The 116,822-nt window shown below is 43.9% G+C and overlaps 5 protein-coding genes and 1 pseudogene across 5 annotated transcripts; 3 read left to right on the forward strand and 3 right to left on the reverse strand.

Annotated features, from left to right (window-relative positions):
* The first annotated feature begins 11,795 nt into the window (after positions 1-11,795).
* DHCR24 (24-dehydrocholesterol reductase) lies at positions 11,796-24,362 on the forward strand. The gene is made up of 9 exons (XM_056844488.1): positions 11,796-12,040; positions 12,601-12,753; positions 16,875-16,980; positions 17,216-17,334; positions 17,672-17,935; positions 19,527-19,670; positions 21,986-22,183; positions 23,569-23,747; positions 24,161-24,362. Exons 1-9 carry the CDS (start codon positions 11,810-11,812, stop codon positions 24,312-24,314), a joined length of 1,548 nt encoding a protein of 515 aa, XP_056700466.1. The 5' UTR covers positions 11,796-11,809; the 3' UTR covers positions 24,315-24,362.
* A 5,160-nt stretch (positions 24,363-29,522) lies between these two features.
* Positions 29,523-59,523, reverse strand: CIMAP2 (ciliary microtubule associated protein 2). The gene is made up of 11 exons (XM_056845469.1): positions 59,464-59,523; positions 55,874-55,961; positions 54,750-54,917; positions 53,011-53,133; positions 42,672-42,800; positions 41,161-41,304; positions 36,636-36,804; positions 36,562-36,567; positions 35,046-35,164; positions 30,497-30,627; positions 29,523-29,585 (listed from the first exon to the last, which is right to left on the reverse strand). The coding sequence occupies exons 1-11, from the start codon at positions 59,511-59,513 to the stop codon at positions 29,540-29,542; spliced, it is 1,173 nt and encodes a 390-aa protein (XP_056701447.1). The 5' UTR covers positions 59,514-59,523; the 3' UTR covers positions 29,523-29,539.
* A 3,333-nt stretch (positions 59,524-62,856) lies between these two features.
* On the forward strand, positions 62,857-77,299 carry TTC22 (tetratricopeptide repeat domain 22). Its single transcript, XM_056845005.1, has 7 exons — positions 62,857-63,438; positions 67,207-67,262; positions 72,356-72,471; positions 73,639-73,757; positions 74,635-74,796; positions 75,657-75,809; positions 76,769-77,299. The coding sequence occupies exons 1-7, from the start codon at positions 62,881-62,883 to the stop codon at positions 77,297-77,299; spliced, it is 1,695 nt and encodes a 564-aa protein (XP_056700983.1). The 5' UTR covers positions 62,857-62,880.
* A 6,510-nt stretch (positions 77,300-83,809) lies between these two features.
* PARS2 (prolyl-tRNA synthetase 2, mitochondrial) lies at positions 83,810-85,252 on the reverse strand. Its single transcript, XM_056844540.1, has one exon. It carries the CDS (start codon positions 85,239-85,241, stop codon positions 83,817-83,819), a length of 1,425 nt encoding a protein of 474 aa, XP_056700518.1. The 5' UTR covers positions 85,242-85,252; the 3' UTR covers positions 83,810-83,816.
* A 2,660-nt stretch (positions 85,253-87,912) lies between these two features.
* On the forward strand, positions 87,913-104,547 carry TTC4 (tetratricopeptide repeat domain 4). Its single transcript, XM_056844966.1, has 10 exons — positions 87,913-88,020; positions 96,241-96,358; positions 96,598-96,759; positions 99,037-99,114; positions 99,871-99,995; positions 100,139-100,225; positions 100,324-100,538; positions 101,564-101,645; positions 103,689-103,771; positions 104,435-104,547. Exons 1-10 carry the CDS (start codon positions 87,913-87,915, stop codon positions 104,535-104,537), a joined length of 1,161 nt encoding a protein of 386 aa, XP_056700944.1. The 3' UTR covers positions 104,538-104,547.
* Positions 104,548-105,848: 1,301 nt separating this feature from the next.
* LOC130473243 (transmembrane protein 205-like) lies at positions 105,849-107,770 on the reverse strand (annotated as a pseudogene).
* Between the last annotated feature and the right edge of the window lie 9,052 nt (positions 107,771-116,822).

The raw sequence follows: 116,822 nt of genomic DNA on the forward strand, positions 1-116,822 counted from the left end.
AGTGGTTGACATGAATAGATGCAAAAGGAAAGTCCGAAGCTGTTCGATGCATATAATAGGAACATGGAATGTGAGAAGCATGAATCAGGGTAAGCTTGAAATTGTTAAACAAGAAATGGAACACATGGACATTTCAGTCCTGGGAGTAAGTGAATTAAAGTGGACTGGATTAGGACATTTTCAATCAGAAAATTACAAAGTGTTTTATTCAGGGAATGACAAAAAGAGAAGAAACGGAGTTGCTTTAATAGTGAGGCAAGATGTAGCAAAGGCAGTCAGGAGCTATAATGCAAAGTCTGACCGAATAATATCAATCAGACTTCAGGGAAAGCCTATCAACATAAGCATCCTTCAAGTTTATGCCCCAACTACAGATGCTGATGAGGAAGAAATCAAAAGTTTTTATGCCAGTGTTCAGGAAGAAATTGATCACACACCTAAACAAGATATGCTGATAATCATAGGTGATTGGAATGCAAAAGTAGGAAACAAAGCAGAATCAAATGTTGTTGGCAGATTTGGGCTAGGAGCACGGAATGAAGCAGGAGAATGCCTCGTAGAATTCTGTGAAGACAACAATCTGTTCATTGCAAACACATGTTTCAGGCAACCAAATAAACGATTGTATACATGGACATCACCAGACGGCCAGTATAGAAATCAAATAGATTATATAATTGGAAGCAGAAGATGGAGAAGCTCTATTCTCTCGGCCAAAACAAGACCAGGAGCCGACTGTGGTACAGATCATGAATTGGTAATATCGAAAATCAAGATAAAGCTTAAGAAAAACACCAAAACATTCATAGCACCAAAATACAATCTAAGCAATATTCCGGAAGAGTTTAAAGACCATGTAAGGAACAGATTTGCATTACTAAGTTCAGGTGAATGTAAACCTGAAGAACTATGGGTGGAAACTAGAGATATTATCAAGGAAGAATGTGCAAAGACTATTCCTGTAGTCAAAAGAAAAGAAAAACCTCGATGGATGTCTGAGGAAACTCTTAAAATTGCCAGAGATAGACGAGAAGCAAAAGTAGAAGGTGACAGAAACAGAATCAAAAGTCTAAGTGCAACGTTCCAGCGACTAGCACGTAGAGACAAAGAGACCTATTATAATAACCAGTGTAAAGAAATAGAAGAGAACAACAAAAAAGGAAGAACAAGAGATCTGTTCCACAAGATCCAAGAAATCAAAGGGAAATTTAAAGCACGGTTAGGCATGCTGAAAGATCAGCATGGAAATACATTAACTGAACAGGACAAAATAAAGAAAAGGTGGGAACAATACACTGAAGAACTATACAGAAGAGATGAAAGGATAAAAGATTCTTTCCAAGAAGAATCTTTTGAAGAAGAACCTACAGTTTTAGAAAGTGAAGTGAAAGCTGCATTGAGAGCAATCGGGAGAAACAAATCACCAGGAGCAGATGGGATATCAATAGAGCTATTTCAAGCCACAGAAACGGAGTCCATCAAAATCTTGACAAGAATATGCCAACAGATATGGAAAACAAAACAATGGCCCACAGACTGGAAACGATCCATTTACATTCCAATTCCCAAGAAAGGAGACATCAAAGATTGCAACAACTATCGGACCATTGCATTAATTTCTCATGCAAGTAAAGTGATGCTCAAAATCTTACAGCAAAGGCTGTTACCATATATGGAACGAGAAATGCCTGATGTTCAAGCTGGTTTCAGAAAAGGAAGAGGCACTAGAGATCATATTGCAAATATACGCTGGTTACTGGAGCATACGAGAGAATTTCAGAAGAAAATCAGCTTGTGTTTCATAGATTACAGCAAAGCTTTTGACTGTGTGGATCATGAAAAGCTATGGCTGGTTTTAAAGGAAATGGGTGTGCCACTACATCTGATTGTTTTGATGCGCAACCTGTACTCTGGACAAGAGGCCACAGTTAGAACAGAATATGGAGAAACGGAATGGTTTCCAATTGGCAAAGGTGTCAGACAAGGATGTATTTTATCTCCCTATCTCTTCAATCTATATGCAGAACATATAATTAGGAAAGCAGGATTAGATTTAGATGAAGGTGGAGTGAAAATTGGAGGAACATTAATAATTTGAGATATGCTGATGACACTACATTATTGGCAGAAAATAGTGAAGATTTGAAACAACTACTGCTGAAAGTTAAAAGAGAAAGTGCCAAAGCAGGACTGCAGCTGAACATCAAGAAAACAAAAGTAATGACTACAGGAGAATTACACAACTTTAAGGTTGACAATGAGGAAATTGAAATTGTTCAAGACTTTCTATTCCTTGGCTCCACCATCAACCAAAAGGGAGACTGCAGCCAAGAAATTAGAAGGAGATTGAGACTGGGAAGGGCAGCCATGAAGGAGCTAGAAAAGATTTTGAAGTGTAAGGATGTGACTCTGGCCACCAAGACTAGATTAATTCATGCCATCATATTCCCTATTACTATGTATGGGTGTGAAAGCTGGACAATGAAGAAATCTGATAGGAAGAAAATAGATTCCTTTGAAATGTGGTGTTGGAGGAGAGTGTTACGGATTCCGTGGACTGCCAAAAAAACAAATCAGTGGGTTATAGATCAAATCAAGCCTGAACTGACCCTAGAAGCTAAAATGACTAAACTGAGGCTGTCGTATTTTGGTCACGTCATGAGACGACAAGAGTCACTGGAAAAGACCGTCATGATAGGAAAAGTTGAGGGCAGCAGGAAAAGAGGAAGACCCAACAAGAGATGGATTGACTCAATAAAGGAAGCCACAGCCTTCAATTTGCAAGATCTGAGCAAGGCTGTCAAAAATAGGACATTTTGGAGGACTTTCATTCATAGGGTCGCCATGAGTCGGAAGCGACTTGACGGCACTTAACACACACACACACACACAGAAATATATATATATATATATATATATATATATATATATATATATATATATATATATATATATAATTTCTTCACAGCATGTCACTAAAAATCCCTGCGGCAGACATGGGTAAAACATAATATGTATTTAGGTAACCAAGGGGATGAAAAGTAGCATTATTTTAGTAGTTATGTTGGTTCATATGCTTTACAGCCTATTCCTGAGGCCGCAGGCGGCCCGCGGCGGCTGACCAAGGTGCAGCAACGGCGCAGCCGGGAGGCCTCCTAAGGGGCTTCATGGTGGCGCGCACCGCCAAGAAAAAGGCAAACGTTAAAAAAAGAAGCGAGAGGCCGAGTTGCGGCCCGGCGGCACAAGAACACCGCGGAGCAGCCGGAGGCCAGCCAGGCCCAGCCGAGTCCGCAGGGCAACTTCTGGGGGAGGGATTTTGCTGGGGGGAGGCAGGCCATGGAATGGGGATGGGAGGGGCAGGCCATGAGATGGGAGGCCCGCCTCAGAGGGAGGAGTGCAGGGGGAAGGGCAGGGCCGCAAGGGAGGCAGGGAGAGCAGGGCGGGAGAAGGATGGGAGAGCTCCCAGAGGAGTCGGGAGAATGGCTAAAGCACACATCACATGGCTCGGAGACTACTGGCGAGTAGTTGACAGCGCTACCCTTGTGGGTCCCCACAACCCTCCCAGTTGCACCCAAGCACCACTCTTTCCCTTGACACAAGATGCAGGGTGGGCCGGGGGCTCCCAGTAACCCCCCCCCATCCAAAAGAAGGGCTGGGGAGGCAACTCTTGGCTGCAAGATCCAGGGGATTGGCCCCGTCCATGGCAGCTGGAGGACGGGGGACGGGGGTGGCCGGCAGGAATTGGCCCATCCTTTCCCAATGGGTGGCTGTGTGTTCTGTCTTTACACCATAGAAAAGGTTGTCCCCCTGAAGAGGGGGGAGGGGAAGGGGGGATACACGCAACTCGGCCGGACTAGCTGAATCCTTCCAGCCACCGGGGCGAGTCACAGGAACTTCACAGGAACTCTTCACAGATGGCCGTTCCTGTGGCCGTGAAGGCCCTGGGGATCCCAGCAGCAAATGCGTGGGACAACCTGGCTCGGAAGGCTGCCAGATCACATGAGGCTGGGATGAGCAGTGGCGGTGTACAACTCGCTGTCACCGGATGCCACAGGATGTGGTCATGGCCAGTAACTTGGAAGGTTTTAAAAGGGGAGTGGACAGATTCATGGAGGACTGACTACTAATCATGATGGATATCTACTTCCTCCCGTACCAGAAGTAGTATGCCTCCTTAAATCAGTTGTTCGGCAGCACACACAGGATTCTGCTGTTGCAGTCTTCCTGTTTGTGTGCTTCCTAGAGGCAGCTGTTTGGCCACTGTGTGAACAAAATGCTGGACTAGATGGGCCTTTGCTCTGATCTAGCATGGCTCTTTATATGTTGTTATGTTATTTTTGTTTCCACTATTCCTGCTTCCTTTAGAACTACCTATCAGTGTGGTGTAGTGGTTAGGAGTGGCGGACTCTAATCTGATGGACCTGGTTTGTTTCCCCACTCCTACACATGAAGCCAGATGGGTAACCTTGGGCTAGTCACAGCTCTCTGAACTCTCTCAGCCCTACCTATCTCACAAGGTGTCTGTTGTGGGGAGAAGAAGGGAAGGAAATGGTAAGCTGATTTGAGACTCCTTAAAAGTTAAAGTCGACATATAAAAATCAACTCTTCTTCTACTACTACTACTAAAAATATCATTGTACAAATATCATTGTCCTATAATATTCAGAAAACCCAAGTTATTTCTGATGGTAGTAGACACAGACCAAGTGGTAATAGCATCTGTTTTTTCCCCCTTTATCTGTTTCTGATGCAGATACTGTATGGTTGAGGTATTTAACTGAAAGTTGGAATAAACTGCATTTAGAAAGAGCCAACTTTGACCCATAATTCTGAAGGGTTTTCAATATTATTCTTCAATAACTGAGAATATAATTAAATCATCCAGGAACGCAACTGTTTCTGTTAAATTCAAACTGTGTATCATATTCTCCAGCATTCATTGAAATGTCATAGGGGCTGTTGTCAATCTTTGGGGCATCATCTTAAATCACCAATTTCCAAATGGAGTGGTAAAAGTTGTCTTCTGATAATGTGCTGGTTCCACTGGTACTTGATAGTATCTGTTATTTAGATCCAGAACAGAAAACCATTTAGACCATGCAAACAGTGCAAAAGTGTTTTCTACACTCAGTAATGAGTAAGCATCTTTTTTGGACAACTTTTAATTTTCTATAATCCACTATTATCCTAAGCGCTCAAATCTTCTTTCTCACAAGTGCTAACAGTGACACAGATGAGCCACTAGTTTCTTCAGTAGTGCCTAAAGCAGCTAGTTCCCACAAATGTAGCCATAAATCCTTAAAATCTGCAGGAGAAATTCACCTAGTTCTTTCTCTGAAAGGCACATCTCTTATTAGAGCAATCCTGTAACACTTGAGAGTCAGCCAAGGACTAAATCATGTACTGTAAAAACTCTTATTGCTTCTTGATTCATGTGCTGATCCAACACAAAAGAGCTAAAATCTCATCTCCCTCCTCCATGCCTTACACATCATATGGGATCTGCAACTCCAAGACCATGAATCCCAAATAAAGCCCCCATCCCACCCCTGCCCCATCAGTCCTCTCTAGGAATTACTGGAAACTGTATGGTTTACCATAAAGATTCTGGTGATTCCTAGAGGGGCATGATGACACTTCAAGATTTCCCTTCAATCACCAACAACCACCCATATGTCCCTGCTTCCTGGTCTCCCGCATACCCTGATTTAATTTTATGATACCCATCCATTAGATCCCCTTGGCAGGTAGGCGAAATGGCCGGGTTTCCCGCTGACCCCAATTTCCTGTTTTTTCTCTGCCTCTCCCTCCATGGGAAAATAAATAGTTTGCCCTGGGTTCAGGAACCTTGATCATAACACTATTTAACATTCTTTTTTCTCACTGTGCTATATTATTTGCTTCTTCCCCAAGCAATGCTATGACTTCTGCATCTTGCTTCCCACTTTCCATGTAACCTGTTTTTCTAGCACTCCTTCCCTATTCTCCGGGAGTCTGGAATTCACACGGAAACATTTATTTCTCTTGTCCCCTTATCCTTTTCATCTTAGCAATTGCACCTTATAGTTCTACAGCACTTTTTATCTCTCCATTTACATCATTAGAATCAATATCAGTTAACAGAATAGTTTTAAGCACATAAAAAACCAGTTTTTTGCACATATCCATTACAGCAATCGGTTTGCAAATTCCCTTCTAAGCCCCATGTTGGGTGCCCCCTTTATAAACTCTGCCTGCAGAGACAATTCAGGAACAGAACATGCAAGGTAATTTAAATTAAACAATACTTCTTTAACTCAAACCTTCCAACACTGGGTTGTCAGGTCTCCTGCTGTGGTGGGAGACCTCTCGTTGGCAACTCTTGTTGCCCACTGTCACTCATAATTGGTAGTGGGAGAAAAAAATTAAATTTTTTACTCATAATTGGAAACAAATTGGAAAAAAATAAAATTTTATCATAGAGTTTCAGGAGATTCCTAGAGTAACATGATGTCCCCTGAAAGTCATGTCATAGCACATCTGACAATGCCTCCCAATGTCCCTGCCCCCAAGCTTCCGGCAGTTGCTAGAAATAAATGACAGGGATGCTGAGAAACAGGGGAGAGGTGATAGGGTTCTGCCTATCTACCTACCAATCTGTGCTGGGATTTGTTTCGTGCTCAGGTATCAGGAAAGAGACAGAATTCCTGAGTGCTTCAAAAACACAGCGGCAGCTTTATTGATTACAGAATATGCCTTAACTACAAGCATGCACAGCATTCACACACTCACACTCACTTCACCCAAATGGCTGGCAGGGCTTTTTGGTGCTGATCAATCAAGAGAGAACTTTAAGGGAGGTCTCTAGATAAAAGGAGGCTATCGTATTTTGGTCACATTATGAGAAGACAAGAGTCATTGGAAAAGACAATCATGCTAGGAAAAGTTGAAGGCAGCAGGAAAAGAGGAAGACCCAACAAGAGATGGATTGACTCAATAAAGGAAGCCACAGCCTTCAATTTGCAAGATCTGAACAAGGCTGTCAAAGATAGGATATTTTGGAGGATTGTGATTCACAGGATCGCCATGAGTCGGAAGCGACTTGACGACACTTAACACACACACTCTAGATAAAATGGCTGGATAGATAAAATGTTGATCCATCAGGAGAGAGCTTTGAGGGGGGAAGGGTTGCTGGCCCTGCCTCAAGCGTCCCTATACCTTATATTCCATTCCCCTGAGGACTCCGAGTGGGACCCACTATGCTGTGCTGGTTGGACAATATAATCCTGGGCCCAATTTTGAGATGCTGGTATTGACCTTTGAAGCCCTATACAATTTGAGGGCAGCATACCTTAAAGACCGCCTTCTCCCTTATGAACCTACCCCGCCACTCCAGTCAGCTTAGGAGGCCGTGCTCCAGGTGCCCCCGCCAACTGAAGCTAGATGGGCAGCAACTTAAGAAAGGGCAGCAAAACTTTGGCACTCCATCCTCAAGGAGATTCATTTTTCTCCCTCTATCGTTGTCTTTCACCAGATGGTGAAGACTGTTTGTTTGGTTTGGCATGCACCAGTCATTCTTTCTGGCCCTCCTCCTCGGTTGTGTTGTGATTGTATGTCTATGTTTTTTAAAACTTGTTTAAATATTTCAAATACTGATTTACAGTTTCAAATGTTTTCATGTTTCGATGTACTTGGGGAGCCTATTAGAGTGGAAAGACAGCACAGAAATGTTTTAAATTAATTAAATAAATAAAATATGGGTCAGGGTGGCATAGATCTCACGCTATGCAACGAGACAAGGAAACAAGACCAGTTCTGGCTTTAATAAACAAATGAGTTTATTCACACAGTCCCTATCCCTGATATACAGATTCTGTGTGAAACAGGGTGCAAGACTGAGTCTTGGGCTTGTACATGCCTCATCTCCTGTCAAGTTTGACAGGGTGTGTATGCATAAATCCTATTCAACGCATAATGCTCTACCAAGTGAGGGAGTTCATGCAAACCCAAGACTTGTTCCCATGCCTCATTTGTGTCAAGATTACATCATGAAGGACTATACAAATCACTCGGAAAGGCCAAATCCTATTTGTTACTCTTTTATTGCAGGGAGATCCAGCTATCTTTCCTAGACAGATCTTTCCAGCATTCATCCAAGAAGCAGAGCCACTGAATGCAAATTAATTACAAATAGGGTTGCCAGCTCCGGGCTGGAAAATACCTGGAGATTTGGGGGGTGGAGCCCGAGGCGGTCGGGATTTAGGGAGGGGAGGGACTTCAATGGACTTCTAATTCCATAGAGTTCACCTTCCAAAGCAGCCATTTTTCCAGTTGAACTGATCTTCATCACCTGGAGACCCGTTGTAATAGCAGGTCTCCAGCCACCCCCTGGAGGATGGCAAAATTAACAGCAAGGACTCAACTCTATTCAAAAAATTCTTCTATATTCTACAAAATACAATTACAACTGAATGACTAAGTGCTCACCACGTGTTACCAAGTGTTTACCAAACACACAATTATACATGACATATGACAACATTTACATATATCCAATTATCTATAGCACAAAATGTGTTTGCAAAATTGGAACAGAGTTCTCAAACACTTTGTAAGGTTATAGAATGAAACTCAAAGTTCACGAATGGATAGTGAATCAAAAGCAATTTCTTCTTAGTGCCTTCCGGCTTGCATTGAAAAACGTGGCTTCACGACGAAATCTTCACAGCCAGAATGTATGTTCAAAATTCTATCTGTAAGAAAACCACAGCCCTTAGAGGCATTGCTGCAATATGAAGCCTACAAAGCTACACGAATGAAAACGTTATAAGAATTCCAGGCTGAAGAAGCCCCCTAGCGGTGGGCAAAAACGTTTTGAAATTATCCGGAAAACGTTCCTTTTTGAACATACATTCTGGCTGTGAAGATTTTGCTTACATTCTGGCTGTGAAGATTTTGCTTACAGCAAAGGTATTCTTTCCTACCAGACCCCCTGGAGGTTGGCAACCCTAATTACAAATGAGACGAGGGCTCCATTCATCTGTAGTTGTAGAATTTGGAGGTATCTCCCACAGAAATGTAGGCCTTGACTATTTTAGTACAGCTGAAATTTGCATTATAGCAATGTTCTTTTAAGGGTGAGAAGATTGGGGGGGGGGGACCTAATCTACCATGTAGTTTAATACTGGGTCATGTCAAACTGTATTCGTGGAACCTACAAGGCGCCAAGATTGATTGTAGAATATTGTGACTGTGTCCAAGTATTTGGTGTCTTTTATTTTGAAAGTTAATAACACAAATCACTACATGACAGCTAGTAACAGTGCGCCCCAAACCATTATTGACGGAACTCAATGTACCATTGAGAACTACAGGAAGAATCTAATTGCATATTGTTTGAACAAACTAATTACTGTAAAGGTTGATCTTGAAGCTTTCGCCTTACTCTCTCAATTGAGCTCAGATATAAGAACTTTTATTTACATTCTATTCTACATGAATAGAACCACCTTGCTTTACACAGCATGCTGGAAGCAACATAGGAAGCTTTACTGAGGCTCTGTTTCTTGCATAGTGAACGCGGTTGTAACTGTGCTGCCTTGAGCAGCTGGGATGGCCCTTTCATAACCACTTTTTATTAGTCCACATGGGCCAGGATGAGAGATGGTACGAAAACATGGCCAAAGTTTGAGATTGAAGCCTGATTCCATTTAAGCCTTGTGATGGGGAAAGAAGGGGTGGTATTTTGTTTTGCAGCTGTCCCTTGCACCAGATTCTGCAGATGGGTTGTTTTATGATGTAACATGCCGCAAGAGAGGAGCTATGATTACAGTGTTGCAAGCAATGAGCTGCAAGCCAGCACACCCCATGGTTCCCTACCAATGCTTGGCTGCTGTTTCAGCCCAGAGTGCCAGTTTCCCAGCCCATGGGAATTTAATGCATTGCTTAATTTCTAAATGGAACCATCACAGGGCATTAAAACAAAGTCTGTAAATATGGGGAGTGGCTGAAATCATTCAGGGAGTAGGTAGAAAGTGTAATGCCTATAATCTTCGTTGTTATTGGAAATGTATGCTTTTATACTCAGTCCGCATACTCACACTTATAAAGATGCTAAGGGTATAAGGGTTAGCATCTAGCACAATCCATATTCTGCACACATATATAATGGCAATACCCCATGTATAAGGGGTCAAGTATTATTATTTGGTTCCTATTCCCTCCTGTGTGATCACTGAGTTAGCATAAACTGGCATCCACTACGATTCAGGTGCCAGTGAGATCATCCTTGCAGGCCTGGTACAGCTAGCCACCCTAATGAGGCCCAAGGCAGTGATTTAGGGGTGTCAGATGAGAACGTTAAGTTTCGTTTCTCCATTACAGATCATGTAGTCACCTAAATCCACGCCTCAAAACCACACTGATAGGATATGCTAATCCAAATGTATCCATTATTGGGTCTTTGTGTCTCTATGCACTATATTACATATTTGTAACACCCCTGACCAGAAGTTATAAACGTTGTTGCAATCCTTTGTTCCGGTGTCCGCATTGTCCTGCGCATTTGGAGCCATTCTCACCGGGTGTGTATATTGGGCCTCATAAACAGACTGCTTTGAACTCTCAACCTCCTACTGTGTTATTGTCATTGGGAATTAATACAATAATACAGGCATATCAAAAGGACAACAGAGAAAGGACAACAGAGCCTTCACTTTATTGTTGCATAAGCTTTTAAAAAGCCCCCCTTTCTTTAGATGCAGGAATGCTCGGGAGCTTATCTACAAAAATCTGTTTTGTTACGACCGACTTAACACGGGACTTTTTCTGGGAGTGGGCGAGGGAGGAAAACATTCTCCACATGCTCATGGGGCGTTTCGCTATGAATTATTGCTTTGCATGTACCAACAGGGCGAGGCCACTCTCTGCTATTCGGTACGCCAGTGGCGTTGGGGGGGCGTACCGAAAGGGGAAGGCGGCCTCGTTCCCTCCACAGGCACCCAACAAGCCGGCGCAGCCCGCCCCCGCCTCCCTCCTCGCCGGCGAAGGCCGTCTTCGCTCCTCCAGCCAATCGCCCTGCGCGGCGCCTCATCCGATCCCAACGGCGCCTTCCTAGTGGTCGGGCGCCGTCCCTCTCCACACTGTTGAGGGAGCGGCTCAGCCAATCAGGAGAGAAGGGCGCTAGCCCTCGAGTTGCGTGGCGGAGCCGCGGCCGTTAGAGCGGGAGGCTGGCAGGGGGGGGGGACGCTCGCGTGCGCTTTGGGGCGTGAGGGGGCAGAACGCTCGACTGGTGGGGGAGGGTAGTCAACGGTCAGTCGGGTCAGTCCGTGATCCCCGTCGCTGGTTGGCTGAGCGGGCATGTGGCCAGGGAGCCGGGCGTCCGAGAAGGGTCCGCGTGCCGGAGGGGGTGTTCAGGGGGAGGGGTCTTCCGACCGCGCTTTCTGAACGCATCCCGCAAACTGTGCAAAGGGGCTTCCTGCTGACCTCTCCTGACTCCGCAGTTGGAGGGCGGGAGTGGCCGCGGCTGGTGCGGGGCAGCGGGTTGGGGGGCCTCCGCCGCCGAAGTGTGGCAGGGGAAGGGGCGTTGAGGGAGTCGGGGGGGGGTCGTCAGACAGACAGACAGAGGAGGGCGGGGCGGAGTCCCTGCGGCCACCCCGTGTGGGAACAGGTGTCGCGTCCGGTTTCGGGAAGGGGGCGCCAGAGAGTTAAAGCGCCCCGTGGGGAGGGGGAGGAGGCGTTGGGTGCAGTTGAGCGGTGCCATTGAGCAGGTTGGTTTCGAGGTTTCAGGGTGGTTTTAGCGCCGGTGTGAACCGCTGACCGGCTCAGGATGGGGCCGCTGCTGTCTCTAGGGGTTGGGCTGCTGCTCCTCTTGCTGTGGGCCAGGTACAAGGGGCTCGAGTACGTGCTGGTCCATCACCGCTGGATTTTTGTGTGCCTCTTCCTGATGCCCCTTTCGGTCCTTTTTGACATCTACTATCAGTTCCGCGCTTGGGTGGTACAGAAGCTTCACAGTGCTCCTTTGCAGCACGGCCAACGTGTCCGCCACATCCAGGCACAGGTGAGACTTGAGGGATGTGGGAACAAGGAGAAAAGCGCTTTCGATAAAGTGCGGGGAAGTTTCGGTAAGGCGCTGAGAATGAAGCCTACTTGAGAGGAGCATTGAAAAAGGAATTGTATTAATTTATTAATAATATATTGCACTGCATGCTCCAACTTGCCAGAAATTGTGCTTATACAACACAATGTTTTCCTTGTGACTTTTGGGAGGGAAAGGAGGGGGAGAGCAAGATCCTGTTGCAACTGTAGTGGTTGATGTGTTGATCTTGATGTGTTGATTACTTGATGTGTTGATCTTCTAGGTTGAAAGGAAGTAATTTCTAGGTACCTTACAAAACTGGGAAATCATAAAGAGAACAATCAGTAAATGTGAGGGAGAACCCACAGCCAGTAACTTTTATTTAAGGATAGTCAAGGTAATATAAATAAGGAAGCACTGGTTGTGGGTTTTGCTATGATCTGTGTAACGTGTCAGTTTTGTTTATAAACAATTTCAAGTCAGGAAAACAGTTTGTAAGTAGATGTGTGATGGGAATAACTTGCACTTTTTTTCTCATGCAGGTGCGAGAGTGGAAAAAAGGCCAGAAAACATACATGTGCACTGGCCGTCCTGGCTGGCTTACGGTATCTCTTCGTGTTGGAAAGTACAAGAAGACTCATAAGAACATATCCATCAATTTGATGGATATTCTTGAGGTTGATACTGAAAGACAGGTAAGCCTGAAAGTTATCTTTATATTTAAGCTGGGGTTTTGTTTTAAGGGATTCAGGTGTTTGGAACATATAGTTAAAGCCACCAGTTCTTGTAGTCCTGTATACACTGTGATTTACATTATTCTCTAATATCCCTAAGTCTGTTGATTAGATGCTAGCTTATAACAAGGAGAATCTAAACTTAGACACAGGAACTCTTAAGTAGTTAATTGTTCATTTTGACATATGGTGATCCATAACTCACAGTTTGGTTCTTTTTAAACACAGGTTTTTCACCTCATGTGGCTTTTAGATCTCAATGGAAGTAATACTTAATTGACTTGAAACCCACCGTTTATTGGATGTTAAGCAAGGTTCTGTAAATTCTAACAGAATGGTTATTGTTATGCCCTTCTTGAGGTCTGAAACTAACTTCTCGTAATCATTTTTTATACTAAACATATATCTTAGACTATTTTCTAGCAAGTCATTTCAACTTTGGAATGAAAATAAGGAAACCTAATGCTGGGAGTGGCCATAAAGCCAAAATTTGTTATAAAAAGTGCTAATTCCTTAGTGTCTTTCTGTATTGACTGTTAGGTGAAATAATTAAAGCAACATCAAACATGGCTTTGCCTAACAGCATGTTCTCTGCAGAGGATGCCTATTTGCCCTTTTAATAAGAGTATATTTGTTTGGAAGCTTAAGTATTTGGTAGCTTAGTGATTTACTTATTTCATTTATACCCTACCTTTCTCCCCAGTGGGGACCTAAATGGGCTTACCTAGTTCTTGTTGATTTTTTTATTCTCAAAACAACTGTGTGCGGGAGGTTAGGCTGAGAGTGTGTCTCTGGCCCAAGGTCACCCAACAAGCTTTCGTGGCGGGGTGGGGATTTGAACCTGGGTCTCCCAGATCCTTGTCTGATATTCTAAACCAGGAGTGTCAAGCATAAGGCTCATGGGCCAGATCCAGCCTCTTGAGAGCTCTTATCTGGCCCATGAGCCAGCCAAGGCAGCCACCACCCCACTCTCAATCTAAACTGGCGAGGTATGGCCCAATCTGACCAAGTAACACTTATGTCATATCTGGCCCTCGTAACAATTGAGTTCGACACTCCTGTTCTAAAAACTATACCATGCTATACATACCCAAACAAAAATGATATTCCTAGTACTATTCTCATCTATGAACCTCCATATACTTTGCAGAAAAAGGAAAGTTGCGTTTATTTATAAAAATCTGATTTCCTTTCTACATTTCTCTGGCACAGTTTGTAATTAAGTCTTGGGACATCTGGTAACATTACTCAGAAAAATAAATTTGTTGTGAAAGTGACTTCTTTCGTCGTTGACTTCTGTATATATCACTTGAGATCTGGCACCTGAATGGCAGAGTATTTATGCCACTTTAAATCAGCATGGAAATAGACTTTTAGAATAAACAATCATTCATTTCGTTTCAGCATTCTCTTTTCACCCTCTCCCATTCCCGCCACACACCAATGACTATGTGGTACTGCACTGATCTTTCTCATCACTGTTATTACTCTTAACTAGTTTGACATCTGTCCTGTCTCATTTTAAGCAACTTCTCATTAACTTAGCCTAGCAAGTAAGGTTGTATACACATGGGGGCACAGACCCATTCTTTGCCTGCTGTTACTGCCCCTTGGCCATTCCCCTTTGCGACTGCAGGAGCCACAGCCCAGAAACACCTTCTTTGCCCTCAGTTTCCTTTCCCCGGCCCAGTTATACTGTAAGGACTGCGAAAGGGGGCTAGCCTGGTGAAGGGAAAGTGCGCTTTAAGGCTATGTGAGGGAATGGTGTATAGCAGGCAAGCTACTCCTCTGCCCTTTGGTTCTCCCTTTGAACTAAGTCAAAGAGAGGGTTTTAAAAATCCCTTTTATCTGGGGGAAAAGCTAGAGTAGTTCTCAAAATGAGCATGACCTCATATTGACATTCGTTTTAAAGGAAGGAACTTCCTGCTCTCCATGGGGGGTGGGGGAAGTCATGTGTGGAAGCAGCCTGAGCCTGCAAAAATCTCTAGCCTGCAACATTCATTTATTTATTTTATTTCCAATGTTATTTATTTACTACACAGACACATGCACATACATACATATACTGCCTTTCTGCTCAAGCAGGGCCACCAAGGCAGCTAACAATTAAAACAGCATAATAAAATATAAACGGAGCCAAAATACATATTAAATAACACAAGGCAGGAAGGAAGGATCATTAATGGAACACCAAACAAAAATTTTAGAAGTCTTCACCCACTGGCATATTAGCCCACCTAAAAACTCATGGACAATTAAAACATCTTTGCATGATCCTGTAATCTATAGTTCTTAAGCCAGGTTTTAAACCCAACTCAACAAGGTTTGCACAGCTATTTGGGTATAACAGAATCCCACAGTGAAAAATAAAATTTCTCCATCTCTATTGCAAAAGAGGTGCCAGATAAGGGAGAGGCAGGAAAACCATGTCAACACTTACATAAAATGTTTGTATCTTCCTTTTTAAATTCCCCTCAATTTTTTAAATTTCCCCTCAACTATCAATGAAAAATTATCCCTATGACCTAACTGTAAACAAGATCTGTTCCCAGTACAGGTGTGCAGGCTTTCTTTGCTTCTTTCCTCTTTCCTTTCTCACCAGTTTAATTAATTTGGTTCTTTTTAAACACAGGTTTTTCACTTCATGTGGCTTTTAAATCTTAATAGAAGTAATACTTAATTGACTTGAAACCCACTGTTTATTGGATGTTAAGCAAGGTTCTGTAAATCCTAATAGAGCCGGGGTTTGCCTCAGTATTTTATTTTCACCTTGGTATTCAACCCAAAATCATATAAATGTGAATGTGTGGAGTGCCTCTCCTCTGTAGCCATGATTCAGCTGCAGGGCTAGAACACAGGGAAAGAAGGAAGAGATTAAAAACCATAGTTTAATTCTAGACACCTAAAAGGGCAGAATATAAAGGAAAATCATGACCACATTGGAATATTTAGCCAGCCTCTACAAACATTATATCACTTTTTAAATTTCAAAACTATTTCTATTTGACCAGAATGTGTATCAAAGCTTTGCTTCCTAAACTCAATATTCAAGACTTAATTTAAATCAAGGCTTCTTAGCCTCAGCTTAAGCTATTTTTAGTGCAATACTCAGCTGAAGAACTCAAAGTAACTGACAGTGTCTATGCATTGTTCAAAGTGCATTTTCGTATGAGTAACTACTACTCCTACCCACTCCAAAATAGCTCTAAAAATGCGCAAGTTGGAAGCCCTGAAATAAGCCATACAGATTTACAGATGCATTTATGTATCCATTTGTGCATTCTGCCTCCTACATGGCCATTTTCACACAGAGAATACTGTTGTGACCATATTCCTTTCTCCCTCTTCTGTACGCCTTCTGGCCAACCATGCCTAGGCTTTGTGTACTGCCTAGGCCTAGTATACTGTTAATTTTTGTAGGCATGTTCTTAAGCATAATACCTAGCAGCAGGGCCAGAGCCCAGGGTGCCATACTTCAGTTGATAGAAGTTACAACTCTTGCAGCCAGTGCTTACTAAATATTTAAAATATTTTTACACTGACTCATCATTCAGAGGTCTACCTTCCTTGTTTGCAGAAATGGGGACATGGCAAGGAAGTCCCATGTACTGAAAGGTAGATTTATCAGCCAAGTGTGTGGAGGAAGGCAGAGCATTAGTCCAAGATCCAGAAGGGAGTCATAATGTTCACCACTGTTCTTTCAGATTAACCTATATGTGATAGGCAGGGCAGAGAGGAACATGGTCTGCCTCTGTTTCAAAGCACGATATGCAGCTTTACTTGATATATCTGCTTTCAAAACTTGTGCTGCTCTGTATGAAATACATTCATTTAGCTAGGTGTTTGATAGCTTTTAAGTTCATTTTCCTAAGTTATAACCAAATGCTTTTAACAATACTAATCTGCACAATACTTATATTTGATATTTTCTTGTTTTAAAAAAAGTCTAGGGTGGCTTTTGGTGTGCAATGCACATGATAGTGTGCAACCACATGATGGTTGGTGTGCAAGCAGCAGAACTCAAATGCTTTTTTATATTCTGACAGTATTCAAACTGGCATGTAACATGTGTTCTGCCTTAGGTTGTCCGTGTGGAACCCTTGGTTACAATGGGTCAGTTAACAGCACATCTCAACTCCTTGGGCTGGACTATTCCAGTGGTACCAGAGCTTGATGATCTTACCGTAGGTGAGAGGACTTACAAAGCACAACTGCTGCTCGTAAAGTAACTTGATACAATTCCACAGGTTTATATCAGAGTAAAATACTCAGCTAATAAAACAAAATTCTTGTTGAATCTTTGATGTTTCCGATCTTGCATTGCTTATTCTTATTAGAGGGATTTATCAATAAGTTTCTAAATAGCTTTCAGCTCAGAGCCAAGAATGCTTTAGCTGATTCCTGTACATGGTCTTTTGCTCAGGTGGCTTGATCATGGGAACTGGCATTGAGACGTCTTCACACATTTATGGACTGTTTCAGCACACCTGCAAGGCCTATGAACTCGTACTTGCTGATGGAAGCCTCGTGAGATGTACCCCGGTAAGAGACATGATGTTATGCCCAGGAATGTAAATTTCAAAAAGCAACCAGTTAAAGTGTTTAAAGCTTTATCATTTAAGCCTTTAAGCGTTAATAAGAAACTGCCTCTAATACAGGGAGGAGGATGACCCTGCTGATCCTCTGGTTTTTGTCTGCTCGCAGTAAGACTCCCCTGCTCATCATTGGCCTTTTTGTTTACCATTTATATATTTCTATATACATTTAAACAAATGCTTATTGTTCAGACATATAATTTACATCTCTTATTATGTCTGTATTAACATAGGACTTACTGTAGATTCTTCTTTTTTTTTCTCTTTTCTTTTTTTTTTGGCAGGAGGAGAACTTAGACCTATTTTACGCAGTGCCTTGGTCTTGTGGTACCCTGGGCTTCCTGGTTGCAGCCGAAATAAACATTGTCCCAGTTAAAAAATATGTAAAATTGCATTATGAACCTGTGAGAGGATTGAAGGCAATATGCAAAAGATTTACTGAAGAATCTGAAAAGAAAGAAAACCACTTTGTGGAGGGGTTGGTGTACTCATTGGAAGAAGCTGTTGTAATGACAGGAATTCTGACTGATGAAGCCGATCAGAGCAAGGTAACATAATTATCCTTTATGTTAAGATGAAACAAGGTGGGACAAATTAACCTCCCTTTTGTAAAGGACAGTGACATTATAGGTGTGTATCAATTTTATAACAGTTTAATTGTCATGGACAATTAGAGTCTTCTGGGAGGGAGAGAATCTTGAGAATTCTGTCAGACAGCTAGAGATGTGAAGGCCTGCGGGGAAAAGGACTTGGGGATGGCCTTTTTGCCTAAGGAAAAACTGAGAAATTTGGGGTGCACTAGAAAAAACCCTCCTATGAACAGATTTTTTCTTTGAAATGTGTGAAATGTCTGTTTTAAGACAAGGTTTTACTCAGCATGTATAACATGAAAGTCTGAGGGCTTTTTTGAAAAATCTTTTGCCATGGAAACGTTGGGGAGCACTGAAAAAAGACTATGCTACATTGTCAGTGACAAGATTTGTTATCCCTCAAACACTAGATATATGCGGCTCAAGATCAATGGATCAAGAAGCTTCTAAGGGATGAAAGGAAAGGAAAAAAGACTATGAAAAATTTCCCCCCTTTTAAAATGTGGCTAGCAAAGAATGCAGCTTTCTCTCTTTATATGTTTGCAGTTTTGCTTGTAGAAAACCAAGGCATTTATAATTTTAAATCCCATAAATAAAAATACAATTCTGTATGCTCAGTTTCTAAATGCTATATTTTATATTGTTAAATCAGCAAAATACGTTTAGATTTGATAGGAAATACACTTCACATATTTCAATTTTACCTAAAATTTCGGGGGGGGGGGGTTCCTAGAAAAAATGTTTTTCAACCCCAAGGCTTCAAAATGTCCAGAAATCGTTCATCTCTAGTCCTAGCCCTCTTACCGAACAATATTATAGTTCCTAGAATTGTTTGAAGTGGAGAATGACTGTGGAGCTAGTTTAAATTTGTGTTATAGCTTGTCATCAGCAAGGGCCTATACTTTCTCTTTGGCTGCTCTAACACTATGGAATGGGTTGTCCTTGGAAACTTTTAGGGGATGCTGTAAGGCTTTCAATAGTAGGTAGATTATAGGCATTTTGTTAGGTTTGGAGGAATTTGGGGTTTTACGGTTTTAATTATGTATTGTAAATTGCTTTGAGCCAGGGCAAAAGATGGGATATAAATGTTTATGATAAGGCAGTACTTGCCTATCTTAAATCTGTGGCTGAAATGTGCAGATTGTGTTGATAAGACAGTTTCTTAGAAATCTGTCAAGAGTCTTGTTGCCCTGTCTTCTCCCAGGGGCACACCTTTCCACCGTTATGCGGTTTAAGCCTAACTGGAGAAGGATCTAGTTAAGATCCGGGTGGTATAATCTTAGGTTTGGTGTGTTTGTAAAAATTACTCACATTGATAGGATGGGAGAGAAGGGGAGTACTGTCATCCCTTGGTTATCACTGGTTATATGGTGGGGTGCATTCGCGGAGGAATAATTAATGGCCACACTGCTATTTGAGGTTAGTGGAATTTGGTCATTGCTGTTATTGGTAATGACAGCCAATATGGAACGGTATATTGCATTATGCTAACACATCATGAAGCAAGTCAGCATTACCTTCTCACTGTACTCCTGTTCTTTGTGTTCAGATTAATAGCATTGGGAACTACTATAAGCCATGGTTCTTTAAACATGTGGAGAAGTATTTGAAGGCTAACAAGACAGGAGTAGAGTATATTCCAACAAGACATTACTATCACAGGCATACACGGAGCATTTTCTGGGAACTCCAGGTAGGATGTAATTGTATAGATTTATTATTATTTGCATATGTAGCCGCTGGCAACCAAACTCAGACATCTTTTGTTTGTTCATTCTCTTTTTCTCTCTCATTTTTAACTTGATGTTATCTCAGTTTGATCCATCGTTTGAGTAATGACCAACCTAGTTGCTGAGAGAGCACACTCAAAATAAATGACATTGAGCTAAGAAAGTGATTTTTTCCAAGAAAAAGCCAAATAAATTTCTTTTTAATCTATGCCTTTTGCTCACTTGGACAATACAGCCAATCCTAGAACACTTTGAGAGCCAGCGTGGCATAGAGGTTAAGAGTGGTGGACTCGAATCTGGTGAACTTGGTTTCCCCACTCCTCCACATGAAGCGTGCTGGATGCCCTTGGGCTAGTCACAGTTCTCTCAGAACTCTCTCAGCCCCACTTACCTCACAAGGTGTCTGTTGTGGGGAGGGCAAGGGAAGGTGACTGTAAGTCGCTTTGAGACTCCTAAAGGTAGAGAAAAGCGGAGTATAAAAACCAACTCTTATGCGTTTACAGCATCTTTCAGTATTGTTGAGGTATAGCAAGACAGTCAGCAATTGGTGACAAATCTCATTCCCACACCTACTGCCAGCCCATAGTTATAAGCGTATTGCAGTGGCACTCACTCCATGTCTTATGGAGAGCCACATTCTCATTTCCCATCAACCAAGAGAGCTACATGACAATAGTATGCCCTAGACCCCACTGCACAATATCACATACAATAATATTAAAGATGCTAGTATAAATAAATAAAAAGCTGTATATTTAAATTACTTGGCTGTCAGTTTGATACATGACTGTCCCTCTGAGACACCCCATTCAGCTGCATATTTTGACCCAGCTTCAAGCACAGAACCCCTGCATCTCCATAACCTTGCTATATAACCATCATGGTGTTGAGCCTTCCCACGGCAAGAGTGTTGCAAAGGGAGGTTCCAAGTTATCACTGCTAGTCTTAAAGGCAACAGGGAAAGTAAAAGGCACTCTGGCTGCCTATTGCAGTTTCAGTTGCCAAATGGCCTGGAGGAAAAAAAATCCTGTCTTTTTAATAGAGGTGTAATATGTGGAAATAGGCGAAGTTTTTCATGGCATATGGAGTTAAAGCACATCTGCTATTTGTTGCAGATGAAGGTTATATTAAGCCCTATTAAAGAGACAGGACAGTTTTCTCCAAGCCTGTGTGCAATCGTAACTGCAGGATCCTGCTCTGAGCCAACCAGCAGAAATATCTGCATGCCCCTACAGGAATGAAGTGTGCATCACCTTCCCTCTCTGCGTGTTCATTTTGTGTTCAGCATGTCACAGTGAGCAAGATGGTGCAAGAGCCTGGAGGAGAGCAAGTTGGCTGTGGAGAAAGAGCAGCCAACACACTGCCCCATATTCACTTGTGGGGGTGGGGCTGCAATTTTGGTGGTGTGATTTATTCGCTGTGTTTGTACAGCCAGCTTACTCATCTCCAGGTAGCTGCCTCAGTGCTGGGATGCGAGTGCAGAGGGTGTGGCAAAAGAGGCAGTGTTGTACTGGGGTGAGGGGGCTTTATTTCCATCCCCATCACAGAGCAGATTATTCTGCAATTTATCACTACCTGAAAAAATCAAGATGGGTCAGAGGCCTGACAGGTTGCCTCACCTAAACTCACTTGTTTGGCCCAGGAAGTGAGCAGACTAGTGAGGACTGCTACTAGGCTGATTTGGAGCTAAGAAGGCAGGCAGGGGTTGTGCTGTTGGGTGTAGGCTGGTAGTGCAGTGGCCACCACCTACCTGGGCCCACAAGCAGACTAGTGAGGACGCAGCTGGCAGTTAGAAAGCAAGCAGGCCAGCAAGCAAGTCTGGGCCCCCTGCTGCCAGCTCATCTTTCCTTGATTGGCCCCAAAGATTATTGTCCCCCACTTTTCCAGAATGCTATTACAAATGTTATTTATTGGTCTATTTGGTAAGGTGTTCTAGGGAGCTCCCCTAGAAAAGGGAGCTGCTTTCCTTCTCTATGAGCCAGCTGGGAGGATTATTGAAGGTAATTGAACAGACTGGGTAAAACATTCCTACTCTGTCTAGTGGGCAAGAGTGCTCAGTGGACCTTAGAGGAAGGAGAGTGCCAGGAGCGTGGGTAATTAATTGCACATTAGCCAAGTCCCTATTTACTGTAACTTCAACTTACTGTATTTCAATGAACTGCTTAACATTAATGCAGAAGAATCTTTCTTTACAGGCAGAGTGCAGTTCACTGATTTTTAAAATTCTCATCATATCATGTACAGTTTGCTCACTATGTGTTTGTTTTTCATTGTATAGGACATCATACCTTTTGGAAATAATCCTGTTTTTCGCTACTTGTTTGGTTGGATGGTACCTCCTAAAATCTCTCTCTTAAAACTGACTCAAGGAGAAGCAATTCGAAAGCTCTATGAACAGCATCATGTGGTTCAAGACATGATGATCCCTATTAAAAGTCTTGAAAAATGTATTGAAACCTACCACAGTGACATCAAAGTAAGAGCATATATCCTAAATCTCAGACTAAGCACCTGGGGAGGGGCTGTGGCTCAGTGGTAGAGCATCTGCTTGGCATGCAGAAGATCCCAGGTTCAATCCCCAGCATCTCCTGTTAAAGGGACTAGGCAGGTAGGTTATGTGAAAGACCCTGGAGAGCCGCTGCCAGTCTAAGTAGACATTACTGACCTTGATGGACCACGGGTCTGATTCAGTATAAGGCAGCTTTATGTATTCATGTGTGTTAAAGTGAGCATTCTGCCAGCCACGGGACTCAGAAGGCATGGAAGTACCTACCATATAGGAAGCAACAAGCCATTGATTGACATAACTGTTAAGTGTCATTTGGCTAACCTTAATTTGAAAGCAGACTGTAATGTATAATAATTGAGGGTGTGTCTCAGGTACTTTGCGTCTTAGCTGTGCCTGTTTCTATATACTGCTGTTGCTGTTTCTAATCAAAGACATGGAACAGAGTTCTGCAGCAGCTGCCTGTGTTTCCCTTATTTCAGGCTTCAAAGAGTATACACAGGCACAGCCCCCTATTTGTCTGAGATAAACTGCAGCAGTGGTGCCCATCAGCAACTTTTCTGGTGCCCACAAAGTGTTTGTAGGAAGTGAGTGGGGTCTGAGAAGGCTACTGCCCACCAAGGTTTCTGATTGACAATTGGAGATTTGATTGGCTGTGCAGATTTTTTTTTTTTAATGTTGCTTTGGCAGCAGCTGTCACCACAGTACAAGGATCTGCACTGTGTTACTGAAGCTAAGCTGTGGCGATCATTTTGTGGCTGGCTCCAACTCCTGTAGCAGCCATTTTGTTGCTGCACCTACCAAGCCATGTCATATTCCAAATGTGCCCATAGGCTCACAAAGGTTGGGGACCCCTGATATGGAGCATTGGAAATGTTTTGAGTTTAAACTTAAAAATGTGAAGTAGCAATAGTAGGTAACAATAGGAAGTATGCAGCAGTTTGTTATTGGTTGTAATAATGCAAATAAGTTTGAGAAGAGAGGTTATTGTGGTGATACTGGTTCCGGGTATTTATGGCAAGCAACCTTGCAGAGGTTCCTTTCTCCAAAGTAATATCTATGTGGGAAAGGCATTGCAGGGGAATTTCTGAGCAATGAAAAATCATAACTAGATCAAATTTGAACTATTAACCTCCCGTGTCTGCATTGTGACAGTATTCTCTAGCCCAAAGTAGGATATGAAGGAGTGACAAACATTCATACAAAACTTTATTCAGTACTTTGATTGGATATGGAGTTATATACCTATGACAATATGGACCACATGTCTTTAAATCTGCTACTGACGGTTAGTAAATAAGTAGTTGTGGTGGTGGTGGTGCTAATAGGGTGACCTTTTTCCCCATTTCCTGTAGGTTTATCCCCTGTGGCTGTGTCCCTTCATGTTGCCTAATAACCCTGGCATGATTCACCCAAAAGGAGATGAAACCGAGCTGTATGTAAATGTTGGGTCCTATGGAGCACCCCAAACAAAACACTTTGATGCCATGGCTTCTACCAGACAAATGGAAAAGTTTGTTAGAAGTATACATGGGTAAGAAGTTTTAAGCCCTGAAAAATTATTAGAAGTGTCTAGTAATTAACCTTTAGTTTGCCCACATGATGTAGTGGCCACACAAAATGAATTTTAGCTTATGTTTTATGTTTGAAATTTAAAAATTACAATTTTGTTCTAGGGATAGGTAACTAAAACATCGTTTTTATAAACAGCTTCTAAGCTTCATTTTTTTGGTCTGTTACTGACAAGGCTGAAGTCTTCAGAAAAACAAGCTCTTCCACAGTACAGAGTTGGTTCATAAGTTTGCTACTGGAATGTGTAAGATTGGGCTGAAAGGTTCCTCTGCTGGTATAATATCAGAACAAAGTGCATTATGCTGGTAAAGCAGCCTGATTGTAGAATAATTTGCTGTCATCTTTAGATGCAACAACTCTATTTGTTTGCTTCAGTTTTCAGATGTTATATGCAGATTGCTATATGACCCGTGAAGAATTCTGGGAAATGTTTGATGGTTCCCTATACCGCAAGCTAAGGAAGGAACTTCAATGCAGTGATGCTTTTCCAGAGGTGTATGATAAAATCTCCAAAGCTGCAAGACATTAAATCTCTAACCTCAACAAGCAATCAGGGAAATGTAATTTCACAAAAACTAACAGCTCCCATACAAAATATTTTGTTGCTGTCCCAAAGACATACCTACCGTATATACTCGCGTATAAGCCGAGTTTTTCAGCCCAAAAAAGGGGCTGAAAAAGCCGGCCTCGGCTTATATGCGGGTCAATACGGTAGAGGGGGGAAGGAGGAGGGAGGGGGGAACTTACCGCCGCCATCTTTTCCAGGCCGGGAGCGGCCTCCAGAGCCCCCCTGCGGCCGCAGGGAGGGCGCTCCGCCGCCCCCGCCGCCTTCTCCCGGCCGGGAGAGGCCTCTAAAGGCCCTCTGCGGCCGCGGGGAGGGCGCTCCGCCGCCCCCGCCGCCTTCTCCCGGCCGGGAGAGGCCTCTAAAGGCCCTCTGCGGCCGCGGGGAGGGCGCTCCGCCCCCCCCGCCGCCTTCTCCCGGCCGGGAGAGGCCTCTAGAGGCCTGCTGCGGCCGCGGGGAGGGCGCTCCGCCCCCCCCGCCGCCTTCTCCCGGCCGGGAGAGGCCTCTAGAGGCCTGCTGCGGCCGCGGGGAGGGCGCTCCGCCGCCCCCGCTGCCTTCTCCCGGCCGGGAGAGGCCTCTAAAGGCCCTCTACGGCCGCGGGGAGGGCGCTCCGCCCCCCCCCCCCCCGCCGCCTTCTCCCGGCCGGGAGAGGCCTCTAGAGGCCTGCTGCGGCCGCGGGGAGGGCGCTCCCCCCCCCGCCGCCTTCTCCCGGTCGGGAGAGGCCTCTAAAGGCCCTCTGCGGCCGCGGGGAGGGCGCTCCGCCCCCCCCGCCCCTTCTCCCGGCCGGGAGAGGCCTCTAGAGGCCCTCTGCGGCCGCGGGGAGGGCGCTCCGCCGCCCCCGCCGGATCCGCCGCTTCCCACCGCCAGGAGCCCAGAAGGTAAGTCTTGGGGGGGGGAGGGGGTATAAGCCGACCCTCGGCTTATACGCGGGTGCCTAATTTTTCCCCATTTTTGGGGAGAAATTAGGCACCTCGGCTTATACGCGGGTCGGCTTATACACGGGTATATACGGTATTTGTGATTTGAAAATAGACATTCCTGCCTTTGATTATATACTATAGGAGGCAAGTAGAAAAGTGAATCTTTAAGTAGAACAGTAATGTAGAATTGCAGTATCATTTTTGATGACTAGAAAATCCCGGTGGAGTTTTATGGGAGTTTTGGCATCGAGAAAGAGATTTCCGCTTGAATACTCAAAAGCAAATGTGCATTAGATTTGCAATTAATAAGCCTTTATGTGTGAACACCTTGGAAATCATGGCTTGGAGTTAGTTTGAGCCAGTGTGAGCGGTTTCTCACCTCACTTGTTATTCCATCAAGGTGTCCATGCAGTCAGGAAAATAATATTGCTTGCATACTTTGAGAGGGGAGGAGATTAATATCCCCCCCCCCCCCGGTCTATATCAAACCACTGCTTTTAAAGTATTTTTGCTTTGTTCATGCAGGATGTCTGCTGCCTCTGTTGGAACAGGCTGCTGCATTTGGGTTTTATTTTTTGTTACATGCTGCTTTTTAGTGTTGATGCTTTCAGTTACAAGACGTGAAACATTCTTGGATGATTTGAACCTTGAGTCGTAGAAGCTAGATTACCAGGTTTCTAATGTGCTTGTTGGAAGTACAGGACTGGTCTCACATCCAAGAGTGCCAAGAAGATGGCCATTAATTTGTAACTGAACAAAAAAATGTTTTGTTTGTTTCTGTGCCTCCTATTTTATGTTTTTTTTTAATGTAATATGAAGAAAATATGGTGTTGGAGTTGTGTAGTAGTTGATATGCAGTTAATCAGGTGGTATCTGTTGCCTGCCTTTACTACTGACAGATTTTGCTGATATCACTCAGGGTGGTTCCATATTATGACCTTTTTGCACTGCTGAAGGATGCCTATTTGGCAGCAAACAGAATGGAAATGAGGGGGGTGCCATATTCCCCATTCTCACAGGGCATATAGTAAGATGGCTCCTTGGAAATACAGCCCCTTCACCAAAGGTCCCACTTTTCCCTGCCTTGTTGTTTTTGATTCCTTTGTTTTCAGCCTGCTTAATAGTTTACTGTTCTTTGCCAGCTGGCCAGCTCTGTGGTGCATGGGCCCTACTGTGTGAATGATTAATTGTTCGTTTTGTTTTGTAGCAATCCCTGCTCATAAGTCTTAAAAATTGTTTCACACATAACAACGTGATTATGAAATAATCAAAAGCTTTTTTAAAAATGCAGAACAGTGACTTTTGCTTCCTAAAAAATTTGTGAAACAGTACATAAGCCCACTTTCTCTTGAGGAAGAACTGATAATTTACAGTTGATTCAGAAATGTTATGAGATTTCTCCCTTTAGAAAGAGCCAGAAGTAATCTAGCTGGGATAAGACAGAAGTGGTAAAATTCTAAAGGGACAGCAGCCCTGGGAAACCTCAATAGCACATTGACTGTTCAGACAGCTTGATGTGGCAGTTGAACTTAAGGGTTTGCTTTTAAATCACAAATCAGGTCTTTAAAAAAATAGGTACCCCCCACAAAAGATACTGGAATCTCAGCAGGCTAATTATAATGGCATCTGGGTAGTACATGAAAACTGGATGAATTGTGACCATTCCAATCTCAAGTTATTTGCTTTGGGTTTCTCTTTCCAGTAAAGGTTTCGTTAGTGCCTTATCAGCTGGAGGAAGCCCAGCCATCTTATGCCAATTTATTTTTCAACAGTTAGACAGACTTCCAAAATGTAAGGGTGCCGTGAGAATCTCCAGACCACTAATTCTCCATATGTGTGTGTCAGAGCCAGATAAAAGGAAATAAATGTTCCATGTTCTAAAGATCCAGAAACCAAACTGGGAGGTGGGCAGCGCAAGAAGTGAAGCGATGCTGTCATTTTTCTTTACCATATTCCTGCTTCAAATGGTGAGGGACAAGCCACCACCATTCCCAGTCAGTGCTTCAAGACTATAATGCCATAGTAGTAAATCCAGTTTAGCTGGCTGAGGCCATGAACCTTCCCATCATGAACATTAACCGGCTATACAGGCTTTTGATAGCTTTCCCCCTTAATTTTATCACCGGTTTAACCAAAGGCTGACCCAAAGACTAGTTAGGTATAATTTTAAAAGATTGCTTGCAATATTTATTTGAATCTACAGAGAAATGTTGGTTTGAGACATGTTGTCAAGTCTCCATGGTGTCATAATATTCAGCGGGTGGTTTTATTAGAGTTCAGGAAGAAATTAACCATTTATGTGCAAGTCTGCAGGCTTTCAACAATCCAACAATTATTCCGTGAGGGTGAAGGTTCTGTTTACGCTTATGTACTGATTTCCCCAGACCTTGGAGAATCTGTTTCATAATGCATGTGACGTATGGGAAATTACTGAAACCGCAAAAAGCCAGCATGGCTATGCCAATGAGTATTCTGTGAATCCAGAAATAGGATGTGATTTAAACTGTATTGAGGCTTTCCGTTTGTCTGTGTGTAAATTGGTTCAGTTTGCCTGAAAAGTTTTTTAAAGAGTCTAATCTGTACTACGTCTCTACTTTTGGTTATCCACTGTACTTTTCTCAGCACTGGTTGTTTCCGCAAAGTGGTTTTTTGTACCTTATTGTACAACTGCTAGCTCAGATATCTCATTAATACAAATACAATGTTGCTGCTGGTATTGTCACTGTCGGCACTGATACTTTGAGACAAAATGTGTACAGTTACAATAAAAATACTATTTTGGTGTGACTGAATAAAGAAGTGTTGAAAAGACTGTATTGTACATATAATGGAGCAGGAGCCTTGCTTTGAACAGAGCCCAACTTCATTAGAGTACATGCATATTAGAAAGATACAAGTGGAGACCTGCAAAGAACACACCCGGGGGGGAATCCCCTCCCCACTGGCCCTCTATTGGTCCTGTTGCCACCCTCCCTTACTGGTACCAGGGGATGGTGGGGGGACATGGTATACTTTATGCTCACAGAGTGAAGTGTCTCTGATCCTCATTTCTGCTGGTTTGGCTCAAGGGATACTATGGCTAATGGAATCAGAATCATCTGAAAGATCCAGAAAGATTGACAGGGCTGCATTCCCCCTGTGTGAGTTGTCTGGCCAAGTGACCAAGACAATTTGAGATTGGTGAGATATGTTGCATATAATACCTGTAGCAAAACCATTTCAGTTACAGATTCTGAACAAAAGATCAGAAACTGGACTGAAATACGTTTGAGTACTGTCACATACAAGAAAGCTTGGGAGTTAGATACTTCCGGGCATATACCAGAAAGTATTTAACCATTTATTGTTCACATGTTCTAAATACCAGCAGTGTACTTTAAATATCAGGATTGAAAAACAAATACCTGGTTGCAAAACCAGGCTCTTTGGACAACATATTTAGAGACACCTAATTGGATGGGAGACCACCAAGGAATACCAGGGTTGCTGTGCAGAGGAAGGCACTGGCAAACCACCTCTGTTAGTCTCTTGCCATGAAAACCCCAAAAGGGGTCGCCATAAGTCGGCTGCGCCTTGACAGCACTTTACACACACCAATTAACATATTAGGAGCCACGTGGCGCAGAGTAGTAAGCTGCAGTACTGCAGACAAAAGCTCTGCTCACAACCTGAGTTCGATCCCCACAGAAGTCTGTTTCAGGTAGCCGGCTCAAAGCTGATTCAGCCTTCCATCCTTCCGAGGTCGGGAAAATGAGTACCCAGCTTGCTGGGGGTAAAGGGAAGATGACTGGGGAAGGCACTGGCAAACCACCCTGTAAACACAGTCTGCCTAGTAAACCTCAGAATGTGATGTCACCCCATGGGTCAGGAATGACCTGGTGCTTGTACAGGGGACCTTTACCTTTTAATTGACATATTACAACATACTTGCTTTGTGAAACAAATAATTCCAAACTCTTACCCCTCTTTTATTACATAATAAAAGTGGCAAATTTTTGATTGCAATAGCCAACAATTTAATAGTAACATAATTATTGCAGTACGCTGGTTTGGAAAAAGGCACATTTACCAAATTCCCTGATTAAATGGTATGAGTAATCATAAGGGGATTATTGCACATGTGTCCGTGATAGTTCTGTGATGTAAATGTGTAGGTGTCTTTTAGCTATTGGGTTTCCACAGTCATGCTGGCAGAATTTCTCTGAGAATTAACTATAGCATTGTGGCTGATAATCAGATTGCTTAATTGTCCTTGGTTTCAGTAAGCAGCGATTATTCCAAAGGATACTGGCCTTTATTAACAGGAGTGATCCTCTCCCTGAAAAAGAAGAGGTGAGAAGAATGTCAGACGTGTTTTGCATCTCACCCTTCTTCCAAGAAGCCCAGAGCTACACTTTAGCTCACAACAACCCTGTGACAGACTACGCTTGGGTTGGGGGGGGGGGTACCTTTGCAGAAGGCTATCCTGTGGTATCCTAGTCCCTATCTGACCAGGCTGGAACTTGGTGTTTAATATGAGGAAAGCTCTCTGGAGGAAAGCCAAGAGCCAGACCCTTCCCTTTTGTGTGCAAAACAAACTGAATCATGTGTTCTTGTTCTTTATCTGTTTTCTGCCCCACTGTATGCAATTTAGATTGTTGAAATCAGGGAAACCTATAAATATTAGGATTCCCATTTCAGTCCCGTCTAGGCAATAGCAATACAGCAAGCTTTTGCCACCCTTAGTAATGTAAGAGATTAAATCCTTGATTTCGAGAGTCAAAACTCATACTCTAAAAATCTTGTCAGTCTCTATGGTGCTACTGGACTTGAATCTGGCTGTTCTACTGCAGACTAACACAGCTACCCTCTGAAATGAAATACTTAGTGACATCCTGTTCCCTCCTAATAGAATTTGTCTGTGAAGTAGGTTGGAGGGCTGGGAGAACTACACCCCCCTGAAGATTATGTCCTTATAGACGTACGTTTCAGCATCTAGAGGTGGTCTAAATGAGGCCTCTGGACAGCTCCCTGTCCCTCAGCATTGGCTTCATTGTTCACTGATATTTCCTGAGTTCCATCCCTGTGGACCAAACTTGGCACCCAGAACAAGGCTTGTGGATTTTGCCAGGTAAACTGACCAATTGCAGAATTTCATTCCTTTGCAAAATTCCAAAGATACTTCTTTTGTGGATATGGTACAATCAATTGCTGCTTTTCTCCATTGTACAACTGTAAGACTCCACTTACTGTAGGCACTTGTCTCTTTCCAAGTCATTAAGGTAACGCTGTGCATCATTCATGTAAAGTGAACGGTATCTGATCTTCTTTGGGTATTTCTCATGCTTCATGACATCATAGCGGCCAACACCAACTGGGTTCTGTGAATGGAAAAGTACAGAGAAAGCAGTTTCAGAGGTAAGAACTGCTAACCAGGGGCTCAGCAAATTCTTATGCTTCTACTTTTTGCATGACCACTGCAGAGTCTAAAGTGGACCTCAAAGGGGAGATGCACAGGTGGTCTCAGACGTGCATTCACCTCTGGGAAAGGACCCGATGCTTATAGTTGACATTCAAAACAAGGGACATTTGGCACCAATACAAACATGCTAAAAATATTTAATTTTCAAAATGGCCAAATCTGTGAATGCCTAAAGCCCGAGACTGGAGCTGTGAACAGACAAAACAGATGTTTCTACAATTTAAAAAAACACCTCAGGTTTGCAGAAAAATCTGAAATCTAAAAAAATACAATGAGGGCTTTAAAAAATAGATGCAGGACCAGTAGCTTTAGGAAATGAATGCCCTCAGTGGCCAGCACAGGGCAACCACTGGGCAACCACAACAGTATCACCAGCCTTTGTTTCTGCGAAGGAGGAAGAGGGAGCAGGACCTTTTCCAGGGCAGTTCTGGCCTTTAAGGGAAGACTCATCAGGGCCAGGAACAACCACCAGGCAACTTGCTACCACATGACTTGCATGACTCACCCAGGCCTGGCTGCTTGCTACTGCTTAACAGCAGCCACCCCATGAAAGCCAATGTGGTGTAGTGGTTAGAGTTTCAGACTAAGATCTTGGAGACCCAGGTTCAAATCCCCACTGCTATGGAAAATTGCTGGGTGACTATGGGCTAGTCTCAGCCTAACGTCATTCACACAGTTGCTGTGAAAATAAAATAGAAAAGGATGAAATAACCAGCTTTGGGTCCACATTGTGGAGAAAGGCAAGGTATAACTGTAGTAAAAAATATAGTTGAAGATGGGGGACAGATAAAATGTAGGACGGTTGGTTAGTGGGAATGAAAGAAGGAAGCAGGGAAAGGTGAAAGTATGAGGACTGCCAGGAGGGAAAAAGGAAATAGTGTGGGGAAGGCGATAGACAGGAAACTAAGGTGCCCCTTGTAAGTCCTTGTGGGTTTCCCACCTGACCTGGTGGTTGGTACCATGCAACTGGACAAGACTTTTTCCTGGGAAAGCTTGCCAAGGGAAGGAGGAAAAACTGATGACAGGAGGGGGGAGATAAAGGTAGGTTAGCTGGTGGGTGGAAAGGAGAGAAGGAGGCAGGAAGAGGGGAGAGGCTATGGGGGTTTCAGGGAAGGGAAAGAGGAAATAGGGGAGAAGGGGGAGATAAGATGCCCGCCACGACTCCTTGTGGGTTCCTCACATGTGTGTGACTATTTCTTATCATGTCTGAGATTTCAGCAATGAAGAAGTTTCGTATGAATGTCCAGATGTGTGCGTCCTTCTATTGAAGTCAACGTAAGGTCTGGCTTTGATACAGACAAAGCAGATGCACGTGCTCTTCTCTCATGTAACTAGTGGATGTACCCAGCAAGAAAAATAACACGAGATACTAGCAGAGGGCAAATTGTGCTGGCAAAAATAAAATTGGGCACAGCTTGCTTTCCTTGTGCCAACACAGAGACAAGCTGAGTAAGAAACACTGGGATGGCCATCTAAGGTCTCTGGAGTTGCCAAGCAACAGGACTCCTTTCAGCTGATGATATTAGAGGAAACATCTGAGGATACATGCTGAAGACCATAAAGGATATTTTCCAAAACAGGAAGCTATGAGGTTTCTTCACAGATTGTTCCTCATTTCTCAATTGTGTTGCAAATTGGCCCCTAAAAATTTAAGGATGCTTATCAAAGAGCAGGTCACGTCTTCTGGTAGTGGAATGAATTTTGCTTTCCCTGATTGCATCACTTTTCTACCAGCACGTGTAACCAGCTCTGCATTCATGCATACGGACATGCTTGGGGCAAACTTTTGACATTTTTAAATACTTTTTTTTTTCTGGCATGTTTATCCGTTAAAGCTTTTTAGCCAGTCTTTCTGTTAAAACACACACGTCCTGTCACTCTCAGCACTCTGTTTGTCTTGCAGACAGGAAGAACAGATTGTACCTGAGCAGAAATGGCTGCAGAAATACTCCAGGCTCACCATGGTGGCGGCAACAGTGGAGCGTATGTGTGGGCATGTGTCATTCTGCCAGAGATCCTGTAACAGACATTGTCAGGGGCCGTCTCTTTCTCTTCCTTATCCATATTGACTCTGCCGGGAAGCAAGCAGTCTGCACTCCACTCAGTAGGCCTAGAAATCCCATATGTTGCTGTTTTTATCAATGCTGCTACCCCAAGGGGAATCCTGCAGTCAGAGCACCCCTTTATAAAGCCATCATCCCTCACACTTGGAGCAATGACTAGATGAGCAGTGACGGTACCGCCTCTGTGCCAGCTACCCAACACACTCTGTCTGCCAGATATGCTGTGTTTCTGTTTATGTGCATCTGTCAAAGTTTTTAAAAGTTCTTGTGCGTCATCCAGATGCCTTTGAGGCTCAGACATCAAGAATTCTCACATATCTGGCAACTCCAGTTATTGGAGCCAGACCACTAGCGAGGCCTCTTCGTTATACCTATTTAATCTGCCAGTGAATTGCAGTGCATCCCAAATAGTTAACTTCCATATCACAACAAAATATCAGACCAGTTGCAAGGAAATTCACCTGTCTACCACCAGGATCACTAACAATCAGAAATGTTCCCCGTCAATTATAAAACAACCTTCATTCTTGACCTCTTTTAAGTTTCCCTGTTCTTCGGCATCAAGGGGGAAAACTGGGAGTCCCTGGCTATTGCCTTAAGTGGAAGTGAACTCTTTCACATGCAAGCTTTCCCTGACTGCTTGAGTCCATCCAGCTTTGTTCCTGCTCACCACAGGAACCCAGAAAAAGATGAGTGTAGATGATACAAGAAAGGGCATAAGGTAAAAGAGAAAGCCTCCCTTTGGCACATCATTACTGTATGAAGTTTAAGCCTGTGAACTGACTCCATAGAACTGTGTGGAGAAGATTCCGTCCCACAAGCGTACAGTCCAACCCAGTGTAAGGTAATATCTGAGCCTGTGGAAATCAAAGAGCTTAATTGAGCACATGCACCCTAACCCTATACAAGATTACTTTGTAGTAAGTTCTACTGAAAAAGAATAAAGAGGGCAGCTAAAGAATATATTTGTTTCCTGTTGGGCGCCAGCCTGGACATATTAATTTAAATAGTTATAGCCTGCCTTTCTATTATGGCTGGTTTACAATTCCAAAAATTAAAAACATACAAAATACAGCAAAATCCTATTGCTCCCCACCCCCAAGAAAATGTCTGCAACTTAAACACCTTGTAAATGAGACAGCCTTATATTACCTCCTAAACACTTCTAAAGACAGCATCCCCTACAGGCAAGGTCTTGTGTATCCCATGCGTGTTCCCATGCAAAACATAATTTGGAAGAATCATAGCTTTCAGGCTGAATGTAGTTTCTAAGGAACATGGATAGTGTTTGTGGGTGGGACCCCAAGTCATTCATTTTCATTGATAATGGTTAACAACTGCTCACTTACATGCATTCTCTGTCGTGGCCCCCACCCTACGGAATGGCCTGCCTGAGGAGGTCAGAAAGGTTCACACACTCTTGGTATTTCTCAAACTGAGTAAACCAGAATTTTCAGCAAGGCATTTATAAAGGAATAGGTCTGCATTATAACAGAATGATCCAAGAGGCATTTCAATAGAAAGGACTGTGGTGTGGATTATACCACTAATATGTATTATCTATTGCTGTGCGTTTTTATCTTGCTCTCACCGTAGCACCATTTCTTGCATTGTTTAATATGTCTTTTTTAGTCCAGATGCTTGGCTTCAGATTTTTGAGATCATAGTCCTATTGTATTGTTTATTTTATGTCTCCCCATCCTATTAACTGTACTGACTTCTATTATGTGCCCTCCTTGAGTCTCAGTGAGAAAGGTGGACTATAAATAACATAAAGAAATAATAAAGAAATATGCAGCAGAGAAATTCACAAAGAGGGAGCATAGTGGTGGATCCTTAGTGTAGAATTTATCACACAGTGGGACTGGGAAGAATTAAATGGAAAACACTTATACCTACCAGGATAAGAATAATTCATACATTATAGCCACCCACAAACCCCTATCAAGAGGCCAGTGGAAACCATGTCCACATTGCAATGATAATCAAGGAATCACAACATCTGAAAATCGTTTGCTACATGGATAGATCCAGTCACATGGAGAGTATCCATGGCAGCACCAATGGCCATCCATCTACTGAGCAGATTTCAGATGTTTTAGCTGGGATACACTGTCGTATGGAAAATATATTTTGGGAGGCTCCAAGTGTAACAAGTGAGTGAAACATTTGAAGTGACCATGAGTGAGTTTTAAAGGTGGAAGCCAAGGGGGTAGAATGTTTGAGGCCTGTTCCTGCCAGATGCATTTCTTACAGCATTTCCAAAAAGGAGTCGGTATGTTTTCCGGTCAAATCGTTTTGAGCCCGTCCAGAACGGTGGTTGGTTTTCAAATTCAGATCGCTTAATGGGCTTCAGGTCATAAGATCCTGGCCCTACGATCTACAGCAAAGTGAGAAGCAAATAAAACACTGTTAATTGGTGAATCTCATTATTTAATAAATATTATATAATCTTGTACTCATTATGCCTAATTAGTTGATAATCTCTATGGCAAAATTAACACTTCAAGGGACCCCGACACACATATAGCAACTGTGAGGTCCCTCTTCCAGCAGCCCCACCCTCAGCCATTGTGTCTTGCCCCCCCAGGTCTCCCCAGGCCTCAGAAAGGGATCAAGAGGACAAGGGCCAGTACACCCCAGTCCAACCTTTCTCGCTTCAGGATAGCTTGTGCCTCTGGTATAGGCTCAGCGTCTCATCCTCCTCCCTGCCCTGGTTATGGAGCCCTCTTTTATATTCCCCAGTACTTTCCTCACCCCTCACCCACTCTCCCCTGCATCCCTGCCTGGCCTGGCCTCAGTGGGTCTCCTCCTGTGCAAGCCTGGCCAGATGATTGGGGCTGTAGCTTCTGGGCTTGCAGAGTGACCATTCCAGATCAGTGGGGATTCTCTGATCTTTGCTGGAGATTCTCTGACCTTTCCTAAGGCTGCTGTTTCCCTGACACAGCCAATGAAATCATTGACTGATGCCATGAGACCTGCAGCTGTGACAGTTGGCATTCGGAACTGTCTTTGCCTGTGGGACCTGGCATACTCTCATGTACTCCTCTGTTGGCAAGGTTGGCGGGAAGCCAGGGAGCAGGCCATCATCCCAATCAAGCCATGGCTTCAGCAGCAGCACTGGGCCTGTATAGCCAGCCTCAAAATCAGCCTCAGTGGCCCTGGGTGCAGCACAGCCACCCCAAACATTGTTGGTGGTGGCAGAACTGGGTTTGAAGTGGCCAGCCCAGGCAGTGGTGCAGCTCCGGCCAACATGGCCCACCCAGAACAAAGAGGTGTCCCAAAGTTAGATGTAATCCAGACATAGGGCAAAACTAGAATGAAAGATCTTCCCTTTATTTCCAGTGACCCACTTTGGCATGATTCTAGTTGACCAATCAATAGGGTTGCCAGGTCGCTTAGATTGGCTGGCAATTGCCTGCCAATCCAGTGACTGGCTTGGAAGCAGGGATTGCATGAGCAGCCGCGCCAACACGATCGCATCACTTCCGGTTTACACCTGGAAATGCTGCCTTGCAACAGGCCTTTTACTATTCAAACTCCCAGTTTGAGTGGTAAAAGGACCGTTGCAATGTGGTGCTTCCAGATGTAAACTGGAAGTGACACGATCACGTCAGTGCAGCCACATGCACACGATCCCTGCCTCAGCTCCACCCCAAAAACCTCCCTCATGAGCCGATGAACTAAGACTCTCTCTGAGTTGTACTAAAGCACATTTGTTCCTTGCCTTTAAAAAGAAAAAGTAACCTTTTCCTTATTCAGCCTCATACCGCTTTCTAATTTGATTGCTGCATTTAGAGAAAATCAAATATTGAACGCCAATGAGACACCAGAGAAAAATCACTTACTGCAGTACGCGGACACTGGCCAACAGTCTCCCAGAAGAGCCGTTCAGGAGGGATAACAGGGTTCCGAGCAAGGCTGCTGAACACGCCATGTTTCTTTTTCTCCTTTGACTCCAGTTCTTCCAGGAAGCTTTTAATCTTGCCCTTTCCCAACTCAACGGTGGTTTTCTACCAATGTAAAATAGAAGACCTGCCTCAGGAAGCAAAACATGTCAAGCGAACTTGTGCTGTTTCACTAGTAACTGTCACAAGTGATTCTCGTAACACTGCTCTCATGGAATATACCACACATCCACACCCATGTGAACTCAGTAATCTGAGCTGGAATTGGTTGGGGTCCAATTCAAATGAATTGCCATTATACTGCATGCAGATTTAATCTGGATTCAGTCCAGTTGGATCTGAGGCTGTTGGGTGAAGGATCTGCACAGATTCTTGCCTGGCTACGCTGGCTGATATTTCCCATATGTTTCCTTGTCAACCTATACATTTCCTCATATGGTGAAAGGTAATAATCAAATATGAATCCAAACAAAGAATTCAGAAGAATGGGTCATCCCATAAATTTTCCTTGAGCTACCAGGCTGCAGAAGTTATAGGAATCTCTAAGCCTTTGCTTCCTCTGTGATGAGGTGAACCAGTGTGGTGTAGTGGTTAGAGGATCAGACTAGGATCTGGGGATCAAGTCCCCTCTCAGTCATGAAGTTAATTGGATGATCTTGGGCTAATCATTCTCTCCCTCAGCCTAGCCTGCCTCAGAGGGTTATTGAGAGGGTGAAATGGGGAAGGGAGAACCATACATGCCATCCTGAGCTCCCTGGAGGCAGGCTAGGGTAAAATATACTAGTTGGGTAGATAACGCAATATGATCTCCATTACAGGGTTATTGTAACTATTATGGAGACAATGTACATAGAGTGCTTAAACTTCATAAGAACATAACATCCCTGCTAGATCAGACCAGTGGTTCATATAGTCCAGAATCGCGTCTCACACAGTGGCCAACCAGTTACTCTGGAGGGCCAGCAACAGGGCACAGAAGCTGAGGCCTTTCCTTGATGTTGCCTCCTGGCACTGATATTCAGAGGTTTGTTGCCTCTGAATGTGGAGGTTATTTTTAGTCACTATGGCTAGTAGCCACTGATATATACCTATCCGCCATTAATTTGTCTAATTCCCTTTTAAAGCCATCTATGCCTATAGGCCACCACTACATCCTCTGTCAGCAAATTCCACATTTTAATCACTTGTGTAAAGAATTACTTATGTGCATTCTGAATCTATTGCGCATCAACTGCGTTAGGTGCCCTTGAGTTCTATTTTCAGAGAGAAAGGAAAAGTGCTCTCTATCCACTCTCTCTCCCCCAGGCAGAATTTTATAAACCTCTATCATGCTGCCCCTCAGAAATCCTAGTCACTTTAGTCTTTCTCAAATGAAATGTGCTCCAGCCTCATCATCTTGGTTTTCTAGCTGATCAATGTGTCAAGAAGTTGAGGTCTCTCAATTTCTTGGATTTCATGATTTTTTTGGTTATTGGGATTTTAGACCAGAAAAATAAGTTTCCTTTTGAAAATTGCTTCTGTGGAGGGAGTAAGCCCCAGCTGGTGCTAGTTAACCTTTCCCCTTTTTGGAATGCAAGGCCGTGCATTGCCATGGTAATTAAATGGTCAGCCATCATGACAATGTCCAGGTGCAGGTAGTTCTGCAGGCTTCCTCACCTGAACACATCTCTGAATGAGTCAGCAATTTCTGACCAAGTGATTAATTAACAGCTAAGTGCTTGCGTTTTCTCAAATGGCCTCTATGAGCTCATGCCACTGAGAAAACGAATATAAGGACAAACCAACCCTTGAGAAAACTATGCACGCTTTGGGGTGCACAGCAGGAAGGCTGTGCTGGCTGCATCACAACCCATTTGATTTTGGCCCTACAGGGAAACTCTGGTCAAGCTGACCTGCTTGGAGAAACCTTTGGACAACCTTTTGAAACTCTTGAATACTGGAAGCATCTTTGGAAGTTGGTAACTATAAACCTGATGCAAGAAACCTTTGCCAATTTTTTTGAACCAAAAAGGCTTTTTGAATGTATTAAGTAGCTAAGCTAAATAGTTTATTATTTTCTTGCTTAACACTTCATGACTTTTTTCCCCCTGTAAACCAGCTTGACTCTTATAAATAAATTGTTAGCCTTTAAATGGCTTGTGTCTGTGATTTTGGGATTCCAAGCCTAAATTCTAAGTGCCTTTGTGTGAGTGTAAAAACCACCTACCAAAAACCTAAGACATTTTTAGGAGTGTAATCTTTCCCTGGCAGGCCTCTACCTTGCAGGGTAAGCGTTGCACTTAATTTTGGAGTGAGTTGGGAGAGGATTGCCCTTATCTTCTCCCTGGAGCTCAAACTTTTGAAAGGGCTGGTGACAGCTACTCCTTGGACTTGGGGCGAAAGCCTGGAGTTCAAGGTTTTGTCTTTTGGAAAACTTTTGACCAAACCAAAGCAGCCTCCAACTGGTGGAGACAGGTTGGGGAGCTCTTTGACACAATGTCCTTTTTGAGATGCGTGTGTGTGTGTGTGTGTGTGTGTGTGTGTGTGTGTGTGTGTGTGTGTGTGTGTGTGTGTGTGTGTGTGAGGTGCCGTCAAGTCGCAGCCGACTTATGGCAACCCCTTTTGGGGGTTTTCATGGCAAGAGACTAACAGAGGTGGTTTGCCAGTGCCTTCCTCTGCACAGCAACCCTGGACTTCCTTGGAGGTCTCCCATCCAAATACTAACCAGGGCTGACCCTGCTTAGCTTCTGAGATCTGACGAGATCAGGCTAGCCTGGGCCATCCAGGTCAGGCCCTTTTTGAGATACAGCAACAAAAATTGCACGTAGTGGTCGTTTATGCATGGGAGTTTTACCTGAGGTTCGTTGCTCGCTGGACCTACACTTTCTTGTTGTGAATCTATGCCCCAGCAGTCTCCAAGCTCAAATCAGGAAGCATTTGAATCTCCACCCCTTGAAATGCTGCTTTGTAATTTGCTGTAGTGCTTACTGTGAGAGAAAAGACACGCCCCCCCATCCATGCAAAAACCCAACTGCCGTGTTAAAGAGCATTTTAAAAACCAAAAAAAAAACATGGAACTCTCTAAAAGATATGGGGGGGGGAGAAACCCAAGCCTCGTTTTTAAAATCCTTTCTTCTGCTCAGAAAGAACTCCGAGGAAAGAACTTCAGTGTCCCGCACTTTGCCTTATGCATGGGGATTTCAACCAGGCTGATCTCAGGGGAGATCAAAGAATCGGGTTAACAGAAGAACAGGAAGTCCCAGAATTTGTGAGGGGTGGCTGCGAGGTCATCTCCAATGGATGGAAAACTCATGCATAACTCCAAGGAACAACCGAGACAGACCTGGGGCAAACATGAGTGAAAGTACCCATGCATAAACTACCAGTATTCCAAGTGAGGCCACACCATAGATCTGTGATCATAAGTTCTAGCCAAAGACCACCCAGCCTTTAAATAATGTGAACTACATAATAAGAGAGAAGTGCGGGCTGCTGTAATCATCTGTATCACGATTCCACCGGCCTCTTCAGCACTCGAATCACAGGCTGTCAGAAACAAATGCACAGCATTTGTGTCTGAACCCCTAAAGGCATCTTTCTAACTACACAGGTTTTTTAAGAGTTCAGCCCAGGTTCCAGGGCCTACTTCAGGTTTCCTGCAGTTGCAAGGAATGGCTTTTGAAAATAAAAGGGAGCCCAAACAGGCTCAGAAATGCTTATTTATTTAAATCATTTATTAGCCCACTTTCTTCTTTATGGAGCTCATGGCATCTTACAATATGGATAAAATTCATAAAAGAGCACATAAATATATTTAAAAAAACATTTAAAATCACAATTTAGGACTGCTAGTGAATTTATCAGATGTGGTTCCTGTCCTCCCCACAAGCAGTTTTTCCATATGGAAACAGCGCTGAGGTGGGAGTTATTTCCCCATTTTCCCTGCTCAGCATGGAGTATTGTCTGCATGCAGGGAAAGGGGGAGAGGATATGGAGTTGCAAGAAGGAAGAGGAAATAGTGTGGGGAGGATGATAGAGGGGAAAGTGAGGTGACCCCCACAAGTCCTTGAGAGTTCCCTACCATGCAAGTTGGCCTGGCCTAGTGGGCAGCACCCCACAAATGTGCCAGAGGTTTCCTCAGTAGAGGCTGCTGGGGGAGGGGGTAGGAAAAGCTGAAGACAGAGGTTGTGGGTCAGCTGTTGGGTGGGAAGGAGAGAAGGAACAAGAAAAAGGGAGAAGCTATGGCAACTTTCAGGAAAGGGAAAGAGTAAATAGTGGGGGGTAGGGAAATAAGATGATTCCCACAAGTCCTTGTGGGTCCCCACTTGTTTAATTCTATTTCTGTAAAACAGGCAGAGGGGGCGCTCACGAAATTCCTGAAGGCTCACATGTTAAAATGAAGACCGACAACTCTTGCCTGAATTACAAACCAACACTATGATGCTTTGAAAACCTCGTGCAAACTAAGATGAGCATATGTACTTCAGTAGCATGATGTCCACAAATAATAGGCTTCGACCTGTCTCCGGTGAAGGTGTCGTAGGGACCTCTTATGCTGACTACTCGTTGCAGCATCTCGTCCATACCATTTTTGAGATTATAAGTGCCAGGTCCCAAACCACTTCCCTAAAGCCAACCAAGAATTGAGAGAAAACATTCTTAGAAATGTTGGACATATTTGACAGATGCAAAGTGCAGCAACTATTTAGTCAGCCAAGTGAACTCTTGGGAATACATTGGTCCCAATCCAACTATAGTTTTGCACAACAAGTACAATGGCCCTACATGTGAATTTGCAGGCCCATCGACATCAAAAGATAAAGCCATCCAATTCAACAAGGCCCAGATGAGTGCTGCAATACAAATGCCCATTCAGAATCATCTGCAATTATACCGGCTACTTATATAGAGAACTGCTTCCTTAGATGCATCTCCTGGGTCTAGCCCGATCTGGGTGGGGAGGGGTTGCAGCATTCATCTCATGGCTCCTGCTGTCTGTCTCTAGAGGAAGGACAGCATGCAGTTACTGCTTGGCAGATGCTTGCTTCCCATTTAGTCAATTTGCTTGGCCTGGTAGCCAGTGCCCCCAGGGTGGTTTGCAACTTCATAGCAGAAGCAGTTACCTATAAAAATATAATATGAGCTCAAGTCTTGAGCGGTGGAACACGCTGGAGTGAAAGCAACTGAGCTTAGTTTTTTATGTTGCTCCTCCAAACCTGGTGCTTTCCCCAGTACACAGGTAATCAGTATCTCCACATTTTGTTATCATAAAATAATGTTCTGTGCAGCAGGTTAGACGGAATACTACTACTGGGATTGCACACCAGTCCTATTTGTTCTAGCAATATAAGAGGGACTTCAAGAGACAGAAAGAAGAGACTACAAGTGGCCTCCAGGCCTCAGTGTCTTGGAGATCTCATCTGGGCGAAGCATAATGTAGAGAAAGGTGCAAATTATCCCGGGTCTAACTGTAATGTATTCAGTTGGTGCAAGGACTATGCTGAACTGTTGAACTCAGCCAGGCTGAACTGTGTTGAGCTTGAGGCTCTGCTCCAGGCTCCATCATCTGTTTCTCCTATTGGACGGGGGACTTTGGCAGTCCAACCACAAACTGTGGTGGGGGGGATTGCTCCGGGTGGTTGGGAACTGTATATAAATTGGGGTGTTTTGCAGTTAAGTTAGTTCTCTCTTCCCTGTTAGCTGAATAAAGCGGTTGCTGTTGGAACTCTGTCTCCTGCCTCATGTGTAACCTACGCATACATAATATAACAATAAACAGTAACTAGTTATTTTGTTATTACCATCACCCTAAGAAAAAAGAGAGAGAGAAGGTACAGAGGCAGGACTTTGCCTTCATGCTCTGTCCAATTACTCCTTCCATGTTGCAAAACAATATTGAACTTTTTTTTTCTTCTATGGTGTTGGTAGTTACCAAACAGGAAGACCATAGAGATAAGAAGCAGCTGAGTGAAGAATTAAGAGTCGAAGCTTGCCGTGTTGAGAAAGGTGAGGCATTTTGCAGTTTTGCTGTCCATTATTCCGAGTGCAGTCACAGAGCGTTTTTCCTTCTCCTCTAGACATGTATAAGGATTCCCATACGTTCCTGGGCCGGGGTAACACTCCTAGGAAAATGACCAATAAGAGAAAGAAGAATGACTGGACAATCAACACTACCTAATCACAGATGGACCAAGATGTACCCTGGTCTCAGAAACCAAGAAGGTCCCTAATATCCGTCACATCATTATTAAGTAAGTCTAACAGCTCATTCCTGAGCTTTTTGGCGCCCAGGGGCAGCACAGCTGAGGCACTACTGCAGTGCCTCCAAAGCCGTTCCCTGGCCACTGAAAGGATTTTAAAAGCCTTTTAAAAAATCTCCCCTGAAAATGGGGCATTTCCGCCATTGAAAACAGTGAGGCTGTGCAAGGAAAAATTTGGCGCAGAAACACTGTTTCAGAGGGAGCGTTCCTGGCCTGAAAGGGGTCAGGAAGCTGCCTCCTGGCAGCTCTGCCCCCCGGAATGCCCTGTGAACGCCCCCTGGAATGATGGCACGGGGATTTGTGCCAGTGGGACACCGGTGGGATGCCAAGCCAGCGCCCCAAGGCTGCGCTGCCATACCAGAGCAGGAAGGCCAGTGTGAACGCCCCAACACCGGCATTCCTGCCTTGGCGGAGCAAGTGTCCCAGGTGCCAGTGCAAGCGGCTCAAACGCCATCATGGCCACTTGCAACCCTCCTGAGCTCTTTTGGCCCCAGAGCTCAGGAATGGGCTGCCTATTTTGTTTTTGCTGATGCAGAGATGGGAAAAATCATCACTTGCCCAATTCTGGTTGTCACAGCAGGCAAAGGCATCCTGCTGGGGGTGGGGGGGTGGAACTAGTAGCAACCCTAGAAAGTCACTGTTTTCACTGATACTTAACCTGGTCCTTGTCTGCAGACAGCTTTCTAGATGTCTCCAGCAAAAGAAACTTTTCTGGTTCACGCTTTTTAGGCAAAGTGCTCTGGATCCTTAATTTTCCCCAGAACAGATGTAAGAAAACACTCTTTAGATCCTGGCTGGGTATCCAATATTGTTAATATATCACCTTTGATACAATCATTTACTGTTATAGTAACTTAGAAAATATAGCTAGGAATTCTTTGTGATGGTTTGTAGTGAAGGAAACACTACAATAATCCAATGAAGAAAGTTGTGATTGTAAGGTGTTTTGGAGCTCTGACTATCTTTCCAGCAGGTACCTCTGTAGCAATAAGTTGTATTTTACCTACTACTCCACTCTTGCTTCATAAATACTGTTATCTATCTAGTGATGAGGATTTAAAAAAAAACTAGTATTTAACCACAGTGGGCATTTCCTCTATCCGTTTTTGCATTCCCACCTCTCAGATTCACAAGGAGTAAAATATGTCTTCCCTAACCTGGATGGCCCAGGCTAGCCTGATCTCCTCAGATCTTGAAAGCTAAGCAGAGATGACCCTGGTTAGTATTTGGATGGAAGACCATCAAAGAATTCCAGGGTCACTATGCAGAGGAAGGCAATGGAAAACCACCTCTGTTAGTCTCCTGCTTGAAAACCCTATAGGGTTGCTAAAAGTCAACTGCGACTTGACAGCACTTTACACACGCAAAATATGTGTGGGTAGGAAAATGTTCAGCCCATCTCCATACCAACCTCTCAACATACAAAGGCCATAAAACCTTTCATTTTTCCTTTCTACAAACACATTGACCTCATTTGCAGAGGTGTATATGTAGTGGGTTTCAGATTCCTTTATGGGCTGCTAAAGAAGTAAGCAGATAGTAGATTCTGGAGTGACGGCAGGAAGAGAGGAATGAGGCATCTATACAATTTGGCAAGGGAACAGAAAATAGGTCACCAGAGCAACAGAGGCACTGTCCTCCACTCAGTGAAGGGAAACTCAGTCACCTGACCCCAAAGTGGTGATCAGCATTACCATGGGCATATAAGAAAGGGCCAGGAGAGCTGAGCACTGACTCATCCCTTCCTGCCCTCCCTCTCATGGTCTGCCTGAGTTCACAGAATTAGCATTGATGTCAGCTGGCCATCTGTGTGTGTGTAAAGTGCTGTCAAGTCACAGCCACAACCCCTGGTGGGGTTTTGAAGACAAGTGATTAAGCAGAGGTGGTTTGTCATTTCCTTCCTCTTCAGAGTCTTCCTTGGAGGTCCTCTTTCCAAGTTCCAGCCCAGATTCGCTTCCAAGATCTGACAAGATCGGGTTATACTATACCATTTCACATCTCAGCAGATGGCCATTTAGCGTCTGTTAAAAACTTCCAAAGGACAGCCCACCACTTCCCAAGGAAGCCTATTCCACTGAGGAACTGATCTATCAGGAAGTTCTTCCTAATGTTTAGCAGAAAACTCTTTTGATTTAATTTCAACATGTTGGTTCTGGATCTTTATTGATGGCTCCTTTTAATGTCTTTGGCTCGGTAAGTGACAGGAAAAAATATGGGACAATACAATATCAGGACTTGGTGAAAATAGACGGTACATTGAAAACATTAGTTGAGATACATCATAGTCATCCGCAGATGCCATGGCTAACTTATCAGCAGTTAGTTTCAAGATTCAAGGAAGACTGTTTAATTCGGGGAGTATTGAAAATGAAAACAGATTTTGAACAGATGATATGTAAACCAGCTCAGCATTTATTAGGTAAAATTTATAAACTGCTGGTGGTATATGATACAGAAGACGAACAAGTGATGTTGTGCCAAATTAAATGGATGGAGAATTTGAATGAGACCATAACGATTGATGAATGGGAACAACTATTTCGTAAGAACCTCAAATTTACCCTATGTCTTGGGATTCAGGAAAACTGGTTGAAAATGCTACATAGGTGGTACATTACACCTAGTGACATTCAAAATATGAACAACCTGACATCTGGCCTATGTTGGAAATGTCGTAAAACTAGGGGCACTTTCTATCACTGTTGGTGGACATGCGATCTAGTTCAGAAATTTTGGAAGAAGATACACAAGAACTTAGAAGGTATTATTGGTCAAAATATATCATATGACCCCAAATTATTTCTATTAAGTAAAACTCCAGACAATATTGACAAAGACCAACAGAATATGCTGAAATATCTAATCACAGCCACAAGAGTAGTATTAGCATCTCTATGGAAAACAAATAGAATCCCCACTATAGAGATCTGGTTGGATAAATCCTATGAATATAAAACAATGGCACAACTGACTGAAACTTTACAAACGAATGAAAAAACCAAAATAGAGACAAATGGACACCTTTCTATGATTATATTGCAACCAAAAAATAACAACTAGACTCCAGGAGCCATAGTGTAGTGCCCTAATTAACTTAGTTTATAGAGAAAGCATATATGCTGTCACATATATGCATATTTACATAATATGACACACACACACACACACACACACATATATATTCTTATATACAGATCTAGAATCACGATGCATTATGGGTAACCTGTATTCTTTGGTCAAAGAGAAATTCACTGCTGTGGGCTTGGGTCAGCTTGACCCAGCAAGCAGTTTGCAGGCAGCTGACTAGATGAGATCATTCCCTCTGAGTACAGGCAGGTTCCTTAATTAAGCCTGGAGCTTTGATTTAAGACAAGACATGTCATCTTGGAATGTGAAGTTGTGCTTCCTCATTAACCATTAGGGAACGCCTTGAAGAGCATTTTCTATTGGATATGCAAATAATTGCTTATACGTCCAAAAGGTTTATTGGACAGTTCAGTCTTACGTGTGTATTATGCTTCTGTAACCACCCATCATCAAAGTCTATATCCATGCTTGCAATCCTTTGATGTGCATGGAAATTGCTCTGCGCTTTAGGCAATTTTCACCAGCATTTTGTTATGTTGCCCATAAAAACAACCTGCTTTGAATCTTCAGCTTCCAACTGTTTTATTGTGATTGAATATTAATACAATAAGGCAGTTACAATAGTAGATTTAAGTTGGGGCTTAAAATCACCCTACTAGAAAATAATGGTATTAATAAAGATGAAAGGGGGTTGTATAAGACGCTATACTGTTAAATATTATTTTAACAATTTACCGCTGTTTTTGTTTCTGTTTTTTTTCTCTCTTTCCCCTCTCCATCCCTTTTTCCTTCTGTACCCCTATTTTTTTTATTGATTTTCAACAATAAATATTATTTAAAAAAAACATGTTGGTTCTGGTCCAACCTTCTGGGGCAGCAGAAAACAACTCTGCACCATTCTCTATATGACTGCTTTTCAAATACTTGAAGATGGCTATCTTATCACCTTTCAGTTGTCTCCTCTCCAGGCTAAACATACCCAGCTCCTTCAACCTTTCCCAGTAGGGAAGGTTTCCTCCAGACCCCTAACTCACAGAGGAGGAGTCCATATTGCAACCAAAGCAGACACAAAGCAGAGGTACACCTTGTGCTTGCTTCTCAGGCTTATTTCCTGTAAAGTGTGACGTCATATCCTGGGCACAGCACTGGCCAGCAGGAACTGCCTCTTTCACAGGTACCTGACAGGGCAGCCTCCATGAAGAGCACAGCCAGATCCAGGGCCAGCTGCACATCTAGGTCCTGACTGGCTAACCTCTTCTTCTTCTTCTTCTAGTGGCGTGACCATACTGAGCCGAAAGAAAGACAACCCTGAATTTAAGATGACCCCTGAATATAAAGTCACAGTATTTGGAAAGTGTTGGGTTTTGAATAGCGAGTTTCATTGTATTTCAGTCACTCAAGGGTTAAACTGTTTGTAACCAAGCTGACCAGATCAAAGGTGATGTGACCTACAGTATGTGTCAAATAGCCATTGGCTAAACAGGACAGTTGTAAAGGTATTTGCATACCAGGAGCTTCTTCTTTGTCTTACCTAGAAGAAGCCTCCGCCATTAGAATTAGACTTTAGATCTGACCATGTGAAGATGTAAACTATAGAACTCCCACTTTGGGATGTGATAGGAAACTTAGAATGTAGAAAGAGATTTATTATTTTACATCCAAGTTACCCTTTCCTGAAGTTAGTAAGTAAAGGTGATTTTTACTAAGAGAAATGACTGCGTGTCTTTCTTTGTGTGCGTGCAACCTTAATTAGCTTCTGCCGGTGATTCCATTAATATTCAACGATCCACTTCCTCTATTAAGGGTAAAATTCCCATCAAATTGGTAGCATCAGACGGTTTGGAATATTAATATGAATTATTAATGGATTTTTGGAGAAGCCAAAACACGCACAGCTTAAGTTAGGATTTTTCCAGGGAAGCCAAACGGATTACAAAACGCCAGAAGGGATCTTTTCTCTGCAAAAGCTCAGCGGTTTATTCGTGTGAGACCTGAGGAACTCAGACCCAGCGTGCTGTAATCTGAGAGGAGGAAAGCTGCGAGGATGTCGAACCCAGACGACAGAGCTACAACGAGCACGGGAACTCCAGCCGCTCCCAACGCAACTCCACGAGTCGTGAGTGCAAAAGGCCCCCAAACTGTGACTATACCTCCCATAGCAAAAACACCATTTGCTTTATGGAAGAGAAATGTAATGTTTGCCTTTGAAGCTATGGATATTGAATGGGTCTTAGATAAAGAAAAGCCAGGAAGAGATGACCCAGAGTACCCTGATTTTAAGAGGGCAAATGCACAAGCAGTCTGCCTCTTAATGGGAACATTAAGCCAAAGCGAATCTGATATTCTGTTAAATAATGAAACGGCCAAAGATATAATGAAAGAGCTATCTGCAAAGTATTCTGTAACTTCCTCAAATCAGCTCATGGCAATGAAAGGAAACTTATTCTCAAGCAGGATGCCAGAAAATATTTCTCTGACTGAGCATCTAAGACAATTACAGACCCTGGCCGCTGAAATTCGTATTGCAGGCGAAACAGTGTCAGAAAGAGACTTTATAACAATTTTCCTAGCCAGTCTTCATCCCAAATTTCAGTCTGAAAGGAGAAACCTGCTAGGGAGAAAGGACCTGAACCTTAATGATCTTGTGTGTGCACTGAAAGAGTTTGAAAATGATCAGAAACGTTTAAATGAAGTATCAAGTGGGATCTCAGTGATGAATGTGCATGAAAGAAAGATTTTTAAATGCTTTACGTGTGGGAAAATTGGTCACAGAAGTTTTCAATGCCGAGAAAACATGGCGAAGGGGGGCCCCTCATCCCCCTCCCCCTCTTCTTCTTCTCACCAAAAGCCCGCGAAATTCAAACAAAGGCCGGAAAGGCAGCAATCGCGCCAACCAGCCACAAGAGGGAACCAGAGTACAACTAAAAGGCCAAATGAAATGACCACGCTTATGGTTAAGCAAGCTTCTTGTACTGATTTAAAGTCTAAAACTGAATCCAAGCATGTTAGAGACATTATTCTTGATTCAGGAGCGGATTGCCACTTATGGTCTAACAGGGAATGTTTTAACCATATGGAAGCATGCAATGAGAAACTTACAGTTGCCAATGGAGAGTCAATCACTTGCAAGGAAAAGGGATCTGTGACTGTGTATATAGAGAGCCTATGTGGAAATGTAATGCAACTGAATTTGACTGATGTTTATCATGTGCCTAATGCCAAAGAATGTTTGATGTCTGTAAGGAAACTGAATAATGCAGATTTTAAAGTGACTATGGAGAAAGATGGATGTTGGTTAATTGACCCTAAAGGACGGATTTATCCAACCAAAGCAGAAGGATCTCATTACTGTTTGGTTAACATAGCAGATGAAATAGACACTTCTGATTCAGATTGCAATGATGAGGCATTGCAGGAAGCGCAGGATGAGGCCTGCGATTCAGAAACGGAGCATTTAGCTGCATATAATGGAAAATCAAATGAGATGAAAACTAAGGAATGTGATCATAAGGACTGTGTTTATGGATATCATGTGAAATTAGGGCATAGAAATTTCAAATCTGTGAAGCAACTGCTGAATGACTGTGATATAGCAGTAAAAGAATGCTTTGCCAGCCAGGAGCGATGCAGCGTTTGCATTAGAGGGAAAGGAACTGCCCCAAAGCACGTGCAGAGAGGCACAGATGTTAAGGCAGAAATTCTTGATGAAGTTCACTCTGATCTTATTGGGCCAATCAAAGATTCTGCTGGAGGATCTAAATATGTTCTGCATTTTATAGACAGTTATTCAAGATATGCATATGTCTACTTATTGAAATCAAAGACTGAAGTAGTTGATAAGTTTAAGATGTATGCTGCCATGGTGAAGAACAAATTTAATAAAGGAATTCAAGTGTTATTCACAGATCTAGGAACTGAGTACGTTAATAGTCAAATGAAGGAATTTGTTGAATCTGAAGGGATTGAACATGTGACCAGTGTTGCATATAGCCCACGGCACAATGGACTCTCAGAGAGATTTAATAGAACTCTGATGCAAAGTGCGAGATGTATGTTGTTGCAGGCAGGATTGCCTGACCCCTGCTGGGGAGAATGTGTTAGTACAGCAGCCTATCTCTACAATAGGTCAATTTCTAGTACCATTAACATGACTCCATATGAAAGATGGAATGGCAGAAAGCCTAGTCTAAGACATTTGAAAGCTTTTGGAAGTCATGTATATACTTACATCCCGAAAGAGAAAAGGGGAAAGCTAAGTCCTACAACAGAACTTGGAATCTTAGTAGGATATCTCCCAAAAGGATACCGTGTAATGAATCCAAAGACATTCAAAGTTCAAGCATTGAATGCAGTGTACATAGATGAGAGAGATGTCATGAATGGAAAGCAAACCAGCTACTCATCTAATCCAGAGGACAGTGAAGAGGAAGAAAAGGGGATTCCGTTTACAGCATGGGAAATCATACCACCTGATTCTGCAGACAACCCAGAGACTGCAGGAACAAAAGGGGATGACCCCGGTGCTGATGGAACCACCTCACCCTCTCCAATCCTAAGAAGATCCACAAGGACTACAAAAGGAATACCAGCGCCTAAACTGAATCTCTATGCGGAAGTGAAAGGTCAGATGGAGCCCTCAAGTTGGGAAGAGCTGGAAAAGCTTCCCGATGGTGAGCGGACCAAATGGCTTGACGCAATTCGAGATGAACTAGAATCGCTGAAGAAAAATAAAACTTGGAAATTAACCACACTCCCACCTGGAAAGAAGGCAGTGGGATGTAAATGGGTTTTCAAACTGAAGGAAAATGCTGATGGAAAGATCAACAAGTACAAAGCAAGATTAGTCGCAAAAGGATTTACCCAGAAATATGGGACTGACTACACAGAAACGTATGCACCTGTTAGTGGACAAACAGCTATAAAGACTTTGCTGAGTATAGCTGCATCTAAGAACAAAATTGTCTTACAACTGGATGTCAAGACAGCATTTCTAAATGGAGAATTAACAGAGGAGATATACATGGAAATACCTCCTGGACTAATGGACAGTAATACGGAGAATAAAGTTTGTAAACTTGAAAAGACTTTATATGGACTTAAACAATCTGCAAGAGCATGGAACCACAAACTTACAACCTTACTGGAAGCTCAAGGCTTCAAACAAGGAAACATAGAGAGATGTTTATTCAGCAGGAAAGTAGATGATCGATGGCAATATATTTTAATTTTTGTAGACGACATTCTAATCTGTTGTGATACAGAAACAGCTGCTAAGCAAATAGCAGACAAACTGAACCAATCAGTAGAAGTCAAACTACTTGGAGAAGTGAAAAATTATGTTGGAATGGAAATTGAAAGAGATCAAGATAATGGATTCTCAATCAGCCAAAGGAGCAAAATACTGAAATTCCTACAATTTATGGATATGATGGAGTGCAAAACCAAAAATATTCCACTTGACCCATCATATATGAGTCTGGAAGGAAGTGAACCATTTGAGGACAATCAAGCTTGCATAGCAATACTGAGCAGCGAAAGCGCCAGGAAAGGAAGAAGATTTCTTCAATACAAGACTGCCTCCGTGAGAGACAAGCAACAAAGAGGACTTTTGAAAGTGAAGTACTGTGAGAGCAAAGAGATGGTGGCGGACATTTTGACAAAGCCACTACACAAGCAACAATTTGAATATTTGCGTGATGCTTTATGTTTGTATGCCTGAATACTATGTAAACTCGAAAAGGGGTTTGTTGGGTTTTGAATAGCGAGTTTCATTGTATTTCAGTCACTCAAGGGTTAAACTGTTTGTAACCAAGCTGACCAGATCAAAGGTGATGTGACCTACAGTATGTGTCAAATAGCCATTGGCTAAACAGGACAGTTGTAAAGGTATTTGCATACCAGGAGCTTCTTCTTTGTCTTACCTAGAAGAAGCCTCCGCCATTAGAATTAGACTTTAGATCTGACCATGTGAAGATGTAAACTATAGAACTCCCACTTTGGGATGTGATAGGAAACTTAGAATGTAGAAAGAGATTTATTATTTTACATCCAAGTTACCCTTTCCTGAAGTTAGTAAGTAAAGGTGATTTTTACTAAGAGAAATGACTGCGTGTCTTTCTTTGTGTGCGTGCAACCTTAATTAGCTTCTGCCGGTGATTCCATTAATATTCAACGATCCATTTCCTCTATTAAGGGTAAAATTCCCATCAGAAAGAAACCTCATTTTCTTTTAGGATAAATATAATGAGTTACAAAGGTAGCCTAATCACCCAGGCACAAACAGATGATGACCCTGTAGCTCAAGTGGTTACTGCACAGGCCAAAGATATTTGGCCTGGCATGCCCACTAAACTTCAAGCAAAAACATGAGGTAATCCAGTGAGGGAGGCTCTGCTTCTACATAACCAAGAAGTTCCACCACAGTTCGACTGGTGATCACGTTCATGTCAAAGTTCTCAGTGTCCCTGGTTGGGTTTGGAAACCATTGCTCTTAACAGGTGTCTGGCACCGGGCCAGCAGCCAGACACCTCTAGGATCGTAAATTTTATTATTTCTGCTTCTCACATTCAGGCTTTGTTCTAGATCTAATGTCAAGCTGATTATTATTAATGTCCAGTAGTGCTCCACGAAGAAGAAGAACTGGTTTTTATATGCCGACTTTCTCTACCACTTAAGGGGGACTCAAACTGGCTTACAATCACCTTCCCCTCCCCACAACAGACACCCTGTGAGGTTGGTGGGGCTGAGAGAGAGTGACTTGCCCAAGGTCACCCAGCTGGCTTCATGTGGAGGAGTGGGGAATCAAACCTGGTTCTCCAGATCTGAGTCCACCGCTCCAAACCACCTCTGTTAACCACTGCACCACGCTGGCTCTCACAATACAACATGTCTAGGACAAGATATATCTAACCTTCTGTTTTTGTTTTGTTTTTCTGAAGGCTTTTCAAATGACATAATTGCTGCCAGGATGGAAGTCAATACATACCCTGATGCGGGCCTTAAACCTCGCTTCTCCTGTTTCACAAGCTCCTTTCATGCTGCATGGACGACTCTGCTGGAGCTCCAGAAAATCTTTATAGTTGTAAGTACCAGGGCCCAGTTTTTGTTTCTAGGCAAGAGAATGAAGAGCACATCATAAGGGTTACAAGACTGCATGTGTGCCTCTTTATCCCTCCATCTGCCAAGGTGGATGTGTCCACAGTTAGGGATGCTACCTACATTCCCCTAAAAGTTAAATTTGAGAGAAATTTGGAAGTTCCTCCTCAGGCAAAACATGAGCAAAATCCTGAGGGAAGCTCAAACAGCCTTTCCCTAAGGCTACAGACGTTTCTCAGAGGACTGCTCTCACACATTCCACACTACCCAGTGTTCCCTGCTGCCTACTGTAGGGTGGGCCAGGAAAAAGGATCAGAGGAGGAGTGAAGTCGGAACAGTAAGTCTGCCTTTTCTTTTGCTTCTGCGGAGCAGTTGGAGACAAACATGACAATCAAGTTGCACAATCCTACACATAAACAATGATCAAATTAGGGTTCTAAACATACTTATTTGGATGTAAGGTTCACTGAAATTACCTCTCCTCGTTGCGGTTCTGAATACCTAGCAACCTTCAGAAATGGAGAGGAATGGCAGGGTCCCCTTCTTACTTGCCTGATCCATCAAAGTCAGTGGGCCTTTCCCTCATATTTAATAATGACAACATTCTTGGCTGAGGGTCAAGTAAACAAGACCCTGGGGCATCTGTGACTGAAATTTTCTAGCATTGTTTAAAGCTGAGTGACAGCTGACTGTGCCCTCATCCAGATCAGGGCCATGTAAGGAGTGGAGAGATGATTTAACTGTTCGACCTCTGCCTGGTTTCACTAATCAAAACTCACACACACATACACACACAGAGCTATAGTTCTTCTTTTTAAAAAACAGGCAAAAGACAAGCACCTTTTTCTTTAAAGAGCTAACAATAGTACAGGGCACCCAGTTTCAATGAGAGAAACTATGCCTGAACAGAAGGGTTAAACACCCTTTCCCCTACTGGCATGGCCCCATGTAGCTTTAATTCAGTTTTAAAGATGTTGAGATAATTTATGATCTCTGCCATGTCTACTTGTGACCCTAGGGCTACAATTACTTGGGCATAAGGATTGTACAACTCACTTGAAGACTTATTTCTGCATTCATAAATGGGCTTAAGGTTAAAAAGGTAAAGGCCCCCTGTGCAAGCACCGGGTCATTCCTGACCCATAGGGTGACGTGACATCCCGACGTTTCCTAGGCAGACTTTGTTTACAGGGTGGTTGCCAGTGCCTTCCCCAGTCATCTCCCCTTTACCCCCAGCAAGTTGGGTACTCATTTTACCAACCTCAGGAGGATGGAAGGCTGAGTCAACCTTGAGCTGGCTACCTATAACCGACTTCAGTCGGGATCGAACTCAGGTCGTGAGCAGAGCTTGGACTGCAGTACTGCAGCTTACCACTCTGCACCACGGGGCTTAAGATTACACTGCTTATAATGCAGACAAATCACTGATTGTCTGGAAAGCAGCCTTCAGATTCAAGGGAGCGCATGGGGGCCATCTATAGCAGAATTTACACAACTGACTGAGGGTGCAGCTGTTGTGGGGGGGAAGCTTTGTTTAGAGTTCCCAGTTGAATCGGCAACGATCCGCTTAAGATTTTCAGCCCTCGCTCCAACTGACATGCAGTAAAGAGACAAAACCCAAAAGCTCACCAGGAGTTTCCCTTTCTTGCATATCTCCTTAAAATTAAAATGTGGCATCTCGGTGAGTCTTGTTGCTTCCTGTGCTTTTGCCCAGTTAGAGAACGAGAGTTTCTGCATAGAGATAGAACTGAAGCCTCCTTGGTCAACGCTGTAGGTGCCAGGTCCTAATCTTCGGTTCTAAAGGAAATGTAAGATTGATATTTTTTTGCATTGGTACAGTTTCTTTGAAAAAATGGAGTAAAATGCTGGAGAACATGGCCACGGCTAGATTAGAAGTTAGACCAAGTATGCTGTAGACTAGGGGCCCAGCTCAATGGGAGCTCCCGCAGTATCATTAACCCTGGAGGTCCCTTCCAACTCTCTGATTCTACTTAAAATTGTACATAGCTTGGGATACAGTAGTCACTCACTTATCAGGGAAGTAATGGCTATGTTCCCATATCTTTCAAGACATAAAGCACATAGAATGCATGTGAACAGAAGGAATATAACTTTGGCATGCCATTACATTGTTGTAAGGAGTTCATGCACTGGAAGTGGAGAATTTGCATCACTGGACGAGTGAAGGCAGAATGAAGCACATGGAGTTGAGAAATATGGGATTATTTAAAGTTTAACACTTTCATCTGCTTTAACACAACACTGGAAATTGATCTTAACATTCAGTAAAAGCCTTCAGTGATGCTGTGATTTCTTCTACCATTTCCAAATCCCTCTCCTACTTTGCAGTACAGGTAGGGTTCCAAGAGATTTTGGGGGCAGAGCCTGAGGAGGGTGGAGTTTGGAAAGGGTAGAGACCTCAACGCCATAGAGTCCAATTGCCAAAACTGCCATTTTCTCCAGGTGAACTGATCTCTATCAGCTGGAGATCAGTTGTAATAGGTTGGCAACCCTAAATACAGTGTGTGTGTGTGTGTGTGTGTGTGTGTGTGTGTTTCCCACATTCCTATTTAATATGGCTAATTCCAACTGGGGATATCTTGCAGGACGGAGCTCCCACATCAACTCCATCTTGGATGGCGGCTATTGCCATGTGGAAGAAGCAAAGGGCTGGCTGCCCAGACAGAGACTCCAAGGTAATGGAAATCCAAGGAATCATTTCCCTTTGTGTATACATCTATAGATAGACTTACCAAGTCTGAACAGACAGTTTTGGAGTAAGGGGCCTGCAGGTAGGTGCTAGGTTTCTTGACGTCTGGATAAATCGCTGACACATCAAATCTAGCCAAAGAAATACAAAAAGTTACAACAAAATTGGACTGCAGAGAGCCAAAAGGTCCTTACGTTGCCATTGGAATCAAAGTCATGTGACATAAGAGCCTTTGGAACAGTTATTAACACTTTGAGCCTTAATACAGTACTACCTTCAGTTAGGTGGAGGAGCTGGACAGAGCTAGTTTAGACTTCTTTGCCTGGAGCAAATAGACACTACACCCCTGTCCGTGAGGCTGTGCTTCAAAGTTCAGTCTGGCTCACATAATGTTGAGACAGGATGATTTACTTTACAAAACATGCATTTATCTTTGATAAAGATATATGTAAGATTCTGGAATAGTAAGTCCAATGGCAATTCATTTAATGTTTGATAAATGCCTTTTTGAACAGACCTCATGAAAGTGAATCAGTGAAGGGTATGTTGGCTATCATAATTTATCTCTGTTGCATAATGAATATTTTTCAAATCAAGCTAGTTAAATAGATAAGTGTAACAATTGTGAATATACTGGGCTCATAAAACAGATGTCAGTAATATAGCTATTTGTAAGAAAAGTCAGAAACTGGGCTCATATAACAGATGTCAGTAATATAGCTATTTGTAAGAAAAGTCAGGAACACAGGTGTTGCCTAGCAAAAAAACCAAAAACACAACTGTTATTTTCAGGTAAAATTAGCAAGAATTAACATTGTTTTTACTACCTTTAAAATGTGGATGCTACTAATCTCTGAAATAATTCCATTTCAAACTCAAACATGCTTACCCAGGAGAACACAGGGGGTTAATCCCTCCATCCTCAGAGAAGAAGAAGAGGAAGAGTTGTTTTTTATATGCTGACTTTCTCTACCACTTAAGGAAGAATCAAACCATCTTTGTAATCACCTTCCCTTCCCCTCCCCACAACAGACACCCTGTGAGGTAGGTGGGGCTGAGAGAACTGTGACTAGCCCAAGGTCACCCAGCTGGCTTCATGTGTAGGAGTGGGGAAACAAATCCAGTTCACAAGAGTAGCATCCGCAGCTCATGTGGAGGAGTAGGGAATCAAACCCGGTTCTCCAGATTAGAGTCCACCGCTCCAAACCACCGCTCTTAACCACTACACCACATTACACCACTGTGGGGACTAACAGATGCTGTTTAAGAGTATCTGTAAGTCCCCACAGTGGCTAGAGAAAGAGAGCCAAGTGGGAAAGTCACTCACAGAGCAGAGCCTTAGGCAGCCCATTTCTGAGGGGTGTGTGGATATGCAGTGGTCAAGAGTGGTGTAACTGCCCCGCCCCCTCAGAGGCTTCCCAGTCACAAACCAAAAATTAAAAGGGGGTGGGGAATGGAAAAGGCAAAAATATCCCCATCGAAAATAATGGGGCTGTGCCACCACAAAAGGTGGCTTAGCAATGCTTCAATGGCAATGGGGGCGTTCCTGGGCTGAAAGTGGCTTGGAAGCTGACTAATGTCAGCTCCGTCCCTGGGAAACCCCCCTCCCCTTGTCAACGCAGGCTTTCCCTTCCAGAAATTTCCTGCCGGCATGGCTGTGCTGGTGGCAGAGGCTGGCGCAGCTCCCTGGCGCCGGCGTGCTTGCCCCCACGCTGGCGTACATGCCACTTTGAGCCATGGTAAAAAGGATGGCCCAGGATAGCCTGATCTCGTCAGATCTCAGCTGCTAAGCAGGGTCAGCCCTGGTTAGTATTTGGATGGGAGACCACCAAGGGATTGCTGTGCAGAAGAAGGCACTGGCAAACCACCTCTGCTAGTCTCTTGCCATGAAAACCGCAAAAAGGGGTCGCCATAAGTCGGCTGCGACTTGACGGCACTTCACACACACACAATGGCATGGATGTTCAGGTGTTCACACCAGCTCCTAAAGAGCTTCGCCCGCCCCCCTTCAGGATTGCAGCCTTAATGGCAAAATTATTTATCTATTTGTTTTCATTTTATAGTCTGCCTTTCTCACCGGGACTCAAGGTGGATTACAAGTATGATAGAACTATTCAGTAAGCCGATTACAAAATATGATAACATTTGAACAATAACAATATCTAAATCAAACTGCAAAGATTCCTTATTTTTTTAAAAATCAGTAAACAGATAACAAAATATGATAACATTTGAGTCCAACTGCTACGATTCCTAGTAATATAACATAGTCATAGTGGGGCTGGGACTGAAGGATGGGGGGTGGAGTGGAGAATTATCCTTAATGGAGGTCACCTCCTGAGACACAGTAGGTATCATCTTGCTTTTTAAAAATATATAATATTTTTATTTTAAACATTTACATATAACATATTATATTCATCCCAGATTTTCTACATGAAATAACACCGATTCCCATGTAGTGAAGACATGTTATTATCTTGCTTTTACTGCCTTTGTAATTCCACTTTCTGCATTGTTTATGGTATACCTTGTCTTAGACAATTTGTTGTTTGCATTGTTTTCTAATTCTGTAATCCTAGTCCTGTTGCATTGTTTACCAAATGTTTTATGGAGCCTGGTTGTAATATATCCTGTAATTCACCTTGAGTCTCCGAGGAAGGCAGACTACAAATAAATAAATCTTGGGCAGTGAAGTACTTTAATATAATATTTTAAGGCACTTGAAGAAGGACATTTTTAATTAGTCTTCCAAAGGAATTGCAAACTTTACTGGAATGTTCTGCAAAACTGTCATCACAAGCCTGTAAAAATATGTTTTGTGTGCAAACAAATATAGTTTCTATTAAAGGACCATTGGGTATGCTTTTTGTATTTAGGTGTTTATGGAGATATAATGTATGTAGTAAGGGTCTGTGTGAAAGAATATGTTTGTGTGTCTCTTGTGACCCCTGGGTGTTTCATGACTTTGAAGTTTGAACCAATATCAACAGACATATCTTTACTGCATTTATACCCCACCTTTCTCCCCAATGGGGACCCAAAGTGGCATAACTAGGGTTGCCAAGTCCCTCTTTGCCACCAGTGGGAGGTTTTTGGGGGTGGAGTCTGAGGAGGGCCGGGTTTGGGGAGAGGAGGGACTTAAATGCCATAGAATCTGATGGCCAAAGCAGCAATTTTCTCCAGCTGAACTGATCTCTATCAGCTGGAGATCATTTGTAATAGCAGGAGATCTCCAGGTAGTGCCTGGAGGTTGGCAACCCTACTTTATCCTCACAATAACCCTATGAGGTAGATTAGGTTGAGTGTGGTGGCTGGCCCAATGTCACCAAGCAAGGGTGATCTCTAAATTGTAAACCTCTGGTAAGTAATTAGTACTTATTTTCCCAGGAGCCTGACTTCCTTCTGCCTTCCTGGAAATCAAGACGTCTGAGCTATAAACTCTTGCACCAAATCTCAGATATCTGGAGGCAAGATATGATTACTGAAGGATCAGGAAAAGGCACTCTGAACATGCTCAGAGGCACTCTCATTTTTCTTGCTTCACATGTCCTGGCATAAATTCTGCCCTATCTGTAGAAACAAGTCACTAAATAAAATTCAGTTTCTGGATCCTGTTGACACTCTCCTTACCTGGCTGCTTGAGACCCAAATGGGGCTCCTGTAAAGCCCTTTGGTTCCATGCTACATCCTCTGGGGTCTGGAGTACAGGAAGAACCACCTTCTTGATTGGTGACCACAGCTAAGAATAGCTCTGGAATTTCACTGCCATGGCAACATCAGACGCTTGAGCTTCTATTGCCATGGGAGGGGCAAGTGTTCAAGACAGCCTGCCGTGTTCACAAAGAGCTATCTACCCATGCTCAAGCAGCTGGTCCAGCTCATCATCAGAACCACCATGGAAGAAAAAGGATCTTGATGTGATTTAGTGCTTGTCTAGATAGCAGGTTCCTCCCCAGCTTGCTTGTGCTGCGGCACTAAATTACAAGTAGGTAAAAGGTACCCCAAGAAGTACCATAAGTGGACACAACAATAGCTCTTTTTAACTGGAGCCTGCATTGATACAGCTAGAGTCTAGTCTGTCATCTGGATTAGCATGGTGATCAGAACAGGGATTGGAAGCAAATTTAGGGCTCCTTATACTTGGATGCTGATAAAAACATGCGCTTTGGGGTAATAGTGAGTGGGGCACACGTGTTTAACTTACTCTGATAGTTAACAACTAATGTCTTTGTTCAAACGTTACAACTGATGTCATAGTACTGTATTATTTAACCTAGGAAAGAGCAGGATTTATAGCCTTGTAGATAACAATTGCATCATTCTGCCCCCAACTCTCTAAACCCGCCTGTCTGCACTTTCTTGTGAGTAGTGATGGGCAGTCCCTGTGTTTAATGTTTCTTTATATCTTCTTCTTGTTGTTCAAAAGCATTGCCAAACCACATGAGCTGCAAAAAGCCAACCACTCTATGTTATTTATAAGTACTAGTTTTATACAGCCGTCGTTTGTAAACTGCCTTGAGTCTGATCTCTTGAAATACAAGCAAAATAGGACGTACTGAAAGAAAGTAATGTATAACAGACCCCGAAGGCAAAAGGTTTTCAGTAACGCAAACCACACTAATGCTAGTTAATATTTTTTTATATTTCCACAATGCTCATAAAGCAACTATGTCTATCTAAACAATTCAAACTGAATTACCCAATCGTACAAACAATATTACAGTGGGCTACGCCCGATGTTACTCACATGATCTAATACAATATCAAAAAATTGTTGCAGCGTCTCTAGAACTTATAAGAAAGTTTATACAATTAGAACCCACACTGGATTCCTTCGCCGCTAAAGTCCCACACCGTATCAGTGGTTCAAAAGTACGTTCCATGGCTGTAGACTGTGTCACTAGGTGGCAAAGCCTTGTAGGATATTGTAATCCACTGTAATGTAGCATTCACCAGGGATGCACTGAAAATATTTTCTGACGCAGCTGCATCCCTGGTGAATGCTACATTAGTGCGTAAATAAATACATAAATGGCAATGGCAATATAAAAACATTTTTAAACCCCATATTTTGAAACATCCTCTATAATAATGTCTTAAACCTTCCCCAGCCTAGGACTCACCATGCCACAACATGAGACAGAAAGTCACATAGTAGTGGAGTTACATGACAGGAAGGGAAAAGCCAGCGTTATCTCTTCATTGGTGTCAAGATGTCTAATTTTTCTCCATCTGGGTAACAAAAATGAGAAGCATGCATACTGGATGGGGGATACACTTCTGGGTAACACTGCGTGAGATCAAGATCTAAGGGTTCAAGTGGACTGTAAGCTGAATATCATACTGCTAAAGTCAGTATGACGCAGCAGCAAAAACAAGGCTAATGCGGTCTTGGAGTGTATCAACAGACGCATAACATCCAAATTGCAATAGAAAAAAAAGCAAGAGTCCAGTAGCACCTTAAAGACTAATAAAATTCTCTGGCAGGGTATGAGCTTTCATGTCACAGCAGTCCTGAGCGTTATTAGGCTGAAGAAGTGCTAAAAGGATGAAATGACTTTTCTGTCCTGGACATTTGTCATCCCTTCATTTCATTCTTTGTTTCATCTTTGTTTCATTTTGACTAATGCCTTGATGAACAACATTGGAATACTGCATTTGGCATGCCTTCTAAGAGATGAAACCTATCCAGCCAAGGAAGGGAGTTGCTGCTTCATGTTGAACTCTATTTGAACTTTGTCTGAATACTCTACAGTTTTGAATTATAGCAGCAACCATTGAACTTCTTATCCTGAGCCTGACTAGGCGTTACTATTACAACTTTATCCTCCGATATTAGCTGGATTGTTGTTGCATGTTTTCTTTTAGTGAACCACTGTATGATATGCTTAACATCTATACATGTATTATGTGATATAATTTATGCTAGATTTAATATATGTGGGACATAGATGTAATGAGTATTTAAGTCTGATTTTGTGATTTTTCATATTATTTGGCTTGCTGTGCGGTCTTTGGTATACTACTATCTCTTGGGCCTAGCCTAAGGTTGCCAGGTCGCTCTTTGCCACTGGCAGGAGGTTTTGGGGCAGAGCCTGAGGAGAACTGGGTTTGGGGAGGGGAGGGACTTCAGTGCCATAGAGTCCAATTGCCAAAGAAGTCATTTTCTCCAGGTGAACTGATCTCTATTGGCTGGAGATCAGTTGTAATAGCAAGGGACCTCCAGCTAGTACCTGGAGGCTGGCAACCCTAGCCTAGCCTGTTTTGAAAAGTATATTAGGAAGTGTAGGTTTAACTTTAATAAACTCTGAAATGCAATGTAAAGAGGCCAAAATAACAGAGGTCTTTTATGCATGGCTGTTTCACTCGCTATCACCACTCCAACGACTTTGGATCTTTGTTTGGGTTATGCATGCTCTTTCTGACTATCAGAGGTTGCCTCGCTCTTCCCCTGCATTTCCCCGCATTTTGAATTTGAGATAAAACAGGTCCCTCAAAACACGGGCAAAATGCGGGGAAGGGAGCGAGGTGACCTCTGATGGTTGGAAACGGCATGCATATTCCAAACAAAGACCCGAAGTCATCGGAGCGTTGATGGCAAGTGAAACAGCCATGCATAAAAGACCAGAGTTCTTGTGGCACTTTGCAGGCTAACGAATGTTTTATGACATCAAGAGGCTGATCTTTGTACTATCCACACACCATGACATCCCGCCAGGTCTCACTGCCTTGCCCCTTACTGACAAACAAGGAGGATCAATCGAGGCAGGGCTTTGTCTGGCCTTGGCTTTCTGCCATTCACTGCACAAAGGACAACTCTGAACAGCAGGCTGGCGAGGGAATGACAAGTGTTCTGTTGCACTCCTCCCTTTCAGAACCTTTTCTAGACACCACATGAATCAGCTAAACCAGAAATACAGGTAAAGAACGAGGTGGAGGAGGTGGAAAGGCAAACATACTGTGTGGGAGCAAGAAAAGAAAAGCGGGGAAGCAAACACCAGTTGTTTAAGGATAACCGGAGCGGCTGATATTCTTTTTACTGGGAAAATGGAAGAACCCGAGGTGGATATTGATACACTCATTGATGAGATGGATTATATTCCTGGTCACTTTCACCTAGATATGAACTTGAATTTTGAATCCTCTTCACCTATGAATTTCCAAGGGAGAGACTTGAAGTTAAAACGAGAAAGCTTATCCTATGAGTTAGAGTTTGAAACTGGCTCCCAGCAGTTTGCCATCAGAAACCTCCTTGGGGTCTTTTCTTTCTACCTGGAGGATGTGGAGCAGGCCAAGGAGATTTTCCTCCACATCGCTCAGGAGGACCCGGAGAATCTGAACGCCTGGGCCAATCTGGCCTATGTGTACGACCAGCTGAACAATGAGCAAGAAGAGGCTAAGTGCACTGAAAGGCTCTCCCTCCTCATGGGCTTGGATTCCAAAGACAAGACACAAGGGGATCCCCAGCTCAGAGCTGCCCGGTGCTTAGCAGAGCAGGGCTACGCTTACGCCTTTGATGTTGGACTGATGAAGGAAGAGGAGAAGCTGGGGAAACTGACAGCTGGCCTCACTCTCTATGGGAAGGCTCTTGCTTATGGAAAAGAGGTTGGTAGGCAATCATATCTTTTTATGTTCCTGGCTTATTCAGGGCAGGGGAGGAGGGAAGTGGTTCGAGCAGACAGTGTGGGCCATAGCTCAGTGGCAGAACTGAATGTCTTGCAAGCACGAAGTTCCAGTTTCGACACCGCTCTCCACAGTTTAAATGAATTAGACCTCTATCTTAGGCCTTTCCAGTCAGAAAACACAGTATTGGGCTAATTGTGTTAAAATTGTGAACAGGCTCAGGACCTTTCTTTTTCTGTCAAAGCACCTGAGGTAGCAGGAGTTAGGAAAAGCCTTTCTCTGCCTGAGATTATGGAGAGCCAATACAAGTCCAGATACTTAGCTAGGCAGACCAATAGTATAGAGCAGTTTCTTGTGTTTATAAGTATCTGATTTTCAGAAATGCTGGCCCTAAGTATATGGACAGGCACCATAGACTAGAAATACATACATTTTCCATTTTTGTCTTCATGATTTGCACTATATCCACCTTCACCTTAGAAGTATTTTTCAAGCATGGTTGCTAAGAGATGCTGGCAAATTCAAGGACACATCTTTACTTTTTATTGCTTAATAGCAATCCCCACTCTATTTGGATTGTAACCGTAGTTTGGTGTAGGGAGAGTTAATTCTTTCTTCCATGCTTTTAGCTATAATGTCTGTGCTCATACCCCAAGCTGTAATTTAGCCCACTAGGGAGAAGATACAGGCTGCCTCGTTAGGGTTGCCAAATGCCTGGTTATGGCAGCCAATTGCCCACCAATTAATGGGGCGGCCCGCCGCCCCTCAGCTGGCTGGTGTATGGAAGCAGGTCAACTGAAGGGGGGTGATCTGGACAATCATGGCACACACAATGTGATGACATCACTTCCTGGTTTACCCCAGAAGCATCGGCATCAATACAGGGATTGTATTGATGCCTCCCAACTTTCAGTAATGAGAGATGGTAAATCTAAGTAAATTACTGGATTCTGCAACTGGATGCAATGCTGCAAAGTTTCAAAAATGTTGTAAATAGCTGTGCATGTGGCTTTGAGTAAGACCCAAAGAGAATCAAGGTTTGCAGCTGTTCACACATTCAGGTCTGGGAACAGTGTTCCCAAACTGCTGCCGCCGCCACTGTTGCTGGGCCACTGTTCTGAACGCATCCGAGCCAGCATGGTGTAGTGGTTAAGAACGGTGGTTTGGAGCGGTGGACTCTGATCTGGAGAGCCGGGTTGGATTCCCCACTCTTCCACATGAGCGGCGGACGCTAATCTGGTGAACTGGATTTGTTTCCCCAACCCTACACGAAGCCATCTGGGTGCCCTTGGGCTAGTCACAGCTCTCTCAGTCACACCTACCTAACAGGGTGTCTGTTGTGGGGAGCGGAAGGGAAAGTGATGGTAAGCTGGTTTGCTTCTACCTTAAGTGGTAGAGAAAGTCGGCATATAAAAACCAACTCTTCTTCTTCTCCTTCATATGATTTACAATGACTGCGCAGAATACCAACCTTTATCTTAATGTACAGTAGTTATTATGGCATGCAACATGGACAAACAAAATATTGGCACTGCTACAAAGGGGAAATGTAGGTTGATGGGTCTAGATGTGGGCTGCAAGTGGATGAATAAATACCCCAAGCTCCTTGTACCAATTTCTACTAGTTTCAGTGTTTGGAATATATGCTTTTTGGGTCCTGTCTGCTATCTAAACAAAGGTGCAACCTTTTGTATGCCCAGTTTATAGTTCTTTTGCTGGAATCACCCGCAGAAAGAGCAGGTGCCTGGGATGGAACTGTTGGGTATAGGAAGCGAGTTTCGTCTCTGTCAGGAAAGCTAAGAGTTAACTTTGTTTGTATTGATGTTTAGACAGACTCAGGAATATTATGTCATTTCATTGTGACCTTAAGTAGATGGTCAGTAAATCACCATCGACTACATGCCCCAAGTCACATAGACTCAATTGTGTTTTAATCACTCTTCTTTGTTAAGGACAGGAAGAGAAGCTGCCCCAAGCACCCACACAGACACCTTTTGGATTTCACAGAAGCAGCATGGATCACCTCTGCTCTCTCAGGAGCAGAGAGGGTCATCTTTAAGCTTTAGATTCCTGCTGGAGAAATCTAGCAAGTTTGTAGGTAACTAACAATGTAAAAAAGGATTTATTATTTTATGTATCCCAGTTTACCCGATCCTATTAGAAGTAAAGGTTTTTGATTCTTTTAAACCAGGAGTGGTTTTTTCTGCCAAGAGCCATTTGGATATTTATAACATAATTCGCGGGCCGCACATTCTGGCCTTGCCCCCTTTAACCCCTCCATTGTCGCCACTTCTGCCCCCAGCCCTCTTGTAATACAGAGCAAAAGATTTCTTTCCCAGGTGGGAAAGGGTTAATACAGTTTCTTGGGCGGTCATAACAGCTCCATAGCTAATGACTCTTCTCCAAGGAGGAAAGAAAGTTCCTTTTCTCGGCAAAACAAACTCACATCTGTTCCTGTCCGCAGAAGGGGGTGGATCGCCAGTCTTAGATCTTTCTGAGCCAAAGATCTGTCAGGACACACAAAGGGCCAGACCAAATGATTTCGCGGGCCTTATGCGGCCCCCGGGCCTGACGTTCCCCACCCGTTTTAAACAGAAAGTCTCAGTCTGTTTTTGTTCTGTGAAATTTTTATCTGACTCATGCAAACTCATACCAGAATCCATCACCTCAATTCACAACAGCAACTCTGTTTACACTGAGGCTGGACTGTATTTATCTTTAATCTACCAATCGTCAGCATGCAAACTTCTCAAGATGTGAAAAGAACCAAAGACAGGGATTTTAAAAGCCAGACTAAAAATGTCTTGTTTCAAGGCTGAATAAAAATGTTGCTCTACGAGTTGTTCAGCTCAAGCTTTCCGTGAGCTGAGAAAATTCCACCTGTTGGTCATGGCTGCAGGCCTCATTTCAGGGAAGACAATTCAGCTTACTTCAAAGTAAATCCTGGAATTGACTCCCAAGTAAATGTACATAGGATTGGCCAGTTGGGTAACTGTATTATTCTATTGTAAATCCACTAGCACCTTAAAGACAAACAACGTTTATTTCAGTATAAGCTTTTGGGAGACAGAGCTCACTTCTTCAGATACAAGGGCAAGAAAGAAACTCCTTTACCTCAAGGATTTCAGCCTTTCTGTGGTAGTTTGGCCAAATAATGACAGATTTGCTTTCAGGTGTGTTCTACATATTTTGTAGTCTGCACACTGTTTGCTTGCCATGCCTTTTCCTTTCACTCATTTTTTAAAGATGTATCTGTGAAACTGCACAAAGCAGTACAATCACTGTATTCACCAGGAACACTCAAACATAATTCCTTTGAAGCATACGCCAGTGTTCAGCCATGATTTAAATGACTCCCTGCTCCATCTACTATGGGAAAATAACTTTTACTCAGCAACAAAAAAGACTGCTGTCATAAAGATTTTGGGAAGACTGACTCTAAGTAAGCCCTAAAGGGGGGTGGAAGGAGGCAATATGATTGCAGCTAATCTTTGCTTTTGTAAAGAACATTAATTTCTAGCAGCTGATGTTCTGACTGTATGTGGTGAAACCACTGCATGTTTTGTGTGTTGTTGTTTTAAGACTGGGGTCCTGCCTTATGTTTACAGCTAGTGCTTCAAGAATGGCATTATTGAGCATAGTGAGAACAGGGCTGGCTGCTGGAATCCTTTGCTTCATGGAGCTTGTATCCGCAAAGCTCTTTTGCAGGAATGCAGCTTTTCCTTTTCTACTGACCTTTCTCTATTGCAGATTCCTTTGGAGGAGAAAAGAAGTTGGTACTTCACAATGGCCACACTGCACATCAGGTAAGAAAGGACTCCAGAAAGAAAGGCAGCCTTCAATCCATCTCTCAAAGAACAAGAGGAGAAAAAAAATAGTAGGGCAGCTAGAAGTAGTTTGACTGTGTGGTAAAATTTACTGTGTTGCTGCAGCTGTTGGTCATGTTGTAGGCTCAGCAGGCCATTGGCACTGCATTGTGAACAGGGGGAGGGGGTCGTCATATCCTTGCTTCCACTTAGGGTTGCCAACCTCCAGGTGGCACCTGGAGATCTCCCACTATTACAGTAGATCTCCTGGACACCAAGATCACTTCCCCAGGAGAAAATGGCTGCTTTGGAGGACAGACCCTATGGCATGGTACCTCACTGAGGTCCCTCTTCTCCTCAGGCTCCATCCCCAATTCTCCAGGAGTTTCCCAGCCTGGATCTGGCAACCTGATCCCCCCATCCCCCATTGATGGCCGGGGGGACGACTTGGCAACCCTACTTTCACTTCTGTTGGAGGGCTGCCTAGAAAGAGCCAAAACAGACATGATGACAATGAGTAATGTTCTGCAGTAGCAACAACGAGCAAATGGGCTCAATCAGTGGGCACCACCTAGGTATTTTTTTGGGAGTTCCTATATGTCCACACTCCCCTCGGGGCTTCTAGCATGGTAGGATTCACCTGTTGATGGAGATGGTGGAGTCACTGGGCCAGTACCCATCCCTCTCAGGGAGTTGCCCTGGAACGCAGTCTCAAGTTTCTGTTTCTGCTGTTCCATGCGGCTGTGATCCTGCAAGCAAAAGTGATGATGAGTGTTTGAGTTTGGGGCAGTGTAGGGTTTAGTTGCTATTCTAGGTAGTTTACAGACCTGTACTGTAATTTACTTAATACAAGAACTACAGTGTGAGATTAATGAATTTCACTTTTTCGGAGACATATTTGCACAGGCAAATTCAAGTATTCGTTAAAGGAAAGACATATTTTAATTCATTTACAAATTTGAAGTACTCCCTCTGTTTACTATCAGCCAAGAAACTAAATATCTAGGGCAGTATCCTGTAGCTTTGGTTCAAAGGGCCCAGCCAAGATCATATCATGTGTAAATTCAAAGGTAGAGTAATTATGTATTTGTTGTTTGCTCAAGAATCAGTTAACAGCCCAACCCATTTAGAACATATTAACTGTAAGTGCAAAAGTTCCACTGCACATAGCAAATTATTCATTTGGAATGAGCACTCTGTTGATAAAAAAAATATATAAGGATAGGGTTTTTTACCCCCTACTGCTAAGGTTCTGGACTGCTATATTATAAACAGAAGTGGTTTAAATGTAATGATTCAGAGTTTGTTGTCTCACGCACACAAGTGTGGGCATCCTCAGGCTCACATGCTCCCTCATCATAACTACTCTCATGGCCTGCTAATGAAAGACTTCACCTTTTGCTGGCAAACCATCGTTGTCATTACGTCTGAACCACAAACTATGGTTTGTATTCTTTTTTGGCAATCTAAGATTCCAAAACATGGTCCTGTTTTTGGATCCTGGTTTGTATCAAAGAGGGCAAATCAAAATCTGTGACTCAGTTGCAGTGACAAAAGATGATTCGCCACAAAAGCAGAACTCCATTAGCTGGCTATGTGCAAATAGAAGGAGGGAGGGAGTGCACAAGATCAAGGCTCCCCCAAGCTTGTTCGTGTAGCAAAGAAACTTCAGTTTGTCATTATTTCTGAATGAAGTCATACTGCATTGATTAGCAGCTGGTCCCACATATAGCTCTGAACCAATCAGTATCAGATCAAAGACACCAAGAGATTTTATCCATGGGTGTTCCCAGCTATTTTACACATGTTAGCCAAATTGCTCCTTTATATGGGGAAATTAGCTGAGCAATCGGTAGCTATGTATTTTTATAGCGGTATCGCACTCAACTATACCAGAATCCGTTTAATGAGACGTTTGAATAAAGACAGAGACTAGGAGTTCCAACTTAAACAGTGTTTATGTCTTCAAGCATTCAAATGGTGCAACACAAACATACAGAGAGACTAGTAAATTAAAGAGAGGAGTACAGAGACATTTGCCAATGTGGCAGGATATTGTTGATCAAATATTTACCGTATCTAGACGAGGTGTTGTCCAATCTCACGTAGGCTACAAACAGATTGAAAAGGAGGACCGAGATAGGGGCAGGGGTTCCGGTAGACTTGGCCAACAAGGCGGGAGGGAGCGTGGTAAGGCTGCGCAGACCAAACCAACAGAGTAACGGCAAAGGTGCCAGGAAAGACCTAAGGTGTCATAATGGGCTAGGGGCATCCCAGTTATACTATTTTTCTGGGGGCAGGAAGAGGGATTTCACCCCTCCTAGGTTCCCAGGTGACAAAAGGTGACAAAAGGATTAATATGTGTCTGCCGGGGTGGGGTGGTGAGAATTTAGAAATCTATTCTAAGTCCAATGGCTTTCGCAACCTGTGATGGCCTGGAATCTCTTTGCTGATGTGATTTGCATTCAGGAACAATGGGAGCGATCTATGCAAACGTCCAGGGATCGCTGCAGCTGGACTGGGGGGATGACTCATCTTGATATCAGGATCGCTGCTAACGACCCATTGAGCAATGGAGGAAGTTGGGAGGGGGAGCAGTTTGCATTGAGTACGTGGCTGTCAGCTCTCCGCGAAATGGCTGCTGCTGGAACAGAGGTTTACAGGAACATGGCTTCTCTCAGGTTCACTGGAGACTGTCCTTTGCATCTGGTTCCTAGCGGCTGGTTGCCCGGGCTGGCGAGAGCGGCTGTGTCAGCTTCCAAATTAACCGCACCGCGACCGCCCAGTAGCGTTTGGGGCAGGCGCGCGGCTGGAAATCAGTAGTGCGCTTGCATAACGGGTTGCCAGGTCCAGTCCTGGAGTTTTAGGCAGGCCCGTATGCTATCACACAGCAAACTTCATAAACGTTTTTGCATAAAAGGCTGTTTCAGAAGCAATAATGAAACAATTCTCATGAAAAGAACAGTGTCACTGGCATAAACAAGACAAAACTAGTTGACTGCCAGAAAGCTTCCCAAAAGCATCTTTCAGAAATGTATGACTGTAAATATTTAAACTAAAGCTGTCAAAACGTTTGGTATAACATGTCACAAGATGATTCAAGAATATACCATCATTCTAGGATGCTTGTTGTGAACTATGAGTAGAAAGTAACTGGGAAGCAGAATTGTATCATGAGTCAATCAAGTCCATGTAGAACCAACAGAAAGCAGGGGTTGGCAGAACCTTTGGAGGAGTCTGATTCCTGCCTGTGGACTTTGATGCTGGTGGATTGAAGAGAGGAGTCCACAAAAGCCTCTCCTCACAGTCCTGTGAGCTTGACCCCTTCTTGACATTTTTTCCTATGCAACATTTTCCAACATTTTCCCTGGTTGATTTTCTGCCAGTGAGACCGTTGGGGGAAAGGACACCTTTTGTATTTAATCATCATTTCATTCCTGTGATCCAATTTTTGCCTTACAACAGGGATTTAAAAATGTAACAAGTAAGTAAGGTGGTTTCAGGAGTGAAGCATGGTAGGAGAAGAGCTCAGCGTCCGTGTTCAGTTTAAATTGCCCTACTCCCCACTTTATACAAATTAAGTGGTAATCCACATGGTAAGTCAGGGATGGGGAACCTCAGGCCCAGGGGCCGCATACGGCCCCCGAGGACATTTTTTGTGGCCCTCGGGAGCTCCGGGGCCCTGCCACGGAGGCGGGGCGCAGGGCGGTCCTCCCTGAGGGTGTTCCTGGGGCCGCGGCTTACAGGGGTGCTGCAGTGCTCTTTAGACCTCCTCTCGCCGACTGTCGGCTGTTGGTTGGCAAGAGGGGAGGGGGAGGGATGCTTCCCCTAAGGCTGCCCCCTACAGCTGCGGCGGGCAGGAACGCCGTGGCACATTGTAAGCCCCTCTCGCTGCCTGTCGGCTGTTGCGCAGCGGGGGGGGGGGAAGAGGCCGGCGGCCCCTGGCGGCAGAGCATGCATGTGGGAGCCGATCAGACTTCAAGGGGGCCTTTTATGGACTCTGGGGGGGGAGGGCACGGAGACTGAGGCCTAATCGCTCAGGGCTCCGTGCGCCACAGTGTGTGTGTGTGTGTGTGCGTGTGGGCGGGGGAGGTGGGGAGGCTGAGGCCCGGTTGCGCAGGCTGGCGTGCGCGGGTGTGTGTGTGGAGGGGGGAGGCTTTTCTCTCTTCTTTTTCTGTCATTCTTTTCTCCTTTCTCTCCCTCTTTTTCTGTCTCTTTCTTTGTCTCCCTCCGTCCTTTTCTTTCTTTCTTTCTTTCTTTCTTTCTTTCTTTCTTTCTTTCTTTCTTTCTTTCTTTCTTTCTTTCTTTCTTTCTTTCTTTCTTTCTTTCTCCCCCTCTCTCCATTTCTTTCTCTCTTTCTCTCTCTTTCTCCCTCCCTCTTCCTCTTTCTCTGTTTTCCTTCCTCCCTTGCCGATTGACTGCGGGCTGCGCCCCCCTGGCGCCTCGTTTGCTGGGGCCCACCGCTGGCTGCCCTCCCGCCTGGGAGTGGGGGAGTGGGGGCGCCCTGCAGGCCTTCTCTGTGTGGCCTCCTCTGGGGTTGCCAACCTCCAGGTGGTGGCTGGAGACCTGGCAACCCAAGCCTCTCCCCCCCACCAGGAAATCTACACCGAATGATGTTATAAATGTGCAAATGGCCCTTGGCAGGAAAAAGGTTCCCCACCCCTGTGGTAAGTGGTAATCTACTATACTAGCTATGCTGACATCACATATACCTAGTCCCTAAAGTTATGTAGTTTAAATATCCATAAGGGCATCCATGACCCTTGGCAAATGCTTTCCTGACCATGCCTTAAGAACCTTACAGAATAATTATTCAAGAAGACATTATTTAATTATACTGACATTAGTAAAGTTACATTGTTTCAGCAGCTGCCAAAGGGTAGGTCTAGAGTGCCAAAGAAAAAGTCTGCTAAGTGGCAAAAGAAGGCTTATTGCAAACTAATTTAGGGAAAACAGAAAAAACTTCCAAGGAGTTTGTAATTGTGCTGGGGATTTACAGAGGGAGAAAGGGGACTATATATTCCCTATATTTTTATCCTTTTTAATCTAAAAACTCAGTGCAAGTAGAAATAGCAGTTCCCTCTCTGTTGCAGATTGGATGGAATGTGGCTGAACAATGGTAACGATGAGGGGAAAAGGCTGCCAGCCTTCAACAGGACACTGGTTTTGCTGCAACAAGTTCTCAAATCTTCTAATTTAAATTACAGAGGTAAGAATAGTCTTTATAGTATGACAACAGCTCTGTGTATAATTCACATCTTCAACAGTTTATAGGTAAAACTATTGTATTCAAATTAGGAAATTGGGCTGTTTGGCTAAAAGAGTCGAGGTTCATAGCCAAGATGCAAAAAAATAAGCTTTTTATGCACAAACACGTACACACTCCTATTGTTTATGTTGCTGTAACTCTTACAGCTGCTGTTAATTTTCAAAAATGGCTTGTATCTTCAGCAGGGAAATAAGATATGTTATTTTTCCTTATATGGATATACATGGATATAAGAAACTCCTGATATGATCTGAATGCTATTTTCCTTTTGAGAGCCAGCATGGCGCAGTGGTTAAGAGCGGCAGACTCTAATCTGGAAGTACCAGGGGTTTGATTCTCCACTCTTCCACATGAAGCCTTCTGGGTGACTTTGGGCTAGTCACAGTTCTCTCCAAACTCTTTCAGTACCTACCTACCTCACAAGGTGTCTGTTGTGGGCAGTGGCGGACCTAATTTTTGAGGCCCTGAAGCTTGAACTGTTATGGGGGCCCCCTTCGCAACCAACACCAATAGGGCAACGTCCAACAGGGTCCAAAGGTCCTTGCTGCCCTTGCGAGGACATCGAGGCCCAAATGGCGGAGAACAGGGTGGTGGGGTGGAGCCCTTGAAAATGGGCCATCCAGTGATGAAATAAAACTATGGAACTATTAAGTCGTGCACCAGCAAAGGATTTGAGGATCCAGCTGCCAAAATGTAGGCTATGAATAGATTCTGGTGAGCTCAAAGAGCTGATGGTTTGGGCGCTGCAAGCCCCCCAAGAAAATTTTGAAATTTGACCAATTACAGGGACATTTTGAGGCCACACGAAATGGGTATTAGAGCATATTCTAAGGTCAGTATTAAGGACTTCAATCCATTGGTTTATGATTCTATCACTAAAAAAAACTCCATCTATTTTGTTCAGAAATTCACTCATTAAAAGAAAAAGTTGCTTCAGGGGGCCCCTCCGGGATTAGGGGCCCTGAAGCTTAAGCTTCATTAGTTTCACGGTACATCCGCCTCTGGTTGTGGGGCGAGGAAGGGAAGGAGATTGTAAACCGGTTTGAGACTCCTTAAAGGTAGGGAAAAGCAGGGTATGAAAACCAACTCTTCTTCTTTTCATTTTAGCTCTATCCTGGTGTTATCTTGGGATATTACTTGAAAGGACAGAAACATTCTCAACTACCCCCATGGGTATTCATGACTGCGGTTACTCTGGAAATGGCTCCCTGGACTGCTTTGGAAAGGTAGATGTGTATATCATTGCTGAAATACAGAGAAAGTGGCTGTTACACAGACCAACAGCATTCCAGGATTCCTTTACTTTCAAAAAAATTAATCCTACACATACCCGTTATTCCTCATGTTGCTCTGAATACCTGGGTGGGAGAGTCCCTTAAATGGAATCTTCGCATTTCATGTTTGGACCTGGGCTTGGAGGAGCTGAGAAAAAAATAGAGTTGAGGAAATATTTTTATAAGTAAGAGAGGTAGCCATTCCCTACTTCTGTTTCCTATGTATACAGTAATGACACAAATACATTTCCCTGCATGCTGCAAAACATGAATTGGCCCATGAGGTTATAGTTATTGAGCATACTTCCACCAACTGTAATTTTAGCTGACTAACAGAAACAATACACCTAAATACCACTTATATAATGACCCAAATCTAGACAAAGCTCTTCTCTGCCATTCAGCAGCCAAACGTAAAAGTTCCTAGAGAATTGTGCAAGCATTCCTGTAATCATCACACAATTTTAAAAAAATCGTCCAAGTACTGAGAAGTAAGATCTCCCATTTTAAAAAATTCATGCAGAAATATATGGCTATGGAAAGATATTAAACACCTCAAATTATAACCTACAATTTCTGTCTTCCTACTTACCTGATAATATGAAAAAGACTTTTCTTCTCTTTTATTAACTTCTTTTCTGCCCCAAAGTAGACGCTGTCCCAAATCGGATTCTAGCATTTTTAGTCCTTCTAAAGGCCATAATCTGTAGCTGTGTCCCCTATGTGAACATTAACCAAGTAAATTTCTCCTGTTTATAACCGACTAATCCATGCAGCGGGTGAAAATTCACCAATAGAAAAATATCTTTTGGATGTGCTTGCTTTGAAGGCAATAGAAATAGCGAGAGATAATCCACCTGTTTTAAACTGTCTGGCAAAAATCTTCCACTTCCTTGGTAAGCAAGAGATGGCAACGGCTGTCTGCAACATGGCCTTAGATGCGCTGCCAGACCCAGCACTCAACTGGCAAGCATACTGTATGCGTGCTAAGGTACGTTGCATGCCTTCAAAATAATGCTTTCCTAGTATATACCAGTGTTATTGACCAGCTTTTTCTGTGGTAATGTTAAAAAGAAGTAGTTTTTTTCTGGTAGCTTTCTGTAAGGCCCTTATAGTCAATGCCTGCTTTGTCCATTATCAGTAGGGTTGCTAACTTCCAGGTGGTAGCAGGAGATCGCCTGCTATTACAAATGATCTTCAGCCGATAGAGATCAGTTCGCCTGGAGAAAATGGCCGCTTTGGCAATTGGACTGTATGGCATTGAAGTCCCTCCCCTTCCCAAACTCCGCCCTCCTCAGGCTGTGCCCCCAAAACCTCCTGCTAGGGCTGCCAGGTCCCCTCTCTCCTCCGGCGGGAGGCTACGGTGCTGCGGTTGGGATTGCGTATGCCCTTTATCGCTCAAACTAAGAGGAAAAGGCCCCTTGCGATGCGGCACTTCCGGTTGTATACACAGGCCCTTTCCTAGGTGTTATTTGTGTTTTTAAATGCCTATAGTCATGGATAATCTGGCCATTTTGACATGCGCGGTGTGTGCATGTGCGTGCATGTTTGCCCACCGACCCTCAGGTGGTCGGTGGGCAGAGGGGCGAATTGCCGGGGGTTTGCACGCCACCATCGGGCACCTAACAACCTTACCTCCTGCCGGTGGCAAAGACAGACCTGGCAACCCTAATTATCAGCTGTATTGGCTTCTGGCTAGCCACAGATCCACATCTCAGGAAAAGAGCCTTGTGTCTTGTCGGAATGAGGGCACGGTTTGGGGTTTGAGTGTTGATAGGTTTATTAGGAAAAACACAGACTAATGCACAAAAACAAAGAAGAAGCCAATGACTTAATATCCCTGTCTTTTAGATGCTAATTAAACTATATTTGCGTGATCTGGAACGTGTAAAGATGGGCTTGGGAGGAATGCCAGACCAGAAAAATCTTTCTGATGCCAAAACTGATCTTGAGAGTGTCATGAAGGTACATCCATGCCTGAAGACGTATCTTGACCTGGGTCAGGTGAGTGAAGGCATTCACATTCTTCAGACTTTTTCATTGCTTATACTTCCTTTTATTTTTACAAACAGGGACAATAAAATGTGGAGATCATGTTGCAGTTCTGAGGGACAGTACAATGCTGAAGCTGATGGAGCCCTTATGCCCCAGCAGAGATATTGCAAAAATGTAGTCAAAATGGCCAGATTATCCATGACTATAGGCATTTAAAAACACAAATAACACCTAGGAAAGGGCCTGTGTATATGAACCTCTTCAGAGATGGACTATGTAGATTAGCAGACAATATCAAGTCCACCACAGAGTCCCCTTCTCTATTACTATGTGGCCACTTATGCACATTGTAGATATTAGGGAGCAAGTGCAGGGACTAGATAGTGGCTTTGATCTACTGCAGGATGTCCACATCTGGAAGGGGGGGTTCACCAGTTCTCTCCTCCTGCTGCAGACCTCTGACGCCCTCCTTATGTTGCTCGGGGGGGGGGTCTCGGTCCCCCCAGAGCAGCATTTCAGGGCCACTTGGGGCTGCAGCAGGAAGGTGAAGAAATCATGTTGTACTGACATAAACGCTTCTGTTTGCCAAAATCCTCCAGTAGATGCAAGGCATATAGCCTATAGGCTTTTTGTAGCTTTGCTATCTTTTGTAGCTTTGCTAGACTTTAACAGTTGCTAGTGCTGATTTATAAAAAGCCTGAGTGTTGCATATCTCAGGTAACACCTCTCTTCATATGAATCCATTCATGTTTTTAAAAATACGGTCTTATTTCAGATACTTTCTTCAGCTACAGAGATGTTATCCTGGAGGAAATAGCAGATTCAGAGGGGAGACTCTATGGCATTGAACCCATGCTGAGCTCCCACCCCTTCCCAAACTCTGCCTTCCCCAGCACCACCCCCAAATCTCCAGGAATTTACCAAGCCAGAGTTGGCAACTGTACCCCCTTTTTCTGCTCTTCTTTTAGGTCTATTATTACATGGGAGTAGATGCCATGCAGGAGCTTTTCCTAGTTGACGAAAATGCCCTGAATACTGCCCTTGTGTTCTTTGCTAAAGCTATGGAATTGGACATGGGGAACGTCCTCCCTGAAATCCAGTTACTGAGGGGGAAATGTCTACGGATCAAAAATGAAGAGATGAATGCCCTTACGTGCTTCAAACAGGCAATAGAGTTGGATGATGTGGGTTCTGTGTACACGGAGAGCTTCCGGTGTTTGATGGAAACACTGCTCAGCCTGTTCAGTCAGAAGAGGATGAACACTGAGATGTTGACGCAGGAAGTAGAGCTTTGGGTAAAGAAGGCTGAGGAGAAATACCCAAAGCAGCGACTACAGCTGGAGCTTAAGCTGGTGTGCCGCCATTACACAGCTGAGGTGCTTGAACTGTCGAAAGCCATGGTGGCCAGAGGGAAGACGGAGCTGGTGAAGCTACTCTTTGAGACAATTAAATGCGACTTTAAAAAAGGCAAACTGAATGAACGCTCGCTCTCTTTTTGAACAGCTGGTTTCCGGGCCAAAGTACAAAACTAAGTTTCCACTCAGTTTGTTATCTTAGTACAAGAATTCATTCGTTTTGTTTGGCAGAGAAAATATTTTATGAAGAGCTATGTAATAAAATGATGTACTCTCCGGAGCCAAGTAGTACTGTTGCTGCTATGTACATGGAAGACCTCAGGTATGTGGACTGATATTCATAAGTGTTGCCCCCCCCCCATTTTAATTCGGTCTGAAATGTGGATGTTTAATCCTTCTAAGAAAAAATAATAGGGCATATTTCCTTTCACACTGAAAATCTACTTTCAGGCATTTCTTTATATGACCCTCACGGTGCAATCATAAGCAGATCTACTCAGAATCCTACTGAAGTATACTCAATGAGACTTACTCCCCAGAAAGTGTTTTTAGGATTACACAGTCACTAACTGTGTAATCCTGAAGGGGGGGTGGAGCCGCATTGGAACCAGTGTGACCCCTACGCCAGTGTCTGTGCCACTCGTGCCATGCAAAGTGGCATGGATGCTGGCGCAGAGTGACTTACACTGGCCTTGGGGAGCCACGCAGCAGCACAAGCCTCCTGCACCAGTGCTGCCTCCCCAGCGGCATATGTTTGGTGCAACTGCTCGTGCCAGCACCCCGGGAGGTGTCCCTGGGGGCAGAGCTGCCTTTAGGCAGCTTCCTATCCCCTTTCGGGTCGAAAACATGCCATTTTGTAGGCATTGAGATATGCCTGCAATATCGCGGCGCAGTTCCGTGGAACTCTATATGGAGTTCCACAGGGTGTTTTCTGGAAAATACATTTTTATTGTTTTTTCAGCTTGCTGCATTAGCAGCAAGCAGCCTCTGGCCGCCCCCTATCTCCCGCCCCCGCACCCCTTTTCAGGAATAGGCTGCCCATCCCAATGTGGTTGGATGTTAGATTAATTTGCTTTCACTCCTTGTGTAGAATATGTTTATTTGCTTTAAATGAAGTAGCCTGGTACTGGCTGTCAGGCTCGAAAGATCAGCCTCCTGTAGTTTTTATGTAATATAACAATAGAGTTCTAAGAACAAAACTTGTTTTTAAAATGTCAAACTGGTTAATAATATATATATGAAAGTGGTTATTTCAACATATATTTTTCAAATGATTTTTCCTCTTGCATCTTGAGATTCTGAGAAAAGACAGTATCTTTTGTCTGTTGGAAATGTAGGATGCCCATCCCCCCCCAAATCAAGTTACATTAATTCTCTCCAGTTTGTTTCTATGTATAATTTTTAATTTCTGGCTTTAGAAGAATCAGATAATTGTGAACATGGCACTGATATGAGCTTATGCAGGCCTATTCCCCTTACATGAGAGGGTTTTGCAGAATGCTCCAATCCTATTTACTACGGATAAACTCCAGTTTTGGTACCTGTGTTATTGGTATTCCTGTTTGTCCTTTGAAGAAATTATGGGAATACCTTTAAAAACGGCTGTTAATGTGAGTTGCTTTAAAAAAAAAAAAATCTTCACTCCCTGGGCTCTCTAGAAATTAAATCTATGAGTTAGGGGCCCAGAGCATATCTTCCTAGTATATACTGCACAAGCATGTAAATATTAGACCCATGTGGATACCAAAGGTAAATTTACCACTTTCCTTTCATACCATTAAGAAATGTTACTCTATGTGTTTGCATTGCAACTATTCTGTGATAAGTACAGTCAGATATATTGGAAGATTAAACACTAGATTGGTTAAATGTTATTAATATTAAAAATGTAAATAGCTACTTTGGAAGCTCATGCAGAGCAAATGTACAGTGGGTAAAGAATCTTCAACAATGTACACTAATGGAGGAAGTGGGGACTCAGACATGGGAATTCTAGGTATGGAAATGGGGGTGTTTTCAGGAGGGGGCTCCTGTTTCATCTGGAAAAGGACGAAGGGCATGAAATCCTTCATGCTTAAAAGGCAGATGTGCCTGCAAGAACATGGAAGCACATGACTTGCTCCTGTGACAATCCACAGCCTGATCCATCAGTGTGACCTGAGGGAAAATTTATTGGAGAGTATGATGCCTACATCATGTTATCTTTTTAAGGGTATACCCATGTAAAAATGTAATATCTGAATATAGCAAATATGTTCATTTCATTTTTAATGGGAATAAATTTATTTGTTTTTGATAGAAAAGGTTGTAATTACAATTAAATTTCAATTTAATGTAATGATAATTTTTGGTTCAGCGTGAAGGCCTGAGTATTTCCTCAAAGTTGCTAACTGCCCCATTCTGTTGACACTTTCCCACCAAGAGGCACATGTGTGCAATCTCCAGTCATTTTTCTAGCACATATATTGTACTGGGAATGGACACAGCTTCTCCATGTGGGTATACTCTGTGATAAACTGATTTTCCACAGGAAGCTGCCATCAGAAAGTCACTGCAGAAGGTATCTAGTCAAGCCACCAGTCCAAAAGAACATTTTTGCCTCATGAAAATGATACCTCCTGCATTTTCCTTACATTCAGATGTGACACTTCAGGGCATATCACACACATGCATGTAATATTATCTCTTGTGTAAGCCAGAAATATTACTCTCAAAGTGTAAACAGAGATTAAAGAAGCTACTAGATATGATTACCCTTTCCCTTCTCACTCTTTTCCCACTCCAAATTGCACCTTCCTCAGCAGCTTTTCCCCTTACAAGATTTTGCATGCATGTATCCCTATTTCTAAAAAGTAGAATAGCTAAAAGGAACCCTTTCCAAGCTAGGGAAGAGTCACATAGTGTCATTCTACACCCCTCCATCCATCCTTTAAAGCAGTGTTGATGCAGACTGGAAAAGGAGATAACCTGTCTGTTGGTACAAGCAACCCTGACTCCCTCTCCTGGGCCCTGGATAACTTCCTCAGCACTTTTTATGGCTTGGAAGAGCAGTAGAGGTTGACCTATAGCAGATGGGCATGGGTGGGCTAGCTGGGAGCAAAGGCAAGCAGACAGGTGAAGTCTGAACAACTGTCCGTGAGGCCAATCATTCCAATCCATTTATTGGAAGGGACAGGTGAGGCAGGAATGTGAGGCCAAGGAGGGACAGGCACAGTGACTCATTTTTGATCACTTGTTGCTAAGCCACAAACTCAACGCAATTATTGATAAGAAGAGTTGGTTTTTATAACCCGCTTTTCTCTACCAAAAGGAGTCTCAAAGCGGCTTATAATCACCTTCCCCCCCCACACACACACACACCAGGCACTTTGTGAGGTAGGTGGGGCTGAGAGAGTTCTAAGAGAACTGTGACTGGCCCAAGGTCATCCAGCAGGCTTCATGTGTAGGAGTGGGGAATCAAGCCCGGTTCACCAGATTAGAGTCTGCTGCTCTTAATTTATTGCTGATGTACAGTTCCAGAATAATTACCCCTATTTTTGCTATTCATACAGCCATATATTACCCATTTCAGAATCCAACAGAGACATTTAACTCTTCCTTCTTCATATTGCAAAAAGGGGAAAAGAAATGCAAGCAGTCTTTTTAAAAGGGGGGGGGATAGGGAGGAGGTCCCTAAGGCTACAGCGACTCTGCTGTCCTGTGTACAATGTGCACATTATCTTGTTAAAATCTTTATAACAGTCATGCTAGGTAGACTAGTAACATTATCCCCCATGCTGCAAATGGAGGTTTGCAGCTGAGAGGGTGTCACCCAAGACCATTTAGTGAGTTTATGGCAGAAGTGAGATTAAAACCAGATACCTCCTGGATCACAGCTCATTAGCCACTCGTCTACACTTTTTTATTTCTTTTCCTAAAGTACCTTTCACAGCTCTGCAATAGTTAGTTCACATTGCAAGAGTTAGACGTAATAATTGGCTGTACCTGCAGCATTTAGAAACACACACTAACCCCTAGTTAGGCTAAGTTAAAGACAGGCAGGCCTAAAAGAAGTTCAGCAGGTGTTTTAACTGTACAAGTTTGTTCCAGCTTTGTCTTGAGTCCTTGGCGAAGCCCTTGAGCGCTCAGTGTTGTGTTGTTTGCCAAAGCAACCAGTGCAGAGGTCAAGGCATTCAGCAGGATGAAAAGAAATTTTGCAACAACCAAAAAGAAGAACTAAGCCATAGGTAAACAAAACATCCCGTAGCAACTAACAAATTTATCATGGCATAGTTTTTGCTGTGGCTCAGTGGGAGAGTATCTGCTTTGTAGAAGGTCCCCAGGCTCAATCCCTGAAACATCCTCAGTGAAAGAACGCAGCCTTGGATAGACACTGTCAGAGTACACAATAATCTCAATCAACCAGTGGTCCACTTCAGTGTTCTTGTGTCCCCTGGAAGTTCACTAGTTGCCCCTGGACCAGCCATTCTTTTTACCTAACCCATCTCGCAGGGTTATTGTGAAGATAAAATGAAGGGGGAAAGCAGGACATACATATCTTAATAAAGAATAATTTAATACCCCAAACCCCATACCAAAGGCTTACGTATTTGGATGCTATTCCTAATTTTTTATTTTAAGTAATGGGAAGTTAAGAAAAATGCACAAACTTGGTCTTGTTTCTCTAATTCACTTAAAACTTCTATCAGATTAAAGGCAAGTAAACACTTATTGACAGCACTTATATCTATGATGATAGTTTGAATGGTTCATTCAAGAAATATACAGAAGCTATTATTCAGTCTTATTTCTGAATCAGCCATAGGGCTTAACACTTGTATAACAAAAATAGAAAATGCAACACAGAAAATAATATGTGGAAGAGGGTGTGCAGTAGCCTGTAACTATTTTTTCTTCTAGTGCAGGTTTAAGTTTGTTGCAGACAGAAAGATGTATGAAAATAAACTGAGCCTTCTTATAGTACCTTTGATTCAATATACTATTCCCCATTAAAGCATTGAAGGCTTCATCCCACAAAGCATGGCACCATTAAAGTAGTTCTGTATATGTAAATATACAGAACAGTCTGTTTTGTATACATTTTGCAATAACGTCTTTTTCGTGGTAGTGCATGAGATAGTTTTAAAAGAGAGCACAGCAATGGATAAAAGGGCTATCTCCATGTGTTCCACCTTATCTTCATTCCAAATTCAAAAACTGTTTTCCTTTGGGAGCTAGTTTCTTGACCACATAGAATTTATTACAGTTTGAACTTTTTTTGGGGTGAAAACATGAAAGATACTTGTAACACCAGGAATGACCTATGGAGTCATGGTACAATAGGGAGCAAGTGAGATCTGCTGGCTGCTGATACAGTTTCAGCCAATAATGCATCATGAGCTTCAGGAGAGGAAAGATAATTTCTGCATTGGTTAGGACCAGCAATGAAGTTCAAGCTGAAAACTAGTGCTGGGGGTAAAGGGAAGATGACTGGGGAAGGCACTGGCAAACCACCCCGTAAACATAGTCTGCCTAGGAAACGTCGGGATGTGACGTCACCCCATGGGTCAGGAATGACCTGGTGCTTGCACAGGGGCCTTTTCCTTTTATACTAAAGATCCATGTTTATAAACGAACAAGGTTGTTGTTAATGTTAAAAGAGGCAGATTACAATACAGGATTCAAAAATACTGGATGAGCAGAGAGGAGAGATAGTAGCTGACTTCTTGGTAAGTAGGAGTTCAGGCTATCAGACCAACAACTGATGTATTTTGCTCCCTCCGACAATTGATAAGAGGACTGACTAAGCCATCTCCTTCCATTTTGTTATTTGGTTCATCATCTCTGTGACCCAGTACCAACAGTGGCCAGTTGACTTTAAAATCAAAAGCACAGCTTGAAGGTCTGCTTAACTAAAAATGCACCATTTCTCTAAAATAAAAATGTTACAAACTCCAACTTGATATACGTTGGCTACCTTAAACCCAGATGAAAGTTGGGGTACAAATATCTCATCAAAAATATTCTTCGGCTAAGCCTTTTTAAAAAAAGTCAACCTGCCCCAGGCTTGTATAGTTAACACACCGCACTATAGCATACAAGTAATGTAGCTCGAACTCATATAATTTAGCTAGCAAAAGATCAGAAAGACTCAAGACACACCACATTGAGAAAGCCAGTGAAGTACTCAGACCATATGGATCTCATCCCTACTCCACCCAGGAAACTCCTAGAAGAAACTTAAAGAGTACTGTCCCTTTGTGTGTGTGTGTGTGTGTGTGTGTTCATCCTTTTCCAATGTAACTTTCATATCAGTGATGGATATAGGATTGCTTCAAGAGAAAAGGACCTTGGTAAGCACTTTATTTCCAAGTATTTTAACATTTACCTGATCCCACTTGCCCACAGTCAGGTAGAATGCATATTACTGTGCATAACCAAGGGCTAACCTGGGGTCGACAGTGCTGGAACAACATCCCAACGGCACAGAGGGAGCTACTGCCAACGCTGAAGTCAACGGTCAAACAGTGTCAGTGAGGCTTTGGAACAGAGGCACAGTCATTACCTCTTTTCTTTTTAGTCCTTGGTCTAGACATTATAAACTAGCAATCCCACCTTACCCCCTCACTTTCCTTTGTATATTTAAAAATCATTTAGCTCAAGATTCATAAACATTCAAGAATTAGCAAGTTGGCACTTTACTTAGCAAATCAATAATGGCTTCTCTGGTGAGGAACAAAGTCTCACCAGTCTTCTGATTCCATACTTCAAACAGCGAAGGGTTATCCAAAGCCTTCTTCCCACCAATGATCACATAGGGGTAACCAAGTTTGTTAGCATCTTTTAACCTTTTACCAATGGTGAGATGAGTCCGGTCATCCAACACAATTTCCTCTTTGAGCTGAGGGATTGCCTCAGCAACACAGTCATACAACTCTTCCAGGAGCTCTGTCGCTTTCTCCTCCTTGCTGCCTTTCTTTGGAGGAATGAAGCAGACTTGATAAGGTGTGATGAGGCTTGGCCAGTGAATGGCATCCTCTGTAGAAAGCACTTCAATGGAAGCTGCCAGGATGCGAGTCACACCTAAACCATAGCAGCCCATTTCAGCTGGAGTAGGCTTACCCTGAGAAGTCTGCAAAGTCACATTAAAAACAGAAGAGTATTTGGTGCCCAAGAAGAATGTATGGCCAACTTCAATTCCTTTGGTCTCAACTAGCTCCCCTTTGCAAACTGGACAGTACCTCTGGTCTGAGTTTATCAATTCCATATTGGCTGAAAAGTCACATTTCGTACATGTCATCAGCTTGTCCTCACCAATGTCAGCAGGAAGCTGGAACTCATGAGACATTGTCCCCCCAATGCTCCCTGTGGCTGCTTGGACTTTCACAAACCGCAGGCCCAAGCTGTTGAATATATTACAGTATGCATTGCAAACCAGAGCATACGTGTGGCGGGCAGCTTCCTCAGAGGCATCAAATGTGTACATGTCCTTCATATAGAACTCCCGACCACGCAGCAACCCAAAGCGTGGCTTTGGCTCATCTCGAAACTTTCTTGTTATCTGGTACAGCAAGAGGGGGAGTTCTCTGTAGGACAAGCGGCCTTGAGAAGCTATGAGGTCCGTGATGGCCTCTTCATGAGTAGGTCCCAGACAATATTCTTGGCCATGTCTGTCTGCCAGGCGTAAGAGCTCTTTGCCCATCAGCTCCCACCTTCCACTGGCTCTCCAGAGCTTTGCTGAGCATAATGTGGGCATGTTCACTTTCTGACCCCCTATGATCTGCATTTCTCGGTCTATCACTTTGATGAGCTTCTCCATTGCTCGGACAGTATACGGCATATAATGGTAGCAACCAGGGCTGGCAGGATAGATCAGGCCTCCTAGTAACATTAGCCTCTGACTTTTACATGTCATTTCCCCCATCTTGCTCTCTTGTGATAACAAACTGTCCTCCCGCAGATTCATTGATAGAAAGTGGTGGGATAACAATAGGCGCTTCTGTTTGACATGGTAAAACCTGCAATGCTGTTGCTGCTTTCGACAAAGACTGATACAGTTTGTTACACCAGAAAATAATATTCTCCCTCTTCTCAGAAGTATTCCCATGTCAATACTAACAGGAGTAGCCTCTTTTTCAAATCTGCAGATGGAAAGAGCAAATAAGGCATTCAGATCACATAAACTGGTGTATTAAGGCATGCTGTATCTGAGATACTCTTCCAGAAAACCTAGCTCTCATGAAAATAACAGTGCTTTTTACAGTACTAACTAAGCAGAATTAATCCTTCAAAGCCTACTGGTTTCAAAAGACTTGGAAGGTGTAACTCTGGTTTAGCCAACCTTTTAAATATGTGAACCCTGGACTAAGTCCTGAGTGGAGCTAGAGATCTTGTACAAGAGGCAGATATTGCATCATTTGGGAACATTCACACGAAGACACAAGATACAGGCACATTTTTGGGTAAATAGAGAGCTGCTCTGGCTGATTTTCTTTTGGTGAGTTTGTAAGGCATTGATAGTATAATCTTAAGAATAATTTCTGGATGATAAGCCCCAATAAGTAGATGAGTAGGATTCTGCCTAGACCTGCTAAGGATTGCACTGAGATGTCTCCAGGAAAAAACCTCACAGGCCAGCTGGGAATGTACTTCTCAAGTCTGTCTTCAAGATGCTACTAAGAGCTGCTTTACAAACTTCCAAACAGGGTGCAAAATAAACAGGCAGCAAAGGTACACACAGTGCTCATGTACAACAGCACACAAGTTGTGACAATGGGGAGAATCTTCACAGTAATTTTTGTGGGAACAGGCTGGAACTGGACAATAGATGTTGTTATAATTGTTCTCAATTGTTAAAACAATTGAGAACAGTGGCCACAATGCTATTAAGTTCAGCCATTATGTGAATGGAAAGTTGCTGCAAAACAATCACATTTGATTTCTAAAGAAAGAATTACAAAAAAAAAAAGGAAGTGAGTAGTCCAAAGGAAGCAGAACCCGAGCATCTTGAGAGTCAGATCACTCCATGCTATTTGGAAGATATTTAAAATATAAATTAAGGCCCAGATAGAAGGCCTACTTCAGGTTAAGAAAAGTACTCCACCCAGTGATATGAGGTAGAAAATTTTCTGAAGTATAAAATTTTTCAGTGCCTTATCTTTCCACAGAAAAACTCCCATTTCTAAAGATCCATTTACAGGGCTTGTTTTCAGCATTCATAACAAAATGTGTGAAGCTTTTTGTACAGTTGAAAGCACAACAAAGCATTATTATTTGTACCTGTCAATAACACTGAACACACCCAGAGGGTTATGTAGCCAGTGAGGTTGTGACCACAAAATATTCCAGGGAGTTTCACACGAACACGTGAAACTGCCTTATATTGAATCAGACCCTTGGTCCATCAAAGTCAGTATTGTCTAAGACCGGCAGCGGAGGATCTCAGGTAGAGAGGTCTTTCACATCACCTACTGGCCTAGTCCCTTTAATTGGAGATGCTGGGGGTTGAACCTGGGACCTTCTGCATGCCAAGCAGAGGCTCTGCCACTGAGCCACAGCCTAAAGTATAAGTGTAGAACAGTATTCCTTGGCTCCACCATCAACCAAAAGGGAGACTGCGGCCAAGAAATCAGAAGGAGACTGAGACTGGGAAGGGCAGCCATGAAGGAGCTAAAAAAGATTTTGAAGTGTAAGGATGTGTCACTGGCCACCAAGGCTAGATTAATTCATGCCATCGTATTCCCTATTACTATGTATGGGTGTGAAAGCTGGACAGTGAAGAAAGCTGATAGGAAGAAAATAGATTCCTTTGAAATGTGGTGTTGGAGGAGAGTGTTACGGATTCCGTGGACTGCAAAAAAAAAAAAACAAATCAGTGGGTTATAGATCAAATCAAGCCTGAACTGACCCTAGAAGCTAAAATGACTAAACTGAGGCTGTCGTATTTTGGTCACATCATGAGACGACAAGAGTCACTGGAAAAGACAGTCATGCTAGGAAACGTTGAGGGCAGCAGGAAAAGAGGAAGACCCAACAAGAGAGGGATGGACTCAATAAAGGAAGCCACAGCCCTCAGTTTGCAGGATCTGAGCAGGGCTGTCAAAGACAGGACCTTTTGGAGGACTTTCATTCATAGGGTCGCCATGAGTCGGAAGCGACTTGACGGCACTTAACACACACACACACACACAGAGAACAGGCCAAAACAGAGTCCCGCCCAGCTAAGCCCACCGAATTCTAACCTACCAGACTCTCTCTTGCAAGTCTCACCGCTGCAGCGATGCCACCAACCAGCGCTGGTAGAAAAGAGCAAAGAGTCCAGAAGGACCTTAAAGACTAACAAAACTATTTTCTGGCACGGTCTGAGCTTCCGTGAGCCACAACTCACTTCTTCAGATCACCAACCAGCGCTGCTAACTTCCCAGCCCCAGGCGCCCCGAAGATCTTTCCCAAAGCACCCAGCGGGCGAGCATGCGCGCGCAGACACCACTTCCGCTCTATAGCCGAACACCGCAGCACCCAGAAAGCCGGGAGGGCGGGGAGAATCCCCGGCTCCTCCCGCCCCCCGTCATAGGCAGACGAGCCAGCCAATCACCGAGGTGCGGTTTCCAGCGGCCTCGCTTTGCGCGCAAAGGGCGCGCGCAGCACTCCCAGGAGGAGGAGGAGGCCGCCTGAAGAGAGGTTCCCAACTGCCGTTACGTTTTGAAGCTTCCCCGCTCGGCTCCGCCTCCGGAAGGGCGGGGCTGGCTCCTGCCGGCCGCGGGAGCGCGTGTGCCCCGATGGCGGAGGCGGAGGGGGACCATGAGGCCGACTGGGACGCCTTCCTGGATAAGTTCCGGGGCCCTGAGCGCTACGAGGGGGCCTTCAGCCCGGAGAACTGGGAGGAGGTGGGTTTCCTCGGGGGGGGGGGAGGCGAGACTTGTGGGGGCTGGTGTGCTTCCCCACAACTGGAGGGGAGGGGGCTCCATAGTTTTTGAAGGGGCAGCCCCAGAGACGGAAGGCAGGATGGTGCTGCTGCAGTCGTCTTGTTTGTTGGTGTCCGACTTCAGTACCTCGTTGCATCTCAGCAACAGTAAACTTCGCTCCAGACGTTGCAGAGAGTTTAAAGTTTTATTAAGAAAGCAAACGGGTTCGGTAGGTCTAAACAAACTTAAGGTTAGAATACAGATGGGGAAAATACAGGCTATCTTTATAGGGGACACACACTAGAATTGATTGCACGTAATCTTGGAAATGCAAAACATCAGGGTTCTTTCAAGCTTCTAGAGGTGCCCGGGTTCTGGCAGAATTGACACCTTCAGAACAGATAGTTGATTTACAATAGGAAGGCGTGCTTTGAAGTGGAAGTATTAGTGCCTCCGGCTTTCGCACCTTCCTCCCAAACTGAAGGGGCCTGACTGGGTGCCCTCGCTGACAGTTGGCTTCCTAGAGAACGTAAGAAAGGCCAATGCTGGATCAGACCAAGGCCCATCAAGACCAGCAGTCTGTTCACACAGTGGCCAACTGGGTGCCTCTAGGAAACCCCCAAACAAGACGACTGCAGCAGCACCTGCTCGGCCGCTAGAGGCACCTGGTTGGCCACCGTGTGAACAGACTGCTGGACTTGATGGGCCTTGGTCTGATCCAGCATGTCTTTTGTCATGTTCTTATGATTTAGGAAGTGGAGTGAGGGGGGCAGCTTGGAACTATATTGGCCAAAAAGATGCCGAAGCAAGTCGGGGCGACCAGCTTGCATTGAGGAAATCGGGTGCGATGGGGCTTCATGAGGACTAGTATCACATGGAGGGGAAGAGTTGTAGGTAGTTGTGAAGCAGGAAGTCCTCAGTTCGCATCTGATCTGTACCATGAAAACGTTGGATAACTTTATAGCCGTCAGTTTACAGCCCTCCCCCCCCATGTAATAGGATGATAATATCGATCTGTCTTACAACGTTGTGTTACCGAGAATATGGATGTAAACATTGTTAATACAGGTTTCCAGCCAGAGCTCAGCACAAAAACTTGCATGTGAGATAATGACAGAAGTGGCAGGGTCTCGAGAATGCGGGCCTTGCTTTTGCCTTTGGGTTTGCATTGAGGTCTGTGTTTGCGCTGAGCCCTCCTGCCTTGAAATTATTACGGATTGTCTTGATTTGTCTGTGAATAAAGACAGGCAAGGAGGGAGAGAGAAACTTCATAGAATTAGGTAACTGGGTGTGGGGTGGGGACTGCATTTACATGGAAGGGATATGACTTGAATGTGTATTTTTTGTTCTGAGGTTTTGTCTGGCCCTAATACTGAAAATATATCAAGAAGGAATAACAATCCTGCAATTAGTTGCCTTGACAGTAAAAGGCTTTAGAAAGGACTAAGGGCAAAATCAAAAGTGTAGTGAAAGGGGAAAAATCAAACTCTTCTGATCATTCAAATGAGGAGTATATTTTGTAAGTTTTTAATTATCCTTTCCTTCCTGTGCTAACTTGAGCTGCCTGTATTTGATAGATCTCATCATGTTTGAAGGCTGTTATAACAAGGATGTTGTCAGGCTGCTATCTCGGTTTCAGTATTGTTTCTGTGTCTGTGCTGTACTGTCTAGCCTCAAGGTCGACCACACATACCAAGGCCTGGGAATGCTACTCCTGGGAAAGTGTACTCTGTTTATGCGTTGCTGATGCTTTGTAATCTCCCGCCATTATATTATCATTCAGCTAGTGAGACTCTCATAGCTGCCATAGTTCCCTGTATGCACTGTATTGCCTTTTTGACCAGTAAAAGCCATCTGCTTGGATTCTATATGACTCTGTGGTGATTTCTGGTTCGAAGGGTCAGGAGCTTACATTATGGCAGCTATCACCTTTCACCTTCTTCATTGTACTCCTAGTCAGGCTGGAGCCCAGGGGGGTTCGCCTGCCACTTGGATGGGAGCTGGGAGGCTCTCCGAGTGACCTACTACCCTGGATTCCTCTCGGAAGGATCCCACCCTGTTACAGGACATAGTCGCTGAACTTTTTAGGACTACCCTAGAGGTTTGCCGCTTGAGGGGACTGGTACAGGAACAGTGGCGATCTCTAAAAGGGATTCTCTGGATGTTGACGTCGGAAGATACTGATACTCGTTTAGATCTTCAAGACTTGGATCAATTACTGGACGATGCCCGGTTGGCAACTGAGGATTTACAAGTACTAACTGGACTTTTGGACAATTTAATTTCTCAAGAGACTCTTTCCTCTAGTTCCGCCATGGCAGGAGCCCCGCCAGAGGGTTTTTCCCTAATACCTGATGCGCCCAGCTGTCAAGCTGAAGCCAAGCGGATCGCTATTCGCACCGCTCTTCTCCTTGTGGAATGTACAAAGGACACCCCGGTAGCCACCTTGGCTCAATCTTTGACCTCGACTTTTGGAGCCGATGCGCCCGCACTGGCGGTTCGAATACAACCATTGCTGGGCGGGGAACCCGACCCCATACTCACACTCCTGGAAACGGAACTTTTACCGCGCGTTACGGCGGAGGCTGCCCTGAGACTTGAGAACGCCAAAGTTCTTGCGGATAAGGAAGCCGCCGAAGCGGCTAAGGTCGCCAAAGATAAAGAAGCTGCTGAAGCAGCTAAAGCGGCAGCAGCAAGGGATAGGGATCGGGCGAAAATGGGTACTCGCCCCAAGGACACTGTACAGGGGCTATCAGGTCTGTCTTTTTCCCCGGCGTTTGTCCCGTCGCGCACGACCCAACGCGCACGCCGCCTGGCTGACCGACGCCGAGACTCAGGGGAGTCTGAGGACGAAGATCTATATGGAGACAGCTCTCAATGGGCCACGAGCTTCCGGACCAGTAAACCTCATCTTACTGGGGGCCCAAGCGACGATGTTCACCTCTTACGAGCCCAGAATCGAGAGCTCTCAGACCGTGTTGATCAACTCCAAGAGCTAATGGAGCGTATGCTTCAGGATAACAGGCAATTACAGCAAACCCTGATAGCCCAGGCTCAGCCCGTTCCGATACCAGGTCAGGGGGTGCCCGCCCAGCCACCCGCTAATGTGCCCGCTCCACTCCTGCCTCCCGGAGCTCCCGTTGTTCCTCCACCCGGACCACCCGTGCAACCGGGTCAGCCTGCGCCCAGCCCTTGGAAGCAACTCAAATTGAAAACTACGTACGACGGATCTCTCGAGACTCTGCCTTGTTTCTTGCATCAAGTGGACAGTTATATGCGAGAACAAGGACAACTTTTCCCCACGGAGGATAGCCGGGTGCGCTATGTAGCTTCCCTTCTCACAGGTAAAGCAGCTGACTGGATGGTTCTCCAGTTCGACACCCGCTCTCGTGCTATACGTTCCCTCAACAACTTCATGACTGCTCTGAGAAGGAGGTTTGAAGACCCCTTTCTGGGGGAACAAGCCAAATCGGAACTCTTACAACTAAGACAAGGCTCTGCTCCAGTTCGAGAATTTGCCGATGAATTTCAACGGCTGGCAAGTAAAATTGTGGGTTGGCCCGAAGCCACCTTGATTCACCATTTCAGGGAAGCCTTACACCCTGATGTTCTGAACTGGTCGTACATGCGGGGTGATCCCGATATCCTTGAAGATTGGATTCTATTGGCCGAGGAAGTGGAAAGCCGCCGACGCTTTATTTCCCTAGTCCTTCAAAAGCACAAGGAAAAAGGCACCCAAAAGCCCCAATCCAAGGCACCACCTCCCGTTCCACGAAATCCTCCACGTCCGCCTCAGGAATGTGAAGCCCGATTTCAGAGAGGCGCCTGTCTTACTTGCGGAGAAATGGGCCACTTTGCAGCTGTTTGCCCGCACCGCCCTGAATTATTTCGTCCCAGCACGATAATTGAGCCAGAGGTCGTCCACCACGCAGAGGCACCGCGGCCACCCGCAGCGCAGCTCCGGGAAGACCCACACCCTCTGCACTCCATGCTGGAGACCCAGCCTCCCTGCCTACTACAAACGACCCCGCCGGGTCTCGGATTACAAGTGCCCCATTGGGGGACAACTTTCCCTCTTCGGATGAGGAAAACCCATGGAATTCTTCAGCCTTAAACCTGGAATCTCCCCTCGACTTGTCAAAAAACGGCTCCGGTCTGTGGTGAGTGGAGCGTCTCCACAGACCTCTGCAGATCCTCCTGCTAAACCGAATGCTCCTACCAAGATCAAAGAAGTGGACTCCACCGTCTACGTGGATGCAGTTTTACAACACCTTAACGGTGGCCCCCAACTACCCGTTAAAGCACTCATCGACTCCGGTTGCTGTCGCACTCTCATAAGCGAAGCCACCTTTGCTGCACTCAAAGCCGAATCTGAGGCTTTACCCGCCCCTGTCCAATTCGCCCAAATGGACGGGAGCCATTTCCAGGGAGGTCCAGTCGATCACCGCACCATAGGGGTGGCAATGGGAATTGGCTCCCACTGGGAGCAAATAGACTTCACTATAGCCCCTATCCGATTTGAAGTAGTCTTGGGTATTAACTGGATTAAAGGACATTGTCCCAGTATTAACTGGGAAACAAACACTATCTCCTTCGCTAGTCCCATGTGCGACCAACACCGGCAGAACTTCGCGCTGTTATATCCGCCCGTCCCAGCATTAACCTCCGTGGTCCCAGCACCTCCAATCCTACCTAACGTATATCGGGACTTTGCGGATGTCTTCGACCTTAAAGAATGTGATGCCTTGCCCCCCCACCGGATCTCGGACTGTGCAATTGAGGTGGACTGCACTTTAACCAAAAGCAAAATTTACCCTATGAGCGCTTCCGAGCGCACTGTCCTCCGGGACTTCCTAGACAAAAACCTCGCCAGAGGGTTCATTCGCCCATCGAATGCCCCGAACTCGGCCCCCGCGTTTTTCGTCCGAAAGAAGGAGGGCGACCTTCGTCTATGCATTGACTTCAGAAAACTCAATGCGATTACCCAAACCAACGCCTATCCTATCCCATTAATTTCTGATATTTTGGGACAGTTACAGGAGGGCCGGGTATTCTCCAAGTTAGACTTGGTAGAAGCTTACTACCGAGTCCGCATCCGAGAAGGGGATGAGCACCTCACTGCCTTCTCTAGCTGTTTCGGAATGTATGAATTCCTCGTAATGCCGTTCGGGTTAAAAGGGGCCCCGGGGGTCTTCATGCAACTTATCAACGAAATCCTTCATGACTTACTGTATCGCGGGGTGGTGGTTTATTTAGATGACATTCTTATTTATTCAAAAACCATGGAAGAGCATGTAATTCTGGTCCGAGAGGTTCTGCAGCGCCTGCGCGACCACCAACTCTTTGCAAAACTGGCTAAATGCGAGTTTCATCAAAACCAGCTCACATTTTTAGGATACGTAATCTCCCACCAAGGTCTTCGCATGGACCCTGTCAAAGTCCAAGCCGTTCTCGATTGGACTCCCCCCACCAACCGCAAGCAAGTACAACAGTTTCTGGGGTTTGCGAACTTTTATCGAGGGTTCATCCCTAACTTCGCCCAAGTGGCCCTACCCATCACTGATCTCCTAAAAACCAAAGGGAAAGCAAACGCGGCTACCTCACCCTCCGCAAAAATCCTGTGGACTGATCAATGCCAAGCCGCGTTTGTAGCCCTCAAACGCCTCTTCACATCCGAACCCGTACTACAGCACCCGGACCCAAACCAAATGTTTATTGTGCAAGTCGATGCCTCCGATGTAGCTATGGGAGGGGCCCTCCTCCAGAAAGGTCCGGATGGTCTCCTTCATCCTTGCGCGTACTTTTCGAGAAAATTTGCGCACGCACAATTGAACTGGCCCATTTGGGAGAAAGAGGCAGCGGCCGTTCACCATGCATTGACTCTATGGAGACAATTCTTAGAAGGGTCCAAAATCCCCTTCGAGGTTTGGACCGATCACAAGAATCTAGCTGCCCTCACGGGGTCCCATAAACTATCAGCGAAACAACAACGTTGGGCGGAATTCTTCGCTCAGTTTCGTTTCGTCCTAAAGCATGTTCCTGGGAAACAAAACGTTCTCGCAGATGCCCTCTCCCGGTTGCCGCAATACCCGATAAAACTTGAGAGGCCAACCGACTCTCTGTTCACCCCTACGCAAAGGGGAGCCCTTCCTGTACTGGCCGTACAAACTCGATCTCAGCAACAGCACCCCAGATCCAGCTCTCCAGCTCCTCCAACCCGATCAGCTACCCAGCCGCCCCCACAACACCAATGAACCGATTCCACCCCTCCAACCCCACCGGCTGCCCTGCCGCCTGCAATCTGCGCACCACCGCACGTAAGCACTACCCCCATAACAGTTCCTAAGACCACTGTAGCGGGGGAGGGGGTACCCGCCAAGGTTCCCATCTCCGAATCCTTGTTGAATACCCTTCGGGACCACTGCCTTTTAGAACGATCTAATCACTCCCTACCCCCTGGTGTAATAGAACAGGGGGGCTCTTGGTACAAAGACTCAAAATTATATGTACCCAAAGCACTCCGAAAAGACGTTTTGCACTTAGCTCATGGAGTAAAAACAGCTGGACACTTTGGATTCCTAAAGACTCTCCACTTATTGCGCAGACAATTTTGGTGGGGGGGAATGCGGTCCGATGTTGATTCTTTTATTCGCAGCTGTCCTGTTTGCGCCACAATGAAACGATCACAGGGCAAACCCCCAGGTCTACTGCAACCTCTGGAAATACCCAACAGACCATGGGAAGTGATTGCTATGGACTTTATGACTGATCTCCCTCTCAGCGGGGGAAAAACTGTCTTATGGGTTGTTACTGATTTGTTTTCCAAACAAATCCATTTAGTCCCATGCGCAGGGATCCCCTCTGCTCAAAAACTGGCCCGCCTCTTCGTGACACATATCTTCAGGTTACATTCGTTTCCGCGCAAAATAATCTGTGACCGCGGCAGTGGTTTTGTTTCTAAGTTTTGGAAAGCATTTCTCAAGTTGGTGGGGGTAGAACAGGGATTGTCTACTGCATACCATCCTCAAACAGATGGTCAAACTGAACGTGTTAATGCTGTATTTGAATGTTATTTACGCTGTTATGTCAACTACCACCAAGATAACTGGGTGGAACTATTACCTTTTGCAGAATATGCCTACAATAATGCTGTACATCAATCTACAGGTTTTAGCCCATTCTATGCAGTGTATGGACAGGATTTTAGTCCTGTTACTCCCGGAAATAATGGGGAGGGGGAGGGAGACCCTGACGTTGCCTCCTGGGCACACACCCTCCGTACCACCTGGCCCTGGCTCGTTAGCAATCTCGATCGAGCCAAGCGCAAATACAAAGCACAAGCCGACAAACATCGTTCCCCCGGGGGTGACCTGCGAGTGGGTAAAATGGTCTACCTTTCCACTAAAAATCTACGTTCCACCCGTCCGTGCCCTAAGCTCAATGCTAAATTCATTGGCCCATTCCCCATCACACGGATCATAAATCCTGTCACAGTGGAGCTAGCTCTCCCCAAAAGCCTGAGGCGTGTGCATCCCGTTTTCCACATTAGCCTCCTGAAGCCCCATACTGCTTCTCCACAGTGGCATCCCGATCCGCCTCCCGAGCAGCCCATTATGGTGGGGGGGGGAGGAGCACTTCGAGGTCTCCAAAATCCTTGACTCTCGTATTCACCATGGAAACCTACAGTACTTAGTCCGTTGGAAACACTTCCCCCCTGCCTACGACGAATGGGTTCGCGCACGAGATGTCTCCGCCCCCAAACTCGTCAATACCTTTCACACTGCCTACCCGGCAAGACCAGCCCCCTTACAGACTGGGAGGGGGCCTTAAGGGGAGCAGGATGTCAGGCTGCTATCTCGGTTTCAGTATTGTTTCTGTGTCTGTGCTGTACTGTCTAGCCTCAAGGTCGACCACACATACCAAGGCCTGGGAATGCTACTCCTGGGAAAGTGTACTCTGTTTATGTGTTGCTGATGCTTTGTAATCTCCCGCCATTTACTGCTTTATATTATCGTTCAGCTAGTGAGACTCTCATAGCTGCCATAGTTCCCTGTATGCACTGTATTGCCTTTTTGACCAGTAAAAGCCATCTGCTTGGATTCTATATGACTCTGTGGTGATTTCTGGTTCGAAGGGTCAGGAGCTTACATTTGTGAACAATTGCAGCATTATTATCTTATTTTACATTTTCCCTATTGGCAGGAATTTGACAAGATTCCAGTGTTCATGAAGAAAGCTCCTTCTGAAATAGATCCTAAGCAGAATCCTGACCTGGCTTGCCTTCAGTCTATCATTTTTGATGAAGAGCAAACTCTTGAAGGTACCTTTTATAGTTTTGCTTTCATGTTCTAAATGTAAACAGTGGATACAATTTTTAATGTTCTTCAGTACTTTTTCAAAGAATCTGAATGCATTTCTGTTTGACTGTTGTGGGTAACTGGGCATCTTCATTTTGGTTGTCACTTACTTTTACAAGTACTGAAGTAGGTGGGTAGAGGAACTGTCCAGTGATTGTGCCTTTCTGAAATCTGTGATGTTTCTTTCTCTCTTTTTGGCTAGAGCAAGCAAAGACCTATAAGAATGAGGGCAATAATTACTTCAAGGAAAAGGATTACAAGAAGGCTGTGATATCATATACAGAAGGACTAAACAAGAAATGTAGTGACCAAGAATTGAATGCAGTGCTTCATACTAACAGAGCTGCTGCCCAGTTTTATTTGGGTAATGTACTGTATTAAATGTTGTCCTCATATGTAGCCAAAAAATATATATCCGAGTTCTACTCCTACATGTTTTAGTGAACACAGACTTATTTTGAAATGCTTTTAAAACAAGCAAGAGCTGCTAAGTATCCATATCTTAAGAGATCAATATTAAAAAGCAGGTGTGCATCCAACAGTTTGGGCGCTTTCACATAGCCCAAATAATGCACTTTCAGTCCACTTTCACTGCACCTTAACGATCATTTGCAAGTGGATTTTGCCAGTTCACACAGTAAAATCCACCTTCAAAGTGCATTGAAAGTGGATTGAAAGTTCATTATTTGGGCTGTGTGAAAGTGTCCTTTGTCTAATCAAGGACTCATCAAGAGAACTGTACAATCAAATCTTTTGTCTGAAAAATGGGACTAATAGGGATAAGAAATCTGGTGGTATTATCCATTTAATCACTGTATTTACTAAACATATCCCATTAAAAATTGAGTACACATTTTAATTAAAAATGTTATTTAAAAAAATTAAATCTAAAATACACAAAAAAATAGCAAAATGCTCAACTTTTGTGTTGTCTGGGGCTACCTCTACTGTCCATACAGTGGTCCAAGAGCCAGAAGCCTGTTATAACATAGAGACAACTGTGTCACAAATGGGACACTGAAGCAAACTGGCAAAGTTTTCATGTGTCTACGCTTACATGTGTCTATCATCAGCTATTTTCTAATGTGTTCCAAGGGCCAGAATTCAGTCTTGTATATGCAGGCAGAGATTTTTTAAAGCAGGTAATATAGATAACTAAAATAAGGGAATGTTGTTGATCTGTTTTCAAAGGGATACATAACCTTTAACTGTCTGGAAAGAAGCCAGATTATGCATGAAACATTTGCAACAGTATCACAGATAATTTAAAAATACAAAAATATTACAAAATATTGCAGGTAGTTTTAGTAGTATAGAAATAATAGGTAGTTTGGTGAATTCCATATTATGCTTGTAGTTTTACCTTCCCTTTTTATTGCTATGTTTAATTAAATTACTGTTGCCGAACATTTGACCCCTCGCTGTCTTGCAGTAGTGTGGTCTCATTTTTCTTAGGAAATAACCTTTCCAGGACACCCTGTATAAGTAGAATTTTTTTAAATCATATGATCATAGAGTTGGAAGGGGCTGTACAGACCTACATGCCCTACAGACCACCCCCTGCTCAATGTAGGATCAGCCTAAAGCATCCCTGACAAGGGTTTGTCCCGCCACTGCTTGAAGAGTGCCAGTGACGGGGAGCTCACCATCTCCCTAGGTAGCTGATTCCATTTACTGTAAAAAAAAAATCCTAATATCCAGCGGATACCTTTCTGCCCTTAATATATACCTGTTATTGTGAGTCCTATCTGCTGCCAACAAGAACAGCTCCCTAGCTTCCTCTAAGTGACAGCCTTTCAAATAAAGAGAGCGATCATGTCCCGCCTCAACCTCCTCTTCTCCAGACTAAACATTCCCAAGACCCTAAGCCTTTCCTGATAGGGCTTAGTCTCCAGGCCCCTGATCATCATCATCACTCTCCTTTGCACCTGCTCCATTCAGTCCATATCCTTTTTGCACAGTACTCCAGGTGCTGCCTAACCAATTAGGTGCACAGCAGGACTATGACATCTTGCGATTTGGATGTTATGCCTCTTGAACCCCCCAAGACTGCATTAGCCTTTTTTTGCCACTGCTCATATTTAACTTACAGTCCATCCATACCCCAAGATTTTTGTTCACACACCCTGTTACCCAGAAGCGTATCCCCCATCCAGTATATATGCTTCTCATTTTTGTTACCTATATGTAGAACTCTGCACTTATCCTTGTTGAATTGCATCTTGTTTACATCCGCCTACTTTTCCAGAATGTTCAGATCTCGTAGGATTCTGTCTCTATTTTCCAGGGTGTTTGCTATTCCTCCCCATTTGGTGTCATCTGTAAATTTGATGTATAGTTCCTCCATCCCCTCATCCATATCATTTATAAAAATATTGAAAAGTACCAGGCCCAGAACCGAGCCCTGTGGCACCCCACTAGACGTCTCCCTCTAATCAGATGAAATGTCATTGGCAACTACTCTTTGGGTGCGGTTCTCCAACCAGTTCCCTATCCACCTAACTATCATAGAGTCCAGTCTGCAGTGCTCCAGTTAACCCATGAGAACATCATGGGGAACCGTGTCAGAAGCTTTACTGAAATCCAGGTAAACAACGTTGGCAGTGTAATGATCCATGTTTTCTCGTTGTGTTTTGTTTAGGCAACTATCGTTCGGCTCTCAGTGATGCTATTGCAGCTAGAAAGCTCAAGCCCAACCACCTCAAAGCAATAATTAGAGGTGAGACAGCCTGCCAGGTCCAATGGTGATAATCGGTAAATGGTGCCCTCTAAGTAGTTACGGAAATTGTGGTGCTGCTTAAAGCAGTAGCAGCAAGAAACATTGTTTACTTTGCTTAACAGTGCAAAAATGGTGGGTGTCAAGGGAAGCTTTTCAGAAGAGGAACTTTCAAAATGATATGACATAGTCCATACTCTGTAATCCACCTTGAGTCTCAGTGAGAAAGGCAGGCTATAAATAAGGGAAACAAATAAATAATTTAATACATGCTGAGAAGTAGTGCCTACCTTTGGTGAACAGAAAGTAGACTAAAGCAGAAGCATGAAAACCTTGCAGGGATGTTACTTTAGGTCAGTGACAAAAGCGAGCTGTCCGCACTGTCTCTGTGTTCACTGACCCATTTCCTGGTATTGAACTTAGATCCTTAAGATATTGACCAGCATAAATGAACTGACCATTGCTTGCCTCTTCAATAAGCCTAAATAAGTACATTGGGTATAAGAAGAAGGGGCAGCCTCCCCCAATTCCCCTCCTCACTGCAGCTCTCCTTCATCCCAGATGTGTGTGTTTTTGGCCATGAAGGTCCCTGATGCCTGATATAGCCTTTTCAGGTGCCTAAAGAAGCTAGTGGTGGGGGGGAGGAAACCAACTACTTCTCTTACTGGAAAAGTGACAATTTACACCCATGCATTGTATCTTGCTGATATGTGCATATTCTGCCATGTGCTAGAGGTTTTTATCCCGTTACTTTCCCAGGAGTCCTTTGCCATTTGGAACTCAAGCATTTTTCTGAAGCCGTGTCATGGTGCGAGGAGGGGCTGAGAATAGATCCAAAAGAAAAGAAACTCCTAGAAACAAGAGCTAAAGCTGACCGACTAAAGGTTAGAAGAGGGGTGGAACACCACTGTAGATCTGTTTCTTGTAAAATATTTGCACCCCATCTCTCAGGAATGCTTTTGAGACCAGGCCTGGGGTGGGATCATTGACTTTTCACAGTTCTAATGTAGCTTTGCTGGTCTTGCAGCGTACTGAAGAGAGAGATCTGCGAAAAGCCAGATTGCAGGAGAAGAAGGAACAGGCTCAGAAAGATGCTGTATTCAAAGCTATCAAGGTAGCTTTATGTTCTAAAAAAATACCTTTTGGAAATTGGTGCCCCTTTATATGCATGAAAATGTATGTGTTTTCCCCTCTTTCATTCTTCTGATGCAGGATCGCAATATCAAATTGTTGCCAGTATCTTCTAAGGAGGACAACTTAATATCAGCAAACCTGGCTGAGATGTCTTTAGATGAATTTAGCTCCCAGAGTGAAACTGGTGCCAGGGTCTGTCTAGATGAAAATGGCAGCCTTTCCTGGCCAGTGTTGTTCTTGTATCCTGAACATGGCCAAAGTGATTTAATCTCTGCTTTTCATGAGGAATCCAGGTTTGTTTGTCTGTTTTAAAAATGATCCTCTGCCAGACCTCATCAAAGGGGTGACTTAGGACATGTTTTCCTTTCCCAGAATTGCTTGTGGCTACAGAGGCTGTGATGGGAAATGGGATGCCTCTGTATGGCTAGAAACACTGGCCACCATCTGCTGTGAGGGAGAATCTACCCCTAGCCTGAGGGAATAGCCCAGTACAGCAGATTGCCCCGGCAGAGCACTGTTCAGTTGTTTGTTATTTTATAATTTTAACTGTATTTTAATTGCTTGAATGTTTATTGTTTTTATGTACACTGCCTTGTGGACGCTGATCGAGTGGAAAGGCAGCATAAAAATGTTTTAAACATTTCCATTCTGGTACACCTTGTAGCGCTAGTGCCACCACTGAGTCAGGGCTGGAGGCTGAAACCAGGGATTCTGTTCCTCTGGTGTGGAATTCTTCCCCCTTAGTTTAACATCTGGCCAGGTGTACATGATGTCTCCATGGAGAATTGGACTTTGTGGTGCAATAAGCAGTGTGAAGCTTGGGGTTTTGCTAGTTATTCTACAAGCTGGCATGGGCTGATGAGTGGGAATAATATTGCAGTACAGCAGGAGATCAGGAGATATGATTAGTGGGGTGTGCATGAGAGGAGGACCAGGATATGTTAATTAGGACCTAAATATGATCTCCCATCTTAACTGAGCATTTTGCCCTGGGTAGTTGAAGGGCGTTCCAGTAGTTCAGTATGTAAACACATGGTGTGATTCTTATCTACAATAGTAACTATGGAGACAGTGCAATGGGAAAGCTGTTATTTAAGATTACTTAATCTCAACTAAAGGAGAATGGCTTTATAATCTTACCCTGAATATGTCTATTTAAGAATTCCAGAATATAAATATCATGTTGGTTTTTATAAGTTAGGTTGATTTGAACATTTACAGTGGTATGTCTTGCATTTTGTGCTTGCTAAAATATTAACAAAATACTAATGGTGGGTTAGGATGTGGCTATAGCAGAGTAACGTGCCATCTCTTTCAGATTTATTGAACATTTAATGGTCATGTTTGAAGAGCTACCTCCCTGGGATACAGAAAGAAAATATTATCCTAGTGAATTAGAGGTAGGAAATTGCATCTGTTTGAAATTGGCGTTTATCTGTCTGGTGTTTGAAAAGAAATTATTTAGAAAGTGAGTGTGTGTGAAATGACATCAAGTAGCAACCGACTTATGGCGACCCCTTATGGTGTTTTCAAGGCAAGAGACTAACAGAGGTGGTTTGCCTTTGCATTCCTCTGCATAGTGACCATGGAATTTCTTGGTGGTCTCTCATCCAAATACTAACCAGGATCAACCCTGCTTAGCTTCCAAGATCTGATGAGATCGGGCTAGCCTGGGCCATCTAAGTCAGGCTGATTTAGAAAGTACCCTTAGTTTTTAAAATACCCTTATTTTATTATTAAAAGGACACCTTAGTTTATCATGGAGGTTGGAGTTCTCTTGTTAGAAATGTGAGTTCAACTTTTGCCTTGTCTTGTGCTCCCCTTTCTCTGCTTCCCTTCTCCTTTGCCTTGGTGGATCAAGCCTTTTCCAGGAAAGGATGTGTCTTAAATTCTGTGTTTATACTATGCCAGGGCCATTAATGGCACTTTACTTTTTTAAAATACCAGTGATATGAACTTTATGATCAAGGTTGCAAGGACAGTGTCGTGGTGTGAATAACTGCCACATCCAATCAAGTGCTAAGATCTTGCTAGGAAACTTCCACTTTGTTATCACTGTATTTCCTATATATCAAAAGTTTCAGCCTTGGAAGGAGCTACTCTGGAGAGAATTCCAGGAATGCTTCTGATGTTTGGCTGTGATACAGCTTTAATAACAGCATTTGGTAGAGCTCCTTGTAAAATGTGTCTGGGTCTTTTTGTAAAATAGTTCCAAGGCTTTCGTTGTCATTGAGTAAAAGAGGAAGAAGCAAGAATTGTCTGTTGAAAACATTTCATATTAGAACATTACCTATTAGTAGGTAAGAGGCATGCCCAGAGGATGCAGTGCGCCACTTGTTCTCTGGATATGCTGGTAGGCAAGGCTGGTGGTTTGGATGGTATTGCTATTCCCATGCTTGATGGACTGAGGCTTGCTTTATCAGAAAAAATACTTTTTTCCAACTCTGTATGTATCTCAGAAGTTACCCCCTGCCGCCTTAAGTCAGCTGACCTGGCTGCACTGATTACTGTGATTTGCTCTACATGGAGCCTAGTTTGAAAACCTAAAACTTCACTTGGTTCAGCATGCAACAGTCCAGTTTCAAGAGTCAGCATACTTGAAGAATCATCTTTCCCTATACGAATCCATACCATAGCTCTATTCTTCTGGGCGCCTCCTGCTCTCTGTCCCATCTCCCACCATTCTGTACTTGGCTACTGCTTGTGTGAGAACCTTCTCAGTAGTAGCCCTTGGGAAATATAATTGCTTCTTGGAGCTAATAAGCAAGGATCCCAATCTGTTTCTAAGCAGCCCATAAAACTGAACAAGAGAGATTTCAGGGCTTCCAGAGAGGCATGTATGTTTGGCATCTGTGGAGGCAAAGATGGTTCTTGGAGGCTCAGTTATCATCATGAAGATTTTATGTTGCTTGTTTTTATACTTGTTTGGTCTTATTGTTACTCTGTTGCATTATTACTTTCACTTATGTAATTATGTGTCCCGTTTCCCACTTTCATTTGGGAGAAAAGTTGGGTATAACTATTTTAATAAAATATTTTTAGCAGTGGCATTTCACCAGAGATTTCCATCATGTGTCAGACTTGCTGTTCAACACAGATAATTCTTTTAAACAGAGCTAAGTCTGGAAAATCTTTTAAAATGTTAGTTATATTGGGGGCTGTCCGTCTCCCAAGCGAATATGTGAGCGTGTCAAATCAAATTACTACAACAAACCGTCAGCATTCTAACGGTTTAGTATCAGATCCCCCAAACCAACCAAAACAAACAGCAGTGACTTATGCTGTTAATTAATCATAGCCAAGAACCTTTCAAATTTCACGCTACCCAAAACAAGGAAAGTTGCAGTGTTCCACTGCATGACCTGGATGAAAATCTTAGCAAGCTTAAAGTGTGTTGTGGGTGCATGTTAATCTGTTTTTCCCCCTCACATTACTTTGCATAGCTTTATTATGAGGATGAAGAAAGAGACAAGATATACCAGATATGCACCCAATCCACACTGTTGCAAGCATTGCAACACCAAAGGTAAGATGCTGAGCTGGGAGCTGCATGTTACTCATTGATCAATAAAGTTAAAAGTGTGCAGTGTCAAAGGAGCAGGGCTCACAAACTCCTTAATCAGAGGGCTGCTTTATCTAAGGGGAATCCCTCATTTGGATTCAACAGATCCCGCTGGTAATAAGTACATCATGGGGAGTGCAATAGCCCTCTTATACATAAACTTGTAAACATTTAAAAATGTAACAGTTAATCCATATCAGTCTGTCTCAAGGTGGGGCTGGCCCTTGAGTGGCAGTTGCCTAACTGTATGCAAAGTATAGACCCCGTTTTGGCAGGCTGATTGTATTTTTGTTGCAAATAAGATACTAAAGCTAAAGAAAAGGAAGCTTGTACTATTTGATCCTCAGGATTCTTCATACCAGGCGCTCATCTTCCTACTGAGGTGGTTTATTAATTGCAACTTTCAGATTAAATTGTTGGTTTCTGTCCTAAGATTTCAGACCAGGCTGCAAGTCTGACATAAGCGGCAACAGTAATTTCTTCCTTTCAAAAAATAACAAACACTTTACAATCAGTGTCTAACAAAATAGCCATACACAAAGAAGTGAACCTATAAAAAGGCTTTATTGAAATTAACCTTTAGATGAACAATAGAAAAGATGGTAACTTTTCATATATTTTTTGCAGGTACTTTGTGAAAGCTGGGACTCCTACTTTTTTGGTTTTGGTAAAATTTGCTCCTTTCTCTAAAAATTATTTTTCGGGGAAGAAAGTTCACTGGCTTAAGTGATCGAATATGAACTTTTTTTTTAAAGGACAAGAACAGCACATACTGTGACAAGCACTGTTTAGCTTTCTAAACTGGGAGCATCTTGTACATGTGCACTTCACTTTTCTACAGCCACAATGACAATAGACTAGAACGTGTCCTGCCAGTCCATAGGAAGGAATGTGAAAGCCTGAGTATTAAGAAGGCTGCAGAACTGGAACTGGCATTTATCACATTTCCTCGTTTTACAATATAATACTTGTGCTAACCCAATTTTCAGACTAAGAATTTGGTTCTCTCTCAAGGTACACAACTTGCTGTATCTACAGACCAATGCAGGTGTTGGTCAGTAATTCTATAGCCATATGTACTACTTGAAAGCCAGCATGGTGTAGTGGTTAAGAACGGTGGACTCTAATCTGGAGAACTGGGTTTGATTCCCCACTCCTCCACCTGAAGCCAGCTAGGTAACCTTGGGCTAGTCACAGTTCTCTTAGAGCTCTCTCAGCCCCACCAACCTCACAAGGTGCCTGTTGTGGGGAGAGGAATGGAAGGAGATTGTCAGCTGGTTTAATTCTCCTTAAAAAGTAGAGAAAATTGGCATATAAAAACCAACTCTTCTTTTTGTTGTTAAATATATGTATTTGAGGGAACATCTGCCATAGTTTTGTCCAGTGCAGTACAGCCACAACTGGAGCTAATAGTTTTGTGATAGGAAAGTCAGAAATGTGAGGGGGCCTTGTTTACAAGCCCCCCCACGCTGTTACTACCCAGCAGCTTCATACAGATCAGCAAATGGATTGTCTACTTGCTCCTAGCAGTGGAGATTAAAGCATAGCTGTGGCTGTCCTATGCAAAAGGTACGTGGCACTCATTGCTGAGAGTTGTGTGGGTTTCGTGACTTTGCTGTGATGAGATTAAGTTAACTTGTTGAAAATAAACACTCATTTAAAGATTAGATGAAATCCAGTATATTAAAACCTATTTAAAACATGCTTTCTGAAATAAATACATTTCTTACATGTACCTATTAGTTTAGTTTACCGGCTTCAATCACCTTCCACTCTAATAACCCACCTTATCTGCAAGTAATAATAATTAAACACTTTGTAAAGTGATTGAGCTGTTCGGTGCCACAGAAACCTCTAAATAATCATTTTCTGGAAAGGCAGCCAGTAGAGAGATTTCCAGAAAATGATTATTCAGAGGTTTCTGTGGCACAGAATGCCAAAGAATGTGGTGACCTTAGAGTGTTCTGGGGTGGAGTCTTCATTTCTAGCATACAACATTGATTAAATTATTGTAATCCATATTTTCACAGTTCTTAACTGCCTACTTAAGCAGAGCTTGAGCTATTGCTTGGGTTATTGGCTCATGTGATTGTAGTGTTGAAAGGTGAGCAGCCATATAGTACAAACTCGAGCCATTACGTTCAATGCAGCACAGATTACAGAGTGAAGATAAACCATGGTAGATTTTCAGTTTGTGAGTTGGCTCCTTGTAGGTAGAGTCCAGTTCATGCAGTTGTACCAGGGATTTGCAAACGCAACATCTCCTAGACCACAGCTTTGCTCTATCAGGTGCATCTGAGACACTTGTCCAAACCATTGAGCATTTTGGAGCAGCAACTGTGACGCAAATGAAGAAGACTGTGATCTGGAAAGGAAATGCAGTTAAATTGTGAAGTTTTTCTCATCAGTGTAAATCATTTGCTTTAAGCATTTGGCTTCATTGCTAGCAACAGCAACTGGGCACCTGCCGTAGCCCTCTGCATTGTAAAGTAGCCATACAGTAAGCTGATGCAGTGATTCCTCAACATGGCACCCACTGACGAGTTTCCTGGTGCCTACTTACTTCTTGTATTTCGGGAATAAAGAACAGAAGAAAACACCCCAGGCTGACTTAACCTATAAGCAGCCCAGCTCATCTAGGACAAGCATGTATCCTGGGTTTGCACATAAACACAAACTTTTTGTCTCTGGGCCTGGCAACCACTCCCTGTTGCTGCATGGGAAGCAATACCAACCCCTTTATTTGGAAAGTGAAACCAAACAGCATCTCTCCCGGAAACAAAAAGCAAACCCTGGCTTTCTTCCACTTCCTTGGAACATGAGGTGCTTCAGAAGAACCCAGGAGGGGTCACCTTTGTGGCTGCAGGAAGTATCCACCCAAAAACAGTGGCTTCCAGAGGAGGAGGGCACTTGCTTTGGAACCTCCCAACATTTTGAGGCACCTATTTTGAGGAAGCCACTATCCTGTTTCAAACGTTTGGGATCCCTGAGTGAATGGATGGCCCCTATAATTGTGATTTCAATCAGGATTAACACAGATTAGAGTCAAGTGCTCCATGCCATAGCAAAAGAAGCCACCAAACCTTTGCTGCCATCAGTTAGGGCATAGATACTAGCAGAGCAAGAGTAACAATGTGTTATGGCAGATGAATCAATGTGCTCACTATGTGGTTAGGGCTGAACACTTTAACAAGGAACTTGCTACCTGCATGGTTTCTTCATTAAGCAGCTTGCTGGAGTGACACAAAGCAAATATAGTCAGATTGATGAAAGCACAAGCAGAACCAATGTGGAAGTAATATGGGAAGAGGCAACTGAATGAAGCCAAACATGTTATGAAAGATTGCTGCCCATCACAAAGCCTGAAAGGGAAACCATAATAAAAGGTAATGATTATATACCCACCCTTTCTTTGTCCATGCCAAAAACAACATAAAAATTTAAAAATTGATCTTGGATATGCAACAAGCTAATATATGCAGGGTTTCTCTCATTTGTCTCTAACTTTATTGCAGAAATAGCTTTCTTGGGTTATCGTCTATGAGGTACACAAGGGATTGCTGTACAATATTTTCACCTTCACATGTTCAGACCTATCTGAACTCTCTTGCTATCCAGAAATCTAGACCCTCCATGCTAACTTCATCAATCCTGTGTATTCAGCTCTTCCCCCAGTATTGCCATCCTCAGTATTCTGAATTCAATGTATATTCCACAGCCAGTCCCATATTCACAGCAACTCCATTTCGCCAAGCAGGTTGGACATCTTGACGAACTATTCTGAGAAACCCCTTTAATCAGTTTTGCCTCTGAGTTTCTACATGAGGGCATGGGGAAGGGAGTAAGAATGGAGTCCAACCCACTAGATATAAAAGTGACCTAGATCTGCATTCTCTAGCAAGTTGAAAGGAAAAACAAAATGAAGCACTTTCCTCTGGCTGAGGGATTGTCATCCATGGGCATGCGTCTTCAGGGCAGGTGGCCTCTTGCAGTTCACAGGCTCCTTGGCCCAGCTTCACCCTGGTTCTGTTACTCCACCAGTTTATTTACACTAAAAAGGCGCAAGAAAGTTATTTTAGCTTTAAATTATATTTTATGCTGGGGGGGGGGTCCATCCAGTATTATAAAAGGAATACCGGCAACATACTTTTCTTAGAGGAATTAGTGTCCAAGGATCTGCAAATCCCTTCCTGGATGTTTTGAGGGAATTAAATTAAAACAGACAGCTAATAGTCCTTAGCAAAGTTCAGTCTCAGGGCTCCTAAAAGAAATCTCTGCTGATCTATCCGCAGACAGTCATAAACCTTCTAGGAAGATGATTAGGTCAACTCGCCATAAAGCCAGATTTTTTTTAAGAGGCTTAAGACAACATCTGGAACCATTAGCTTAAATGAGACATTAACCACACTGATTGCCTGGAATGTGGGTTGCATAATTGGGTACATGCATTTTTTAAACATTTACCCCATGACCCTCATATTACAATGGAGGGAAATTGCTATGTTACTTCAAGTTGATTTTTGCCACTGCTGAATGACCTCTATCCACCTCTTAAGATGGGGCAAGTAGGGCTGCATCTGTTATGGAGATAAACAGAGCACCTATTTCATTTTCAGAAACCAAACACCAGTTTGTGTAACAAGATCCCTGCAAAAATATGGCACTGGAAAACTATAGCCTACTGTAACAGCCTGCAGGCATAAGACCCAAAAATTCCCATCCAAATAACTGGTGGAAACCTGAGGCTTGATTCATGCGCTATATTACTGAGCTACTTGCACAAGATTAATCACAAGGCTTTTTAGACTGCTTTTGTTAAACCAAAGCGGGGCAGCTCTCCATGCAAGCTACCAGGACTTCACTGGGAATCGAGGCAGATTACACCGAGTAAGTAAGTCATTATAATCAAGAGGATGGGATGTCCAAGAGACAGTCCAATAGGATTTGGATTGTAGAAATCTGGAACCAATCAGAATTCTAAGCACAACACTGGAGCTTCTAGGAAGAAAGTTCAGAGTGGGAAATGTAAGAAAATTCATATACAAGAACTCACTGTATGCAAGTTTTCTTTGCCTGCCTCCATGACTTACGTGATCACTAATTATAAGTGGGGGGGGGGGGCTGTGCCAGTATAATCATGAAGGCTTCACATTAGAGGGGCATATAAACTACTTGGGAGCTATAGTTAGCTGTGTGGCTCTTAATGTCAGTTTGCAGCATAACTCTAGAGAAGACTTCCATACTACCCGGACAGACAACTCCCATTCTCTGCCTTCCCAAAGCCCCAGCAGGCCCCTGTGCAACAAACAGGAACTGCAGCGAAGACTGCACTAGCCTAGTATTTGAAGTCACCAGCAATTGCAACTGTCAGATGTGGTTAGTCACAAATTAAAGCAATGGACACAATGAATAGAAGGTAGCTATCTAGATTTATAGTCAGTTTGTGGGGGGAGTTAACTCTTGTTTATTTCACAGCAAAATCAGGACATGTATCCTGTATATAAGGCTTAAAAGTAAAAAAAAAAAATTGTAATGTCATAGGCTTAACTATAACCATTTTAATTTTATTTCTCACCCAAGAATCAATCCGATTACACTCAAGAACAGTTATTCAAATTCATAACAATTATGCCAGCTCTTTATGATCAATATGTCAAACCTCTTGATTCAAAAGCCACTTAAGGATCAAGAGGCTACAGTTTCTCTTAATCTGTCGAATTTATTCATTCTAATGCATACCTAAGAGCCAGAAGCCCATTACCAGGCTAGAAAGGATTTCAGCCGGTGGCGGATGTTTTATGAACAGCTCTGTTATCCTCTGCAAATATTTAAACTTAATAAGGCCCTGTTTGCAAAAGTACTCATCCAAATGGGAGTCAATAGACATCTTGTAATTGGAAAACAGTATCTCAAAGCAAGGTATGAATTGGCTCCATTTAGCACAAAAAGCTGTTCCTACTCAAGCAGCAATGAGTCAAACATCACCACTGTTAGCAGTTGACTACCAGAGGAATGATTCACCACATCTTTTCAGAAATTAACCTTTATCATCACTTAAAAGACCATTTATGGCAGTCAATGGGCACATAATCTAGAAGTCACTTTTGAAGGATGCCTATTGCTGGCAGGCTGACAAGCCAAATACAAGGCAAACTTCCCCTGCCTGAGAATATCAGAAACTTTTCTAAGGCAACAATCTAAAAAAGTAAATTCCAATCCAAGTGTTGATTAAAAGTAGTCAACACACAGCACTATGTGACAACATTTGTGGATGAAAGCAAAGTGGGAGGGAGGGGCTGTGGCTCAGTGGCAGAGCATCTGCTTGGCATGCAGAAGGGCCCATGTTCAATCCCCAGCATCTCCAATTAAAGGGACTAGGCAGGCAGGGGATGTGAAAGACCCCTGCCTGAGACCCTGAGAGCAGCTGCCAGTCTGAGTAGACAATACTGACTTTGATGGACCAAGGGTCTGATTCAGTATAAGGCAGCCTCGTGAAAGAGAGAGGTAGATTTTTGAAGTCCTTAACTTTAAAAAGGCATTTGGCCATCTCCAACAAGTGGAAGGAATCGCACCTTTTCCCCACTGAAGATTATGACTTGGTTCTGTTATGCCAATTAAACAAGTGAACACATCTGAAATTATCTTAACAGGCAGGGAGTCGGTTTGCCTTCACTTTTCCTCTTGATAAACGACACACATTGGCTGTAAAGTGGATTTGACCAACAATGGCTATTTCGCAGCAGCAATGGTCACATGTGCACAAGAGACAATAAGGTGCTTTCAGAGCCACAACAAAGATTCCCTTATCAATCCAGAGTATGCCCTGATTCTGTATTAGCAGTACAAAAATATTCACATTAGACTAGTACATTTGTAAACATGGATTGAAAGGGCCTGGAATTATGGGTTGATCATCCTTTAATCCCCTGGGTTACTGCCCTGCATGAGAGAAGGGGTTCCTAAAGCAAGCTTCTGAGGAATAAGACTTTTCAACAAGGTTCAGGCGGGCAATTAAGAAACTTTATGTTGCGTACAGGCAGGTCTGAGTCTCTGCTTCCCACACAGCAACTTATCAATGCTGGAGGAAGCAGGACCTGACGCGTATTTTACTCTTGCCGGGAGGGGCCGGCAGCTCTTTAACACAATTCAGGAACAAGATCACAGACAGATACAAGTTCCTCACCTTTAAGGTCTTGGCTGCAGGCACGGCTTTCTTCCAAGTTCAACACCACGGCAAACCGGACTCCTAAATGAAGCTTCTCAAGATAAGAGACAGTCAGCATGCAATAACATTTGCTCCCACGAGGCACTTAACGGTCAGTCTTGCTTATATTGCCTTCGTGACTCTCCAGGTGTTTCAGCTCAACTGTCGGTTTCAGACTCTGATTCCTCCTGCGCCAACTTACGTCTTTTGTCCAAAAGCCGGGCTGACTTTCTCCTTTGCTGCAATGCCATTCTGCCTTTTACTCTCCTTCTCTCCATTGGTGGAGGAGACCCTGAAGGTGAAAGGCTTTCTCTTCCCTGTTCTCTTGTTTCAGCTGGCCGATCCTCTGGCTCAGAGGCCCCATCTTGCTGTTCTGGTGTTATCTCTTGAGAGGGAGTGAGGGCTTGTTCAGTCTCCTCTTCCTCTGAAGAGTAATTCTCAGGCTGACTCACGACACTTTTAACTGTAAAACATAACCCGTAACGCAAAAATAAAAATTAGACGTCACAATTTTTTCGGGATTACCCAAATGTGTTTCCGCTCCACTACAACTAGGATACCACAATCTTAAAAGCCACCCACTACATTAGCAATTCTATTTGACCAGGTACCAAACCAGGAAACTGGTTTTCTACCAGCTAGGGGCAAACGCCGGGGTCAGCCGTGCAGCCCAGCTAGGGTTGCCAACTTCCAGGTACCAGCAGTAGATCTCCTGCTATTACCACGGATCTCCAGTCGAGAGAGATCAGTTCCCCTGGAGAAAAAGAGGGCTATGCGCAAGCGGGCGGCGATGACCCTTTGCTGATGGCACGTGCTTGAGCTGCCAGCTCGTCCCCAACCAAGCAACTGGAAAACAAGGGGGCAAATCCGGGGTGGGATCTTCCCCCTCCCCTGCCCTCGAGGAAGTGGATGCTCCGCGGGGCACACACCCTTGCAGTCAGCTCGGAGGGCTGGAGGCCGAGGGTGGGGAAGGCGATTGGAAGCGCCAATAGCGGTAATAGGACAGGACTGAGACCTGGCTCCTGCTAGCACCCCTCCCTCCGCTTTCTGTGGACCCCGAGCTGGGCCAGAGGAAGAGGTGCTGCTGCCCCGACAGATCCCCCATCACACCCCCTTTGGATGCACGCTGAGAGGGGTCTGGGGGAAACTCGGCCTCTGGGTGAACACATGAAGCTGCCTTATACTGGACCAGACCCCCCCTGGTCCATCAAAGTCAGTATTCTCTACTCAGACCAGCAGTGGCTCTCCAGGGTCCCAGGCAGAGGTCTCTCACATCACCTCCTTGCCTAGTCCCTTTAACTGGAGATGCCGGAGATTGAACCTGGGACCTTCCGCATGCCAAGCAGATGCTCTACCACTGAGCCACGGCCCCTCCTGTCACCTTTGTCCCACAACTTTTCTTGAGCCCGAGGAGTCTTTCGCCCCGGCTTGCTGAGCTGGAAGTTTGGAAACTAAATTGAATGGATGGGCAGACACTGGGGGGAAGCACATCTGTTCCTCAACACTGGGGAGAATGTGGGTCCCTTTATCATGGCCCCTCTGTATGGGTGGGGAAGACAGCCAGCTTTTCAGTTGCACAGAATGTTTCTTTTGCTGGCAAAAGTCCAAGCTTATTACAACAACAACAAAGCTGAAAGCCTCTTCGGGTTAGCCTACAGAACATGGCTCTTAGCCGCGGATTGCTGTGGGCTTTCCATTCAAGGAGGATGTACCACAATCTTTTTCTGTAGTATCTTCCTGCATATGGAGATTTAGATACATGGCAAAACTTGAAACATTTCCATTTCCTATGGTATAACTGTCTGCATCTTGATTACATGTATATACCATTGTAGTAGAGACCTGAAGCTGTCATTATAAGTTTAATCAATAATCAGCCAGAATTATATACAAACTAACTATGGGGTAGGGTCTCTAAATACAAAATAATTTACATTTTATTAATAATGTGGTTTCTTTGGGAAATGCTATAGAGCCTTTTATATGACATAGTTTAGAGTCTTGGCATGTCTTAATCTGACCCTGCCAATAATGACATCTGTGATGGTCCTTAAAACTTTTTTTAGACCGCAGTTATAAGCTCTGTTAACTTCAACCCAGCCCTGAAAGGTGGAGCTCATAGGACCGAGTGCTTGTAATCTGTAATTTGGCAAGATCAATAAGTGACTAGTTTAAAATGATCAGGGTTATAAAATAGTTAGCCTCCCCACACTCAGTTCTCTAGTCCCAAGGCATTGTGCTTAAAAGCCATGGATGGGCTGGTCCAAGCTGTTTATCGGTCAGTACTGATTTACAGGTTGAAGTCTAGCATGTGAATCAAGGGAATTTAAGTGAGCATAACTATGCCTAGACACAGTCCGTGTGTGTGTGTAAAGTGCTGTCAAGTTGCAGCTGACTTATGGCAACCCCTTTTTTGGGGGGGTCTTCACAGCAAGAGACTAACAGAGGTGGTTTGCCAGTGCCTTCCTCTGCACAGCAACCCTGGTCTTCCTTGGTGGTCTCCCATCCAAATACTAACCAGGGCTGACCCTGCTTAGCTTCTGAGATCTGGCAAGATCAGGCTAGCCTGGGCCATCCAGGTCAGGGCAGACACAGTCTAGGACCCGCTTATCTAAATGAACATCTCCTCTGTTATGTCCAGTGTGCAAACCACAGCTCTCAGTCTGCCACCTACTGGCTCTTCCCCCAGTCAAGGTGGCCCACCTGCATGGTGTAGTGCAGGGGTGGGGAACCTTTTTCCTGCCAAGGGCCATTTGCGCATTTATAACATTATTCAGGGGCCATAACCAGGTGTAGATCTCCCTGGGGTGGGGGAGACTATGGTTTCCATGTCTCCAGCCACCACCTGGAGGTTGGCAACCCCAGGGGAGACCACGCAGAGAAGACCAGGAGGGCGCCCCCGCTCCCTCATCCTCCCCCCCTCCCAGGCGGGAGTGCAGCCAGCGGTAGGCCTGAGCAAACGTGCCAGGAGGCAGCTGATCCACAGGGAAGGAAGGTAGGAAGGAAAGAAAGCAGAGAAAGAGGAAAAAGGAGGGAGGGGAAAAGAGAGAAAGGGAGAAAGAAATGGAGGGAGGGGGAGAAAGAAAGAAAAGGATGGAGGGAGACAGACAAAGAGACAGAAAAAGAGGGAGAGAGGGAGAGAAAGGAGAGTGACAGAAAAAGAAGAAAAGAAAAGCCTTCCACACACACACACCTGTGCACGCCGGCCCCACGCGACCAGGCCCCAACCTCCATGCCTCCCCCCCACACCCCCGGCCCCGGAGCTCCCAAGGGCCGCAGAAAATGTCCTCGGGGGCCGCATATGGCCCCTGGGCCTGAGGTTCCCCATCCCTGGTGTAGTGGTTAAGAGCAGCAGACTCAAACCTGGAGAACCGGATTCAGTCCCCCGCTCCTCCACATGAAGCCTGCTATTGACCTTGGGCTACTCACAGTTCTCTCAGAACTCTCTCAGAGCCACCTACCTCACAAGGTGCCTGTTGTGGGGAGATGAAGGGACTGTGATTGTAAGCCGCTTTGACACTCCTCACAGTAGAGAAAAGCGGGGTATAAAAACCAGCTCTTCTTCTCAGCCAGAACTTGTTCCTTCTCCTCTTTAGCTCTCATTCAATTGACTGGGCTCCCTGAGGAGGTGGAAGAGAGCCTTCACCAGAAATCTTCAGGCAGCACCGCAAGGCCATGTTAGTTGCCTGGGCTTTTAATGAGGTATAGACTGCAAATGTTTTATACGGAAAGGGGGATAAGGAGGGTGTTGGTATGTTTTAAATTACTGCAAAAATAACCCCTATGCCAGATTCAGAAATAATAGCTGAAATAACAGCACGGTGGCCAAAACCGCATATCACAAAGATAGCATAAACTCATATTGTATAACAATATTTCCAAAAGGCAAACTTCAGAATGCCATATAGTGGTTTGATCTATCTCAGATAGGTTAAAAGTGATTAATTTTTAAAATGCTTCAATTTTATAAATCTTCTATTCCTTAGAAACATCTGGATATGGCCATAAAGCAAGCATTAGATGAAGCACAATTCTGAAGAAATGTGAGGAGGCAGATAATGGTCTACATAGACCTTGGAAGGGCTGGCTCATACGTAATTCTGGATATGAAAGCCAGTTATGCACGATTGAGCTGTTTTCAAGTAATGGAGATGCTATAAAGACTGAGGAAGAAGAGAGAGAGAGAGAGAGAGAGAGAGAGAGAGAGAGAGAGAGAGACTGATAGCAAAACCCCAACGTTTCAAGCCTTGAGAATAAATTCATAGAGCGCTACAAAGAATATTGTACAACAAAATCAAACAACTCTACAGCTTGTCCCAATGTGGTAACCAGCAGGTGGCAGTAGAAGGGCAGTTTTGAGGAGAACTGTGATTCCTGACACATGGTGGCCTTGGAAATTAATTAAATTGAATCTGCTCAAAGCCGCCCCTCCGAGCCATCAATCTTAAACCAGACTTTATATTTTCAGCCAGTTTGTGTGAAAGTAAGTCTTTCCTTACCACATGCAGATAGTCTTGTAGCATAAATTAAAGGGACGACCTTTGGGGTGACAGCTGTGAAAAAATACGTACAGCAGTATGTCTCGTTCTTGCTTGACATGCATGTTGCATGAACGTTGTAGTAACACCAAGATTTGTTAGAAATACGGGGCCTAATGTTTGGATTCGTAATGAATATCAGTTTGGTCTTCTAGCTATGAGCTGCTGCTTCAGTTTGAGGTACCACCTCTGCACACCACATCAAGGAAATTTGCAAAGCTGGAAACAAGAAAACCAGCTGATCTCTTATTTCGTTCAAAGAAGCCTGGTGATTCACAAAACTATTAACTGGCCCCAGCACATACAAACATTGCAACTCGCCCTACGTAGCCAAGTGGCCATTGGATTCCTCTGTCACATGGAGGCATTGAGGGAAGATTAAACCTCTGATTTAGCTGTGGGGGGAAATTGCAGGCTCTGTAAACTGCAAAACAATCTGGCAGCACAATGGAATAATTAAAATACCGCTTGCCCATAGAATGAGCAATAAGGCACACTGAACTTGCAGTATAACCTATGGAGATGGTTTGGATAAGTGAACCAGTTCAGATGAGAGTACAATGGTCCTTCCCTAACAAGACCACAGTTGTTTTCAGGTCAAGTAGAAGCAAAACACCATTGTGTATTGGCCTGGATCAGCAGTAGCCAAGCAGCAGATTACAGAAAATGAGATCCTTGGCCATAGCAACTCTCTGTAACTATACCACCCACTCAGATCACTTCCTTTGTGGTCGGGCTGTATGGCTGCAATCTGGATCAGCTTGAACCTGGTTGCCATGGTTTTCATCACACAAGTATGAAAGCACCGGAGGATCTGGCCCAGCCTATGTCCTGTAAGCTCAGCTCTATCCTGGGGGTATGCTAAGCAAGCACAGTGCTTAAGGGCTTTAGCGGGATTTGCAGAGGCATGTCTCAGGGCTCCTGTATGTACAGTGGGATGAGTTCAATAGTTATGAGATCTGAACCTCTGCAATCCCTAGCTGTAATTTTAACGGAAGCTTTTTCAGATGAGTATGTTCTCCTATCTAATAGGAAATCTTAGCAATGTGAAAGTCAGTGCTATTCTGAATTGGTTCATTTACTGCTCGCAAGCATTTCCTTTGGGGCCTCGTGTCAATCCGCATTTGTATGTGTCGTTCTGAAGATGGGAAGGAATCATCCTTGAGTCAGCTTAGAGCAGCTGCCTGTGCACCCATGCTCTTGCTGTATCAAGTTCTAGGTGGGAGGGGACATCTTCCCACACTTGCAGGGATTGAAGAGAGAGACTTTGGCC

This window comes from Euleptes europaea, chromosome 2, assembly GCF_029931775.1.
Source record: "Euleptes europaea isolate rEulEur1 chromosome 2, rEulEur1.hap1, whole genome shotgun sequence".
Lineage (NCBI taxonomy): Eukaryota > Metazoa > Chordata > Lepidosauria > Squamata > Sphaerodactylidae > Euleptes > Euleptes europaea.

Coding starts and splice junctions, on each gene's coding strand:
- DHCR24 (XM_056844488.1), top strand. CDS start 11,810: ATGGGGCCGCTGCTGTCTCTAGGGGTTGGGCTGCTGCTCCTCTTGCTG. Junction 16,981..17,215: donor GCTTGATGATCTTACCGTAG/GTGAGAGGACTT, acceptor TCTTTTGCTCAG/GTGGCTTGATCATGGGAACT. Junction 17,335..17,671: donor GCCTCGTGAGATGTACCCCG/GTAAGAGACATG, acceptor TTTTTTTGGCAG/GAGGAGAACTTAGACCTATT.
- CIMAP2 (XM_056845469.1), bottom strand. CDS start 59,513: ATGGAACCAAAGGGCTTTACAGGAGCCCCATTTGGGTCTCAAGCAGCC. Junction 53,134..54,749: donor GCAAGAAAGGGAAACTCCTG/GTGAGCTTTTGG, acceptor TCTCTTGCCTAG/AAACAAAAACTGGGCCCTGG. Junction 42,801..53,010: donor GGTTTAAGGCCCGCATCAGG/GTATGTATTGAC, acceptor TCATTTTCCTAG/GAGTGTTACCCCGGCCCAGG.
- TTC22 (XM_056845005.1), top strand. CDS start 62,881: ATGGAAGAACCCGAGGTGGATATTGATACACTCATTGATGAGATGGAT. Junction 67,263..72,355: donor ATGGCCACACTGCACATCAG/GTAAGAAAGGAC, acceptor TCTCTGTTGCAG/ATTGGATGGAATGTGGCTGA. Junction 73,758..74,634: donor CCCTGGACTGCTTTGGAAAG/GTAGATGTGTAT, acceptor CTTGCTTTGAAG/GCAATAGAAATAGCGAGAGA.
- PARS2 (XM_056844540.1), bottom strand. CDS start 85,241: ATGGGAATACTTCTGAGAAGAGGGAGAATATTATTTTCTGGTGTAACA.
- TTC4 (XM_056844966.1), top strand. CDS start 87,913: ATGGCGGAGGCGGAGGGGGACCATGAGGCCGACTGGGACGCCTTCCTG. Junction 88,021..96,240: donor GCCCGGAGAACTGGGAGGAG/GTGGGTTTCCTC, acceptor CCCTATTGGCAG/GAATTTGACAAGATTCCAGT. Junction 103,772..104,434: donor CAAGCATTGCAACACCAAAG/GTAAGATGCTGA, acceptor TATTTTTTGCAG/GTACTTTGTGAAAGCTGGGA.